The sequence below is a fragment of the Pan troglodytes genome, chromosome 1 (genome assembly GCF_028858775.2).
Source record: "Pan troglodytes isolate AG18354 chromosome 1, NHGRI_mPanTro3-v2.0_pri, whole genome shotgun sequence".
Taxonomy (NCBI): Eukaryota; Metazoa; Chordata; class Mammalia; order Primates; family Hominidae; genus Pan; species Pan troglodytes.
The window spans coordinates 27,348,135-27,492,313 of record NC_072398.2 but is presented as its reverse complement, the minus strand read 5'-3'; the positions used below and the strand labels follow the sequence as shown (position 1 = coordinate 27,492,313).

At 39.4% G+C, this 144,179-nt stretch overlaps 1 protein-coding gene across 2 annotated transcripts; it reads right to left on the bottom strand.

The window, feature by feature from the left end:
- Positions 1-67,697: 67,697 nt before the first annotated feature.
- On the bottom strand, positions 67,698-109,418 carry DUSP10 (dual specificity phosphatase 10). 2 transcript variants are annotated; one of them, XM_009441523.5, is made up of 5 exons: positions 108,222-108,535; positions 107,205-107,546; positions 105,175-106,028; positions 72,364-72,735; positions 67,698-68,954 (listed from the first exon to the last, which is right to left on the bottom strand). In XM_009441523.5, exons 3-5 carry the CDS (start codon positions 105,983-105,985, stop codon positions 68,689-68,691), a joined length of 1,449 nt encoding a protein of 482 aa, XP_009439798.1. In that variant the 5' UTR covers positions 105,986-106,028; positions 107,205-107,546; positions 108,222-108,535; the 3' UTR covers positions 67,698-68,688. The 2 variants fall into 2 exon arrangements, with proteins under 2 accessions (XP_009439798.1, XP_001173001.1); XM_001173001.7 differs by lacking the exon at positions 107,205-107,546 and having other exon boundaries at positions 108,222-109,418.
- Positions 109,419-144,179: the final 34,761 nt, after the last annotated feature.

Sequence of the window (144,179 nt, the reverse complement as noted above, 5' to 3'; positions counted from 1 at the left end):
AAATGAGCCTGACAGCATTTGAATATCATCTACCAAGTTCTTGAGTCAACCTGTTCATACATCTAACCAATTAGGAGACCAAAATATCAACTTCAAGTTTTCTTAAAAACAGTGGACTCCGAAGGAAAAAACCTCTTTTTAAATGTGCACTTTGCATCTTTTCTTTCCTTTACTCACTCAGCCCTGGGGAATTAGAATGGGTAACTGATTGGTAAGGTGGCAAAAAAGAACTGGTGTACCTGAGTCAACACTGCTCTTGGGATTAGACCCACCTACACCTCCAGTGATCCCTCCCCCAACCAGCCTGGAGAATTGTCTCTGACTAGTGAGCAATTTCCCTAATTCTGGGTCCCGTATGATAAAGCCTGCTTGGCCAACAGCCCTAAAACCACATCCTCCTATTCAGCCTCTCTCAGCAAATAAGGTGATATTTTGGCCTCCGTCTTATCTCCTCACCACCCCCTGCCACCATTCATTCACAAGCAGGGCAGGAAAGATAAATCACTTATTGGGTCCCCTAAGATTACACCCCTTCAGTATATTTAAATTGTTTTAGCAATATTAATTACTAAATGACTATATTAAATGATTATTAATAATAATTATTAATGATTATTATAATCATTATTTAATAATTAATATTATTTATCATTAGGACATGATAATATTAATAGTAAGTTTTCTAGGGACATAGCTTTTAAGGAAAGGGACGTTTTATGTTGTTATGACATAAAGCAACGTGCCCCTGAAACTTAACCTGTTTCCATTAGAAACACAAAGCCTGTGAACAGAATTCTCAATATGTGAGAGATGGCCAGACCAGGAGATGGTCCAAGTATCACATCTATACATTTTTAATCACCTTGGCATAAGTTTGCCAGCTGCTGATATATGCATAGGAGAGTGAGAAGATGTAAGTAGAAATAAAGAAAAGGTTGGAAGAGAACAACTATTCAAACATTTTTCATGACATTTGTTAAAGATGATAGGGAAGACTTTATTAAGGAGGGACTACTGCAATGGGGATTGTGCAGTAGGAGCGAGAGGTTGGGTTCAACTTTGAATAGAACAAGGACAAGGCTGGATTTATAGCCAAGGAGAAGGGTGAAGGTCAGTGGAACATTCCTAAGAGGAAACATCAAGGCTGGAGGAAGTCTTGCTAAACAAACTCAACAGACTTCTTTTTCAAGGCAAGCCAACGTGATATCAAGGGTGAGGGATGAGGAATTTGATCAGATACTGAGGATGACCAGATAACACAGATGGGGGATTTTTGCTAAATTGACTAAGCAGAATTCTTGCTAAAACTAGACTAAGCCCAAGATTGGGGCCTAGTCAGAAAGAGGACTCAGAGGAGCCTGGCTCAAGTTTGTTCAAGGAGAAATTTATTTAACAAGATTTCCTTGAGTGATCGTCTTTTTAACTGAGACACTAACTTTCATCACCGTCTAAGAGATTCATTTATTCAACAGTATTTTTCATTTATTCATTTAGAAAATATTGTTTACTAAGTATGTGTTATGTGCCAGGCACTGTGTTGGGCATTGAAGATACAATAGTCATTGTGACAAACCATGGCCCCAACCCTCATGAAACTGACCACCTGTGATGGGGAGACAGATAAACAAAAGAGCTACAATTTTTGGCAGCTAAGAAAAAAAACATAAGCACATAAGCAGAGAGCTATACTAGAAAATAACAGGGAAAGCTGAGCTACTTAAGATTAGGTGGTCAAAAAAGGCCACTCAGAGAAGGTAACTTTTGAATTCAGAAATGAGAAAGAGGATATTGGTCATCTCATAAGCCCTAGGAAGAACGTCATAGTCATAGGCAACAAAACTAAAAGGGCTCCAAGGCAGAGTGGAGCTGGATTATGCTGATAATGTCAGAAAGCCAGTGTGATAAGGGTCAGGGATGGGCAAGATGGGGCAAGTGCTGTGGAAAGAACAAGGCTAGTATAAGATTATATGAGCTTTCTTAAAACATTACTCTGGTCACTTAGAGGGTGATAGACCTAGGACAATAAAGAACGCAGGAGACTAGTTAGTGGTCTATCAGGCAATCTATGCAAGAAATGAGAGTGGGATAGGGGCGATTAGAGGAAGAGAAAGAAGGCAAAACAGCCTAAAGGAGAAAGGTGTTGGGGAAGGCTTACACTGCACAGTAGGTTGTCACTGGAGGAATAACTTCCAGTTATTCCAGTGCCTTTCCTGAATGCTGGATTGCTACAGACAGCTACTCCATCAAGCGCAGTGTAGACACCATGCATGGGCCTGCATATAGCTTTCAGATGGACAAGAATATGGAGATCTTAAAACGTGTCAGTGAAGCCAGAAATGGGTGAAGCAATTTGTTTCACAGTCTCCATCTCGCTCTTCCAATACGTATGTCTTGAACACTCAGTATGTGCCAGGCATTGGGGACAGAACAATGAATGGGAGAGGCAAGGTCCCTGCCCTCCTAGAACTCACAACATTGAAGGGGACATGGATCATCAATTGGTAAACAAACACATTTGGTAATTTCAGTGGGTAACAATTCTTATGAACTGCAATTGAAGCTGGGTGAGGAGATGACATTCAAGAAGCGAACTGAAGGAAGCAGGAGAACAAACCATGCAGAGATGCAGGATGAGGAGGATGGCTCCATCATCATCATCATCATGATGCAGCAGTGCAAAGCCCCCAAGGGGCTGGGGCCTCAGGGTTGGTGTACTCCCTCCGAAAGCTCAGACAGGCTTTCTTCTCATTTCTTAGCATTCTATCTGTATCAGTCCATTCTCACACTACTATAAAGATACTACCTGAGACTGGGTAACTTATAAACATAGGAGGTTTATTTGACTCACAGTTCTGCATGGCTGGGGAGGCCTCAGGAAACTTACAATCATGGCAGAAGGGGAAGCAAGGATCTTCTTCTCATGGCAGCAGGAGAGAAAAGTCAGAGTGCAGGAAAAAGCTGCCACTTTTAAAACCATCAGATCTCATGAGAATTCACTCACTATCACAAGAGCAGCATGGGTGAAACCAGCCCCATAACCCATTTGGGTGGAGACACAGAGCCAAACCGTATTACTATTTAATCTCAACAATTCTAGCTTACATAAGACAGAAAGTATCCTACAGGAAGTTGGATGACTTTTGTTTTTTATAATCCCAAATGTCTTTAATTAAATATCCAAAATTCCATGACAGTCCGCGTAAGTACTTAAGCTTTATACACAGATGAAAATTCTCAACTATTCCAGTTTAGACAGAAAAACGTGTTATTTGGGCACATAGAAAGTGTGGGTGTGTGTGCACATGTGAGATAGAGAGAAAGAAAGTGAGTGAGAGAGAGAAATTAGAAGGAGAAAGAGAGGGAGGGACACAGGGAGAGAAAGAGAGATACACAATCTCAGACCACAGTGGCTTTGTGTGTTACAGATGAAGTCATTTGCTTATAATTGTTCAAAATAGATATTTACCCAAGGAACTGATAGCAGCTTTGAGACGCCAGTCTAACCCTGAGGTTTCTGTGTCTGCTTAGACAAGTGGCAGTGACCAGGCCTGAGTGGCATTGATGAGTCCACATGACTCCTTTTCTTCTGATCCACTGTACTGGCCACCAGCCGACCCCAGGCACCCTCTCCCTTACAATGGCCTGAATTTCTGGGACTTGAAGGAAAGCACAGTAAATTTTGGGCCAGAGTCATTTTGATAATGGAGAAGGCGATGATGCCAAGTCTGGGGACTCTGCAACTGAACCCAGGACCAGGATTTTCAATTGAGAACTACCCTGCTCAGGAGAATTGGACAATACAGCTTCTTTTAAAAATGTCCCTTCTGTTGCCTAGAACCAAAACGATTTACTTCCCACTTCCTACTATTTCTCCAGGGAATCTGTTCACAACAAAATTTCACTCTAAAAACAATAAGCTTTATCTTTCCCAGAAACAAATACTCTGGAGCTGCCTGTATGGACCATCTCTCAGAAAGCAGGTGCTTGATCCCAGGAGAGGCACCATGCCAGGTGAAGTCTTAGCCATCCCATCGCCCCCTAGGCTTGGGTGTGTTTTTCATTCATGTAGACCGGCTAGAGGCCAGCAGACTAAGCAACATGTGGCCCACACCACTCCCAGCATCCTGCCCAAAGCTCTCTGGAGCAGACGGCACCCATCGTTATTTCTTGAGACTCTGCCAAGAATGTTTTGCTGCAGCCTCCATCCAGCTTGGTGCTGGGACTGCAGCTTCACCAGGCTTTTTCCAGGCTGGCTCTGTCACTCCCCTCTGAGACATTCTAGACTCTTTCAAAATTAACCATGCCTCCCTCTATGGGACAGACCTTACATTGTCTTCATTTCAATGAGTTCAGAATCTCTGGTACCAATAAATAAATATCTTCCCAAAGAGTCTTATTGCCACACATTGCCAGAGCCAGAAAGTATCTGAACATTACTGGCCCTGCTTCCCTCCTCTGCCTGAAGATAGGGAGCTGCTTATCTGAATAGTTTAGATCCCCTTCACTGGAGTAGTTCACTTGATCTTTGGGGGTTAACAACAGAGAGAGGTGACTGCTACCTGCAGCAAAGTCCCTGCCACAAAGAATGGAGGAGTGTCCTGACCATTATTTTAAATCAACTTATTTTGAAGAGATTTAGTAATAAGGATATCTAGCCAAAACTCTGTTTTTTATTTGGAACTCTGAAGGGAAAGTGTTTTTTAAAAACTACTTTAATAGAAACATTACAAAACAGCAAACTTTTTAGATTAAAAAAAAAACCTTTCAAAGGGATTTTGCAGGTATTACATATTTTTAAATCTCTTGTTGAAAAGACATAATGTATCTCCTGGGAAGGAACACAAGTAAATGCTTGACATGGTAAATATATGGCCGTAAAATCTATACATTCTTTCATCTTTCCATGAAAAAGAAAAGGAACATTGTATTAGTCCATTTTCACACTGCTGATAAAGACATACCCAAGACTGGGAAGCAAAAGAGGCTTAATGGACTTACAGTTCCACATGGCTATAGAGGCCTCACAAACATGGCAGAAGGTAAGGAGAAACAAGTAATGTCTTACATGGATGGCGGTAGGCAAAGAGACAGCTTGTGAAGGGGAATTCCTCTTTATAAAACCATCAGATCTTGTGAGACTTATTCACTATCATGAGAACAGCATGAGAAACCCCTGCCCCATGATTCAATTACCTCTCACTCGATCCCTCCCATGACACATGGGAATTGTGGGAATTACAACTCAAGATGTGATTTGAGTGGGGACACAGCCAAACCATATCAAACATTTTTGTCTTTTGATGTTGTCATGATGTCCCCTAAAAGAGATGTTTCCTAAGAGGTATGTATAACAATAGAGATGAAGAATGCATACAACAAGGGAAACTGCCTTCCCTCTCTCACTCTTCATAGTTCCATCTGCCTTGGGAAATCCCATCTGCCATAGTCAACCATGCTGCCAACACCATGGGACAAGGTTCACAGAAGAAGTAAATGGAAATTTCGGAGAAATAGAAAATGCTACTTCTTGGAAGATAAATTAAAATTATCTCCATCTTTACCTTATTTACTTAAATAGTTATTTTAAAAAATGATATGAAATTGCCATATTTATTTGGATCTATTTCTAGACTGTCCTATTGCTCTGTCTAGTTTTCTGCCAGTACCTTATTATTTTCACTACTGTAGCCTTACCATATATTTTCCTACAAAATAGAGCTAATCTCTCTGTTGTGGGAGTTTTGAGATTGATGTAGAAAAAATACAAGAAACCAGAGCCCCAAGACCGTAGCCATACCAGGCACAAGCAAGTTGAATGTGTTCAGAGATACTCTGTTAAAGTTGAATATTTTTCTTCATAAATGAAATGTGTTCAGCTGTGGTTTGCTAAATTGATAAGAAATCACAAATGCAGTTAAGCTCCTGAATATAAGGATGTTGCATTATTAGGAAGTTAATTATATGTGTTATATGACTAGATCAAAGGGAAGAACAATGTAATCATTTCAATAATGATAAAATAAAATAACATTCGATTTAATTCCAAATCCAGGTTTTTAAACAAATTCTTAGCAAACTAGGATAGATGAACGTGATTAAAATATATGCATCTTAAACCAAAAGTCCACAGCATGCTAGCCAATGCAATTGGTTGGTAAAACTAAATAAAAGTCGTAGATATTGGAGTGACAGAGAGAGAGAGAGAGGGAGAGAATTTTTTTTTCAGATGATCTTATTTTACGTCCAGAAAGTCCAAGAAAAAAATGATAACAGGATAAAAGAAAATATAAAATTATTAAAAACAATTAATTCTATTTTGGTTTCTAATTTATTAATTTCTCCATATATTTTTCCTTGGCTTTCCTTAGATTTTCTTTTCTTTTTATGGTTTTTAAACTTCTTAAGTGGGTCACATTACTTTCTTCTTTATTGTTCTGTGATGTCAATGTTCAAGCTACGAATTTTCCTGTTAGAAAATCTCTCTTTGTATTCCGTAAATCTTTGCCACATCTCACCAATTCTAAGATGCCCTTTTCACATTTTAACATCTCTGAGATAGAAATTTTGAAAGAATAGTATCAATTGTATCTTACTGTCACCGTGGCCAGGAAGTAATTGTCATGTAGTTGCTATTGCACAAACTCGGTTATCGCTGTTCATACTTTTGCTTCACTTGACATGCAAGTATTGTTGGTAATTGCCATTTAAAATATCTTCAAAAAGTTTTCTCTATAATTTGGCATCAAAATTAAGTTATTGTGGGTACAGAAATACATGGAAATAGATCAGCAGGGCACACATTTATATTAGTGATGTACACTTCCCCCTTAGAAAAGGTACTAGTGATGTACGCTTCCACCTTAGAAAGGGTACTACAGTTTCATATTTTCTTGCAAAGCAGCTACCAAAGGCTTTGCTTGACCTAAGAAAAGAATACATAACCAAGTAGATGAAGTTGTGTTACATTTTGTTCCTGCAATGCATGAGAAAGGATTGTCCATTACATACTAAGCAATGCAACTGAAGGAAGAAGAAAATGCCAACTCCCTTGGAACAGACAGAAGAAATTTCAAAGGAATAAGAGCGGGTATGTCTCACCCATGCATAATGCAGGACTATTGTCAAAGCATCACATATCAATTTGACCAAAAATTCAAGCCGATTTTGAACAGAGGCTGCTTAAATCTAGTTATATACAATTATTCAACAGAGAAAAAAAATAAATCATGAGTTTGATCTTATAAGAAATACTGATAAAACATCAGCATTCTTTGACATCTTTAAATTATACTGAAAATGCTAAAAGTGATAAAGAGATTAAGATAATGAGCACAGGACACCAAAGCAGTAATCACTGTTTTATAATGCTTTGCATAATTGTCATTAACCAAATTTGCTATAATACTTAGTTAAAAGCCATAAGACAATACCTGAGAATGAAATGTTCCTGAAGGATGTTATTAGGCATTCACATAAATAAATAAATAAATAAATAAATAAGTAAATAAATAAACAAACCATCACTTAGTAGTGATAGAGAACTGACTCAATGTCATCTGGAAAAGATGGGCAGGTTTCTTAAAGAATAAGTAGGAGTGGCAGCCATGGTGGCTCACACCTGTAATCCCAGCACTTTGGGAGGCCAAGGGGGGGCAGATCACCTGAGGTCAGGAGTTCGAGACCAGCCTGGCTAACATGGTGAAACCCTGTTTCTACTTAAAAAAATACAAAAAATTAGCTGGGCATGGTGACACACACCTGTAATCCCAGCTACTCGAGAGACTGAGGCAGGAGAATTGCTTGCTTGAACGCGGGAGGCAGAGGTTGCGATGAGATGAGATCGCACCGTTGCACTCCAGCTTGGGCAACAAGAGCAAAACGCTGTGTCAAGAAAAAAAAAAGAGTAAGTAGATAAGTAGGAGTGTTTCAGGAGGAGAAATAAGGAACAGGCATTACAAGCCAAACAGCACAGCAAAAGTATAGGAGAATATAGAAGATGATAAACCCATTTGGAGAAAGAAAAAATTCTGTTTGAACAGGAGCTTCTACATGGCAAAGGATATGTCAGTTTGGCCACACCCTTTAAATAGGACTGGGTGAGACATTGGAAACTGTATAGAGATCTTCTTGGTAGTAGAGTCCCTCAGTAGCAGTACGGCCTAAATCATACTGCTGGAGGGTCTTCCTACTTCTGATTTTATTCCTTTTTGTCTCCTGTGCGAGTACAGAGCGTAGTGCTTATTGGACATTGAAGAAGTATTTTTGAGTTGAAAATAAGAGTTTTGTAGCTGCAAGATTGTCCTGCAGAATGCTGAGCATGTGGAAGACCTCAATACATAGACTGAGTGGCGGCTTGATTTGCCAAAAATTTTCATGAGCTTAGTTGGCAGGATTCACTGCCAAAAATCATAAACATTTTTTTCTTCATATTGCTTGCTTTATCCATCATGCAGGTGTGTTCCCTCAGAGCCCTTCTGTAGTGCTGTGGCCTTCTCCACATTCCATGCTGCCTAGACCTCGCTTGTTTCCCTCACTGCCATTTCCTCCAATTCTGTGCCATAGTGAGTAGTTAAAATAGCAATGGCAAATGTAGCATTGCATTTTTTCTCAGCAAGGTCTCTTTGGGCATCAGCTCATTTAACTAGATTTTTGGAAAAAAAAATTGTAACATCTATACAAAATGAAGAAATATGATTATTCGGTGACATCTTATCTTAGGTCTTCTTGTTTTTAAACAAATGCCAGAGATTATACCTTCTCCCCATCATCACTCAATAAATTAAGAGAAAACAAAATAAATATAGCTCAGTCTTTGGTTCAGGGTTAAATTGAAGCTCTTATATTAATAGGAAATACTTGAGATGTGCATTAAAAAATATTCAAGAGTGGATGATTAATTTTTTAAGTTGGAAATGTGTATATTCAACACAAGATTGAAGATCCATAATTAGAGGCAGGAGGCATGGTGTGAAGAGACACAGATAGATAGACAGACAGACAGACAGACACTGGCTACTTTGTAAAATATATTCTTGCTTTAGCCTTAAATACAAATTTTGCTTACTTAACAATAGATGTAAACAAAAAACTTACATATTTTAAAAATTTATTTTATTATTTAGATTACTGGTGTTATCTTTGTTTTAAAGAGAATGTTCTGGCTGGGCGCAGTGGCTTACGCCTGTAATCCCAGCACTTTGGGAGGCTGAGGCAGGCAGATCACAAGGTCAGGAGATCGAGACCATCCTGGCCAATATGGTGAAACCTCGTCTCTAGTAAAAATACGAAAAATTAGCTGGATGTGGTAGCATGCACCTGTAGTCCCAGCTACTCAGGAGGCTATCGCAGGAGAATGGTGTGAACCCAGGAGGCAGAGCTTGCAGTGAGCCAAGATCGCGCCACTGCACTGCAGCCTGGGCAACAGACCAAGACTCCGTCTAAAAAAAAAAAAAAATAGAAAAGAAAAGAAAAAGAGAATGTTCTATTTCACAGAGCTAGGATTGACTACCATCTTGTGCCGGCCAAGGAGAGACACTGAATACTGTAACCTCAATTTACTATGTCAGTAATTTGGCAAGAAGGAATTCTTCTTAATGGAGTGAGAGAAATATACCTTTTTTTGTGTGTGTCTCTAAAACCAAAATTTTATGCTTCTTGCAAGAGAAGCAATGTCACAAATCTCAAAATTATAATAATATAGACTGTAAGAACTTGAAGGAACAGAAAGAGGTGCCTCATCCAATCCTCTCAGTTTACAGATGAAATAAATAAATAAATAAATAAATAAATACATTGACTGGTTACAGACACTATAACAAGCTAGTGATAGAGCCAAGACTAGAACCCAAGTTCTGATTTTACATAATTAATTGGCCTAGGACATTTAACAGGCCAACTAGTCTAATTCAGAAACACCTGGGTTGTCTATGCAGTCATAGGCTAATTCAGTAGAGTTCAAGAATACTTAGAATCTCTCTTTTAGCAGATTTATGGACTTATAAACCACAAGTAAAATGTATTAAGGTAAAATTTGCTTAAAGGAATTGATAATTAAACCTGAGAGATCAAAAGTCCTAATTACTGAACCATGGCTGCCTAGTAAAGGTGGTTCTGAGAAAGAGACAAGAAATGGCTGTGTGCTTCTCCCCATTTCTCAGACGAGAAAATTGAGGCATGAGAAAAACAACAAAACCATTTTGCTGCAGAAGAAATGACTCCAAAGAAAAGATTTCTTTTTCCTGGGCTGCATTCTGCAACCCAAAATTTGTGTAAATCTATAAAGCACTCAAGATTCAGCAAGGGCTCTAGCCCAATCAATAAATAATATGTAGAGTTGAGAGATTGAGGTCTCTCAGCAGCTTTACCAAGATCTATTAAAAGTAATTTCAGTTCCCTTTTGAATTGCAGTTCTTTTTCTTTTAGCTCTGCCAGAAGGTTTTTATTTTATTTGTTCTTGCATTTTGGATGGTGTCCTTTGTTGGCTGTAGGATGGATTTGATTATCTCATTTCATTTGGTCCTTTCCAGCCTATTTCTGTGATTTGAGTGGGTTGGAAATGGATTTCAAACTTGTTTCCAAATGCGAGGGAGGAGGACATTCTCAACAACCTTGCTTCTTGTCCTCCCCAGTGGGTCACAGGCCTGCCTTTCCATCCGGGAGTCCCCATGAACCCCGGACTCCCCAGTTCTGTTCTTGCTCCAGCTATGCTTATTCCATTATTTGCTGCCAAGCCATAGGATACCTCCAAATTAGGCAGGCCTTTTCAGATTGACTTTTGAGGAGAGGAGTGCCTATTGTTTACAGTATTTCAAGTCCATTTTAAAAGCCAGAAAGTCAATCAGCATATCAAACAGCAACTCTTTATTGGGAAACTACAGTATCTGACACATTGAAAGTCAAAAATAAGCCCAGCAGAAATCATGGCTCAGACAGGCTGAAGATTTTCCTCACTGACTTCTACCTCTCTGTTCATGCAGAGATGGGCAGGATTCCCTCTTAGACAAGGAGGGCAAGTTCACCGAAGTCATACAACCATTTTTTCACAGAAGCTGAAAGCAAAGCAAGGGATGTCTACAACACTAGGATATTTTTTTCACTCACAATCTTCCAGGACATTGCAATGCTAATCCTGAAAATGACATGCTATGATTTGCACAGTTCTCTACCAAACAGCACCTAATTACAGCAATTTCCTGTGAGCTGCTTTCCAGATTTCAAGACAGCCTGCCCTTTGCAGTAGACATCACTGCATGATTCCAGTGACAAGAAGGGAGGAAAAAGGTTTCCTTCAGAAGCCGTGTTAAACAGCAGCCCCTACTAAGCGTGTAGCAGCCACACTTTATCTCACTGACTTAAAGATGAGTAACACACCTGTTCCTGGAAGGCCTAACACTGCTTGCATTTCTTTCCTCACCAAAGTGTGATGGCAATCGCACTGCTCTGTTTCTTTCAGAGGGCATATCCTTTCACTACAAGACCTCTGGAAATATTCTAGCCCATCTATGAATGGAGGTTTGTAAAACTGAGAGACGATCTGCTGCATTCTGAACTGTGGTTCTAAATAGAGGCAGAGCACACTGCACCTGAATCAAAACCTTGGGGAAAGCTGAGGTCAGGAGACCCGCGTAGTCTGATTTGAAACCCCTGGTCTACTGGGGACGCTGATGCATTTCCAGAAAGGACTACAAGAATCTCCCAGTGCTTTGGCTATAACCCTCACCACATTTTAGTTAATAAAAGAGGCATTGATTTCCTCAAACTTTCAGAGCTTCTTTCAGGCCAGGTCTTAATTTATTTCTGAATAAGCAAGGGTTCAAGTAAATAACTGCAGTGTTTATGAAGAACTTTCTTCAAGCTCAGTGGGTTTCTGAAGATTGTTGGCTCTTAGGACCCTCTAGGTCTTATTATAGAGTCAAGACTTATCATGTTAAGGACAATAGAGGATAGCAAATGACTAAATGATTTTAGCAATATATACTTGAATAATTTGGATAAAAGAGACTTAATGTGATTATTTTTGAGCAATGCCTTATGGGGAAAAATACACTTGAACCAGATCTTAAAGTGTGAGCTGGGGATACAAAGAAGAGGAGAGAGTGGGGATTTCAGGCCCTCAGAAATGAGCATGTAAAGAGGGTGAGGACTCGGCTGGAGCAGAGGCTATGCAGGGTTCCCTTCTATGGCTCAGATGCTCTCCCAGACCTCGATGCCAGAAGCAACAGAAACCCGCCTAGAGAACAGCTAGCACAGTCTGCAGTTATCTTCCTGCAAAAGACACTTAAGGCAATTGGATTTTCCTTCTGTCAACAATAAGAGCTTCCTGGAGATGCTAAAAAAGCTAATCTAGACCAGCTGAAAAATTGTACAACATGACAAATGAAAGAAATCACCATTTCCATATAAAGATGTATTGTATCCACTGTCTCCCTTGTGCATTAATCCTATAATTCTATCAAAAAGCAGTAATTAACTTTGCACAGAATTATTTTTAAATATAACATTTTTATAGCTCATGAGTTGGTGCTATTCTAGTTATTTATGAATTTTTTCTCTTTAATGGTATATTATTGTATCATGGAAGAGACAGATTAGCATAAGAACTTTAGAGGGAGACAGATGTGGATATGAATCCAACTCTGCTAATTACCAGTCAGGAGTCATTGAGGAAGAAACTGACATTTTCTGAGCCTTGATTTCCTAGAAAATAACATGGAATTCAACATTTGTTCATAGAAACGATGGACCATTAAGTAAAATGACATACCAAAATATACCTGGCACAAGGCAGTCATTCAATAAATGGGCACTATTGTTATAGTTCTCCTATTTGTAATATCTAAGAGTTTACTCTATTTGTTGGAGTCAGGGGAGGGGCATTACATTAAAATTCTTAATTTAATTTATTTTATTTTATATTATTTTTCTTTTTTTATGCTAATGAATCCAAGCAACTATTGAAACTAATCCCTAAACTTCACAGTTTAAATGTTTTCTAATAATCCCAAAGGGCTATGAAGAAACCAAACTTAGAACAAATAAATATAGGATATGCAGCTTATATAAACCCAAGGCTTAATAACCTCAGTTAATTTAGTACATTGGACAAAAAAAATCTGTCCAACTAGTTGCCTCAATGGAATAACCAGCTGGATTAACTGAATTTTTAATTTACCAACAAATTGAATATTACCACCTCACATCAGATTAGAAATGTGTATGTGGTCAAATCATGAAGGCTGGTGTTTTAGTCTGTTTTCTGTTGTTATAATAGAATACCACAGACTGGATACTTTATAAAGAAATGTATTTCTTACAGTTCTGAAGACTGGGAAGTCCAAGAGCATGGCACTAGCATCTGGGGAGGCCCTTCTTGCTGCCTCATAACATGGCAGAGGGCATCACATGGCAAGACAGCAATGGTGTACCAGTGTAGGTCTCACTTCCTCCTCTTATAAAGCCATGAGTCCCATCATGGGGGCCCCGTCCTGATGACCTACTCTAATCCTAATTACCTCCTAAAGACCTCACCTCCAAATACCATCAGCATATTAATTTGGAGATTAAGTTTTCAACACATGAAATTTGAGGGCACATTCAACACTGTGGCAGTCATGAATAGTAGATTTCTATCCTTTGCACCACTTTGAACTTTTTGCTTGCTAGCTAGTAGTCAAATATGTGAAACAAAAGCAAGACTGTTTTTAGGCACAACTGAAGTAGGCATCTGCCTTTGGGTATAGTTGAAGAGTCAGCATATCACACAGCCAGGAAGCTTCTAATGAGCTTTATATTCTAAGTTTATATAGCAGATTTAAAAATTCTTCATAATTACCATATTGAGAATGTTTAATATTCTCATACCATTTCAGACTGCACATGCCATACCAACATGCTGACATGTCTCTCTCACTTCTCTATTGAGGATCACTGATATGCAGAGTGATGTGGTTGCCATGAAAACTAATGTTCCTTGAGCCTCTAGAAAGGTAGGCTCTATAATGAGGAGTATATTGATTTTGCTTTACTGTCTTTTGGCTGGCAACATCGAATCCAGTAACTTTAAAAGAATTACTGGCAAACTGGAAAGAGGAAAAAAACTCAAAATCCTGTTATATGACAAATGATTGAAGGAACAAAGTCCTGGATAAGAGTGCAGTGTGAGGAGGGAGAACTTAATTCCTAACTATCACTATTTGACTGTTGGCCATTCCTCTATTAGAATAGAGCTAAATATAGTGATAATGACAATGACTAACTTACACTGAGCAATTACTATGTTATGGACCCTGTTTTAAGCTATTAAGTGCTATGTCACTCAATCCATACAAAATCTATGAGGATTGTGTTATTATTGTACCCATGGTGTAGATGAGGAAACAAAGTCATTAAAAGATTAAATGACTTATGCACAGTCAAACAATAAGTAAAGATTAAGTATCTTATCCATGGATGGCACTGAACTCCAGAGTCCATAGTACTATCTGTTTGGTGTGGCCCTGGTGGGTGAGAAGGGGTAGCTGGTAACCATCCAGTGGGAACAACCATTTGGTGATTTAAGCAGGTGGGTGCTGGGACACATGGGAGTGGTAATGACCAAGTCAGTTAGATGAAATGAGTCTTTGAGGATTTACTTACTAGTTTTTCCCTGCTTTTCCTATTAGGACTGATGGGTCTCCCTTCCTTTAAGCTATAGTATGAAAGCCATGTGGTAAGGTGTCAAAGGTGTGGACCAGATTCAATGTGTGACTCATTGGTTTCTTAACTATGTGACCTCGGGAAAAAAAAAAGTTACTTAATACCTTATGCTTCCTCTGTAAAATGTGCTCTAAAATATTAATCTTAAAAAGATATACAGTTTATTCTATAGGTATTACTAGAAGATGAATAATTATAATCTATTCTTATTGAAATTAAGTTGACTTTGCTACCCAGAGCCTATTGAGTTAAGAGAGAAAGACATTTGTAGAAACAACTCTGGGAGACTGGAATGGTTGTACTATGAATGGGACATGAGAGATTCTCTCTAGATCATTATCCTTTACCTGTGAAAAAGCTAAGGACTAGGATGTCATTTATACTACATACAGATTCAACTACCAGTAACAACAGTATTTCTTAGTGTTGCATTTCCTGAACCTCTTGGGGATGTTAGCAGATTCTGCATGAGAAAGAAAGGGAATCTGAAATAAAACTCACTTCAGTCAAAGCTTGTGAAGTTTTAATTATAGAAGATAAATATGTTCTGAAGATCTACTATATGGCATAGTGCCTATAGGTGACAGTAGTGTAATATGTGCTTAAATTTTACTAAGAGGGTAGATCTTATGTTAAGTGTTCTTACACTTTCCTCACACACACAATAACAACAAAATGGATGGGAAGAAACTTTGGAAGGTGTTAGATAACGTTCATAGCCTTGATGGTGGTGATTCATTTCATGGGTATATTCTTATTCCCAAACTCATCAACTTGTTAATATATTAAATACGTGCAGCTTTTTACATGTCAATCACACATCAATAAAGTGGTTTTTAAATTATTTAAGAGGAATTCTACTCAATTTCCCTCTTAAGTGTGGAAAGATAATTAGCTTATGAAAGTTTCTGAGAAGTTCTGGTAAAGAAACTTACTTAGACTTGTAACTAAAAATCCCGTGTTGTGATTAAGCAGGATTTATCTCAGGAAAGCCAGAAAAATTAATACCAAAAAATGTGTAAGTATAAACCACTCTCCAATATGTTATGGTAGAAAAATCATACTCATTGATTCTGAAAAGGAATTTGAAATGCCAGAGCCATTCTTACTAAAACATTATATAAATGGAGAATAAAAAGAAATATTTGAATATAACAAATACCATATACTTGATAATGATATAGCATGATAATAAATAGCAAAATAGTAGGGCGGTTTTAATTTACAAAAGGAACTGGACAGAGGTGGTTGTTATCATCATTATTTTTTATATTTCCTTGGAGGTTTTCACACATACAATAAGGCAACAACATAAAATAACTGATATGAACACATGAGAAAGAAGAAAGTTATTTCTCCTTTTACCGATCAAAACTCAAAATACTATGATAAAAAATACTAGAATAATTTTGGAAAAGTTACTGGGTACAAGATGAAATAAAAACTCTATGAAATTTTATTTCATTTAACAGTAACATCTAGAAACAGCAATGTGAAATTTAGTTCATTGTAAAATCCATAAAATGCTTAGAAATAAATTTAACAAGGAAGGCACAGTACCCATATGGAAAGAGCTATAAAATGTTATTAAAAATATAAAAATAACATCTTAATAAAAGAAAGGGCATACCATGTTCTTAAATAAAAAGACTATCAATTATATTAAAATTAATATAGCAATTTATTCAACTCCAATTAGAATTCCTGCCTTCTAAAACTAGAGAATATTATTCTTTTTTGGGGGGTGGGGGGATAGGGTTTCACTCTGTTACCCAGGATGGAGTGCAATGGCACAAGTTTGGCTCACTGCAGCCTCAACCTCCCAGGCTCAAGCCATCCTCCCATCTTAGCCTCCTGAGTAGCTGGGACTACAGGCTACAATTATGCACCACCACGCCTGACTAACTCTTTGTATTTTTTGTAGAGACAGGATTTCACCATGTTGCCCAGGCTGATCTGGAACTCCTGGGCTCAAATGATCCTCCTACCTCAGGCTCCCAAAGTGCTGGGATTCAGTGAGCCACCATGCCTGGCCTAAATTAGAGAAAATTATTCTAAAGTCAATATGGAAGAATACATTTCCAAGGAGCACCAAGGCAAGTGAAGAACAGCAAGGGAACATGACTTGCCTCATTAGATATCAACAACCCCCAAAAGTAAGTATAATCAGGTCAAAGTGGTATTGGTGTAGGAACACACAGATTTATAAATAGAATAAATCATTCAGAAGTGCGATATATGGTATATATGTTAAATATTCATTTTATCTAGATGGAAAAGTAATGGAATTTTTAAGAAATAGGGTCAGAATAATTGACTCCTCATTTAGAAGAGAAAAATGAAACCCCATGTAACACCATATTCAAACATCATTTTCAGATAAAGATTTACCTGTGAAAAGATAAACAATAATTCTTTAAAAATTTTTCTTTCAACATTGAAGCCTAAACAATAAAATTTTTGCCAGAAATATTTCAGAAACTACAGGTACAATGGAACCTAACCTAATCTTATAGTCTAAAAGCCGTAAAATGATAATGGAAATAGTTAAACACTATATCAGAATGAAAAACAATCAGATGATAAACGATGCCATATACAAAGTCAATAGACAAGTTATAGATTTGAGGAAGGATTTGTAACACACAGAAAAGTATTCATTTTTATACTAAACAAAAATGGTTAAAAAATTTAAATGTGGGCAAAAATACATAAATAGATAACCCAAGTGATGCAAATAGAAGTGTCAAACTTAGGCCAGGTGGGGTGGCTCATGCCTGCAATCCTAGCACTTTGGGAGAGTGAGGCAGGAGGATTACCTGAGCTCCCAAATTCGAGACCAGCCTGGGCAACATGGTGAAACCCTGTCTCTTCGAAAAATATGAAAATTAGCCGGGCATGGTGGTGTGCACCTGTAATCCCAGCTTCTCCAGAGGCTGAGGTGGAAGGATGGTTTGAGCCCAGGAGGTAGATGTTGCATTGAGCCGAGATGGTGCCACTGCACTCCAGCCTGGCCCATAGAGCTAGCCCTTGTCTCAAAAATAAAACAAAACAAAAAAGAGGTATCATATTTATAAGTGAAAAGATGATCAAATGTATGTCTAGTCAGGAAAATGCAAATCAAAACAAATAATAAGATATCTCTTTATGTCTACCAGAAAAATTATTTTTAAACTGTAAACGCTGTAGTAGATTTTTCCACCAGAATGAAAGCTCCACTGGGAGATTAATATTTTTATTCAGTGCTGTACCCCTGGAGTCTAAAATAGATTCTGAAAAAAATAGGTGCTTGCTCGACATTTGTGAAATGAACAATGGGTATAGGTAACAATTCCACAGCACTTATGTGCCAAGCATGAATTGCTTTGCAGGTGAATTCATTTGACCTTCCCTACGCCCCTATGAAGTAAAGGTTGTTATTACCATTTTGCAGATGTGGAATTTGAGGCACGAGGGGGCACATCTAATAAGTTACGGAGCTAGGAATTGAATTCAGGCAGTCTGGCACCTGATTGTCTGCACCTAAGGACAAGAATGTACTGCCTCTTCCCCTATCCACATCACTGGTTGGGGTATGGGAAAGAGCACAACCTTTATATGGAAAGCAAGTTGGCAGGAATTCCACTCCTAAAACCAAAAAATACCAAGAAGTAAGGATATGTGCCAGGACACTTATTGCCCCATTTTTTGAAGTGGAAAAAAGTGAAAGAAAAGGAAATTGCTGAATAATTTGTGGTAAATACACATGACAGAATAGTATGCTGCTATGAAAATAAAAAATTAGAATCACGACAGTTGACTTGAATCAATGTTAATAATGATAACTTGTTAAAAAAATGTTAAATATGCAAACAAACAGAAATATAAATATAATATTCTAATTTTGGTAAAAAAATGGACAAAAACTGTGTGTGTGTGTGTGTGTGTGTGTGTGAGAGAGAGAGAGTCTGTGCCTTGATATGATTAAATTACTAGAGAAACACTTCTAGCTTGTTACCATGGGTACCCAGGGGATTGGGCTGGGTACTGATGCAAGTAGAATAAGGAAAACAAAGTGAAAACCAAGTAAAAATTGGAAAAATAAATACTATTTTTAGAAGTGTATATGATCAGCCGGATGTGGTGGTTCATACCTGTAATCCTAGCACTTCGGGAGGCCGAAGCAGGAGGATCATCTGAGGTCAGGAGTTCGAGACCAGTCTGGCCAACATGGCGAAACACCATCTCTACTAAAAATATAAAAATTAGTCAGGTGCGATGGTGGGAGCCTGTAATCCCAGCTACTAGGGAGGCTGAGGCAGGAGAATCACTTGAACTCAGGATGTGGAGGTTACAGTGAGCCGAGATCGTGTCACTGTACTCCAGGCTGGGTGACAGAGTGAAAGTCTGTCTCAAAAAAAAAAAAAAAGAAGTGTGTATGATCACATTTATGCACTTTGTGAGATTATGTATGATAAAAATAAATTTAAAGTATCTATTAAATTTTTTGCCCCCTTTTTCGTTAAGTGGGTTTGTTTTTGAGTTGTATGAATTGTTTGTATATTCTGGACACAACTATTTCTTAAAGGTACTCATTGAAAATATTGTCTCCTGGTCTGTGACTTGACTTTTAATTTTATTAATGCTGCATTTTGAAGGGCAGATTATTTAAATTTTGATGAAATTTAAATAATCACTTTTTCTTTTTCATGTTCAAGTACTATTTATGAGTTGTCTAAGAAGTATTTGCCTATTCCCAAAAGTCACAAAGATTTTCTTATGTTTTTTGTAATAGTATTATATAGTTTTTCCTTTTATGTTTATACCTATATTTCATTTACAGTTAATTTTTATATATGATTTCAGATAGGGGCTGATATTTGTTTAGTTTTTAGCCATCAGGGAAATGAATACCATATTTGTAATGGTATCTCATCACTATGAGATACCACTGCACATCAGCTAGAATGGCTAAAATTAAGAAGACTGACAATACAAGAGTTGACAAGGATATTTAACAACTGCAGCTCTTATCCACTGTTAGTGGGAGTATAAAATGTTACAACCACTTTGGGAAACAATTTGACAATTTCTTATAAATTTACTATGTGCCCCACTTAGCATGTGTCCTAGCAACTTCACTTCCAATTATTTACATGAAAGAAACAACTTGTAAATAAATCTTCATACAGCTTTATTGATAACAGCTCCACTGGAATGAACCCAAATGTTGGTCACTAGGTGAATGGATTAAAAAAAAAAAAAAAAAAACCTGTGGTGCAGCCGTAATTCTATTCAATAACTTTTTTAAAAAAGTGAACTGAATTCCTGCGATAACATGAATGAATCTCAACAGTATTATCCAGAGTGAAGGAGCCACATATATGTTTGTACATATTTTATGTTTCATCTATATGAAATAAGGCCAGTGTAGTTACCTAGGGCAGGCCTGGGGAGGAAGTCATTGCAGAGTTCACAGGGGTACCTTTTGGGGTGATGGAAATGTTCTGTATCTTGACTGGGATGATGGTTACACAGACAGACACATCTCACTTATGGAACTGTATTTTTATTTATTTATTTATTTATTTTGTGATGGAGTCTCTCTCTGTCGCCCAGGCTGGAGTGCAGTGGCACAATCTTGGCTCACTGCAAGCTCCGCCTCCCGGGTTCAAGCCATTCTCCTGCTTCAGACTCCTGAGTAGCTGGGACCACAGGCGCCTGCCACCATGCCCGGCTACTTTTTTGTATTTTTAGTAGAGACATGGTTTCACCGTGTTGGCCAGGATGGTCTCGATCTCCTGACCTCGTGATCCGCCTGCCTCAGCCTCCCAAAGTGTTGGGATTACAGGCATGAGCCACCGCGCCCGGCCGGAACTGTACTCTTAAAACAAGCCTCTCTTATTACAGGTAAATTACACTTCAATAACCTTTTTTTAAAAAAAAGAAGAGTTGAATTTAAAAAATAAAATACAAACATGAAATAAAGCTCCTGATGAAGGCTCTTTGCCATCAAAACTATCTGTGGTCTGCATTGATGTCTGGCTTCTCTGATTCTTGCCAAACTGCTCATCGCTATTAAGACTAAGTTTCTCTCCAGGTTGATTCAAAGCAACCAATCCAATCTTTTTAACACATTTTTATGTATGTATGTATGTATTTATTTATTTTTAGACATAGGTGGGCCACCGAAGTTCTTTGACTTGCTATTTCTTTCCACCATTATGTCTCCACCTCTCTAGTAGCGCTGAGCCAGTCGACTTATCATTTGTTTGCATCTGCCTTACAGATTTCTACCTTTCAACCTTCTTAATCCTTCACCGGGAATATTATGGCCTGCCCTGGTAAACAATATGTCCCTTCCTCCTTCAAAACATGTTCTAAACTTCTCTCCTAGGGAACTGACATGGTTTGAATGTTAGTCCCCTCTAAATCTCATGTTGAAATGTGAATCCCAATGTTGGAGGTGGGGCCTGGTGGGAGGTGACTGGATTGGAGGGTCTCACTCTGTCACCCAGGCTGAAGTACAGTGATGTGATCTCAGTTCACTGCAACCTCCGCCTCCTGGGCTCAAGCGGTTTTCATGCCTCAGCCTCCCAAATATCAATATCAATATCCCAAGTAGCTGAGACTACAGACATGCCACCACGCCCTGCTAATTTTTGTATTTTTGGTAGAGATGGGTTTTGCCATGTTGGCCAGGCTGGTCTCAAACTCCTGGTCTCATGTGATCTGCCCATCTCGCTCTTCCAAAGTGCTGGGATTACAGGCGTGAACCACCATGCCTGGCCCCCAATCCAATCTTTTTAAAAGGAGATTCCTCCACTCCTCCAAAATCTTAGATACATTTACTTCCCAGTCATATCTTATAAACTGCCAACGCCCATCTTTAAAAATTGCAAGTGTGAGTTTCTTGAGCTGACATTCATTATGAATGGGGGCCTAACTTGGGATCTCACAGACAACCATTAACTATTGCTGTACAATCCTAACATAAAAAATACAATCCCTCAGGCACAGGTAATAGTTTATAAATAATTTATGACACTGTCCCAGCCTTTGACACTCTGAGCAGCCTCTTGTTACCAGGTAAGCCATGGCCACTCAGTGTTTACTCCTGTAGGCTGCCCACTGCAGGTAGAGTCAGGTGAGATAATGATCAGAGAGCAGCGGTTGCTCATTTAAATCACTTGAAGAGCTTTTTAAAAACACTGATTCCCAGGCCCCAACTCAGGCTCCCTAAATCAAAGTGTCTAGCGGTGAGTCCTGGGCATTGATATTTCTAAGAAGCTCTCAGATCACTTGAATGAACAGTCGGGATTGGAAATCACCATGTCAAAGGAAGAGAAAAAAGAGATGTCATTTGGCAACTTCTAAAAAACCTGTACCTGGTGACATGAAACTATTTTTTAAAAAGCAGAAAACACGTGCCCAGAATCGAGAAGAAAAAGAAAAGCATTTTTAAAAATTTTAAAAATAAATGTGTTTAACCTCAGAATTTCCTCTTAATTTGACCGCACAACGAGATTGACACCTATGAACAGTTTACAGACCAACAGTGCACCAGTGAACACAGCCTCAGAATTGCTGGCTGAGTGTGACACAGCCAGATGATATAGGTGGGCCACCGAGGTTGTTTGTCTATTTATTTCTTTCCACCATTATGTCTCCATCTCTCTAGCAGAGCTGAGCCAGTCGGCTTATCATTTGTTTGCACCTGCCTCACTTATTTCTACCTTTCAACCTTCTTAATCCTTCACTGGAAATATTATGGCCCGCCCTGGTAAACAATATGTCCTTTCCTCCTTCAAAACATGGTCTAAACTTCTCTGCTAGGGAGCTGATATGGTTTGGATGTTTGTTCTAAATCTCATGCTGAAATGTGATTCCCAGTGCTAGGTGGAGGTGGGGCCTGGTGAGAGGTGATTGGATCACGGGCGCAGATCCCTTATGAATGGTTTAGTGCCATTTTTCTTGGTGATGAGTGAATTCTTGCTCAGTTAGTTCATAGGAGATCTGGTTGTTTAAGAGATGGATCTCCCCCTTCTCTCTCTCTTGTCACGTGATTCACTTGTTCCCCCTTCATCTTCCACGGTGACTGCAAGCTTTCTGAGGCCCTCACCAGACGGAGATGTTGGCACCACATTTCCAGTATAGCCTGCAAAACCGTGAGCCAAATAAACATCTTTTTAAAATAAATTACCTAGCCTCAGGTATTTCTCTATAGCAATGTAAAAAAGAACTAATACAGGAGGCTTCTTTGATTGATAGAATGCCTGCTTACATGATGCCTGTAACCTCACTCCTCAAAGCTGATTAGCATCGTCCATCCAGGAGCTTGTAAGAAAGGCATAATCTTGGGCCCCGTTCCAGGCCTACTAAGACAGAATTTGCATTTAACAAGCTCCCTAGGTGATGAAGAGCTCACTAAAGTGTTTTCCCATCACTCACTGAAACCTCACAAGTGAGAGAGGGCAAGACCACTGGCCGTCCCTGTAAACCACAGGCCTGGTGTTTGGTCTGGGCTGCTTTTTGTAGATGTTAACTGCAGAGCTAATTTTGTTATAAATTTTCTCATGTTCATTCCAGGTTCAAATGGCAGCAAGTTGAAACGTGGCTTCTTCTTGCTTTGTTCTTTCCTCATTTTTTGAGGTACAGGTGACACTAAAAAGGACAGGAGACATCTTGCTTTTCCATATGCCCTAGAAGAGGAAGGAAGTCTTCTCATGCACAGATCAGGAGGAAGGATCAGAGTTTCACATTTTAAAAACTGAGATAAATTCAGATATCATAAAATCTATCCTTTTGAAATATACAATTCAGTGGTTTAGTATATTCACAAAGTCATGCAACCATCACCAATACCTAATTTCAGAAAATTACTGTCATCGCAAAAAGAAACCCCATACCAATTATTCACTCCATATTCCTCTTGTCCCCTGCCCCCTGGCAAACACTCCTACTTTTCTGCCTCTATGGATTTGTCTATTCCGAGTATTTCATATAAGTGGAATCATACACTATGTGATCTTTTGTGTGTAGTTTCTTACATGTGGCTTAATGTTTTCAAGGTTCATCCACATTGTAGCGTGCATCACTATGTCAGTCATTTTTATGACTGAATCCCATTGTATGGATATACCACATTTGGGTTATCTATTATCATTTGATGGACGTGTACGTCGTTGCCACTTTTTTGTTATTAAGAATAACAATGCTGGCCAGGCGCGGTGGCTCGCGCCTGTAATCCCAGCACTTTGGGAGGCCAAGGCGGGCAGATCACAAGGTCAGGAGATCGAGACCATCCTGGCCAACATGGTGAAACCCCATCTCTACTAAAAAAAAAAAATCCAAAAAAAAAAAAAAATTAGCCGGGCGTGGTGATGGGTGCCTGTAGTCCCAGGTACTCGGGAGGCTGAGGCAGGAGAATGGCGTGAAACCGGGAGGCGGAGCTTGCAGTGAGCCAAGATTGTGCCACTGCACTCCAGCCTGGGCAACAGAGCAAGACTCTGTCTCAAAAAAAAAAAAAGAATAACAATGCTATGAACATTTGTAACCAAAAATTTTTGTAGACATTTATTTCTAATTCCTTTGAATATATACTTAGTAGTAGGATTTCAGGGTCAAATGGTAACTCTGTGGTTAACCTTTTGAGGAACTGCAAAGCTGTTTTCCAAAGCAGATTCCCCATTTTACATTTCCATAAACAATGTAAGAGGGCTGGGCACAGTGGCTCATGCCTATAATCCCAGCACTTTGGGAGGCTGAGGCAGGAGGATTGCTTGAACACAGAAATTTGAAATCAGCCTGGGCAACACAGGGAGACTCCGTCTGTATAAAAAAAGAAAAAAAATGTTAGCCAGGTGTGGTGGCCATTGCCTGTGGTCACAGCTCCTCAGGAGGCTGAGGCAGGAGGGTCACTTGAACTCAGGAGGTTGAGGCTGCAGTGAACCACGTTCACACTATTGCACTCCAGCCTAGGTGAAAGCACAAGATCCTGTCTCAAAACAAAGAAAGAAAATTAAACAACGTATGATGATTCTAAATTCTTCATATTCTTGATTGTTATTGTCCATCTTTTTTATTATACCATCTTAGTGAATATAAAATAGTAGCTCATTGTGGTTTGGGTTTGTATTTCCCTAGTGACTAATAAATTGAGGATCTTTTCATGTGCTGCTGGCCATTTGTATGTCTTTTGGGGAGAAATCTCTACTCAAATAATTGCTCAATTTTTTATTGAGTTATTTATCTTTTAATTATTGAGTTGCAAGAGTTGTTTACATATTCTGAATACCAGTTCTTTTTCATATATATGATTTACAAACATTCTCTCTCATTCTGTGAGTTGTCTTTTCACTTTCTTATTACTGTCCTTTGAAACACACAGTTTTTAATTTTGACAGAGTCCAGTTTATTTTGTTGTTGTTGTTATTGTTGTTGCTTGAACTTTTGGTGTCATATGCAAGGAAACATGGCCAAATTCAAGGTTTTAGATTGGATTTTCTTCTAAGAATTTTGTAGTTTTAGCTCTTATATTTAGGTTTTGAATCTTTTTTTTTTTTTTTTTTTTTTTTTTTTTTTTTGCCTGTGGATACACAGTTGTCCCAGCACCATATGTTGAAAAGACCATTATTTCCCTCCATTTGATTGTCTTGCCCTCCTTGTCAAAAATCAATAACCATAAACGTGAGGATTTGTTTCTAAACTTTGAATTCAATTTCATACTCTCTTGATTACTGCTGTTTTGTAGTAAATTTTGAAACCAGGAAGTGTGAATCCTCCAACTTTGTTCTTTTTTAAGATTGTTTCAGCTTTTCTGTTTTTTTAAAATTTTGTTATAAATTTTAGGATCAGATTATTGATTTCTATAAGAGTTCAGCTGGGATTTTGATACAGATTTCATAAATCTATAGCTCACTTTGGGAAGTTTTACTATATTAACAATACTAAGTTTCCCAATCCATAAATATGAAATGCCTTTCCATTTACTTAGATTTTTTAAATCTTTCAACAATGTTTTGTAGTTTTCAAAATATATTTTTACTTTTATACTGAATTGATTTCTAAGCATTTTATTCTTTTTGGTGTGTTTATACATGCTATTGTTTTTTAAATTTCATTTTCAAATTTTTTTTGCTAACACATAAAATGCAATTGATACTTGTATATCGATTGGTTATCCTGAAGACTTGCTGGACTTGTTTATTAGTTCTAATATGATTTTGTGAATTTCCAAGGACTCTATATACAAGATTATGCTATCTGGGAATAGAGATAGTTTTATTTCTTCCTTCCAAACTGGATGCCTTTTCTTTCTTTTACTTTTCTAATTGCTCTGACAGCCTCCAGTACAGTGTGAATAGAAGTGACAGAAATGGATGATATGGTTTGGATATTTGTCCCACCCAAATCTCATCTTGAAATGTGATCCCCAGTGTTGGAGGTGAGGCCTGGTGAGAGGTGTTTGGGTCATGGCTTGGTGCTGTTCTCATGATAGTAGGTTCTCCGGAGAGCTGGCTGCTAAAATGTGTGGCATCTCCTTCCTCTTGCTTCCATTTCACCTTCTGCCTTAAGTAAAACTCCCTGAGGCCTCCCAGAAGTTGAGAGATGCCAGCCCCATGCTTCCTGTACAGCCTGCAGAACTGTGAGTCAGTTAGACCTATTTTCTTTAAAAAAGATTGCCCAGTCTCAGGTATTTCTTCATAGCAACAAGAATGACCTCACACAGTGGACATCTTTGTCTTCTTCCTTATCTTAGAAGAAAAGCTTTTAGTCTTTCACAGTTGAATATGATATTAGCAGTGGGTTTTCATAGATACTCTCTATTCAATTGATAAAGTTCTGTTCTATCCCTAGTTTGTTGAATGGTTTTGTCATAAAAGGTTGTTATATTTTGTCAAGTGCCTATTCTGTGTCTATTGAAAGAATCAATTGCTTTTGTTCTTTATTCTATTAATATGGTGTATTACATTGATTGATTTTCACATGTTACATTCCTGATATAAATCTCACATGGCTGTGATGTATAATCCTTTTGATATGTTGCTGAATTATGTTTGCTAGTATTTTGTTAATGATTTTTGCATCTATATTTATAAGGAATATTTTTTTCAGTCTATCATCTTCTTGTGATGTCTTTGTCTGGTTTGGTATCAGCATAATACTGGCCTCATAGAATGGGTTGAGAAATGTTTCCTCTTCTATTTTGAAATATGAAACTATGAAAAGTTTGTGAAATATCTGTATTAATTTTTGTTTAAATAATTATATAGTTTACCTGTGTAGCCATCTGGGCCTGGTGTGTGTGTGTGTGTGTGTATGTGTGTGTAAATTTTTCAACCTCTTCTTTTGGTATTTACATCTATTCTGATTTCTGTTTCTTCTTAAGTCAGATTCATTAGTTTGTATCTTCCTAGAGTTTGTCAATTTCATCTACGTTATTTCGTTTGTTGGAATATGATTGTTCATTGCATTTTGTACAATCCTTTCTATTACTGGAAAGTTGATGGTGCTGTCCCCTTTCATTCCTGATTTTAGTAATTTGAGCCCTCTCTCTTTTCCGTGGTTAGTCTATCTAAAAGTTTATCAAATTTGTTGATTTTTTCAAGTAACCAACCTTTTTTTCTATCGATTTTCTATTCTTCATTTTATTTATTTCCATTCTAATCTTCATTATTTCCTTTTGACTTGCTCTGGGTTTAGTTTGCTCTTTTTTTTCTAATTCTTCAAGGTAAACATTAGGTTGTTGATTTGAGATTTCTTTCTCTTTTTTTTTTTTTTTTGATACGGGGTCTTCTTTTATTTATATAAGCATTTACAGCCATAAAAAAATTTTCCTCAAATCACTGCTTTAGCTACACTTCATAAGGTTTAATATGTTTTGTTTTCTTTTTTATTCATGTCTAAATATTTTCTAATTTCTTTCTGATTTCCTCTGTGACTCATTAGTCATTAGTTGACTGTTGCTTGATTTGTATGTTTATAGGTTTCATAATTTTTTTGTTATTAATATTTAATTTTTCCCATTGTGGTTGGAGAACATACTTTGTACTCTTTCAATTCATTAAAATTTATTGAAACTTGTATTAGGTTTAACATATGCTCTATCCTGGAGAATATTTCATATGCACATTTGGGAGGAAGATGAATTCTTCTATTGTTGTGTGGGTGTTTTATAGATAACTTATATCTCATTGGTTTATAGTGCCATTCAAGTCTTCTATATTCTTGTCAATGTTCTGCTTGGTTATTGTACCCATTTTGAAAGTGGAGTATTGTAGTCTCTAATGATTATGGTGAAATTATCTCTTTTTCCCTTCACTTCTAGTTGTTGCTGCATGTATTTTGGGCTCTGTTGAGAGGTGTACATAATTTTTTGTGTTTTTTTTTGTTTGTTATTATTTTGTCTTCTAGCTGAATATACCCTTTTATCATTATAAAATATTCTTGTCTTTAGTAACAATTTTTTCTTACATTTTATTTTGTCTGATAGTCATAAAGCCATTCCTAACAAATTTTTGTTGTAGTTTATGTGGTATATATGTTTCCATCCTTTTACTTTCAACCTATTTGTCTGTAAATCTAAAATGTATCTCTTGTGGATTTTATATAATTAAATCATATTTTTTCATTCATTCTGCCAATTGTTGCCTTTTGATTGGAGTGCCTAATCAATCTTCATTTAATGTAATTGCTGATAAAGTAGAATTTACATGTGTCTTTTTGCTATTTGTTTTCTATATGCCATTTTTGTTTCTCTATTCCTCCAATATTGCCTTCTTTTGTGTTAAATAAATATTCTAGTGTACCATTTTAATTTCTTCATTGTTTCATTCACTATGTTTTTTAGCATTTTTTTAGTGGTTTCCCTGGGAATCAGAACTAAAATCTAATAGCAATTTAATTTCAGTAGTATACAAAAATTGGTTTCTATATAGCTCTATTCTCTTCTACCCTTCAATGTGCTATCATTGTCATGTGAATTATGTGAATTACATTTTATGTATTATAAGCCTATCAACACAGTTTTATAATTGTTGCTTTCTGTAGCTGTCTTTTCAATCAGGTAGAAGCTATTTTTACTAGTTCTCTTTATTTCTTCATGTGGATTTGAGTTACTGTCTAGTGTCCTTTTATTTCAGCCTACAGAACTCCCTTTAGTTTCTTTATACAGTATAAATCTGTTAGTGAAGAATTCTTAGTTTTTGTTTCTATGGATATGTCATCATTCATTTTTGAAAGATAGGTTTTTTTATTTATTTTATTTATTTTTTTTAGATATAGAATTTTTGGTTGCAGTCTTTTTCCTCCAGTTCTTCAAATACATCATACCACTTTATTCTGGTCTCCATCAGTTTTAAGGAGAAATTGCTTGTTAGCCTTATAGAAGATCCCTTACATGCTGAGTCTCATTTTCCTTGCTGCTTTTAAAATTCTCCGTCTTTTAACAATCTGATGATATATCTAAGTGTGTATCTCTTTGAGTTTTTCTTCTTGGAGTTTGTTGAGCTTCTTGGGTGTGTAGATTAATGTTTTTCATCAAATTTGAGATTTCGCCCATTCTTTCCTCAAAGATTTTTTTTTTAATCCATTTTCTCTCTCTTCTCTCTTAGGATTTTCATTATTCTTTAGTTGGTATGCTTGGTGATGTCTCACAAATCTCCAAGGCTCTGTTCCTTTTTGAAATTCTCTTTGATTTTCATTCTTCAGACTGGATAAGCTCAATTTGATGAGACATTATTCCTGTACTTTCCTTTAGTTTTTAGACATTTTCTTTAATCCTTTGGACATATTTATGATAGCTGATTTAAGCTCTTTTCTTAAAGTTCAGTGTGTTTGCTACATCAAACAGTTTCTATTGGCAGCTTTTCTTGTGTATGGTCCATATTTTTCTAATACCTTTTATGTTTCAATTTTTTCTTAAACCGAACATTGTAAAAACTATTATGTGGCAACCCAGGAAATTAGATTCCTCTCCCTTCCCAAGGTTTGTTTTGTTGTTCACTGCTGATATTGTCCTCTTTAGTAACTTTTCTGAATTAATCACATAAAGTTTGTATTCATTGTTGTGCATGGCCACTGAATCACTGATTGTTTTGCTTTGTGGCTAACTAATGATTAGACAGAGATTTCCTTAAATTCCTTGAAACAATCAGTCTATTGGCCTCTCCAGAGTGCTGTGTGTGTGTATTACAGCACTCTGTCAATGATCTGGCAGGCAGATCACATTTCTGCAATAACCTTTACTTCTCATTTGTATAGAACCTCAAGATAAGCAAGAGGCATTAAGGGTTTCTTAGATATTTCCTGGACATGCACATGGACTTCTACTTTCACAGGAGCCTTTTAAGGCTTTCAGTACTGGGTTGAATAATGGTCCCCCCAAATTTGTCCACATGGAATCTCAGAATGTGACCTTATTTGGGAATATATTTTCTCAGATGTAATTAGTTAAGATGATACCACAACAGCTTAGGGAGGACCCTACGTTGAATGACTGGTGACATGGTGTCATTATAAGGAAGCCATGTGATGACACAGGAGTACACAGAGGAAGTCCATGTGAAGACAAAAGTGGAGATTGGAGTGATACAGCCACAAACCAGGAAACACCAAAAGAATTATGACAATCACCAGAAGCAAGGAGCAAGCATGAAATAGATCATTCCTCATTGCCTTCAGAGGTGACAAACCCTGTCAACACCTTGACTTCAGATGTCTGGACTCTAGAATTGTGAGACAATACATTTCTATTATTTTAAGCCACCTAGTTTGTGATCCTTTATTACAGCCGCCCTAGGAAACTAACATACCCCCTGCGAAAACCTCATTCCCCAGCTTTTCTTTTAACCTTTTTGGTCAGCAACGATTTTTTTTATTTTTTATTTTTTATTATTATTATTTTTTGGTACCAACTATTATCCCTGACTTAGACAGCTGCCATGTTAAACAATTGCCTCTGATTATATTTGACAAATGCCTCAGGGAAATGTTTAGTCAAATAATGACAAGTCATGAGAGGTAGGGTTTCCAGCAAACTTCCAGACAGGTTGAATAATGACATACTCTATGGGGGCAGGGCTTTTTGGGAAAACCAAACCTGTTCTGCCCATCTAGTGGCTGCTAGGCTGCTATTTCATGGCTACTGTGATTATCACAGAACTGGCTACTACAGAACTGAGGGGAAGGGAATGCAAATGGAGTAGGTTGAAGCACCACAAAGCTTACTTTTCTTAACAAGATTCACCTGTTTTCCTTGAATAGCTGCTCCTCAGATTGTTGAAATCTTTAGGTTAATTTTCAAATTTTGAAAAAGTTGATTTTGAGAATTTTTGCCAGTGTTCTCATTGCTCTTGTGGAGTAGATTTTAAGAGATCTTTATTTCAGTACTCCAGAAGTGCTGTCTCCAGTGATTGATTTTTTTTTTTATGAGACATGGTCATTTCTGATAATTCATAAACAAAGTCAACTACCTCAACCATAATTCCCTAAGTGCTTTAAATGTGTGAAAGTCTTTTTGTTTTTGTTTTTGTTTTTATTCCCCATATAACGCGGAGTGATACTGTAAATGCATTACTTCACCTTCCTCTCAGACATAGATAAATGTATAAATAATTGAATGAGTGGAAACAACATGACCCAGGGGAAAGAAAAATGAGTGTTGGGAGATAAGAATAGGCGGATTTTTGTGATCTCATTTTAAAACCGGCCATAGATGAAACAGGATAGTTATTAATGTGCTATGAAAGGGTCAAATAGCTTCTTAGCCCTATTTGGTTTTACCATTAGAGATGTCTCCATTTACAGCCTAACGTGTCATATGACCAATTCAAATGGTAATTTTCTTTAAGAGGTAGATGCTCAATACTTTAGGGAAACTTGCATAGGTAAAGGCCGATCATGGTGGGAAATCAAACAACAGGCAGGAATGGATGTGCTTGACAGCTGCCTGTATTATTAGACACTAGAAAATATTGTGCTGTCTGATTTTGTTTTTTCTTTACTGAAGAATGAGAATAATTCTTCCTTTAATATCCCTCCTCTGAAAGGTAAATGAGATAATCCTATAGCCCTCGCAAGACAATTTGACCTATAGGATATGTCACTTTGTTTCTAATTAATATTTCTAAACAAAATTTATTGCAGTATAAGTTACATCCAATTATGGAGTTTAATGAGTTTTTGACAAATATTCAGACCTGTGTAACCACCCCACCTTCCCCTTTCAGAACTTTCTATCACCTCGAAATGTTCACTTGTGGCCCTTTACATTCAAACCACCCACCCCAAATTCCAACTCCAGGCAATTGTTGATCTTTCTGTCAACATAGATTCATTTTACCTTTCTCAGAATTTCAAACAAATGGAATCATGCAGTATATACTCTTTTTAATTCAGCCTGTTTTTCTCAGTATATTGCTTTTGAGATTCCTCCAGGTTTTTGTGTGCATCAATAGTTCATCATTTTTCAATGCAGAATAGTACTACATTGTATGACTATACCCCAGTTTATTTACCATTCATAATTTAATAAGTACTTTATTTTTTAGCAGTTTGGGGCTGTTGTGAATGAATCTGCTATGAATGCTCATATACGAGTCTTCATGCGGACATTTATTTTCATTTGTCTTATATAAATGCTGAGGAATATAATTACTAGGTCAAAAGGTAACTATATATTTAACCATATAAGAAAATGCCAAACTTTTTCCAGAGTATTTACACTATTTTACACTCTCACCAGCAATATATGAGACATCTAAATAGTTCCAAATCCATGTTAACACTTCAGAGTGTAAGTCTTTTTAATTTTAGTCATTTTAATGAATTTATAGAGGTATTTAAATGTGATTTGAATTTGCCTTTTCTGAGTAACAAATAATATAAAACATCTCTTTAGGTAAAGATTGATTGCCCATTTGTATTGTTTGTTTGTTTGTTTGTTTTGAGACCAAGGTCTCACTCTGTCCCCCAGGATGGAGTACAGTAGCGCAATCATGGCTCACTGCTGCCTCGACCTCCCTGGACTCATGTGATTCTTCCAGCTCAGCCTCACAAGTAGCTGAGACTACAGGTGCATGCCTGTACACCTGGCTACTTTTTGTGTTTTTTGTAGAGATGGGGTCTCCCTATGTTGCCCATGCTGGTCTCAAACTCCTGGGATCAAGTGATCCTCCTGCCTCGGTCTCCCAAAGTGCTGGGATGCCAGGTGTAAGCCACTGCACCCAGCCAATGTTGCCCATTTGGATGATATCTTTTTTGAAATTTGCACTCACATCTTTTACTGGGTAAATATTGAGTTATCTTGTTGATGCATTGAAAGAGTTATTTATATATTTTGGATATGAGATATTCATTTTTTCACTATGAGATATTCTCATATTATTCATTATGAGATATTTCACTATATTCATTATAGAATGATGAATATTCACAAGTTGACATTTGCCTCCCAGTTTGACATTTGCCTTTTTATTTTCCTGTTTTCCAAAGAACAAGTTTTTAATTTTTACAAAGTTAAGTTTTTCAATTTTGTCCTGTTTTCTTCTAGAAATGTTATAATTTTAGTTCTGATGTTTGAGTCTATAATCTGTTTTGACTTAAATTTTGTATGTATTTACAATAAGTGTTAAAATTCCTTCCCACACTCACTCCCAATATGAGTATCCAGCTGTTCCCACACAATTTATTGAAAAGACTATCTTTCCCCCATCGAATTACTTTGGTACCTCTGTCAAAAACCGCTTGTCTATATTTACTTTTATTTAAAGAGTCTGTAATTTTTGTGTGGCAAGTACTTTGATTTTTTTCAATATTGGTGTTTAAGATCTATCAGGACAGGACAGAGGAGGCTTTATTCTATGGCTAGCTTAAGCCCTGCTCTCAAGGCCAACCATTTTGGAGTTTCTAACAAATGTTCCAGGTATTCAATAATGTCTGTCTTCACTCTGGCTGTTTGGAAATGGAATATCCTCCTACTCTCTATGAACTCTGTGAATTATTTAACTTACAGCTCTTTAGTAGTTTTTCGTATCCTGGCCTCATTGAGTTTTATTGGATGCAAGCTCAGCTTATTCAGGCAAAGACTCAAGGGGATTCCTGGGCAAATGTTTGGAGTTATTTTTCTTGAAAATTCCCTCTTCTCTGCAACCCAGCCCTTCCAACTTGAGCTGCCTCAGTCTCCCTGAATTTGGTTTTACGTCTCCTTACTCAGTGAGAGTGGTATGCTCTGCTTGTTCCCCCACTGTGCATGCTAGTTCAGAAAAGGTTCCCATGCAGAAACCTCAGGTAATTACGGGACTTGCCTTGTTAGTTTCCCTTATCTTATGAGTCACAGTCCTGCAGTTCCTATTGCTCAAGATCTGAACATGATGTGTCATGTGCTTTGTCCCATATTCTAGTTGTTTACAGCAAAAGAGCAAATCTAATATCAGTTATTCCATAGTGGCTATAAGTGGAAGATTTTGGAAACAGTGCTTCTTGAATTGTTTCATGTCTCTGCACTGTCAGACATACAAATTACTGACAGCCTTGTTGGAAGGATTGAATGGTAAGCATGCTTTATAAATTAGAAATAGTAAATTGCTCTGGAGAGATCTGAAGTTCCATCTCCATCAGAACTATTTGCTTACACTCTAAGAGTGATAAAAACCTAGAGACACCTTCCTTTCCTCTCCCCAGAGAGGATCTGTTTACATTTCAGAGCAGCAAGATCTCTTTCATTCTCCCCTCCCTTCAGGGCAGGTAAGACACATGTGCCAGCCATCTTATAGAAGCTTCAAGCATCATAAATAATCAATCAAGTATCAATAATCAATATCAAATTTACCTACTTGTGCAGCGGTTGCTTCATAGGAGAGAAAACTAACATTAGTTTTCTCTCCTATGAAGCAACCGCTGCACAAGTAGGTAAATTTGGCTCCCACTATGTTACCCCCACAACAAGAATTGGGACATGGGGAACTAGTGCTGCTAAGATTCTCTGAGTGAATGATCTGTTTCTGACCCAGAGACCTGTGTTGTCAGAAAAAAATAGATAAGTAAATATAGGGAGATTTTTTTAAAGACTCTTTTAAAGTCTCTCATGATTGTAAACTTAATCCATGCTCATATTTAAAATCTTTAAAATAAAAATCAAAAATTATGAAAAGAAAACACTGTAAACATTTTGACATGTTTCTGAGGAGGAAAAACATAAAGAGAAGATGAGAAAAAAAGGGGAAAATGTTTAAATTGTGTTAATAGTTTTTTTAAATTTAGCATTATATTGTGAGCTATTTTCTCTGTTGCTAAATTCTCTTTGAAACCTGGCATTTAATAATTGAATAATCTTCTATTCACTAGATCTCCTTTGGCTTATTTAAATATTCACCTATCACTTGACATTTAAGTCATTTCAAGACTCATTTATTATAAAGAATGTGACTTGCATGTAAGTTTTTAGCTACATCTGTGATTAAATCATATTCTTGAGATACAAACACACAGGTGAAAATTTTAGGTCAAATGGAATGAACTTCTTAAGGAGTTAGAAATGTCATTCATATGACCAAATTCTTTGGCAGGTTTTGAGATGGGCTTCTGTTTTATTTTGAGGAGAAGCTTCTGCCTGCTTTTTGATAGCCAACAGACAAAACTTGCATGTCAAGAACATACAGAGAAGGATGAACCGACTTGTCCTGGCTATCAACAATCTGCAGGAACCTCTGAGCACCTACCTCCCTCCCCATTCAAATAGTTTGCACATTTTGCACTCTTGGAGAAAAAGAAATTTTCTTTGTTTTCTTGGTTTCTTTATTTTGTTGTTGTTATTTTGTTTTCAACTACAATATTTAATCAAAATTATACATTCAAGGTGAAGGTCCATATGCCTTAATAACAATGATACAGAATTAAAGTCTCACCAGAAATGCTGTTTGAAAACGAGTGGACTTTTCTTTAAGATTTATAATTTGGGGACGCTCTCTTGCATAAGATTACAAGTTCAGATTTTGTAGCCAGATCCTTGGTCAATTGACTAGGCTGTCCCTGGTCTTTCTGCACACTGGACATGCTTCGGCCAATGGTTCTCACTATTCTCACTAATGTTAGACCCAACATTATGGCAGGAGTAATAGATCAGTAAGAGGAAGCATAGGGACAGCTTCGAGGTCAATTACCAGAGATATTGGTTAATTTACTCTCATCTCTGACTCAAATCCAGAAAAAATATTTACATATCCCTTCCTAAGCCCAAACTCTCATCAGACACAGATAAATGTTAGTCATATGGAAGGGGAATTACTGGGAGAACAAAAGCTCTGTCTTTGGCTTCTCACACCTGTTGGCACTTTCTGTGTGATAAGAACCATGCTAGCATGTGGGAAACAGTGATTTACTGTAACCATGTGAGCCTATCAGCCAGGTCAGTCTGCTCCAGAAGACAGAATGTGGAATCACCTGTTCCTGAAATGGCCCCAGGAACATCAATTGCATCAGTAAATAGACAATTTAAATTGGCAAATACTGATATGAAAAAAAAAACTGCATGCTAGTTCAGGGGGGTATATGGATATCTTTTCTATTTTAAAAAATAAAAGGGAAAGTTGGAGAATGGGAGGTAGAGAACTATCTAATCACTGCGGCCCTTTGATCTTTGGAATGTTGGTTCCAAAACTCTGCTTCAGCCTCTTTGCTGTGTTTCCCCTTTTTTATTTCGATGGCTTCTGTTTGTCAGCCTCTCTGATTTTTCTGTCTTTATTTCAGATAATTGATGACCCTATGCAACTGTTAAAAAAATGTGGGCATCCCTTTGGACTAGTCTGGATTCCTGATGCTGAGGAAATCGACCACACGAACAGCTTCTGGAATTTAACCAGATCCACAAGGGTGAAGAGAGGGCAAGAGATCATCTTGGAGAAATTTTAAACTATTCTATTGTCTTTTGTTCTGCTTCATGAGAAAGACTAGATTGTGAAATTCATCCCATTTCTAATTTCCACCCAGGGAATAAAAGAGAGAATATTCATTTCCTTTTAATATCAGCTTAAGCAAAGAAAATGCAGTTACACCAAGGAAAGATGATGGGAGAGTCACAGATGATTCATAATTGACTCCAAATTTCATTCCTGAACGTATCTGCTCTCATTAATAGTTAAGACAGAAAAACAAATAAAATATAAGAAGCTGCAATCGAGTAGAGCCTCCTTGATTCTTGCTATCTGCAGTGCACTGCATGTGACACTGGCCATTTAAATCATTATAGTCCTCACATGCCATTTTTCAAACAGAAGACCTAGCTTCTTATCATTGTTTTAAGTCAGTTATGACCCAAGCTTTCCCCATATACAATTAGCAGCTTGAAAGGTGGTACCAAATCTTATATATCTTTATATTTCTAGTGTGTGGTATTAGTGCCTTGAACATGGTAGGTGCTCAGTAAACGTGGTTAAATTGAATAAACGTAGTGAAAATGTGGGTAGGGGGATCCCAATGGAACTAATACCTACTGAGCCCCTGATACTTTTTCCAAACTATCTCATTTATTAATTACAAGAACTCTATGCAATAAGTCTTATCACCTCCATTTTACAGGTGAGGAAACAGGACCAGAGAGATGAGTACAATCAGCCCAACTAGTTAGTAGCAAGGCTGGTATTGAAAGTGGATGGGTTTGACTGACAAAATCAATTGACCTCCCCAACTGCAAGACGATCTGAACAGAAACAGTAGGTTATCTTGTCCCCAGCATCCTTACTCTTCCACAACCTCCTTCAACCAGGCTTTAACCTTCTTCCTTCCTGAGTATTTACTGGGATGTTAATACCAGAACACTAAGGTATTTACATAATGTAATTTATCATCTAAAGTGGAAGGCATTCAGAGAGAGAATATGAATAAAATAAGAACTAAAATATACAGGGATTTAGGCAAATTTATATTAATACTAATTGGGAATATTGGAGACTAACACAATAAAGAAAATATGTAAAATTTGGTTGGACTGTATAAAAATAGTACTAATTACAGTTATTTACATAAATTGCTCAACATTCAGCCTAATTACTGTGAATTACAATAATTCTTAGGTAAATGTTTAAATGTGGCTTTGATTAACCTGTGTAGATTGTGCATCTCAGAGCAAGCTTGGCCCAAGACTACTCAGTCTCTGGGTGTGTTGCCCGTGGAGCTTGGACGAGAAGGCACAGAAGCAGGAATCTTGCTCAGAAGGTAGAAATTAATTCATGTCATCAAAAGAGAAACCACAAGGAATAGACTTTTCCTCAATCCCTGCTTCCCTTTTCCTTTCCCACTAAGTTTTAATATTTTTGTTAAAAAAGAAAAGCTGAAAACACAAGTCCTACAGCAATATTGTCAACAGAATTATCCTTTAATGTGAAGGAACAGTCTTCTCTCTCTGTTTCTGCTAATTGGACTAGTAGCTTCTCCTTAAAAATCCAACCAATTTCACAAGACTTTAGAGGTATGTTTCCAACTGTCTAGTGGCCTTTTTTAAAATGACTTCATAGTAGGCATAAAGCCTCAAATAAAAGAAAAAAACACTCAAAGGAAAATCTTATTTCATAAATTAATGTACCATCTCAGAGTCTTAGAGGCAAGAAATGTGTATTGAATTACTTGTTCTTGGATAAAGAGCCTTGAAATGCCCACTACGTGCCCCATCATAAAGACACTGTATTTGTAAGCTTCCACAGTGTGTTGTCTCACTAATAGATGTACCTAAAAGGTATATATCGGGAAGGCAGCTAACCATGAAAGTTTACTATAGCCTAATAAGTAAAGGTATCATGCTAGGCTAGAAGTATAGTAATAACTGGTAACATGATTCGAAATAAAATTGGCATTAGTCATTCAAGAAATAGAAAACTGTAACTTAGTTTAGCAAAGATTTAAAAAGCAGTGCTAGTTCACTCTCTCCCTGCTTTCTCATGCATTTCCCTCCTTTCTCCTTCCATAAGAAATGACTAATCTTTAATATGAGGTCAACAACATAGTAAGTCCTTGGGTGGAGAGAACATGGTAAAATAACAAGCAAGCAAAGCCACACATGGACAAATGCCAGATAATGTAACAGCCACTTTCTAGATGTGAGCTGAGGGGTATGGAGTCCAGTCAATTTAAAAGAAACACAACTGATATAATCATTGAGAGTAATCAGGCTACGTGCAGTCAAAGTAACTTGAAGGAAGTAGTAGATGTGGGTTGGTGCCAAAGAGTGACAAGGCTGTGCAGTTGGAGGAAAGAGCAGCCATTAATAGGCATATATTGTTTGAAAGATACTGCTGGGGATGTTCATTCACAGTTGTGAAGATGACAAACATTCTTAATATCCAGTAATATATTTTAGCAAACAGAACATACATTCACAGGATGATATATTATGTGATTATTTAAAATGATCAGTAATACTAAGTAATGACTTAAGAAGAAACTATTGATATCATGTTAAGCAACAAGAGTAATTACAAAGTTGTACATATGGTACATCTACAACTACATTAAAAATGCCTCGAAAAAATGTGTTAAGAAATAAACCAAAATATTTACACTGGAAATAAGTTTTTCTTTTCAAAATCATGTTTAATGGCACATACTATATTTATAATAAAAACTCTGGAGAAGCACAGGCTGCTCAAGAGAGTGGGTTGCTCATAATATTCTTCTCCTAAAAGATCTCCAGCATAACCTCTCTCTAGGTTTCAATCTCTCCACTTGGGAAATTTGATGCTTACTCATAACAACTTCACTGCCTGGCTGTCAGGGTAAATTGAGATGAGCAAAGCAGCACATATAATTGTATCTTGTTTACTTAAGAGTCTGAGAACTCACTCCCAACATACATTTGTAATACATGTTCAATTATGCTTCCGCCTTCTGTCTCATAATAAAAATAACTTTGAACAAATTTTCAGTTTAAAGTTGAATCATTGCTAATTAGTTCTTCTTCAACCTCTACACTCTAAAATTGGACTTAACTATTTGTAATGATTACCAGCAACGTCTATAGAAACTTAGTCAAAGACTACCATTGACATGATCCAACAGAGACATGAAGGAACATTGTTAGGATGGTGGATCTATTTCTCAGACGTCTAACTTTTAAGTTTCTTGAGACTACGAACAATATTTTTGAGCCATTTTCTAAGTTAGGCCTGTTGGAAGTACAAATAACAAGAGCCGCTCTAGCCAAGCTTAAGCACTAAAAGGGAAAAAATAGTATCGTGAGGATTTAATAACAGCTTAGAGAAAACAAGAAAAAATAAGCATGCTCTTAGGAAAGGGATGACAACCAGAAACTGAAAAGTTGTAAGAAATCCAGGCAGACCTCTGTACACCTCTCAGCTCTGTTCTTTCAGAAGATGTTTCATCTTTTTTTCTCCCACATGCCATAGACACCAACAACTTCCAAATTTACGTAGTACACATCCAGCTACCCAGAGAGAAATTGACCTGTCCTCTCGTTTCTAATTCCAAATTCCTGGAGATACCACTCTAAAGAGCTCAGCTTGTTCAATCCCCCAGTGAACAGGTAATTTTTCAACCCTCGTCTCCCTCTTACCTTTTCACTTTTTGGAGTCTCTAGTGCCTATTGTATGTCCGTGTGTTCCCATCGTTTAGCTCCCACTTATAAGTGAAAACATGCTGTATTTGACTTTCTATGTCTGCATTATTTCAGTTAGGATAATGGCCTCCAGTTCCAACCACACTGCTGCAAAGGACGTGATTTCATTCTTCTTTATGGGTGAGTAGTTGGAATATGTTATGATTTTTAGCTGTTTACCTCAATCATCTTTTGATGGCCTGGTATCAGCAAAGATGTTTTATCGCATTCCCTATAATGAAAAGAGAAACTCTCAGAGTGGTAAAATCTGGGTCTTCCCTTTGTGCAAAAACATGAAAACCTGGAAACTTTCTCTGTCCTTCTATCACACACCCACATTGGTCTATAGTAGCCTAATAGTTTACCCTGTAATCACTTACTGCCTATTTATGTGTGGCCTACACTTAGGTTTCCTCCTGTACGTTCTTTATATCACCAAGCTAAGAGAACACACTGGCAATAAAGTAATAGGTGAATGCCCATCAATTACAGCACTTTGGATGCTCACTGGCCAGAAGACAAGAGTACCGGATCATCTGTCTCCTTCCTTTCTGAGTCTCCTATTTTTCAATCTGTCTCCATCCAGCCAATACATTTCATCTTCCCTACACAAACACCAAACAGTTAAATCAAAAGGGAAGAGAAAATGGGGCTGTTTAATTTTGGAATGTCCAAATAGTTTTTTACATCCCTCTTCCAAAATATCTCAAGATCTTTGGCAAAGGGAGCTTGGTATTCAAAACCTTGGCATGGTGGTATCCTAGTCTGGGATCCCAACAGTTGTCTGTAGCACTCTTTCTAATTTCCCGTTGGGAACAGCTAGAAGACGCTATTTATTAAATAACTGCCCCAATTCTGCAGCCCACTTTCCACCCTACCAGTAGGAAATCACTGGTATTTTAAGGTTGATTACAATGAAGTCTGTCCATTGTCATGAGTGTAGAAAAGGTTGGGTTTACTTGCAAGGGAAAGATGCTTTGTTACTGCTATCCTATATTATCAAGGGGTTGTTAAATAGGTAAGTATGGACTCCAAATGATAAAATAATTGACAACCATCCTTCCACTTCCTTGGTAAGATGTTTCTGGTGTTATCTCTTATGTCTGATGCACAGTTAAGTGGGAGGCAGGATTGATAGGAGACTCAGAAAAACAAAAGTAAAATCACACTCGCCATCTCTTTCCTTTTCAGAGTAAGAACACCTAAAAATTTTAAAATAAACTCAGGATCTAATTTGATGCTGAGTATGACTCAACCAAATATCCCTCCAGGGACACAGGCAACTTAGTACATTTCTTTCTGATGGCTTTATTAACTCCACCTTTTGCCAATAAATGTCAGTCCATTTGAGGACAGTGGGCTCTAATTGCTCCAGGAAACATGGCTGAGGCTCTTTACTCTAATTCATCACCTGCACAGAATCCACAAGGCTGCTCCGGCTTGAAAGAAAGACTTCTCTCTGAGACAGGGCTATTGCCTTTGAAATCCATGTTGACAGAAGTCCTGTGGGTTCATAGATGCTTTGTGCACTTTTCACATTTCTATTGTATGAGGGAGACAGAGGGAGAGAAATAAAAAAACAAGAAGAATTAAAAAAAAGAAAATTAAATGTAGTAGTTTAAATAAGTCAAATTAAGTGTCACTATAATATATTAGGGTCACTTCATAGTCCTAGAGCAGTGCCTGGTACACAGTGACCACTAAGTAAATGTTTGTTGAATGAATGAGATTTTCAAACCATTCATAATTAAGGAAGTTATTAATTATCCCAAACAGATATGAGAGCATGGGAATGTTGTTCTTCAGAATTCAACTCTCTTTCAGTATATATTCACCTGAATGGCTTGCTAATTTAAAAATTCTAACTAGCATTTTTTAGAGAAAAATGCCAAATCACCTTCCCTTTTATTTCCACAACACAAATAATCAATTGCAATCTGTACTTACTGACATTTTCAACTCCTGGGTGGGGCAATTTCCACAAAGCAGGTTAAGTAAAACATTCAGTTTCCCAGGTCACTGGGCAGGGTTTGAGGCTCTGACCTCACCTGCCCTCGCTATCCCACTCCAAAACTTCAGGTTAGCCTGAAAAGAGCCAGGAAAATGCTGGTAGATTGCATGATAAACAATGTTTTCCTGGGTCATTGGGAAGCCCAGCCACCCTCTCTGAGAACCCAGCCCAAATGCTAATGCAGCAGCAGATAGGAGCAGGGTAACAGGTGGTAGGAAGGGAGAGCCAGGCAGGTCAGAGTAAGGGTCAACCTTGAACCTTTAAATTCAGCATCATCAGCAAACAGCCCTCCCTTCTACTTGAACCAACTGCACAGCTCTATTCAGGCAGCTGGGTTTCCCCAGATATTTTCCAGAGGTGTTTTTGGGGATGGGCCCTGCACTTTGCCCTTTATCATGGGGAGGGATGACTGTGGGTCAGTTTCACTCAGCGGGAGACGCCAGTCCTCTTACAAAGTAGGATAGCCCTCCACTCAAATATTCATTTATTTTGCTCTTCCTCATTCCATCTGTCAGTGTCTGAGGCCTAAAGGACTCTGATGTAGTTCACATGGTGGATGGATGGTGGCATATTTATAAGGTGTTTGATAAGTTGAGCTTGGTTCATTCCAAAAGAATTTTATCTTCTCCAGATCATATTGACGTTAGGAGGTGACCCAATAACAGAGGCAATGCCAGCTCTTCCCTTTCTAGACAGCTTTCTCTACCCTTATAGTGCATGGCTGATGGATGCTATCAGCCTGTGTCACACTTCTTTGCTTTTGGTCCCAAAGGATATGTTCATTTCTCCTTCCCACCAATCCTACACATAAGCTTAACTCCTTCACATACGTAAATATACAGATTCTAAATATTATTCAATTTCTTTGTGTTGCAGAAGGTAGCTGTTCTCCTTGTTTTATAGCAATATAAAATGAATAGTACCCTGAGTCTAATTCATAATTCATTAATACCAGTGTTACATCTCTGAGAATATTTCTAAAAGAACTTTAGTGGATACTGTGGCTTTTCTCCAGGACATCAGTGAAAAATATTTAGGGATTCTTCATGTTATCCAGCAGAATACTTGAAGGCCTTAGAGTCTGCATATTCTCTGACTATACCTCTTCTTGGGGAAATAAGTTTTGAAATTTTAGTTTTGAAACTAGTTTTGTGAAGGTTCAAATACATCTCTTAACCCTTTGAGTAATGTTGCCATAGACAAGCAGTTGTCAAAATGGCCCAAGGAATCTAGGGGTCTCTGAGACCATTTAGAAGACTCCATATGTACAAACTATTTTTATAGTAACACCAAGACACTACACGCTTTTTTTACTGTATTGACATTTGCACTGATAGTACAAAATCAATGGCATGTAAAATTGTTGGTGATTTAGCACAAATTAAGGCACTAATACCAACTGTATTACAGGATAAATATCCCTTATCCAAAATATTTAGAACCAAAAGTTTCAGATTTCAACTTTGCTTTGGATTTTGTACTATTCGCATTATATTGGTTCAGCATCCCTAATCTAAAAATACAAAATGCTCCATTGAGCATTTTCTTTGAGTGTAATGTTGGGGCTCAAAAAGTTTCAGATTTTGGAGCATTTTGTATTTGGGGTTTTGGAATTCGGGATATTCAACCTGTAGTAATTATTGTTCTATTCTTGCTGCACCTTCCCAGATAAGAAAAAAGTACCCATTTCACCTAAAAATAACCTTTGATAAATCAGTGAAAACTATTAATATTATCGAATCTCAACCTTTGAGTATGTTACAAATTGGGAAGCAAACATAAAGCGATGCTGCTACACACCAAAGTATTCTGATTTGCCTCAAGGGAGAGCACTTGGAGATCATCTGAGTTGCAAGCTGAACTTGCCACTGATTTCATGGATCATTATATTTACTTTAATGGTTGTCAGACAAACTGTGGTCAGTCAAGCTTTGGTATTTGTCAGACATTTTCTCAGAAATAAAGTGATTCTGTCAGTACAATAATGCAACTGAGAGTATTTGTTGTCAGTGGTAAAATTTGAGATTTCAAGTGAAGATTAGAATTTTGACAAAATCTTATTTTGGCATATAGCTTTTTATAGTGACATTTAGCTTGACAAATGCCCAATATTTAAAGCTATTTCTGATGAGATCAGCGCTGATGTTGATGAATGTAATTTGTAATATTGTATAATGAAATATGTCAATATTTGCAAGAGCTGCATAAGACAATGTAACATCTAGAATTTTGACCCCACGACCTTTGACTTTTGGCTCCTTGTGCCATGGTTTTGATATTTTACATGGCAAAAGAGTTGGCAGATATAATTAAGGTGACTAATCAGTTGATTTTAAGATAGAGAGATTACCCTGGATTATCTGAGTGGATTCAAACTGCAAAAATGCTCAACAGGAGAGAGAGGCAATGGAAGAGAAAGCCAGAGAAATACGAAGCATGAGGAGGACTCAGCTTGCTTTAGCTGGCTTGAAGACAGAGGATGCCACGTGAAAAGCATAGGAAGGAAATGAATTCTGCCAAAATCCTTAACTTGAGAGTAGATTCTTCCCCAGAGCCTCCAATAAGCAATACAGCACTCCTGACACATCCTGACACATCGATTTTTGCCTTTTGAGGCCTAAGCAGAGAACCTAATTCATTTATGGTATGTCCAGACATTTGACGCATGCAATTTGGGGAAAATGGGTGTTGTTTTAAACCCCTAAGTTGTTGGAAATTTGTTGCAGCAGCAATAGAAAACTAATACATTCAGTGAACTATAGTTTCCAAATGGCCAACTCATGATCTAACAAAATCATGCATGATTAAATGGACAAACTAGACTAATGGATTTTAATGTCACTAATTATGAAAGTTTCATAATACGGTTTCAGAATCCAAGTTGCAGCTTACCTTTAAGAAATTGTCACTTATGTAAGTTGAGTATATTATCAAAGAAGAATGTTTACACTTTCCTAAAAAGGCCATTAAAATGTTTCTTCCTTTTGCAGCTACAGCCATCTTTCATTTGTCGTTATTAATGCATTTAGCCTTCAAATCTACTTGTCTATGTTAATATGACTGCACCAGCTTTCCTTTGGTTAGTGTTTGTATCTTTGCTCATCCTTTTACTTTCAAGCTTTCTAAATTCTTTCATTTCAGGTGTGACTTATAAGCAATACACATTTGGATTTTCTTTTTTCTATCTACAGTGTCAACTTTTGTTTGGAATATTTAGTCCATTTACATTTTGCATACAGTATAATATATTTGACTTTAAATCTAGTATGTTTCTATTTATTTTCTATATATCCAATCTGTTCTATTTTCCTTTTTCATTTCTTTCCTTTTTTAAATCAAGTATTTAAAAAAACTAGATTCTTTTTACCTCTATTTACACATTAGATGTATTTTTTACTTAAAATTATAACATGCACACATTAAAATTTAGTTTAAATTAATACTTTCACTTCATTCCATATAATGCTGAAACTGAGAACAATTTAACTTTCATAATGCTTCTCGGAACATATATGCCAATGCTGTTGTATGATACATGTGTGTAAGTTCATATGATATTATTGTTCATGCATATAGATAATATTTGTTTAGATTTACCCATATATTTATATTTATATGTATTTTTTTCTTTTGTACTTTATTTTTTTCCCACTTCTTCAAGATTTCATCTGAGATAATTTTTCATCTGCCTGAAAAACAACTTTTAGATTTCCTTTAGGAACAGTCTGATGATTAATTCTAACAGTTTTGATTAGATTTAAAATGTCTTTATTTCACCTTCATTATCAAAAGGTATTTTCACTTTGTATAGAATTTTATATTGGTAGTGATTTTCCGTCAGCTTTTTGAAGCTGTTGGTCTTCTGGTTTTTATTATTTCTGTTAAAAAATTAGCTGTCAGTGTTACTGGTCTTTTGGTTTTCATTATTTCTGTTAAAAAATCAGCTGTCCATGTTATTGCCGCTCTTTTGAATGTAATTGTCTTTTTTGCCTTTGGCAACTGTTACAATTTTCTCTTGATCTTTGCTTAAATGTGATGTTTAGATGTGATTTTCTTTTTAAGTATTCTTCTTTGGATTCATAATGCTTTGTAAATCTATGGTTTGAGACTTTACATCATTTTTAGAAAAATATCTAGGCAAATATTGCTTCTATCCTGTTCTATTTCTCTCCTCTTTGAACTCTAATTACACATAAATAAGACCATGTACCAAATCATATGTATTTCCTCATATGTAATTCATGTTATCTATAAGTATTTTTCATCTTTTTGGTTTTTAATTCTTTATTCTAGAAATGTTCTTACAATTCATCTTCAAGCTCCCTAATTCTCTCTTCAGCTATGTCTAATCTAATCTGTTAAATCCATCCATTGAGTCATTAATTTCAATTACTATATTTTATCAGTGTTAGAATATCCCTCTTGGTTCCTTTTTAAAGTTTCTTGTTCTCTTCCAAAATTCTCAGATTATCATGTCTTATGCATTAATTGAAGATATAAAGTCCATGTCTGGAAGTCTATTCTCTAGACCACCAGTAAATCTCTTCCTATTTTCTGTCATTTTCTTGTTTTCCAGTCATGTTGTTTTCTTGTGTCCTAATGTACACATGGTTATACATGGTCACATACACACATGTACACACATAGGCATGCACATTGTATCTCTCTTTCTCTTTCATAAACACACACACACACACACACACACTCATAGAGATAATTTGAAGCTCTGGATGATATATCTCTCAGCCAGGCTGGTGCTAGGAGCATGCTGAATCCTAGACTCACCTTAATCCAATAAGTAATTGAGATTCTTAAACACTGAGTTTTAATCTCCATGTAGGTTTGTATATTCATTATACAACTTGAGTCCAAGGCTATCATCTCTTGGGACAGCAACTAAAGCCTGGACGATTTACCAGTATCCTTCTCTCCTTGAGGGCTTCTGAAGACCAGTGTTTTCCCTAGTCCTTTCAGACTTTCAGAAGCTTTGCTCAAGTTTACAGCTTCTCAATGGACTCTACCACAACTGTACAATGCATTAGAGGGAAAGCATCCCAAAATGCCAAGCTCATCTCTCTGAGTTTCCTTTTCCTGAATTTTGTCTTCACAATTAATTCTGAATTATGTCAGTAATCTGGTGTTTTCAAACATTTGTTGTTTATATTTTGTCCATATGTGCTAATTATTTTCAGTAAGAAAATTAGTTCAATTTACTAGTCATCCAAGTAGCTTCTAAGATTTTCTAATTTTCCTGATATTTTGTGGTTTGTCTGTGATGTGTATAAGAACCAATTTGTTTGTATTTATCCCGCTTGATACTCATTGCTCTTTTTCAATCTGCATCCAATATCTCCTTTCAATTCTTGAACTCTCTGCCATCGTCTTTTTGAACATTGGCTGTCCCCATTGTCTCTAATCTCCTTTTCTGGAATTTTTACTAGACATTTGTTGGAGCCTCTCCTGTCTTCTATATCTTTCAATTTCTCCTCCAAATTATTCGTTTACTTATTATCATCTAGTACATTCTAAGTGGTTTCCTTAAAATTATCTAACAATGTTTTAATCTGTCTTCTGGTAAACTACCAATTTTATATATATTTTAATGGCTATTTTTTATTTTCAAGAATTTCTACTTTTTTTTCAAATGTATCTGTTCTGCTTCATTTTCTTATTATTATGTTCTGGATTATTTTCCCTTATAATTTGAACGTCTTTAATATGTTAATTTTAAAGTATTTTTTAAGGTTGAGAAGAACTAAATATTTATCAGACCAGTTTTCTGAATAGTTCCCACCATTTCCTTATCCCTAAAGCCATGGTTCTAGATGAGCTATGTCCTCTTAATTTTCTTATTGTATAGATAATATACTCATCCTTTGGTATTCATGAGAGATTTGTTTAAGGACTTCCAGCAGATACCAAAATGCACAGATGCTCAAGTCCGTGATATAAAACAGTATGGTATTTTCATATAACCTATGTACATCTTCCTCTATACTTTAAATCATCTCTAGGTTACTTACAATATGTAATACAATGTAAATGCTATGTAAATAGTTGCTATACTGTATTGTTTAGGGAATAATAGCAAGGAAAAAAGTCTGTAAATGTTGAACAGAGATGCAATTTTTAAAAAATATTTTTGATCTCTAGTTGGTTGAATCCATGGATGCAAAAATCCGTGGATGTGGGCGGCAACTATCCAAGAGTTTTACCTTTGCACCAAAGCATAATGTAGTCTTGAGGTTCTGATTACTAATGGTGAGTATGCTTTCATCATATTAGTAAGACGACCCTAATTCCGCTTTGTATCCTTGAACAGGGGCTAGAGTTTTACTAGGAAGCAGCCTTTCTTGCAAAGTATCCATTTTCATCTCCCTCCAGATACAAAGCTTACTGCTGGGCTCCTGCTCTGTCTTTGGTATTCAAAGCGTGCAGCTTTCATCTGGTTGTGTAACCTGGGCCATATGGCCTCCAATCCTACTCAGTTATTTCTTGATCCTCTCTATCATTGATACCTGAAGAATTCACTTCTTGCTTTCAAAATTGGCAATGTATTTTTTAAAATAATTTAATCCACTATCTTGTATTTTTATGTGTTTGGAGTAGAGAATAGTGAGTTAATGAGGCCACTTCCAGAATTTGCCTAGTCTACCGACTTGAAAGAGAGCCAGAATATTCTTTAAACTTCTAAGTGCAGTCATGTTTGTCAAGAAATGCTGGTGTGTCTGCTGGAAATTTATCATAAAAATTCTAACTTCTCTGCCTCTTCCTGACAAAATAAATAAATTAGATCAATTGCTTGAACCCAAGATCAAACTATATACATTATAAAAATGTATATACATATCAAAACATAATGTACACTATAAGTAGGTATGATTTTTATTTGTCAATTATACCTTATTAAATCTGAGAAAAAACAAATGAAATAAATACATAAAAATAATAGTTATCTGTGTTAGGGGAAAAAAATTTATAGCCTTTAACCTTATCCTCAACTTTATTACCAATAGATGAGAGTGCATTAATTATTAGGCTTTATTTCAAGTATTTTTCTCAGCTTTGCCTTGATCTAATATAATAAACCATGTATCATGAAAAAAATGTAAAATGTTACCTTCATAAGCTAAGAAATTATGCATTAGATAGCCTATTTACTGGTGTTGGTGGTAGAGAAATAGCCTGTCTTGGACCTCATTTCCAAAGAGGTTTACTGTGAAGTATTCAACAGACTTCATTATCAAACAGTGTCTTCTGTTTTCTCATTACTGTGTTGCTTCCAAGGACCATAGTCAGGAGTCAGAGGTCATTTGAGAGCATAATCCTACAAATATATATGTACACATTTCACTGATGGACCTTGTTGCTGCCTATCTGAAGAAACTATACTATTTACTCAGCAGCAAAATCAGCACCACTGCTCTTTTTCCCCCAAAGTCTCAAACAACACCCAGCCCATAGTAGGACCCTTACAAAAGTTAGTTGGGTAGTTAGAGAAGTAAATGACTGGAGAGAAATGAGAATGCTGAGACTATAGTATTGATCACTTGCTGCAACTCGCAATGTAGACTCCTAAAGTCAGGCAGGAGAATAGTTTTAGTCCTGCAGTCCATGGGGATCTGGACTACTAAGCAGATAACCCACAGCTCTTTCCTGGACTTCTAAGGGTTTTTGTCATATAAGTAATCTAAGTATTCTAAAGCTTTAAATATTTTTAGTTTGTTGTATAAAAGACAATCGATGCAGCAAGTATTTATTATTGCTGAACGCAAGCTTGGGAATTAATAGGCATAGTCTTGGCTGTATACCTTGAGTGAGTCACTTCTCCCTTTGAGACTTCAGTTTCCTAATCTGTAATTTGAAGTTTGAAAGGCTTTGACTAGATGGCATTTTAAGGCCCCTCCCAGTATGAACATTCTCTGATGTGTTAGTGACCTTCTAGCAGATGTAGTAACAATAAAGCAGATTTTTGATTGGGTTATTTTTTAAGCAATATGGCTATTTCCAAATAGCCAGTGGTTATTAAAAATATAAACACAATTCCTGCTTCATTCATGATATTTCTCCAAAAATCAGCAGGTTACTTACCACATATATTTTCAACAACTCAATAGCCAGGGTTTATAGTAATACCAGCCTCCCTTTACACAGTGCATTTTATTCTAAAGTGCATTATCTTTAGAATTACCCTGAGACATTCTTTCACTCAGTCATGAATGCAACTATTTCAGTAAGGAAAAAAAAAATCACTTCTATTCAAGCACACACCTGTGTGGCCAGATAAGAACTGAAAAACAAATCTGCTGCATTTGGGGAGGGAATTCCCAGTAGAGGAAATGAGGAAATGGAAAGCCGTTTGGTGGGGATTAGAATCCTGAGTCCCATCCCTCATTCAGCACTTCAAACTGTGTGGCCTTGAGCATATCACTTCACCTTCAGCTTCTCTTGAATGAAATGAAAGGTTCTCTAGCGACTGTCTAACCCTGGCTGTGCCACAGGATTACCTACAGACCCTTCTACATGCACGGTATTGGGCCCCATCCAATATAATGAAATCAGTACTTCCAGAGGTGGGGCTTTGTAATATATGTCATTAAAAATCCTTCCAGTGAATTCTGGCTTCACACAGACCAGTATTTGGAGATAAGCAGGCTTGGAATCAGATCTCTCTCAGTCTTGATTTTTTAGGATTCTGTGAATGCATCTTCTGGATGAATCACTCCCAAATCTCCTAAGTATATGTAATACAATCTCTATTAGCTGTGATGGGTCCTTCTGAGGAGGAATAACAAACAAGCAATGACAGAAAGATACCTTTATCTTCAGAGATATGGTAATCTAGTCTAATTATTGAATTCATTCAACAAATATTTATGGACAATGTATTATATGTATAGAAATGTGCCAGGGACTAGGGAAAAACATGAACAAGTCTCACAGATCTTGTATTTGTTGGAGGATACAGACAAATAAAGAGGCTATTAGAAAGCAGAGTAATAAGGTGATTAAAATAAGAATAGGGTGCACAGAGCATGTTACAGGGGCATAATACAGATTTCAGAAGACCAGGGAAGGCTTTCTGGAGGAAGAGACATCTAAGTTGAAGCCTGAAAGGCAAGGAGAGAATGAAGAAGCGGGTTCCAACTGGAGGAAGCAGCTTGGGTAAAAGCGAGGAAGTCCATGCTAGTATAGGGTAAGCACTGAAAGATATGGTTGGTGCAGGGGTTTATTAAGGAGAATTGACTCACATGATCACAAGGTGAAGTCCCACAGTAGGGCACCTGCAAGCTGAGGAGCAAGGAAGTCATTCTGAGTCCCAAAACCTCAAAAGTAGGGAAGCCAACAGTGCTGCCTTCAGTCTGTGGTCAAAGGCCCGAGAGCCCCTGGTAAAGCACTGGTGTAAGTCCAAGAGTCCAAAAGCTGAAGAACTTGGAGTCTGATGTTCAAGGGCAGGAAGCATCCAGCACAGGAGAAAGATGAAGGCTGGAAGACTCAGCAAGTCGGCTCCTTCCACCTTCTTCTGCCTGCCTTTTTCTAGCCACCTGCCTGCATTCCTTCTGGCTGTGCTGGCAACTGATTAGACTGTGCCCTCCCAGATTGAGGGTGGGTCTGCCTCTCCCAGCCCACTGAATCAAATGTTAATCTCCTTTGGCAACACCCTCACAGACACACCCAGGAACAATACTTTGCATCTTTCAATCCAATCAAGTTGACACTCAATATTAACCATCACAGGATGAGAACAAGAGATGAAGCTGGAGAGCGGGAGGGGGAATCAGGGACCAGACCACGAGTGTGGGTATCAGGGTTCCAGCAGTGACACAGCTTTGGGAACTTGTCAAGTCCTGATCTGGAGTCTGGTATGTGCCCCTGTGTACCCAGCTGAGTTTGAAGGTATGGCCCCAGCCTTTCCCAGAAATGCTGCTCACCCATATTAGAGGCAGTCAGCACTGGAGAAGTGTGATGAGGTAGCACTATTTTTCTAAGTGCTTTATTTCCCTGAACATGCCGTTTATTACATTTTGGGTTATAGCTAAGGCTCACGGGAATGGACTGGAAGGATGTAGCTTCCCAGCTCAGGTTCAGAGTGAAGCAGCATGCTGAGTGAGCATGTTTCCAGAGCCCAGAGGGAGAAGGCCCAGGTGAAGGCTGCCAACTGGGATGTGCCAAGAGGGTGGAGGTAAAGAACCACCATGGCAGGGCACCACCCTCTCCAACCCTGACACTACTTTGAATTATCAGAAAACATACAGATTTCTGCCTTACAGAAGACCCTTTTATTTTTTGCTTTTATAACTTTATTATGATATAGTATCAAATGTACAGAAGAATCACAAGTACTTCCATATATTCCTTACTCAGTCTCCTTATATATTAAAATTTTGCCCATATTTATTATGTTATTGCCTCAAATTTTATACATACTGTTTTCTGAATCATTGGAGAGTAGTTTCATATGTAAACAAATATATATTTTACTTTTAATTTGCCAGATACAACTTTATTTTTTTAATTTTTAATTTTTGTGGGTACATAGCAGGTGTCCATATTTATGGGTTACCTGAGATATTTTGATACAAGGATGCAATGCATAATAATCCCATCAGGGTGCATAGAATATCCATCACCTCAAGCATTTATCCTTTGTGTTTCAAGCAATCTAATTATAATATTTTAGTTATTTTAAAATGAAGGATTAAATTATTTTTTATTATAGTCACCTTGTTGTGCTAGCAAATACTAGTCTTAATTATTCTTTCTTACTATTTATTGTACCCATTAACCATCTCCCACTCCCGCCCATGATTACCCTTCCTAGCGTCTGGTAACCATCCTTCTGGGAGTAGTTATATATATCACGCCTCTTTATTCCTAAATATTTCCATGTGTATTTCCTCGGAACATTCATACATAGTCACAGTACAATTATCAATGTTTTTAAAAAAATTAACATTATTATAAAAGTGTTATCTTATCCAGGGTCCATATTCAAATTTTGCCAACTATCTCCCAAAACATTTTTTATTGCTATCTATTCCTAATAAAGCATCAAATCCAGTATTACACATTGTATTTAGTTGCCATATATCTTAGTTTGCTTTAATCACTAGCAGTTCACTATGTACATCATTTCATTTAATCCTCATAACTGAGGCTCAGAAATGTTTAAGAAACTTGCCCAAAGTCATAGAGATTGAAATCCCAGTCTATTTGATTCCAACGAGTCTTTTCTTTCCATGGTATCATCCTGACCATAATTAAGATATTATGTTCTTCTAACATGGAACCAACTATCTCTCAGAACTATCAGAGAAAAGATTCGGTTTCTTGTCCAAGATGTATCATTTGTTAAGTGCATGAGCTTGAGGTGCTCATAGACTTATTTGTTGAGCCTCACTTTCCTTTCTTGCATAATGAGAGCCATGCCTGCCATTGCTAACCTTACAAGGTTGCTGTGAGGTACTAAAAGAATGAGCATGTAAATGATCTTTGTAAATTGTAAAGCTAGAAACATATAAAAACCTACCAGTGGCACATTCACACTAAGGTGCAAATGGCTGAAATCAGACCCTACACTGTGTAATGACAGAAAAAAACGGAGCAAGAATTAAACAGAATAATAAAATATTCACATAGAAAGGTAAAAAGGCAAAAGAATAGGCTGAAGATATTGGAAGGACATGTTTCAGCTATGTCCTAACTTTTCTGAACCAATTCCTTCCCAGACCCAAGGTGCTATCCTAAACTTTTCCATATCACTTTCCTGGGTTTATCTAAGATTCCAGAATCCATAGACTGCTCCCCTCTCCCTCCACCCATACACACACTCACACTCACTCCACCATCCCTGGGAGAAGTTTCTTCCTTCTCCAAATATGTACAAAACCACCAGTCCCTAAGCCCAAGTGGGCTGGCTGAGATCAGGGCTATTCTGGGGCAGCCAGTTTGCACGCTGATAGGGGAGGATTAATGAGACAGTCTGCTCATCCATTGCAATTAGAAACAACACTGGAACTATTCTGAGGCTATTTCTATGCAGGGAACTTGAACTGCTCATCAGCCCTCCTCACTCAGAGACCTGTGGGTAATTAGGGCCGTGTTAAATATAGGAGAATCAACCCAGAGCAGCCCCATCTGTGCCGGCGCCTTGGGTTCTGAGGATACACTGTGCCCTCAGCTAGCACTCCAACAGCAGTAAAGGGGGATTTAGCTTCAACCTGGAGGATTTGGGTGTTGCTTAACTCAAGCTAAAAATGCCCTGGCCTTTTAGCCCCACATGGGCTGTCAGATAAAACTCAGGAGTGAAAACCACATCAGCCCCAGGAAAGCACCTGACATTTATGGGCCCTATTTGCCAAGCCACAGGGTTGCCACCAACTCATTAAAAAGGACAGTTTAGCTTAGGATGAAGGCATGGAGGGAGTGCAGTGTGTCTGTAAACCTTATATTTGAAGAAGAACAACTAAAAAAACAAAAACAGTGGGTAAGGAAGGATGCTATAGTATGTAATTACAACACCCTCTGACTCCAAACAGTTGTGTGGACACTGGGTCATTATGCAGGACTTTTCTGTCCTTCTGAAAAGACACTCCTAAGTAATAAGCTCATAGCACACAAGATTGGATAATACTGCACAGTCATTATTTTCTCATGATGTTGCTCAGGGGTGGAGGGGTTGCTGAGTATATTAGTTTCACTTTACGGATTTTATTTTCTAGAAGTTGTTGGGGGAGATAGTAAACTCAGACCCATAGGTAGAGCCCACAATAGGTCCCAGAGAGAGCAATCCTGAGTTCCTGTGGCCACTAGTCTTCATGGTAATTACCTCTTTGCAAAATGCATCTTCTGGGGCCTGCTACTCAAAGTGTGGTCCTTGGATTGGCAGCTTTGGTCTCCACCTAAAGTGTGGTAGAAACGCAGAATCTCAGGTCTCATCTACTCAATCAGAACCTGCCTTTTAACAAGGTCCCTTGGTGATCCATATGAACTAAGAGAAATACTAAAGTTTAAGAAATATTCTCCAGGAGGCCCATTGCCTTGTGTCTGGGAGAGGGTGTGAGGCCATTTGTTGCAATGCCACAGGTATTTGTTGTTTGCTTGTTTGTGGTTGGTTGGTTTGTGTTTCCTGATGTCTGATGATTAGAAAGCCTTACAACCTCCCAGGCTTCCAGGATGGGTGCATTTGAGGGTCCTAAGGTAAAATTTTAGGCCAAGCCATCATGCTTAAGCCTTTCCATTTCATCCATCTCACAAGGGATGAGGATTCAAAGGTTCTAGACTGGGAGGGCCTGTCTCCTAATTGATTTAGGACATTCAATTGTGTTTATGGTTACCAAATGTCATAGGGGCTTGTCCTGCACTGATCTATAGCTCAGTGACTAACATCCTCAAGATGGGGAAGTGGCTTGGTGTGTTCCTGTAGCTGTATACCTTGTTTCCATGGAGCCCATTTTTTATTCACGCTAAGTTTGCCTGGCCTTACAAAACTTCTTGGGTGGTAGCAGGGGCCACTGTATCCTAAGCAGATCCACTGGAATCAATTTTTGGTGGAAGCTGGCTCCAGTAGAGGTCAACTGCCCCAGATAAAAAAGGAAATTGCTGTTTTTCCAGGTATTTGGAGGGCTTGCTGGCCAGGCAGGTCGCTGTCAGGGTTTGAAGGCACTAAAACCCAGGAAGTAGACCCTCAGCCCAGCTGTTGAGACAGATCCAGACTCTCCGTCTCTGACAAGCCATTTGGACTGTCTTTTCTGAGTTCTTTATATTTTCCTAATTCATGGGCTTCAGGCAATCACAACCACCCAATGACATCCTCTTTCAGCTGCAAAGTACCATGGGGTGATGGACAGTGCACTATCCTGGAGACACTATTTCACAGGCAATTTTGCATCCACTTAGCCCCATCTGAAGTTGACTCAAGTGGACTAGTATGGGCAGCAAAGAAGCACACAGACGATGGCATCTCTAGGAGTACTAAGCTACCCAGATGACCGAGAAGAACAGTTATGATAAGGTGACAGGCTGCATTTCTCCAATCCTGAGTAGGAAACATATTTTCATCCCACATGGTAACTCAAGTTCTATGGTTGTCAGGAGCTTCTAATGTCCCCATATTAAGAATCACACAATGTAATACACCACTAGCTATCACATGACACATGGGAGAGAGTTTCAGAAGAAGAATGTCACATTGGTTCTACTTCCTTATCCCTAAGTAATTCTCCTCTTGCCCATGGAAGCAACCGAAGTGCCATTTGCAGATTACCTTCTTTTTTGATTTGTTTCTTTGACAAAGTTAAATGCCCAGGCCAGACTGTGTAAGTATTACAAGTATAGCAGTGAACAGGCAGATATGCTTCCTGCCTAATGAAACCTACTTCTTGGTGAGATACATAGACATTAAATAAGCAATCAGAGAATTAATGCGCAATTAAAATTGTGACAAGTGTGACAAAGAAAACATACAGGATGCTGTATACAGTGGTTGTTTGTAAACGAGCTTTCAAAAAAAGCCCTGATTTGTAGCATCTGCCAATTTCTGCAGTGTAAATATATCCACAGTTAATTTCAAGCTACGGGCAGTTGCAGTTGCCAGCTCACACAGTTCTAGAATATTCAACAATCAGCTCTGGTTAGCCAGCATGAGCCAACTTCAGCAGACCACTGCGTCACATCAGATATTATAGAGAAGGACTAAACTGAGCTATGGGGGGTCAGAGCTTTTCTGATGAAGTGAAATTTAAAGTGAGCCTTGAGGGATCATCAGTAATTTGCTAGAAAAGGAGTGAGAGCAAAAGACTTTTCATGCATAAGGAATAACTTGTACAATGCATAAGGAATAACATGCATAAGGAATAACTTGTACAATAACTTGTACAAAAGAGGTAAGAAGGAACATGGTGTTTTATGTAATGGGAGAAGATCAGTGTGGGGAAGCTTAGTGTGCCTCCAAACCAGATGAAATAGATACTATTATAATTATCCTCATTTTTAAGGAAACTGAGCTGCAGACAGCCTGAATAACCAAGTAACTAGCTCAAGGTCACACAACTGCAAAGTGGTAGGGTGTGGATCTGAATCTTGGCAATCTTTCTCTAGAGGCTGCCATGCTATCACTTTGTGCTGCCTTTCAGCTGAGAATGGAAATGGTAGGCAAGGGCCCAAACCATGCAAAAGCTAGTAAAATGGCTTTCTTCTACAAGCAATATCAAATTCGTTTCTCAAGGCATTTCTCTAGGCCAGCAGATCTTACCTAACCCATTTGGTTAGGAGACCATAGGAAAATCTGATGAAAGATGTAGACAGCCTCATCATAATGAATGTGTTCAAACACATACACAAATTTACATATGTTTTTTGATGGTTCACAGACACCCTAGTCCATTTATAATCTCCTTAGTAGTCCAAACATTGCAGAAAAGCAATCTGTGGGCTGCATTTTCCCCTCCTGCTGGCCTCCTGCCTCCTATCTCTATCTTAGATACTTTTGTTGATTCAGTTCTTGCTCTCTGCCATCTTACAAGAAACTTGCAAGCTTCCAGGAACAGAAGATTTCATCTTTCACTGAAGCCCTGGGGCCATGTCATTTAAAATACCTCTAGCAAGAGTGCTGGGCTATGGTCAGGAAATGATTTTCATCTCAACCTGCTCTCTGACAACTTTCTCCCCTGTTTCCCTATCCACAACAAGGAAATTTGTTAGCACCTATATTTAGTGCTTTGCTTGAAGACCCATATCCTGGCACTTCCTATGTTAAAATATGCCATAAAAATCCAAATGTGCCGGGTGCGGTGGCTCACGCCTGTAATCCCAACTCTCAGGGAGGCAGAGGTGGGAGGATGGCTTGAGCCCAGGAGTTCAAGACCTGCCTTGGCAATATAGTGAGACCCCGTTCTCCACAGAAAGAGAGGGGGAAAAAAAGACAAAAAAAGGAAATTACCAGACCCTTCGGCCGGGCATGGTGGCTCACCGCCTGTAATCCCAGCACCTTGGGAGGCTGAGGTGGGTGGATCACGAGGTCAAGAGATGGAGACCATCCTGGCTAACACGGTGAAACTCCGTCTCTACTAAAAATACAAAAAAAAAAAAAAAAAAAAATAGCCGGGCATGGTGGTGGGCATCTGTAGTCCCAGCTACCCAGGAGGCTGACGCAGGAGAATGGCGTGAACCCGAGAGGTGGAGCTTGCAGTGAGCCGAGATCGCGCCACTGCACTCCAGCCTGGGTGACAGAGCGAGACTCCGTCTTAAAAAAAAAAAAAAAAAAAATACAAATGTATGTCTATAATTCAGTTTACAATAAGTCTACTTTTCACTGAATTATATTTGAGAGTAAAATTGTATTAGAGTATTGAATTACATTTCAGAGTAAATTTCTGGTATAATTATGCTTTACTCTGACTTCTTCATAATTGTTTTTGAATTTATAGGTGATATTCAGAAAAGTGTTCTGAGACCTTTGGAAAAAAAACCCCATATAAATGCAGAGCATTACAACTATAATAATAATTATTTTGCTGCCATTTCCACCATTGATCCTGAAACTATTTTTCCTCTGCTTCCAATTAGCTATTTTCTCCCTCCCATCCAAAATAAGGAGTGACAGCTTTAAATTAGCTAAAGATTAAAAAAAAAAAATCCTTGAAGTACCGTCTGCAGTGACAACCTTACGAGGTAGAGGAGAGCTTTTTGATACCATCCCACACACCAGCTTATGAGAGCTGATTGTTAAATATTTTGGAGTTTTATAAGTTGACAACTGTTTTAGATGTCAAAAGCCAATGGAGTAAAAATGCTCTGATGAGTCAATAATAAAATACCGAGCAATACCACAACCAAGACACTGACCTAAGTGTTATAGGGAAGACCAAGTATGTCTTTAACCTATAGTCTAAATAGATACATGGGAGGCTATGGGCCCCTCAAGGGTAGAGTCTTCTTAATAAACACTTGCCATGGTTTGGGCCACTGAAAGATATCAATGAAACACATGTTTGTTGAATGAACGAATAAATGGATAAATGCTAAGGTGCAGCGCTGCCTAGCATTGGGAAGATGACTTTGAAGAGAATCCCAGAGACTCATGTCCAGATTAGGGGAAAGGAAATGTCTTTCTGATGACTTCCTTGAAATTGACATATATAAGGAATAAGGACTAATGAATAAATACTTGTGTTCTGTTCTTTTCTTTGGGCCTTTTTCTCTACCTCTCTTACTTCTCTTCCTGACTTGGTAGAGTGTAATCCATTTGAAATACTGCTCAGTGGAGCCCCCAGTGGTTTAGTAGATCTGTGAAATTCGATATTATTTTCTTACAAAAACTCTCCTCTGGGGGTAGTAACCTTTGTCAGTCTCCTAGTTTTGGCTTTGTTGTGCAAAGTGAACTATCGTGGATTAAAGATGGCCACAAGTTCTTTGCTACTCTATGCATTGAGAAGTGAAGTCTAATTACCCAACCCTTGGATCTGGGCTTGCATTACTGATTCATTTAATAAATAGAATTTGGCGGAAGTGATCCAGAACTTTGGAATTTAAGTGATTTAGAAGACTTACAACTTTCATCCATGCCTTTTGGAATCCTTGTTCTTGGAAACTAGCTGCCATGTTTTCAGGAAGCCCAAGCATCCCTATGGAGAGGTCCATGTGGAGAGGGTCCAAGGTATCCAGTGGATAACCCTGGATGAGTTCCAAGTCAACTATAAGAAGCACTTGCCAGTCATTTGAGCAAGCTATCTTGGAAGTACGTTCTCCAGCCCCAGTCAAGCCTTCCCAGAAGACATTTCTTATCTGCATGAGTTTATCAGAGATGAACTGTCCCTATTGAACCTGCCTAAAACAGATTAGTGAACAAAACAATTGTTATTGTTTTAAGTCCCTAAGTTGTGTAGTAGTTTATTATGCAGCAATAAGCAACATGCCAAAATAGTAAACAAAAGGAATATTGAATTCTTAAAGGAGTATGAAGATTAGAGCCACCAACAGGAACTGAAACAAAATGCAAGGATGGTGATTCCTACCAAATTCCCCATTTATTTTGCTGATTTATCCTATGCAGAACACAGATGAATTTTGAAGAATGACAGTGAATTTTTAATATCTCAATCAGATGTTGGCTCCAATTGCAGCTGTTGTTCCAACTGTAGTTTCATTGATGGAACAAATCAATAGGGCTCCTGGCACCTGGTCAGGAGCCACTGAGCTGGCAAATGCTTATTTCTCTATACCTGTTAATAAAGTCCAGAAATTAGCAAATTACAGCTCATGGGCCAAATTCAGACTACTGGATTTTTATAAATAAAGTTTTATTAGAACACAGTTACCTTTATCTATTTACATATTAGGTATGGCTGCTCTTATGCTGCAACAGCAGATTTCAGTAATTATGGCAGAGACCATATGTCCTCCAAATTCTAAAATATTTATTTTCTAGCTTTTTACAGAAAATGTTTGCTAACCTCTGGTATATACCATCAGAAGCAATTTGCTTCCAGCCAACAGGGTTACTAATGTACCTCCACTGTCCTACTTCAGGGCTATTTCAACTTTACAGCCCTGTGTTGTAATCTAGTCCACAGGGACCATAATTGTCTATCCATTCCATCAGATACCATGCAGGCACATTATATTAATGATATTATATCATGATTACTGTACCTGGTAAATAGGATAAAGTAACTAGTTCTAGATATGATGTTAAGATACTTGCATACCAGAGAGTGATAAATTCCACAAAATTCACTTTATATCCACTGAATGTTACTGAAATTTGTAGTGATCTACTTGTTTTGAGCATTCCAAGATATTCCTTTCATGAACATGATGACAGGTTGCTATATCTGACCTCTCCTACTATTAAGAAAGAGGGATAATGTCTAATGGGCCTTTGTGGATTTTGAAGAGAATATATATTTCATTGGGCATGCTACTACAATCCATTTACCAAGTAAGATGTAAGGTCATTAGTTTTGTGTGAGGTCCAAAACAAGAAAAGCCTCTACAATACAAGGCTGCCATGCAAACTGCTCTTACTTCTAGATCCAGTAGATTCCATGGTGCTAAAAATGTCTCTATTAGGCAGGAATCTTGCATGAAGCCATTAACCTGATAGATGAATCATAGAGCAGACATTTAGAATTCTGGAGCAAAACTATAACAACTTCTTTAGAAAAATTCTTCTTTTAATTCAGATATTCTTCTTTTCTCTTCAAAATTCTTTAGAATACCAGTTTGAAACTGGAAGCTTGATCATGGGCCATCAAGTTATAATGCAACCTGAACTGCCCATGACTAACTAAGTGTTGTTGATCCATCAAGCCTCTAAGTTGTGCATGAATGATCAAATGGAAGCCTCTAAGTTGTTCATTCAATGATCAAATGGAAGTAGAATATATGAGATCAAGCACAAGTATATTAAATAAGCAAGTGACCCAGTTACCCATGGTGTCTATTTGTGCAACAATAGCTTCAGAATCTTACACCCATGGCCTCATGGGAAGCACTCAGTGACCAGTGGACTGAAAAATATTTGGCATTGTTTACAGAAATTTTTGTGTGATATTCTGGTATCATCCAAAACCGAATGACTACATCGTTGTGGCCCTATACTGGTGGTGTGGGGAAGAAAAATTTTCCCAGTAATAAGAACTTCCAGCAGTGTACCTAATTGTTCATTTTGCCTCAAAGGAAACACAGCCAGAGGTATAAATCTACATTGCTTCATGGGCAGTAGCTAACAGTTTAGATGGACAATAAGGGACTTAGAAGAAACATGACTGGAAAATTAGTGACAGGAAAATCTTGGGAAGAAGTAAATGGATAGACTTTCCTAAATGGGCCCATGTGAATGTTCATCAAAGCTCAACCTCAGCATGTAAGAATCTTAATAATGGACAAGAGAACACATTCTGCAGACCTTTATCAGGTTTTTCTTACCAGTTTCTTCTGTTCTTGACCAATGAGCTCGTGAACAAAATAGCCATGATGGTAGACATGGAGGGTATGCATGAATTCAGCAACATGAACTTCTACTCACAAGGCCTGAAAGGGCAGTATTTTGTTCTTGCTCCATAGAAACTTACTCTTTATAGGGATTTGTCTTCCCTACCTGTAATACCTTTGCCAAAATCAGTATCTGTGGACTTAAAGAATTCTTATATCTTTTTTCCCTTCATGTTATTCCACAATGCTTTGCTTTTGACCAAGGAACTTACTTTGCAGAAAATGAAGAATAACAGACTCATGCTCATGGAATTCATTAGTCTTAACTTGTTATTCATCACTCTAAAGCAGTAGAAAGGTGGAATTCTTCTTTTAACTATTTACTGTGCTAGATGGATGGAAACACTTTGCAGGGCTAGGATAATGTCCTGAAAGATGCAGTAAATTCTCTAAATGATCAATCAATGCATGTTGCTGTTTCTCTCTTATCCAGATTTCATAGATCCAGGAATCAAGGGGGGAAAATGGAAAGGGCTCCTCTTACTGTTACCCATAGTGATCCACAGCAAAATTTATTCTTTCTATTCTCAACTTTAGACTCTGCTGGTCTAGAAGTTCTGGTCCCCAAGGGAGAGATGCTTCTACTAGGAGATACAGCAATGATTCCATTAAGATGGAAGTTGATACTCCCTGCTGCCGACTTTGGGCTCCTTATGCTAAAGAATCAACAAGCAAAGTCAGATATTGGTGTATTGGCTGGGATGACTGGGGAAATTGGATTACTACTAGACTATAGGAGTAAGAAAAAGTGTGCCTGGAATTCAAGATCATATCTTATACTCTCAAGTCTTGTAATTACTTTTGTTGCTGTAACGAACAAAGTAAGTGGAAAATAACCCAATGCAGGCTCAATTGCAAAAGCTCGGATCCCTCAAAAATGAAAACTGACATCACCCCAACAGGCAAGAAACCATGACTAGGTGATGTGCTTGCTGAGGACACAAGTATATGGAATGGGTAGTGAAAGAAGGAAGTTATAAATACCAGCTATGACCACAAGATCAGTTATAGAAATTAGGATGGTAAGAATTATGCATATTTATTTTTTGATATAAATATATTTGGTTGTACATTAACCAATTCTTTTTTCTACCCCATCCACCATCTAATATAAAATGGGGTAATAATAGTCTTTGTATTAGTTCCCTAGGGCTGCTATAACAAAGTACCACAAATTGGGTGGCTTAAAACAACAGAAATCTATTTTACTGCAGTCTGTATGCGAAAAGTCCTAAATCAATGTGATAGTGGGGTCACTTGCTTTTTAGAAGCTCTGAGGGAGAATCTGTTCAATGAGTCTCTTGTAGCCTCTGATGGTTGCTGGTAATCTTTGATGTTCCTTTGTCCAATCTCTGCCTCCATTGTTACGTGACATTCTTTGTGTCTGTGTTCAAATTCCCCTCCTCTTATAAGTACACCAGTCACTGAATTAGAGCCCATCTTAATCCAATATGACCTCTTCTTGATTATATCTGCAAAGACCATATTTCCAAATAAGATCATATTTACAAGGTTCAGGGTTTAGCACTTCAACATGGCTTTTTGACAGACACAATTCGACCCATAATATCATTATATCTCAGTATATTCAAATGACATGACATCGAAGGGAAAGTGGATCTTAGCTAAAAAAAAGACTGAATATCATCCCAAAATGGACAAAGTAACCTATGAGGCTATGTATCTTTTTTTTTTTTTTTCTGTGGCATCATCTCACTCTATCACCCAGGCTGGTGCAGTGGTGCAATCTCGGCTCACTGCAACCTCTGCCTCTTGGGTTCAAGTGATTAGAGTAGCTGGGATTACAGGCAGGCACCACTATGCCTGTCTAATTTTTGTATTTTTGGTAGAGACAGGTTTCACCATGTTGGCCAGGCTGGTCTCGAACTCCTGACCTCAAGTGATCCACCCACCTCAGCCTCCTAAAGTGCTGGGATTACTGGTGTGAGTCACTGCACCCAGTCGTCTTTTAAATGTGTTTTCATCTGTAGAACTGATAGTTGCATCATACTAGATAGAAGCATCATTTTGCTAATGTCTTCATTTGGAAGTTATATTTAGTTAAGAGAAGTGGACATGGATGCCAAGTTGGCAAGGGATGGACTTTGGTAGCTTTCTACAGTATCAACTTAGCTAAATCAGGAGCTATATTTTCCAGAATTTCCTCTCCTGATTCACACTGAGTTAAGGTTAGCCTTAGGGGAAATTTGCATGAGGTTGGAAAAGAAGAATTGAAGCAGCAACCATTTGAAGGGGGCACCAAACTCTATGATGGCAAGCACACATTTACCCTGATGTGGTGACTCACCTGGACTTAGCGCAGCAGCTGTAGTTGAAGCTCCCAAAGCTCTGTCTTCAGCTTTGCCAAGTCCTATGCTAGGTATATGTTCAGCTCCATGGCAGAGGGCACTAGATCCTTCTGGAAGTCACCCCCATTGAGGTTGGTAAAAGGCTGATGTGGGTTCCAGTTTTTCCTCCTAATTCCAATCCTTCTTTGTTCTCCTCTACTTCATGCCCAGCTTTTGTTACTGGTGGCTGTGCTGACCCGGAGAGTTCAGCCCATTATCAGACAGATGCAACACACTCCCATTGACTTCTTCACCAGATCCCACACTTGCCTGAGGTCTAATCCCTGGAATAAACCCCTCATTCTATGTCACTGTTTCTGCTTCTTATTAAACACCGATACATGCACCTTGCATCAAACACTGACAAAGGTTGTCACGAAGGAAGAAATCAGGAACCACAGAAAGCACTGGTGTTCATATTCCACCACCTCAAAAAGGCAGGAAGTCTTCTACAGATAGGTGTGATTTGGGGCACTTCTGAATTATGACCCATCCTTCTGGATGCCAGTGCTAAAATAATCATTTTCTACCACCCTTCATCTGACCTCCATTCATATGCAACAACTGTCTCCAATCAGAGCTTGAAACCAAACAGCAACTATATTTCCTGATATTTCATGTTTGGTGAAAAAAGCATAAAATAAAATGTGTTGTGACCTATTTACAAGAGCCTGTCCCCACATAATGTGAAGGCCATCATTGATTGATCTCTATTTAACTTGGCTCATTGGACTTCTTACCATCAGAATATCTAGTTGAGCAATTTATTAGCATTCTGTCTTAGTCAGCTTCTGGAGTGTAATTCAGGTCCTAGTTCCTTACTCTGACATAGGTTTTTTTCTTTTCATTTTAGCCTCCCATTTTCTCCTGTTTCCCCTATTACAAAAGGCGATGTTTCCCCTTTACTGCCAGCATGTGATTGTGTGGTTGTGTACATTTCTTCTTGAATATTTCCCCTTGTACATGTTTTTTGTCAGCTTCCTTGCCCTACCTCCCATGATGCCTTTCCTTATCCAGCAGACACTGGCACAAACTCTTTCAAGAAATGAAAACTCCCTAATCTGGTTCACATGCATTGATTGGAAAAGTATTAACTATTGAAATAAATGTAATATACATAGAAACCTAAAGCTACTGTTTTGTTCAACCTAAGATAACAATGCTTGCTGTATTTCTTTAAATTAATTACAGGTTCACTCTGCTAAGTAATTAGATTCATTTAATATAAAACAACCATTGCTGGATTCTGAGAATGGTTCATGCGTTGGTCAGGGACTTGGCTTTCTTGGGGAGACACAATTATTTCCTAGGGCAGCCTTATAGCTCCCAGACAGCTAGTGAGGCCCAGCAACATGTGGAGTCTGGTTTCTAGAGCTATGGCTTGGTTAATCTGTATTATTTTCATGAAGTGGTTAACATTCCTTATGAAGAAATGGAGGCTAAGTGACTCACAGCAGATTAGTAGAAAAGACCTGAGTCCCTCTCAGAATCCTTGGTATTCTGGTTGGCAGGATTACTGTTTGCCCCAGGATAGGCTTTTCTCTCAAAATCATAAACTTCCAAAAACATAAATCATTTCCATGTGGATAAAGATGAGAAACTGTATTGACTTTTCTCTGTTTTGTTAGAAAGAAAGAAAAAAGAGAGAGGGAAAGAGGGAAAGAGGCAAAGAGGGAAAGAGGGAAAGAGGCAAAGTGGGAAAGTGGGAAAGGGAAGGGAAGGGAGACGGAACAGAAGGGAGAGGGAAGGTAAGGGAGAGGGAACGGAAGGGAGAGGGAAGGGAAGGGAGAGGGAAGGGAAGAGGGAGGGAAGGGAAGGGAGAGGGAAGGGAAGAGGGAGGGAAGGAAAGAGGGAGGGAAGGAAAAGGAAGGGAGGGGAACAAAGAAAAAGCAGAAGGAAAGAAGGAAGGGACAGAGGGAGGCAATATACCTTACATGCTATCAGAAATTTAACACTTAGACTTAAAATAACAAAAAGAAATGTCTGCTAAATTACCATCTATTTTAAATCACTAATTATATATCAACCTGACTCCTTAAATACTCTAACACCAAGGAAATTGTTAGCCTGAGGAGTAGAAAGCACAAAGCAGAGATTTACCTTTCACCTCATTAACACTTTCTATTAAAATAATCTAAAACAGCTGTTAATTCCTGTTAAATTCAGTCTCCACTTTTCTATAAAAGAAAAATTTAAATTATTTTTGGTAGAAAAGCTATTTTTTTAAATGTCAAAAATATTTCCTAACATTTTCAAGCCAACATACACAAAATTATTTATGTCAAATGTTGTCACATAGAATCCTACATGCCAGATTCTTCAACTCTTTTATTCACCCCAGGCAAATTTCAGTTTGCCATAAATCTTCCTTATGGCCAAGTCCCACTAGACTTTTAATGTAATGAAACACAGAAAATATTTGCATTGTGTTTTTCCCATACCCCCAACCCTCCATCAACAGTGAATTGGGAACCCAGCTATGCATTAACCCAGTGTTATAAGGAAGCTGTACATATGTATGGAGCTGAGTTTCAGTTTGCTGAGAAAAAGAGTAGGCAATAGCAATTTGCTGCAATGCATTACATGGTTAATGTCACCAAAGATGTCAAGTGAGCAAGTGACAATGGGGTGGGGGGGTGGGGGGAGGAACATCAAGATCCCTAAGTGGAAGATTGTCCTAAGTATTTATCAAATAGCCACGAGGGAGATCACTGAATTCTCACCAATCAATCTGGCAGGGATTTGGTCACCAAGGCGCAAAGGCAGATGGGATCCCCTTAATGCAAGCCTTCCCCAATGCAAAAGGAATGATATTTGCAGGAGAGGATGACAGCATTGTGAGAATAGAAGGGACAGTGACTGGGCAGATCAATACTGGAGCTCTTCCACTTCCTTGCTAACTCTGTTTCACAGTGAGAAAACTGGATATGTTCCCTTCCTCATCTCTCTTTCCCTATATAAAAATCTGTTTTATTTCAACTTTGTTATATATGCAAGTTACCAGAGCTAAGAAAGGCTTGAACCTGAGTTAAGGTAAAAGAGAGGGGAAAAAAAGACACATCCCAAACCAGTTTCATTTATATAATGAAAATAAATTTTTACACAATCAACAGAAACACACCAAGATTTTTTTTTTTGCGAAAAATATTTTTAAATAAATTTTTCTTTTTTTCTTACATTCTGATATACATATGTAACAAGGTTTATGGCACTGTACCCAGAATCAAATCAGAAAAAAAAAAAAAAAAGGAAAAAGGTGGGAAGGAAAGTAATTGATATATTGTTGAATTCCTTTCTATCTCCAAGCTGGCAAATTTGCACTATTTGTCTATCATTCAGCTGCCAGCTCTAACTTGTTTGCACACTTAAAACATCATATTATTGCACAAGAAGCCAGTGAAGGCATATAATGGTCAGTTCCTCACTATTTCAAAAAAAATCTCTTAAACTCAGAGAAGGAAAAAAAAAAAAAAAATCCAGAGCATGAAACACACAAAATCAAAGGTATCCTTTTTCTCTTTAAAGAATGCCTGAAGGATTGTTAGACCACTTAAGCTGCCCTGATCTTCTCTTTGCACCAGTGAGCACAACAGGGCTTGGTTTGGTTGGGTTTTTGTTTTCTGTGTGGACAGCCCAGGTTGATCCCAGGCCTTGGTGATTCAATGTCTTTTCTATTTACTTTTGGTTCTTTTTAATTGGTTTAAAGTGTGTAGTATCTTCGGTCTATGAACCTGCACAGACTATTTAGTCATAAACTCTACAAATAGCTTAAAAGGAAAAGGGGGAGAAACAAGTTGTATTATATTTTTATTGTTGGCTTAAAAAAATTACTTCTTTAACCTCCTTAATTTGTCAGTTTGTGGGAGGTGATCTCAATGGCATCAAAAGTTATAGTCTTCTTACACTTGTTAAAAATAAAGTGTTTAAACAAGTTTGTTTCCATTCACAAACTTACTCCCAACTAAAAAAAAAAAAAAGAAAGAAAAAAAACCAGAATCCATCCTCCTTCCTCATTGTCTCCTAATGGAGAGCAGCAATCCTTTCCATCCAGACCATTGTCACACAACCGTCTCCACGCCCATCAGCTTTGGTGTAAGGATTCTCGGTGTCACACCATTGTTTAGGTCTTCCTCGAACTCTAGCAACTGCCCCATGAAGTTAAGGTTTGGGGAGATAATTGGTCGTTTGCCTTTGACAAATTTATAAGCATCAGTCATGGTCATCCGAGTGTGCTTCATCAAGTAAGCGATGACGATGGTGGCGGAGCGGGACACCCCAGCCTGGCAGTGGATGAGAAGCCCCTTCCCACACTGGTGAGCTTCCTCTGAAAAAAGGGAGAAAGACAAGAGATGAAGGGAAGATGGAAGAGAGAAGCACGGAGAGAGAAACTTTCATCTCAACTTTGCAATGCCTTATTTTGTATAGAAATAATGAATTAAAACAGTTTTAAAGCCAAGTATAATCCACTAGTTCATTACGTATATTTATGTCACAACTTCCAGAACTGGCTAAAGTTGATATCAGCACGAACAAGAAGCTATACATCTACATTTAAAGAGAGGATTAAATGAAAGAATTGCTCATAGGAACAGTTTGCTTCACAGGTGACAGCAGTGGCCGGAAGCCAGACCTATAACACAGTTAACTTTCACGTTGAACAAGCTACTGATTAAGTCGACTCAAACAGTCACTGAACCTTCTCTCAAATGTCTTGTTCTCTTTTTTTCTGGAATTACACTACTGAAAGAAAAAAAAAGAATGAAGGAAAAGGAGAGAGGGAGGGGGAAAATTATACACACACATGAAAATATACATTCACACATATATATGTATATGTATGTGTGTGTGTGTATATATATATGCATATATATATATGCAGTTCCTCTTTGGATTAAGGATGTTAATTCCAATTTTCGGTTGTGTGACTTAACAAACCTAGTGCTAGTAACAACTCTCTCACTTGTAATAGAGAAAAAACACTTTCTTTATTCTATAGAATTGCTCTGTACAGGAACGGGCATTAAATGGATAAGAGTTTTAGTCTTACTAAACCCTGATTAAGGTTAAAGGAATAAAGCTTAACTAGGAAGATACTATGTTCAGCTTCTCCCCAGAAAATCCAGTTGTTGCAAAGTTAACTAAAGGCTAGTAGTATACAGGCCGAGGGTGTCACCTCTCAAGCGTTCAATCCCGTTTGCTTCCATGTATGACATTCCAATGTGGCAATAATGCAGAAGATGGAGGAATCTCAGCAATGGCTCAAAATCCAGAGCAATTGAAAGAGGAAGACTTGCTAAGTTTTCAGATATATTAAAAGCTCAGGACAATAGCATGTGGGCACTACCTGAACAAATTCTTAATGACATTTCTAGACTCTAACACATCCCTAAGAAAGCTTCCTTGAAGGAACACCAATTAGATAAACAGGTAGGGAAGGAGAAGGGGTAGAGAGAGTAGTGATTTCACCTAAACTACATCTATTGGCTACCCACCAGTGGACCAAGGAAAAAAAAAACCCGATGTAAATTTTCATCTTAAAAATTTACAGATGAAGTTTACTTCTCATAGTCAACAGTATTTCAAGAAAAGTAAGCATCTCTCTTTTTCAACTTTTTCCCTTCAGCACACAGTATTTAGTTCCAAGTCAAGACCAGAAAGCATGGTGGTGAGAGAATGAGCTTCTGAGTGCCTGGCTGGACCACCGGTTCCACTACACACACTTGATTCAGGAATAAATAAACTGGTATAAACACTAAACTTAGATGCTGCTTAGCTTATATTACACTCTTAGTGAAAGCTATTATGTTTATAAAACCTGCTGTATTTTTCCTAAAGCAAGACTGTAAGATTTCAGTTTATCCAATAATATAACGATGAAAATAAAATTGTGCCTATGCAGGTTGTGATATGGAGTTGTTCTTCGGGCTGAATGCTATTTGTTATTGGTTTTGTTTTCCTTAAAAAAAAAAAAAAAGGCAGGTAAGCCTGAATAATCTATAAGGAATGTGAGAAAGAGCTTTAGTTGAAATCCTCTTAGAACAAGTATATCTTACCCTACTCATTAAATAGAAAACAATTTCCTAACTTCCTCCAACTGGAATTAAGTCAGATGGAATCTCAGTCATAACATCACATCATGTATCAACCAGAAGTTCCTTATATGCTTGTTGAGAAATTTTTCTTCGTCAGCGCTCCAGGTTTGGCTCAGATTTTATTAATAAAGAATCTGCAGTATCTCTGCATCCTCAGTGTTGCTAGTTGGGAATTACTTAATAGGGCATCATAAACATTGCCTTAGTGCGTTGTGAAAAGGCCTCAGGCTTGGGAGTCAAAAACCCTGGATTCTGGCCCCTTCTTGGACACTAGAATTCCTATGACCTTGAAGAAGTCACTTTACTTCTCTAAGTTCAGTGATCACCCTGAATTTCCTTTCAGACTCAATATTCCACGGTCCCGTGCTGACGGCATAATTAGCAAGGAAAACAGCTTGGCAAAATGACCAGAGATGTCAACACTACAGCAAATCCACCAGACCCCACTGGCTGTTAAACCTGAGGCTGTTTTTTTTTTCTCTGACAAAGGAACACCCCACTCCACTTAACTGTATTCTTCCTGGAATAACAACCTGCTGTAATATTTAGGAAAAGTACTAGGCCACCCCTTTATGGTAATAAAATTTGAAGTTACATAAAAAAAAAAAATGTTGAGTTTTGCTGTATTGCAGGTGCTCCCAAAATGATATTTTGAGTGTTTTTTTTTTTTTTTTTTGAGACAGAGTTTCACTGTTGTTGCCCAGGCTGGAGTGCAGTGGCGTGATCTCAGCTCACTGCAACCTCCGCTTCCCAGGCTCAAGCGATTCTCCTGCCTCAGCCTCCCGAGTAGCTGGGATTACAGGCATGCGCCACCACGCCTGGCTAATTTTGTATTCTTTTAGTAGAAACGGAGTTTCTCCATGTTGGTCAGGCTGGTCTCAAACTCCTGACCTCAGGTGATCCACCCGCCTCGGCCTCCCAATGAGCTGGGATTACAGGCATGAGCCACCGCGCCCGGCGATATTTTGAGTCTTATAGCAGTTTGGGGCTATAGAAGTTGCAGAAATTAAGATTAGGATTAGGCTAATAGTTGCTTCCTTCTGGGGATTAAAGCGTGCTGTTGCTAAAACTTCCTCCTTGGGAACTACTCCATCTACACAACCTGATTTTTCCTAGTTCAATGAGTTTGGGGCAGACTGTCAAAGGAAACCTAGTACCATCTCCCCTTATGCTGGATGAATAAGGCTTAGTAGGGTGACCGGAAGGCATAGGTATGTTTGGAAGGGGTGTCATATTCACTAGATATTGCTTCCAAGGTGCTCAACGGCGCTAGTAGATCAAGTAGCAGTAGCACCAGCTCTGACCTCCGATTCCTCACTTTCCATCCACTTTTCTGGTTACAGAGCACATAAATGCTAACCCCTACCACTATTTCACTGAGAACTTGAGGGATGAGGATTTCTAGTTGAACAGATCCCAACAAATTCAATTACTGTCCTTTTATATCCATCCTGATGGCTCGGATACACTCGACAGGCTATGACTTAGAATGCTTAGGCTGTTTCAGGTAGCAGAGCCCTCCAAAACTCCAGGGCAGCTTTTCTTTTCCAACACAGGAATAAACCTTGAACTTGATATCAAAGCAAGAGCCGGAGGGAAAAGGAAGGCAGAGTATGAAAATTCCCTATGGGAGATAGTTACCAATGAACTCAAAAGCCTCTTCAAAGTACTGCCGCAGGTTCTGCTTGTTGCTGTCAGTGGCTGGCAGCCGCTTGTAGTTGAACAGGCCTTTCTCATAGTGGTAGAGGGGAAGATGAGTGGTGACGTTGATGACATAGCCGATGTTCAGCCGCTGCATGGTGTCCAGGTCCTGAGCATCCTGCTCATTGCCAAGGAACAGGAAGGGCAAGATGGGGGTGAGCTCAGCGTTCTCGATGTCAGGGGTGGTGGGGATGGGCTGAGGTAGCAAGCTCGAGGCCGCGGATGCGCCGCCCCCCACCTCCCGGCACTCTTGGAGCTGGAGGGAGTTGTCACAGAGGTTTTCATGGTTCTGCTTAAAACTACTAAGTCCACCTAGAACACAAACACAGAAGGTGAGAGTGACTGAGATTTCAGAGCTGGCAGAGAATGCCACCTCCCCATTAGAATGAGTTTGCATTGTAGCTCATGCATATTTTAAATACATATATAAATATGTATTTAAGCAAAAAAAAAAAAATAAAAATAAAACAAAACAAAAACTAAAAGTCCATTTGGAGACCCAAGACAAGCTTCGGGGAGTATCACTGCATGGAGCACTTTGGAAATGTGCTCTTTCTACAAATGAGGGCATGTTCCCCTAGCAAGAGTTCCACGCGGCATCAGGCAATCTCCTCAGCTGCAAATGTGACCTGCCTCAAAGAGCCATATGCTCAGTGGCCTACATAGAACCCTGCGCTTTGGGAGCCAAGAAAGGCACAGATGACCTCCTCGGGTGGAATCTCAGCACCACAGGAGCAGGTCTTGCACCCTTCATAGCTCACCTCACCCAGAAGGACAAGTTTGCTCCCAATACAGCAGAGTGGTTACAAGCAGGAACATTGGAAGAGACAGGTTATCTTGATTATAATCTGGATACCATCATTTCCTGACACTATTACTTAAGTTCATTTATCTCTGTGCTTCAGTTCCACCATCTGTAAACTGAGGGTGATGGTGTCTCCCTTTGAGTGCAATTGTGAGCCTGAGATAAATGAATACGTGTAAAATACTTAGCACATCTCCTGGCACACAGTAGAACTCAGCAGGCATTCACTATTTTAATTTATATTATTTATATGATTGCCCACAGGTGAAATCAGCAGAGAAGTACTTGGAAAAGACAAGCCAGGGTGGGGTGTGAAGGACTGCTCTTATAATCTTTTTTGATATTCTCCATGTAGGGCCCTGACATTTATCAACCCTGACTTTCAGTAGAACAGAATGTGAGAGCAGCGCGGTTGCTTACTCCTCGACTTTCCAAGGCTTGTGGGCACATAAACCCATCAAGAAACCTCTTTTGGATGTGTGAATGCATACTTTTGAGCTTACGGCTCTGCTCTGCCTCCCACGAGTTATGGGTCTAGTATAAAAAGCTTATAAACTGTGCTTATTTCTCCATTTTTAAAATGCAAACCTTCCCCTGAACAAGTGCAATCTCACTTTTGGGAATGGATCTTAGGGAAATCATCTAACCAAAGATAGTTAGCTAGATATATGGAGATGTTCACTACAATGTTATCTGTTTTATATATATTTTAAAAAGGCCAAGTAAAACACAAAAATAAAAGAAAAAAAGTTATTACATTCATTCCACGGAGTATTATGTAGCCTTTAAAAGAGTAGTTGCAAAAAGGATGTGAAAATAAATAAAACATTTTGGTTTAATATTAAATTTTTTAAAAGCTAAGTAAAAAACATTCATCAAAAGCTGAAGAACTGTACAAAAAACGAACAATTGTTTAAATTAGGGAATTTACGGATCACAGTTTATTGTTTAAATTTTCTGCTAATATTTTTACACACAATGGCATGCACAGATAAACCCAAAGGATTATTACAAGGCTCAAATTATAATAATATACATGTAAGTGCTATAAAATCTGGATTGACATTATTAGTGCCAACTGAGCTCTAACCCTAATCAAACAGAACTAGATACACTCTGGCTTTCCCTTTGAAAAGAGGGGGAAGTGGAAAAGTCCTATTAGCTGAAAGCCACCAGAACACAACATCTACCCTCAAAGACAGATGGCTTGTGGCTGTCTTGATAGTTCCAGGAGATAAGGCAGAAAACCCAAAGCATGAACAAGAGACGGTTATGTTGCAATAAGGACAGGAAGTCTATCTGTCCACTAGCCTCTGAGCCTGGCATATGTTCTTCTCCATTTCAAGTCTCATCTTTGACAAACCACAGCGGGAAACTCCAGACCATAACCTAGACCGAGTCTCAAGACTTTTCACAACCAATGGACCCGGAGCTGGCTGTGTAAAAGCGAGAAATCATATTCTCCTTAAGGTATGGTTACGATCCAAAGAAAACTCAAAGGGCAATATTATGTTCACTTTACTCGTTGAAAGTAAGAAGTCAACACCTACCCCAGCTTTTTGAAAAGAAAAACAAGAGCTATATACGAATTTCAGTTGATTTCTAGAATTAACCTCTGCCCTTACATATGATAGTTTATTCTGCTAGGCAATTATGACAATAAAGTTTGAACCTGAAGAGATAATTCTGAAGTAGAAGAAAGAAAATATGGAAAATAACTTCACCAGTGAAGACTTAAAAAATAAATAAGATAAAAACTACCCATTGTCATCATCACAGCCTCCACAAAAGGGATTCTGAAGAGTTAAAATCCGCTCAGCTTCGCCTCCACAAAAACCCAAATTCCACACAGATTCTGTGATGGGAACCTAACTCACTTTTTTCTTCAAAAAAGGCAGTTGTTACATTTTTCCATATAAGATGAGAGGGAAGAACAATAAAACAAATTCAAAGGAAGGCTCTAAAAGCAGGGGAAAAACCTCTCTGTTCTTATTTAGGGTACTCAAGCTGTAATTTGTCTTAAAAGCAGCTAGTTTAAAAAAAAAAAAAAAACCCAACACATGCTAGAAAACCCCACACACAGAAAAAAGCAGCGTCCAGCTTTTTAAAATTCTGCCTCTACACCTCCTTTCTCAATGACATCAGCTGGAGGCTCCCCACCTGCCCAGTTGCCATAGCAGTTACACAAAGACATACAATGACATCAGTTGGCATGATATCAGCTCTTTGAGTGCAAACAATACAAGAAGAACTACTTTGTTTAAGGCCTTTGGTGCAACTGTGTTCTGGGGAGCCAATGATGTAATGCTAACAGGTGGCATGGGCCTTCCATTTGCCTAATGGGGGGAAAAAAACCCGTGGCGCAGTGGGGGGAGGAGGGAATTTGAGACAGACACACAGAATGCTCCAAATCACAGAGCATGCTTATGTGCAAAAGTATGGGTGCATTGTGTGTTTAAGCCATGTAGGAACTCTGTTCATATAATATTTGGAGGTGGGAGGGGTGGAGAGAAAAGGAGATATTACAATTTAAACACATAAGGTAAACAAGGAAATTCTCCTTGAGGGGTCTGAAGAAATAGTCTCCTGTTCAACTGCCACTCTGCTAATCAACTTGGGCATCAGTTTTCCATAAGGCTTATGCACAGCTCTGTACTGCAGTTAAAAACTCTCTCTGTGGACGGTGCTTAAATTAAAAAACAACGAGTGGAAGCTCACAGTGGTGGCTTTTTCCAGAGAAGTCTGCAGGAAGGATTGTTTTCTTCTCTTGGGGAAGGGTTGAAATTGAAATCTGGAGGGGAGGGGGAAGAGTAAAGCTAATCTGGTTTTTCTTTTCCAGTTACTTTCCTCCAACCCTACCCCATCAAGTATCACCAGAGGCCAAAGTGACTGATCACTTAATGAGGAACCTTGATGATGTTATGTTTATTACTATTTAAGAATATTAGAACATGATAATTAACAAACAAAGCAGGAGCAGTGTAGCATGGAGGTTAAGAGCAAAGGTCAGAGACAAACACACCTAGCTGCAGTTATGATTCTGCCTCCTAGCAGCTGTGAGACCCTGTGCAAGTCAGGTTCCCTCATTAAGCCTCAGTTTACCAATCTATTAAGTGGATGTAATATCATCTACCCATCAGGGTCATAGTTCAGGAAGCCTATGTAAAGGTTTTGATACACAACCAGGTATTCGATAAATAATGTCTTATTACCCCCAATATCATCACCTTTGTTCTAAATTCCAACAGATCTATGCACACGCATAGTCCATGAGAGCCCTAAGTGCAGTGCAGTGATTCAGAGAAGGAGTATTGAGGCTGGACTTCTTGGGTTTGAATCCCCAGCACAGCCAAACACTAGCTATGAGACCCTGGGCAGGTTTCTCACCTGTCTGTTCCTCAGATTCCCTGTATACAAAACAGGGATAACAATAGTACCTACCTCACTGTACTGTTGTAATGATTAAAGTGGTTAATAAAGTACCTTAAAACAATGTCCAGCACATTGTAAGTGCTTTTTCTTTTCATCACTTTGGGAAACTACCATTTTAAAGATCTAAAAAAAAAAATCTGCTTAATATAAAGACTCTATATAAGTAAACTAATGTTCCTGAGTTTTTACTTTAAATTTTTATTTAACAAAAAAGAATTAGGAACCAAGGTATCCGAGCAGTTTTAAAGTTTGCAAAACATACTTTTAACATAAAGAAAGCAACAGCTCCCTATTTTTCCTAAACAAATATATCTGATTTCACTTTGTTGGTCCTAGCTTTCCTAACAAAGACTGTCTTTGCATTTCTGGTTTTTCCACAGAATTGGATTTTGAAAATAAAACTGTTCTTCCCTCCTTCTTCCTTTCCTCCAATTTCTACCAAGGTGGCTAACTTCCTTATGTGCACAAGAGCCTGCAGTTATTAGTGCAAACATAAAGTAGCCATGAGCAACAATGCTGGGGTAGGGTGAGGCAAGGCGGGGTGGGGGGGCAGCAAACATTTTCAAAGCTTATCTCAAAAGTAGGTTCTCTGCCAAAATGAGTATGGTCAGTACATTGATTCTAAATGGCAGCAACAAAGAATACCTAGCACCCCTAAAGAACTATATGTGGAAATACTGCCTGCCAGTTTCTTCTAACACACGGTCAGTTCAGTGACAGTCCTACTGAAGCAATGGATTCTAGTTTTAGTGGGAAACTTCTCTTTATAGATGCATTTCAGCTCCTGTTGCTGTTTTGGCGACTGCAGTCCTGGGAACAGAAGAGTCCTCTGTAATGTGATTCAGAAGCAATGCACTGGGTTGTGAGTTAAAGAAACCACATCCAAATGCAGAATCTATAAGCAAGAGATTTTTATACTCTAAAGGTGGACAGCCCTTTTTGGTCTTATGCTAAGCTAGAAAGTGAGCTGTTTCCAGAAATTTAAGGAACACTCTCACTGAAGGTCAGCAAACAGAAGTAATGTCCAAAGACCAGGGGGAGGGGTGTAGGCTAAAATTGGACTCTTCTACAGTTTGCTATAAGCATATTGATCACCCCTCTCTGTTGCCTAGTTTTTCTTACTGAGTAACCAGTCTTTTAAAGTAAAACAGTACCTTGATGATAGTGGTTAAGATCATAGACTGGAGCCAGATTGCTTGAGTTAAAACTCCTGACTCCTATCACTTACCTTGTAACCTTGAGCAAGTTATTGATGTCTCTGCATCTCAGTTTACATATCTGTGACTTGTAATATAGTAATTTCTATCTCACAGAGCTCTCAATATGGATAAAATGCTACATGAGAGTTAGGTGTTTTATTATAAGTGGGAGAGACATTGCTGTAAGTTGGATACTATTTGGTTTATACCAGGAACAGATGGATGCTATGATATACTCCATGGAAACAGAACATCAGAGCCACTCAAGATTCTATAAGCACAAGAATCTGTGGAAGAACAAAGCCTGGATGAACTGGAGCTGATGTCAGGCTGCCAAGGCTGAAATCTTCTTCAAAGACAGGGTCAGAGTCACTTCATAAGTTTCAGGGCAGAATATCACCTATCTTAACAGGAGAAACATGTGGGGCGGTGGTGGGTACCAGCTCGATCCACAAAGATTATTTCTACTTCTTGTTTTCTATGAAATGTTCTTTATACTCCATAGATGTGATTGGGTATTTTACAGTAGGAATTGGGTATTTTACAATAGGGTATTTTCAAGTTCAAGATGAAAATCATTCCTACTGTAAAATACCCAAGGAAGTGTTACTTAAATTGTCTTAGGATCTTGCCCCCAGGGAACTTGTATTTCTTTCCCAAGAAGAGTAAAGGGAGGCCCTATCAAACAGAGGCAGAGAGAGTTGAATGGGAGTGCTGTCTCACTAGGTATAAGGTATGAAACAAGAGATAAAGAAGTATTTATCTTACTCAGGGGAAGAAAGAGATTTAGGAGGCTGACTATGAGTCAGAGAGAAGTCTTCTTATGATCACGTCATTTGACTGCTTCCCTCAAACCAGTGTGGTCTGGCTTACATGTGAGACGCCTTATGTTTGAAAAGACATAAACAAGGAAGTATCACAAGCTTAAAATACACACATATACATAAAACTTCAGATATACTCATATAACATAATGGGATCTTGAATCCCATTGAGTACCCATCCACATTATTTGGCTTGCTATATTATTAAGTCTTTTAGGAAGATATATCTAAAAATAAGTTAGTCCCTCCATTCATGGGTTTTTCCTGTGTGAAGGAGACACAGTTATCTACAGATATATCTTAAAAGCCAACTCTAGAAAAGACAGTGGATGATATATAAAGCAGCAAAAAAAAAAAAAAAAAGAGCTTTGCCTTGGATTTAGAATAGTGGGTCTGCCACATGCCAAGTGTGTGACTTTTTGAAAGTTATTGAAGTCTTCTGGGCTATCTTTCCATAACTATAAAATAGGATACTACTACTTAGGTCTGTCGTAATGATTCAATGATTTTGTGTGTACAATAGCCATCCTGGTATTTTAAGAAGGCATTCAAACCCTGCAGCTATTTGAATGATTGTCAAATGGAGCAGCAAAGCTAACTAGCACTGGAGGTAGTCAGATGCAGGAAGATGACCAGAGACTACAGGGGTCAATGTCAGTGTTGCTAGAGATGAACTTTTGATGCTGGTACAGTTGCTTCAGAGCAGTAGGAAAAGGAGACCATCCTGCAGAGGCAACCCCATGCAAGGGCATCACCAGAGAGGGAGGACAAAGCAGGAGCCATGAGGACAGCCCACTGTAGCTCTGCTCTGCTAAAAGTGTACTCAGTGCTGTTAGCCTAGTCTACACTCCATCACTGCCGGAGGAAGTGGCATGCAGAGTGGGGGTTGGGGCTGGTGGTTAGTGTGGTCTCCCTTGAAAACCTCATTATATTTAGTTCTTTATGTCTACGATTTTCAGAAGCCTTGAAAAAAAAGACATTTTTTAGGCATATCGAATAGCCAAAAATACATTTCTGGTATATTTTCTAAAAATATATGCATACTTCTAGAAATTTTTGAAATGGACGTACAGAAAAGTTATCACACACACAACTTTTTCATACCTCAATTTCCTCAATAAGTTGAGGTGTTTACAGTTTTTCTCAGAGTCATTCTATAAAAACTTAGTTTCAACAACTTATTATATGTATACATGCAGCCTCATTCTACAACTATAACTGCATTATTAATACATATTCTTTTAAAATGTATTTTCCTTTCTGTGTATATCCAGATTAAGAGCTTTAATAGAATTTATGTCCTTGGAGAGCAGGACTAGTCTTATTTAAATCCCTTTGTACACAGGAATTAGCCCCAAGTCACATGAAGACAGGTGACTGCTGATATGTTAGATACCAATAGGAGCTACAGGGAAAGAGGTATTGAGATAGGTGGTCAATTTCTTTTTGGAAATAATTTACAAAAACTTAATAAAATAAAAAGATCTTCCTGGTGTTTTCCTAGTGATAAATGATAGGCTGAAATCATTTCCAGAATAGCCCTCCCAAAACTATCTTCCAATAATAAAAGTTGTTCATTTTTACTTAGTTCATCTAACCAAGTAGTATTTAGTAATGTTTTAAGAGAAAAAAAAATTCTGAAAAGTTGATACCAGAATTTGCCTGAATTTTGAGTTAACAATAGTCTTTTCTTTGGATTGTCTGGACAAAACAACATAATATAGAATACTGAGGCTTACATGAAATAGACATTGCTTGAGTTGTCATCGTATAGTAACTTTGGTATCAGAGTGATACAGGAGTTAAGAAGAAATTACTTAGGCAGATAGTGAGGGTACAGAAGTCCTCCATAACATTTTCCTTTTAATGAAAAGCAGCCCCAAATCATTTTCTAACAGAGAGCAGCCTGTAAAGTTGAACTGCAGACACAGACAAGCAAACTGAGAGCTCGCACGTGTGGATGCCAGCAGGAAAGAATTACCTGCGACTAGACATGTTCAAAATGGCGGCTCCATCTTCCCTTCTCTGCCGGCCACGTGTACAGTAAGGAGCAGACAAGATGGCGCCAGGCAAGGGGCGAGTTCATTTGCATAATAAGATTAGGGTGGGGTGACCGGCCTCCCCTGAGTGCTGTGTAAACCTCACACCTGATCAAACCAATCTGTGAGCCCTATGTAAATCAGATACTGCCTCCTCAAGCCAGACTATAAAATCTGGCACATCTACCACCAGTCGGCCTTTTTCCTCTGGGAAGTCACCTCTCTCTCACTAAAGAGCGAGCTGTTTTCCTTTCCCTTTCTTTTGCCTATTAAACCTCTGCTTCTAAACTCCTCTTGTGTGTCTATGTCCTAAATTTTCTTGGTGTGAGACAACGAACCCCGGTTATTTAACCCAGACAAGGTAGCCCCTTCAATAGTTACTATTGTTTCTCTCAGATGATGTGCCATTCCCTCCCACCCCAAAGTTAAAAAAACCCAGCATTCCAGAAATAAGCTAATACTTGACAATGACACTTACCAAGAACTAACAGTCACTTTCGCTACTTCCTAATCTTTGTATAATTAGCAGTGTGCTTTCTTCTCCATTTTTTGTTCCATATACTTCTACATTTTCCAGTCATTAACTTGTTTATTGGAGGGGCCTCTTGTCATTTTTCTTATATTTTCGAATATACTGTTTCCTTCCTTGTTTGATAAAACCTTTGCCATGCCCTCAATAGGAAGAATTTTAAAAAATTATTGCCCGCATATTTACCTCAAAAAAGTAAACTGAGTCAGAAACATCCAATGATTTAGGAATTGTGATTTATGAAAATTGAAAATAAAGTTTCATTGGAGGCCTTCCAAGAAATGCTGACCCTGGAAAGTTTTTGTCAGAGCTTTAAAGATTCCCCTCTGCTCCCACCACCCTCCCCTCCTGGCTCAGAAGTTGCCTCAGGGCAGAATTGGTATAGAAAAGAGCTGGGGATTGGATTTCCCCGGCTGGAGTAGCTCAGTCCACACAGAAAAGTCAGCCTCTGGTTCCTACCCCCTGAAGGGAGGTGCAGTTCTCTTGCCCCGCTCCTACCATTTCAACTTTAAGGCTTTAATGAATAACCAATGTTTGAGCTACCACAAGTTTAATTTGTGTGTATTTGAATAACACAGGCAGATTGTTTTGAGAGGATACCTCAGAAGTATGTAAATACAGCCTGTTTCTTTAAATCTGTTACCTCATTTATTTACATTAGAACAGAAAGCACTGCCAGAAGCAACAGCTGATGACAGTCATGTAATTTTCCACAAAGACAACAATTAAACAGCTTTGTGTTATTTTAATGAGCAGATGACTTTTATGTGAGCAGGATTTGAACTGTTAAGATCTCAAGAGTTCCCAGAGCCAGGAAGCCCCTCAGGTTTTGCAGAAGTCAGTGAGACCCTATGACTCTGGTTTCTTCCCCACCAGGGCCTTGGGTTTGGTCTCTATCTCTATCCCCTTTGCCCCCTTCTCCACTCTTCTCTCCCTCACCTCTCCTCCCCTACTCTTGCTCCTCTACCCTGATCCCTCCTCCCTCCCCTCCCCTCCCCTCTCCCTCTTCTCTCCCTGTCCCTGCCATCTCCCCTCTTCTACCCTTCTCTCCCTCTCCCTACACCTTCTCTGTCTCTCATAAATCCATCAGCAGTAGATGGGAAGAAAACATGAAAGAGAGACTTCTACCTGGAATACATTTTGATGCTTGAATTTCAAACGAATCCACAGAATATTTGTTAGACCTATTTTTAAAAAGTCAAAGGTGGGCTGGGAAGAGTGATTGAGCACTCATCCCTGCCAGCCAAACACACAGTAAGGCTCTGCTAGTGCAGAGAATACCATCTTTAACTCACCCTCCCCATTCTGTCTCACAAAGGTTTCAGTAAGAACCACCTGAAGACAGGGTGTGGGCATAGTTGACTTCAAGTCAGTCCCTCTGCCAGAGGGGCAGGGAAGTGCCTTCTGCTCTCCCTTAATCCTAGTCTGGAATAGAAGGGTCAGAACAGATGTTTCTGGTGGTTCCAGTTGTCCCCTCCATCCACAGACCTTCCTCCCAGCCTGTGTAGTCTCATTTTTTTTTTCCACCAGAATTTTGTCTACTTCTATTGAACTCCATTCTCACTAACAAAAATGCCAACTAAAGAAAATAAGAGTAAGTATTTTTGCTTTCCAAGAAAGGATTTTGGGCTTCAATCAAGTGAATGGCTAAGAAGGGTGCCTACCAAGATCCAGTCTGGGGGTGAGGGGTCAGGGGCCGACAGAAAGACAGCCAAGTTCCAGCCCCCATGTTCCTGAAAACTTGCAAGTTCAGTTTTCTTTCTGTTATGTGTCTAAACTTTACCTATGTTAGCACAGACCAACTGGTTCCCAGGGAGAAATGCACACCATAAACACTCAGATCAAGTCTGGGATTTGTTAACAGACATGCCAGTTACATTAACACATTTTTCACTGTTATAATCTCTTGTATTTAAGATCAAACCCTCCCCAAACATTCTGGGAGTTGAGGAGGTGAGTGACACGCTGCAGAGGCCCCTTCCCTGCCCCTCCCCACTCCATCAGGAGGAAACAGATGACAACCATAAACACAGATTCCAGAAGGCAGTCACAAATTAAGATAAGTCATAACGGAAGACGCTCTCCAGTTCCTGGGTGCTATGAGAGGGGACTAATTAGATTGGGGTTCATGGACAGCCTCTCTGAGGTATGAGAGGGGACGGAATCCAGGAGAACATAGGGAGGGAACACCACACTGGGAAAGGCAGGGAACTCAGGGAGCCTCTGAGTGACTCAAGGGAGCCAAATGTGGGGAGGCACAATGACTGGGCAAGAGGCGGGTGAGGAGAAGGGCTGGAGGGGAAGGAAGGGAGGCAGCGACCCTCCTCACAGGGCCTCTTAGGCAGGTTTTATTCTGAGTTCAGTGGGAAGCTCCTGAGTGTTCCAAAGTCCACAACAGGTGATCAATATGTGTTTGAAAAGAAAAGAGAGGGGAGGGGAAAAGAAACAGAGAGAGAGAGAGAGAACGCACTGATTTACCAAATGGTGTAATTTACATACACTCCAAATCCTGGGCAAAATTCATACCCTTTCCTTTTCTGAATGCATTTTTTGTGGCTGCTATGGACTGATTGTATCTCTCCTCCCCATATTCAAACACACACAAAAATTCGTATGCTGAAGCCCTAATCCCCAGCGTGAGGTCATGAGGGTAGGGCTCCTGTGATGGGAGTAGTACATTTATAAGAAGAGACAACACAGAGCTTGCTGTCTCTTTTTCTCTGCCTTGTGAGGGCACAGCAAGAAGACAGCTGTCTGCAAGCCAAGAAGAAAGGCTTCACCAGAACCCAACCATGCTGGCACCCCAATCTTGAACTTACAGCCTCCAGAACTATAAGAAAATAACTTTCTGTTGTTTAAGCTATCCAGTCTATGGCATTTGGTTAAAGCAGCCCAAATGAATATAGTGCCACTTGTAATTCCCAGTGTAGCTTACTTTTAGAAATACAACGTATAATACTTACTTTTGAAGAGCCACACTAAAACTTGTGGGCTGCCTGAGAACAAAGCCCCTGAGAGCCAACCCAACTTGGTGTCATACCTTAAAGCCAAGCCAAAAATGGTCCAAGGTCAGAATGGGGGTGGCAGGGTGGTGGGGGTGGGGGCGGGGGCTGCAGGGGGTGGGGGTGTGCTGAAAGGACCAGCATGCCTATAAAAGGCAAGTGCAGTAAGCCTTGTAGAACCTTAGTTCCATGAACCAGCTACATGCACGCACAGAAGCCCACTCCTCTCCCAAAGACACTTCCCTCCTCATTAGATATATGCCCTTTCAGATCAGCACTGGCACATGACCTCCATGTGGCATCCTTCTGGGCGGAAGAATAATTTAGCTGGAGACATTCTGCGTACTGGGGAGGCTACTCTATACCATGTTAGGGCTCCACCTTTTTTGCTCACTGGTCTCAAACTTAATACTGGTTAATCCATCAAGACGGATTAAAGGAGGGGGAAAAATCCATGAGATCATCCTGGGAAGCTGCAGAGAGAGGAATGTTAACAGGAGGAGAGTGCTATAAAACACAAAGCCATATTTCTCCCGAGAGCTCAACCAGATATTCTGCATTATTATTTAAGTCTCTAAAGAATGTCTAAAAACATTCTTGCCTTTCAGTGCAGAAGTTTAAATAATGAAGCATTGCTAAACAAACAAACAGAGGAAAGCCCAGTAAAGCTATTCATTACACAAGCCCACTGTACAAAAGGAAAACTATTGCTCAACCATCCACCCCGAGGACCAACATTTATCTTAGACCCCAAATTAAACACATCACAGCTTCACAGCAAAAGTATGTTTCCCAATGGGATTTAAGTAAAGTCCAATTAAATAAATCTTCAGAAATGTCACGTGCGAGCCTCACAGGAGAGCATATTTCTACTGTGAAACATTCCCATTGGAAGTTACATTCACAAAAGGTCCTCTAGAAACATCCATGACAGGAGGGGTGGGTGAAAGCAGTAAGCAAGACAAAGTTACACAAGTGAAGCCTGGATAGGGTTCCATTGCTAAAATCATGTATGGAAGTGCCCAGCCAAAAATGCTGCATCTGAGTTTGCTTTGAATAAAACCCCCATGTCCAACAAACAGTATTTATAACTGTGTATTTCAGTAGGATCTGGAGGTCAAAGAGCTCTGGCTTAGGGAATTCAGGAAGTGGTAGGGGAAAGGATCAAATGTCAGCATCAAGATTTGAATTGTTTTCCTGAACCGATGTTTTCACTTCACAAAAGGCATAGCAACAACTTCCTCAAGTCACTGAGCTGGATTCTATATTTGGTGAATATAATGAGCAAGGCTGAGTACTAAAGGATCAACTTCCAGAAAGAAAAGGCATGGGCTTTCCTTAAACACGGACTCAGCCATGTCCAATGATCACACCATACCATGAGGGCTGAGCTTTGACAGGTCCACCCGAAGCAAGGTGAGGTCTCCATGCACTAAGAGACATACAAAATTACACTGGGTTAAAAAAAAAGCTAGCATGTCCCTGCCTGGGTGACCACCTTCTGAGATTAAGGGGAAAACAAAACAATTAAAAACACTGCTTGTCTCTGAGGAGGTGGGCTGGAATTACATATTGTCAACATGGACTTGAGGCTAAGTGAAGGACCAGCCAAGTAATGGTCAGTTCAACCTGGGGCACGCGGAACGAAGCGCTGACCTGGGATGCATCCCATATCTGGCACCATCAGACTTTCGACCATTTCCCCTGAAGCCATGTCTAACTTCGCACAGGGTAACAGAAGCCCTGACAGCAAGGACTCAGAGGGCAACCCTTCCTTCCACACTAAAAAGATACTGGGTTCTAGCTCTGTGACCTCTTTTGCCACCCCTATACAATCAGGACTTAGGGTAATCTTTAAGTTTCTCCCAACTCTGGTGTTCTATAACTTCAATATAGCCTTGATAAACCATATACATGATATGATATGGTACGATATGACATGAATGAACAATAGCAAGAACAAAATCAGCTGTCAGAGGGTGTGTAAAGCCTGGGTGCTCTGCTTCCCACTTCCAGGCCTTTGCATTTGCTGTTCCCTCTTCCGCAAACTCCCTTCCTGTAGATCCTCACTGTGATACTGTGATATGAAAAAATATATATTTGATCTCTGCCCCTGGTTCCTGTAGTATAGCTTCTAAAACCCTTGGAATCTCTGAAGTTATGAGTGTTTTTTGAATGCCAATGAGATGACTAGTGGCTGGGGCCCCTAAATAGCTCCAGGAAGGGAGCTGGTCACCAGAAAGAAAACAGCTTAATTAGAGGATTGGGACATTCAGCCACATCCCCCAACCTCCAGGGAGGAGACAGGGACTGAAGGTTGAGTTGATCACCAATAACCAATGATGTAATTAATCGTGCCTATGTAATGAAGCCTCCATAAACCCCATCCATCTCCTTCATCTGACTGTCCATCTATATTCTTTGTAATATCTTTTATAATAAATGTGTAAACACATTTCCCTGAGTTCTGCGAACTGTCCTAGAAAATTAACTGGACTCAGGGAGGGGGCTGCAGAAATACTGATTTATAAACAGTGTGGGGAAGGTGGGGTAATCTTGTAGGACTGAGCCCTCAACTTGTGGGTTCTGAAGCTAACACCAGGTAGAGTCAAAATTAAGTTGCAAGACATTCTGCTAGTGTCTGCTGGAAGACTGCTCTGTGTGTAGGGGGGAAAAATCCACAGAGGTGTTCTGAAAGTATGGTAGGATAAAAATTTATTTTTCTTTAGACTCACATAGATGATTCAGACCTCAGACCAGATGTGTTCTCAGAAAAGTCTTCCCTGACATTCAATTTACAGCCACCCTTCCAAATCTCTTTTATCATATCATGAAGTTTTTAAGAGTTTCATTGTCTTCAGAACACTTATCGCTATCTGAAGTTACCTATTTATTTCTTCTCTGTTTATTGTTCTTATTAAAATGTGGACCCCAAGAAAGTCAAGATGTTCTTTGTCTTAGAGGAAATAGAGTGTAATGGTTTGGTGCACTAGGGCCAGACTGTCTCCACAACTTTCCAGTATGATATTGACAAAGCTGTTTAACCTCTTTGTACCCTGAAATGGAGCTAATAATAGTACTAACAGGCAACAATAGTTATTGCAAGAATTAAATCAGCTACTACATTGTAGTTATTAATAGAAATTCTAAGTATTCACTGTTTAGCATCTGAATTGTATATAGTAACTGCTCATTAAATATTTTTAGATTCAGTGAACATTGGAATGAGATGAGATAGGACCAGTTTATTGTAAAGCATCTATTATATGCTGTTCAGCATTATGCTATGGATTTGTGAGATTTGATTGAAAAAATAGTCCCCAAAGAGAAATCTAATGAGGGAAAGGAGGAAGGAACTTTAGGGAAATTCAGTGACAGGACTGGCAGAAGAAACATTTTGAGAACACACTGAAGATTGAGCTGAACAATGCCATCCAGCTGTAACTCACACAGTCAGGTGCAGGACTCGCCAGGTGAATTCAGCACGAGGATTTAGAAATCCTGGCATTCCAAGGCTGGGAAGGAGGGCTGACTAGACTTATGAGGAAGAGGCAGTTTACAGGGGTGCTGGGCCTCCCTTAAATGTGACAAATGGGCACCTTCCAGGGAGGGCTGAGATCCAAGGCAAATCACACTTGGTGGCCTCTTACCCCTTTCTCCTCTCTCCTCGCCCCTACTTCTTGGACATTCTATATGAGTGATGAATGGTAGAGATGGATGGAAGGTAGTCATAAAAGAGAAAAGAAGGCTCAGGAGGGAAACTCACCCTGAGGGATGTCACTAAGCAGCAGGAGGGGCCCTCAATTCAGTTTAATATACATTTATTAAGCACTAAATATGAAATGGGGGCACAGTGCTCAGTATAGGGTATACACAAGCTAAGATCTAGGTGGGCCCTCTCAAGAGCTTGCTGACCCTCTCACTTAGATGTGGTAAGCAGTAACAGATGATTCTGACAGTATCTTCACCACCCCCAGGTGGCCCTGTTTCTTCTATCTCCTTTTGAAGGGATACAACACTGGATCTGAAATCAGTAATTTGGGGTTCCTCTTATCCCTCTTAATAACTGTGCACCTTTGGGCAAGTTACTTGAACTTAAGACCATGTGAAACCACACGATCATATCATAAGAGCTATTTCTTCAAACACAGGAGTTCTCTCTTTTCTAAAAATAAGGGCTATTACAGCCCTAGATCTCTCAAAGAGCAATAGCGCGCTATAATGCTCTTGAAAGGTAGAAAAAGGGCCTTGAAGCCTCTGGTATTCTGGAAGGTGAGATGCTCAGGGACTGTGTGAGAAGTGAATGCCTCATGTTCTGTACCTCTTCAGTTGGTTCTGATGAATTTGCTCTCCCCCTCTCAGAAACTGGGACTGAGACTTCCACAGTCAATGAGTGGCAGAGAACACTGCCTCATAGTTATCTGGTGTGAACTGTCCCTAGTCTTAAAGCTGAACACCTCTGAAGAGCAGGCCTGGTATGGTGGCAGATGAAAAGTGCCCAGGGCTGGCCCATGTTAGGAAAAAACAAGTCATATTGATTTCTTTTTGAAAGAGGCCTCTTTTATACATTCCAAAATCTTGTTTTATTCCTGGTTTTCACTGGTGAAGGAAACTTTCCTCCCAATAACTGCAGAGTTTATGTTGGACTTTTCTTAGAAATCTGCATTCTAAGGTGGCCCCAAGAGATACTCATAGGAGTCAACTTTCTAGGAGCTGGTGACCTAAGAGGGCCTTGCAGAACATGGGCCAGGCCTGAGCAGGAAACAGAAGAGTAGTGGTTACCAGGACCACAGACAAGAGGCAGTGTCTATTTTAAGCAGGGATGAAGAAACTAAACCAAAATAAATAAAACACATGGATCTTGGCTTAAAAATCCAAACAAAAGCCCCAAAAGAAAAAGCAACAATTGAGCTAAATACCTTGTTTATGAAATGTAATAGGACATACCACAAAGCGTAATTCCAGACAAGGCAAATGATTAAAAAACACAACAAAAAATCGAAATACTCCTTACCCATAGTATCACCCTGTGTCAGCTTCCCATGAAGATTTCAATCCCAAAACCAATACTTAAGAATCCCTGGTATCAAAGAGGGGCCAACACATATGTTTGTCACCACCGCTAACATGATGCCAACTGGGAGATGAAATAGGCCCCAGAGATTACAGCCTGAAGGGTTTTGAGTATGAAGGTCTCAGAGGCCTGCCTGCCTCCCAACTGATCCTAGTGGTCAAAAGCAGTTGCTCAAAGACTGAGTCATTTTCCAAGTCTAGAATGCAAATGGCCATTGTCACCAAGGAAATGGTGTTACAGAGATAAGCAAGTTAAGCTGCAGCACTTAGCTCTCTCAGCTGCTGTTCTCCTAATACATACATCCAAATAAAAGGCAGTCTATTCTTGCAATACTGCAATATAATTCTGAAACTGACTAAGCAGAGTCAGTGCAGACTCCACAAGTTAAGGCCACAGTCTTAAATAAGAATGCCTTCACTTCCAGATGCTAGCCACAGGTTCAGGGGTTCCCAGGCCACCCACACTTCTAACCAGCTGGTTATAAATTCTGTGGCTTCTACAATGCTTCAGGCTTGATAATTCACTAGAATGACTCACAGAACACAAGCCCTATCTTTATGATGATAGTTTTTATTATAAAAGCTACAAATCAGGAAAAGCCAGATAAAGACACATACAGGGCAATATCTGGGAGGGTCCTGCATATGGAGCTTCTAGGCCCTCTCCTTGTGGGATCAGGACACAATTGCCCTGCTGACACAGCAATGTGTTCACTAGGAAGTTTAACTGAGCTTTGGTGTCCAGAGTTTTTATTGGGGTTCCATTACTTAGGCATAATTAAATTATTGGCCTTGTGATTGAACTCAATCTTCAGTCCCACTCTCCTCTGCTGAAGAAGATGAACTAATACAAAGCCCTGACCTTCTAATCATGTGGATGTCTTTCTGATGATAAACTCTTATCCTGAGTCATCGCATTAGCGTAAACACAGGTGTGATCCAAGGGGCTCATGATGCATAACAAAGACACTCCTAACACTTGGGGAGTTCCAAGGGTTTAGAAATTATTTCCCAGGAACTGAGGACAATGGCCAGACAAATTCTCTATTATACAACAGTTTCTTAGTAATGAAGAGTGTGGGCTCTGGAGTCAGGCATGTCTGAATTTGGCATTGTGCTGTGAGACCTTGGGCAACTTACCTAACTTCTCTCAGCCTCAATTGCCTCATCTAAAAAGTGGGGATAATAATACTGTTATTACCACATTGAGATCGGCAACATTTGATAGACATGGAATTCAGGCTACTATAATAACAAGCATTTTTTTCTAGTAGCTGCATTCAAGAAAGTAAAAACAAACAGGTAAAATATTGCTAATATATTTTTCTTAACATGTGCAAATATTATCATTTCAAGAGTCAATATTAAAACAATTACTAATGAAATATTTTACATTATTTTCTATATAAAGTCTTGAAATCTGGTATATATTTTACACCTACAGCACATCTCTGTTTGGACTGGCCCCATTTCAAGTGCTCAATGGCCACGTTTGGCTTGCAGCAAGGCTACTATATTGGACACTGCAGATAGATTTAATACTATTGCTATCCCCATTAAATGAGTTAATGCTCAGTGTCATAATTGTTCCCATTCTACAAATGTTAACTAAAATATGTGTTTGTTTGCATGTGAATATGTGTGCATGCACATGGAGAGGTAGTGACCAATGACTAAAATCTACGGTGCTATAAGCCACACTACACCAGGAAGTCATTCAGCTCCCATGGAACATCAAATAGCCACTCTATTTTCAGGAAAAGAAACACTTCAACTTGGAGAAGAGAGGCTCTCTGATTGATTAACTACAGCATGCTCTTTTATTTCAGCACTCCAACATCTCCCAGTGCATGTTTTAATATGAGCCAAATCAAGTAGCCGTGACAATAGCTTTGAATGAGAAAAGACACCCCAAAAGCAGTGCGCAGATACACGGGGATGCCTGAAGGAGCTCAGAATGGCTTAAGGAGTAGGGGGAAGAAAAACTGCAGAGAGGAGCTTTGACTCACTGCGTCATTGAGCAACTGTTCTGTGCCCTCTCAGGCTACTTCCCACAGCCACCGCCCAGCCAACAGCTAGCTGCACCCAGCCAATCACTCACTCCACTCCCTGGAAAAAGCTCCACATTGGGAAGCCAGAAGAATGTCACTAGCAAGAGATTGATTTCAAGGTAATTATTTAGGCAACTTTGTAGCATCTCATTCTCAGGCCTAAAAGTGTTCTCAAAGTTTGTTTTAATAAATGCATATATTAATATGAAGTCTCTGTGTCTTTTAATAATGATATACCACATTCAGCTCCTCCCAATCTTTGTAAGAGAGGGCTTCCTGGACTCCATAACCACAGCATTCCTCCAGTTCTTTCTATTCACTGGAGCAGAAATGGGGCTTTCTAGCCATCCTCAAGGTAGAATTAAGAGATTCACCTAGTAAGTGTACATGAATAGATTTCTACATAATATGCAAAATTAATTATAATATACTCAACCAATTCACATATTTTATCAAGGAAGACAAGCTAATTATCTGTCAAAGAATTATCTCCTATTTAAAGGGCACTTTACCTCAATTTGGCAAAAAGAACTAATGGGAATTATCTTTCCATTCTGATGTGTTTTTGCTGCCTGTGTTTGCTTAAGCCCCTAGAAGACTTCAGCACTGCACTAAAACCTCAGGATTTAGAAAAGTTGAGAGGAAGGGAGACACAAACACATCTACTCAGCATCTCACTAAATCTACCTCTTGCTGTTTTTATTGTCCCTTTCAGAGCGTTTTATCTACAGTGTAAAACTGGGAGTGACTCACATTTATGAAATAAGAAGCCGTTGTTAGCCTTGCCAGATCATTCACTTCCACAATAGCTTCTGATTTTTAATAGCACTGAGTGGTGCTTCCTCATGTCCTCACTCTCTCCACCAAAGAGGTCCAAGATCTGCAATATGTGCCTTACAGGACATGCGGTAAACACACACATTCAGGATCAGTATCAAGACCTGTGGTCAAGGATAAAGATGTCCCTAAAAACTCACAACTTTGGTAGGTATTTGGATCTTACACTCAGGAAAGAAAAGCAGAAGTTAAAAAGTGAAAGAGAATTGGGGGGAGAAATAAACTCAAACTGGCAACTAGCACCCAAAATGGCAGCTAGTACCCATTTCTCTAAATGGGGAGTGCAGTTGGGTGGGAAGGTGGAGAAAATTCCAAACAAGGGTTTCCCTCGAGAGGTTTCTCTTGTCATACCAAAACCTTGGAAACAATCTTAATTTATATTAATAGGCAAGTAAGTAAAATGTGGTAATAAGACAGGTTACAGCATTAAAGAAGAAAATCTATGATCACAACACAGGAAGCAAAAGTACATGCAATATAAAGTGAAAATGAATTTCAGTTACTATGTGAGAAACCCTGAAAAACATGCACATATATGGGTAGAGAACAAAAAGAAACGTAAAAATGAAACTAGGCCAGTCAGGGCGGGATTAGTAATATTATGTTTTTCTTTCTAAAATGTTCTTAATATCTTAACAATAAGTATACATAAAGTGTTTCTGCTAAGACTTTTATAAGATTTCCTTACATAGAAATAGCATATAATTTTTCAGCACAGCACTATTTCAGGAAAAAAAAAAAAAAACAAACTCTATGTAGTTATCTATCCACCCCAAAAGAAACACTGGGTTTTTCCAAACTTTTAAACAAAAAGATCTACCAAGCATCAGAAAAGTATCTCCTACTTGTACTGCATTAGTGGTGACATCAAATGATATATGTGAACTATACCACTCATATATCATTGAATATAAGCAGATTATGAATTATTATTGTAGAGATTCAATATTATAATTATGGTTGATTTTCAATAAATGTTAGCTAGTATGCATTAGTTATTGTTCAAAGCACTTCTACATATGTTATCTAATTCTCAATTGAGCCCATGAGAAAAGAGCCATTACCCTCCCCATTTTATAGACAAGCAAACAGAGGCACAGAAAAGTGAATTTGTCCAAAATTATAATAATTGGCAAAATCAGAATTCAAACTCAGCAGCCTGGTTCCAGAATCTGTGCCCTTAACCTCCAAACTATACTCCCTTCGCAAGAAAATATATAAACTGAATACAAATATAAGGGAGCATCAGCCGGCTCATTCAATTAGTCACTATATACGCTCCTAAGAAAGGTAATGAGAAAAATTATGGAATGACCTGGCTGAATACTTGAACCCACAAGATTTGCTTATTTAACAACAACTCAGATACTAATCCAAAGGATTATATACTGGTTGGCCTTCTAAACACCCTAAACTGAGAGTTAGGAAACATGAATCCTATGCCAGTACTGCTAATAGCTATTTATATCCTCTTGGATAAGTAATCAGTTTCTGTGTCTGTAAAATGGGACGGTTAGATCAAATGCTTGATAACATCTCTCACAATTCTGTAACACCATGTTCCTTGAAAAATGTCTTTCCTTTCTAATTCAACATAGAGTAAGTGAATGCTTGCTGTGCAATGGACTGTAATTCTGTGGTTTTTCAACATTTCTAAAGTCATCCTGGGGTGGTTGTGGTTCAGAAAACTCACCTTGCCATGTAAATGTGAGAACTTATGATCAATGAAGTTAATCTCCTTGAATTTATTTTAAGCTTTCTTAAAATTGATGACTTTTATATTTCAGAATAAAAAATGCTCAGATTTTTAAATTTTGTTCTCCATTCACTAATTCTACCACCTTGATCACCCATGTCCCCCTCCCTTCCCCTCTCACTGGAGGACCTGAGTGTTTGGGGTGACCTTACTGCTATGGTTTGAATATGTCCCCCAAAGTTCATGTATTGGAAACTTAATAGTCACTGTAGCAGTATTAAAAGATGGGGCCTTTAAGAGGCGATTAGGTCATGAGGGCTCCACTCTCAAGAGTGGATTAAGACCATAATTGCATGGCCATTCCATGGAGTGGATTATCACAGGGGTGGGTCCTAATAAAAAGGATGAACTCTTAGCCTCCATTTTCTCACTGTCTTACACACTTGCTCATCATGAGATACCCTCCACCATGGGCTGACCTTGCCAGATGTTGGCACCCTGCTCTTGTACTTCACGGCTTCCAGAACCATAAGCCAAATAACCTATGGTTCTTTGTAAATTACTCAATCTCAGGTATTCTGTTTTAGCAGCATAAAATGAACTTAGTGACGAAACTTTATAGTTGATATCTGAGAGGACAGTCACATACTTCCACTGTGTGAAGCTGGGTGCTCTGTCAGAAGACAGATTCTGCCTCTATGAATGCTGCCCCTAACACAGGATTCCAAGGAGTCCATCCTGCTGTCCTTCAAATGTGTTCATTATTATTTTTCCCAGGGTCTGTCCTTGCCACACCCCCAGATTACCTGCGCTATATTTGTAGGCTTAGACTGTAGAAGGAAAGAACAGAGATAAGAAAGATTAGGCAAGGAGAGGAGAGGAACTAAACAGTAAATGGTTTGATAGGATCTGTTCACTTATCCCTGATAACTAACCTTCCCAAAGGGCAATCATAACCTACTAGAGATTCTTTCTTCACCTACTTGAGGGAAAACAATCTATAGTTTTCATTATCATCCACACTAATAGGACAGATAATGAATATAAAGTATAAACAATCAAATACCTTTGGGATTAGAGTCTTTAGGATGTAGTCATCATACTCGTCACAGATTCTTTCTTGTTCTTTTTACCTAACTTTCTACTTGTACTTTTCTTTACCTTTACTCATCTACTTCCTACTCCAGAAAGTGGGTTTATTAATGTGTGCAAAAGCAGGAAATATCATCCTTCTATCCACAGGCTACTAGGAGAATGAATTCTAAGGTTCCAGATATCAAAAGCACACTGAGCAGAAGTATACCAGAGCTACACCCAGGATCCACTAGGCACCAGCTGAGTAACGCTGGACAAGTGCCTGAACCTCTCCGAGTTTCAGTCCCTCGTATGTAAATTGGAATGTGATCATGAGACATAACACTTGTAGCATAGAGTCTGGCATGTAAGAAATACTTCATATATGTTAGAATTATCACAGTTTTCAAAAGTTTGTTTTGCTCAAATCGTTATTCCTTAAAAAACTGTCATGACCAAAATTTAAAGTATCCAAAAGCTGGGATATAATTTGAGGCAAGGTTACTGGGAAGCCAGTCTACTCTAAGGACACAGAATAGGCTACTCACCTTAGCAATGGAATTTTTATTTGAGGATATACAAGAAAAATGGGGAAAGGAAGATGGCATTATAACTAAGGCACCACAGAGGTAAAGCACAACTAAAGCCACCATAAGGAATGAGACTTGCAAATAGATATGGCCAGCCTGAAAAGAATTTGGGCTTTGAAATCATAAGAACTGGATTTCAATGCTTATTCTCTCATTTACTAGTTAATAACAAGGGAGAAAATATTTAATCTGTTCCTCAGATTCCTGAGCTATAAAAGTCAGGATATAAAATGACGTTCACAGAGCTTCTCTGAGAACTAAATAAGACACATATATGACAGCCCAATGCCCAGCATCTAGAAAGCATTCAATAGCTTTTAACTTTTTTTTCTTCCAAACTATCTGGAAAATAATTTTCTAATTTCAGGGATGATAGGTTGGTCACAGAGCCAGAGTAGTTCTATGTGATTAACTGATGTTCTGCTGGCAGATTAAAATATCACCTCATGAGAACCATAAGACCCATTCCTTTAAAGTCTTATCATAAAAACATAGCATTTTAATAAAAATAGAAATTAAAAGAAACAATAGAAAATGTCCCCTATCTCTTCAGGGAAGGCCCTCTTAGAAGTTTGTGTCTAGTCTTATTCTTTTAAGACAGGAAGAAACACTGTAATGAAGAAAATGACTCACAGTCTTCAATACTGGAGCCCAGAACTCAGGTCTGGGAGCTAGAAGATATGTTGCTGTCACCCTAAGACCCTCAACCCTCATGTTATTCTTTTCTGTCCACTCCCCCACCCCTCCTCTTTCTCCTTTCAATTTGTTTTTTGCTTCTCTCTTGCCAGTAGCAACAGCTGGTAATATTTAGCTCAATGGTAGTGAAGCTCAGGGCTGTGATACAAAGAATGTGAGATTATTTCTTCCATAAAATAAATATAAGATATTAAGGAACCGGATAGTGATGTTCTGATGCAAAACGGTGACTGCCTCCTTACCTCAGGACACAAAATAAGATCAGTCGAGTTCGCATTATAACACGAGAGGTTTAAGCTCCTCAAAGGGAGGACAGGCCTGATGCGACCCCCTGGCTCGGGCAGTTTAATCTGTTTACTTGATGTGTGCAATGGACAACAGATGCCTGATGGTGGTCCATTCTGAAGTGGTAAGGCAAGAAAGCAAAATCCTGTTGTGGAAGCACTCAGGAAGAGTTGCGCTTTGTTTTGTGTTCTATGAAATTCAAGTCAGGGGGCCAGGGTTGGGGGCGGCGGCCTGAGTAGGCCTTTACCACACATAAAACATTAAGGGCAATGCAGATAATTTGATGCATCCACAAATCCTTTTCTTTCTGTAAGTGATTCTCTACTTTGCCAGATTCAGAGCACAGGTAATAGCCTTTATCTTATATGAAAGTACTAGGCCTGCACAGCTCATTTCCTTATCCAAAAACATATGCTGAAAGTTTCTTTTCTTTACTTTTAAGTTACATAAAATATGGGTCTTGCTCGGGTGGGGGACTGGAATGAAAAAAAATTACATATATCTATAACTCTCTATATATCTATATATCTATATGTAACTCCAACTTTTAAGTAATAATAGATGATATAGACATAACCTGGAAAAAACTGATGCCAAGATCTTGCTCTTGGGTTATGGATGAAAACATCTAAAGAATCAAAGACTTCATAATTAAAAGATTACATCAATTTTAATATAAAATGTATATTTTTAAATCTTTTATAATGAAATTCAGGCTACAGGTCATACTCATTTTCTCTTCCTATATTTTTCTGAATGAGTATGATTACATTCGTGAATATAGAGTCTACAGTATATATAATAGAAACATAATCAATGAAAATTTGTTGATGAGGGATTCAAATCTTCCTCGAAGGGGATTTAGGGGAAATAACGCAGGCTTCGTAATCTTAGAGACAGGTTTTCATCCCACCCCTGTCCCTTATACTGGTTTTTAATTGTACTTGCAAACTTTTTTTTTAAAGCAGGCCAAAACCTTGCCTCTGAAATATTGTTTACAATGCTTGTTTGCTTAGCACATCCTCTTTCCATAGAGAGCATGCAGTGAAAATAAACGAAGCCCTTATTCCTATCATCAACATGTACAAAATTAGGGGGGTCCAAATTACAAAGTTTCACTCTCCCACACAGAGGAGACTTGTCAGCCCTGAGCTTTTGAGGCACAGAGGGCTTATATATTTATTTTTTCATTAAAAACCAATGAATCATTTGTTTTCAGATCAAGACATTGGAAAGAAATCCTATTGGCCCATGACATATTTAGCAAAGGCTAGGCTATTTTTTTTTTTTTTTTTTTTTTTCTTTTTTGAGACAGAGTCTCACTGTCACCAGGCTGGAGTGCAGTGGCGGGATCTCGGCTCACTCCAACCTCCGCCTCCCGGGTTCAAGCAATTCTCCTGCCTCAGCCTCCCGAGTAGCTGGGACTACAGGTGTGCACCACCATGCCCAGCTAATTTTTGTTATTTTTAGTAGAGATGGGGTTTCACCATGTTGGCCAGGATGGTCTCAATCTCTTGACCTCATGATCCATCTGCCTCGGCCTCCCAAAGTGCTGGGATTACAGGCATGAGCCACCACACCCGGCTGGCTGTTTCTTAAAAAAGAAAAAGAAAAAAAAAGTACAAACATGTGCTTCACAGGAGAACAAAATTTCGTGAAGATGAAACACTCCCTAAATAAGATTGTGTGGCAGAAGAAGATGAAGAATAGAAACACGAACACAATTTCCAAGATGGAAAGGATCTGGAAGACTGGTCCCATCCATATATGTTGTCTTTCTTGCATTTGAATGATAAGCATTGTGATGCAGATTGCCCAGCCTGCAGATTAGTGCCTAGCACACCAAAGGCATTCAACAATATTTATTGAACAAACAAATGAATCTCCTCTGCCTACAAGTTTGTACAGCTGTGGAGACCACCTACCAAAAAGTCCCTAGAAGCCTAAGATGGTTGGGCTTCTTTGATACCTGTTTTGATAGCTGTTAACAGCTGAAACCACTAGGTTAACAGCTTAAACCACTAGGTTCCCCAGATGAAGAGATTAAATCAACATTAATATTTGGTCCATATTCTAATATCCAGGTAAATATATAGACGATGAACTGCTGGTTTTGAAAGTCCTCAGACTTTGGTCTTTTTAGTTCTGAACTGAAATCTCAAAATTCAAGAAAAAAGGCATCAGTACTCAAAAAATCTTATATTTTATGCTATATATTAGATTCTGTTGTTATTAAATAATGATACATACGAATACCTCAGTCTGTTGATATCTATTGAATCTGTTGAACCTGGCAAGACCTACTTTAACATTAAGGACTAAATCTCTAAAATTAATCATGCATGTGACCTTGGACAAGCCCCATTCCTGTAGTGGGATAATGAGAATACTGGACTAGATCAATGGTTCTCAAACTTTGCTGCCTGTTAGAATCACTTTGGGAGCTTTAAAAAAATCTTGATGTGCAGGCACCCCAGACCAATTTAATCAGGCTTTCTGGACACACGAACTGGGCATCATAGGTTATAAATCACCTTCAGGTGATACCAATGAACAGCCTGCAGTGAAAACTACTGGATTAGGGGCCCTCTAAAGTTCCTTGCTCTTCTCAAAGCTGGGATTCTTTAGTTCCAAAAAGGTGAGATGACCTCTCCTGGAACTAGAATTTCTCTCCTTAATATGCAGTCTATCTTTTTCAACCAACTTGGATTAAACTGCCTAAGCACTCCGATATATCACACATTCATGCCCAAACTGCTCTTCAGCAATGCTGGGGCTTGGAGGTTCTGGCTTCTGATAATGCAGGGTTTAAGGAACTAGATTTTTGCTACTGGTCAAAAGCTCCCACTTAGTCCCTGAGGGTGTATGCACCAGGAGTATGTGATGGAAAGTTTTTCTGCTCCTGTAATTTTGTCAGACTTTCAGATGGGTTTGCCCAAAGGACCAAGTAGAAAAGTGTACATATTCACCATTCTCCCTTCTCCTTTCTCCTATACACACATGTTTTGAAAACAGAAATAGGCAAAGTGCTTTACCTATTCAGTTTCCTTCCCCTGCTTTGCTTTTCTAATGTGAAATCATGTCTCCTATTGCCAGGAGAGGAGTTTCTTGAACTTGTCCATGACAAGCTGGATGATTAAGTTAATTAACTGTTCTGAATTGGTAAGGGCAAGAGTATTCATACTTAACAGGCTCCCACAGTACTGTGCTTAGAATGACTTGCCCATCCTCCCCAATACCCCTGCCCCTGCAATGTAAGAGGTTCTTACATTAGGGCATTAGAGTAGGGGAGCAGGGTCCAGAGGCTTGATTTATTGACAGCCATCAAATGCCAGGTACTTTGCATCACCTTGTTTCAACCTAGGATGCTGTAGCTGTCCCTGTTTTACAACGAAGAAAACCTGGCCTCTGAGAGATCCCCTGATTTGCCTAAAGGCATACAGTTGGTCAATGGAAATGCCTAGATTTGAACCCAGGTGTAAGTGAGCAAAATTTCACCCTGCTGAGCACATCGTGAATGAGGAACAGATGAAGCAAGAACATGGCTGGGAGAGAGAGTTCATTTCTATTATCTGTTCACCTACACTTAAATTAGGAAGCAGGAGAGTGTACCCAAAAGCTCAGAGAGAGGACAGCCAACTAACTGTGCAGCAGTTCAGAAAGAAGTTTCAGGACTTCCTGAAAGACAGGAGCAGGCCATTCAACTCCTTCCCTCCTTTTTCCTTCACATTCTAACTCAACACAACCCTAGGCTCAGGAACCGGCGCCCCCCTCCTTCCATCTACCCTTTTACAGTCAGTCCACAATCCTTATTCCAAAAATAAATCCTCCTGATGAGATGATGAGAGGCAACAAAAAGCAAAGCTAAAAAGTTTTATGCTTTTGTTATGGGACATTATTTGGACAGAATTATTATCATGTTTTTACAAATTTCCCTAAAACAAATAATTCTGGATATACCCAAATTACTCCAGCCTCCTGGCCCAATATGTTTTTGCAATTACTTGGCACTCCAACTCTATGCTACTTAAATTAGTTAACAGTCACCAAGTTATTTTTAGGCCATAGCAACACACACACTCCACTATACCTAGCTTGTTATTTGTACTCCTTAGGAACAAAATTTGCCTTTGTACTGGCACTATCATTTCCTTTCAATCAATATCAATAAAAACATTCTACCGTATTTATGGAGTGCTTACCATGTATGTGTGTAAAGTTCTGAACACTTTACACACATTAATTCATTTATTTCAGAAACTAACACTTTGAGATAGCTATTGTTATATCCTCTTTTGGTTAATGAGGTAACTAAGGAACTGAAGGATTCAGTTCCTTCCCCAAGGGCACATACCTAGTTAGAGGGGAGCCAAGGCTAGCATTCAGGCTGACTAGATCCAAAGTTCTGCCTTGATTTCTCCATCATTTGCTACAAGGCTAATGTTTGACATTTTAGCCTTGGATGTTAACCAGAGGCTCAGAATAACAACAGCACGTTTATGAATGTAGATATGTCTTTATTTCAGGTATTTTTTAAAATCCTCATAACATCTCTGAGAGAAAAGGGGAGACTTTTATTCCCTTCCCCACCCCACCCCCCAAAAAAGGGCAGGAACAGAATATTTTTCACAGGTCTCTGATTTCTGAGCCTAGCCATCCACTTTGTCATAGAACTCTACATTGCCAATAAGAGTATATTTCAGAATTCTTTTCAACTAGGGAAAAGTGTGCAATGTATGGTGCTCAATTCTAAGGAGTGATGAAGTTTTATAGTATAAAGGCCTAACGGCCTGCATGATCAAATCCTCCCCATGGATCATCCTTTTAAACCATTTCCCTCTTCTTCTCGCATTCCCCCAGTAAAGGCCTTTGGTACAGAGCAGTCCTATAAAGATTGTAGCAGTTGGTCATTCTTTGTTTTACAACAGCATAGAGCAAGTACAGGCATGGGCTCTGACATACCAGGGAGGAAAGGGGACACACAGACCCCAAGGAGGCACCTGGAGCCCTCCTACTCCCAGGGAGGGAAGCTCCTCTGTAGACCTGACTGCCAGTCAGTCACAGAGGGATTCGAAGTTGAAAAGCACTTAAAAATGGGTACATGACACTCAAGTGTTTATGAGTGAAAATGTTCATAGTATACTATACAATATTTCCAGCTTTATTGAATTTGAAACATTAAGTTACACATTAAACATACTTAAATACATTAAAATGTTATCTATATTATATTTTTAAATATTTCAACAGAAAAGAGAAAGCAAATAGGAAAAATATAATTGTTTAATCTGGTTGATAGGTGTATGGATGTTCATTACACACTTTTCTGCTTTTCTATATGCTTGAAAATGTTTATAATAACATTTTTGAAGGCATATACTGTCTTTAAGAAAAAGGGGCAGTAGACTATTTCTTCCTACCTAAGTAAATGACAAATTATTTCCCTGGACCCAGCTTTACTGAAAAGAAAGGGAGCCTGAAAAACTTTACAGCAAAAACGGTAGCTCTCGTTATGGATGGTCTAGAATTGTTCAGCTTTCTTACTCAGTTTGACTAGAAAGCAAGTTTTAGTTGATTAAAAATCAGCTTTGAGTAAAAAAATATAATTCTTTCAAAGACCTCACAAATCCCTAAATATTTATTCATTTGGATCATTTTCACCAGGTTGAAGAGAAGCACAGGTCTGATGCCATTTATTCTTCAGAAGATGAGACTAAAACATAGATTCTAGCATAGGTCACAACAGGGAGGGCACTGTAAATTAGAACAGTAACTTAATCCCAGGGGCTGCCATGCCTCTGATCGGTTTCTTCCCAACCTGACACAGCATTACTAAAATGGCAAGTTAGCAGCCGCTCTACTTGACAGACAGCACCAAAAATGGAGAGTATGGCATGGAGACAGGGGGACAAGGATCTTGGACAGGGAGGGTAGCAACCAGTGTTTACAAACATAAACCAGAGCATCAGATGGGCCAGCCATAAATTACCCAAGATTGTACTGAAATCTCTGAAAATAAACTAACAAGCCTTTAGAAGTTTCCTCCTTATGTTCTAACTATGCCCCCCTCCCACCAACTTCCCTGCAAAAATTACTCCTTCCGAAATGGTACCACTACCACTCTTGCTGAAACACAATCTTATCACCAAGGGAGGGGATTACTCAAATAAATCTGAGAGGAGAAGCCAGACCAGAATGGTCTGCTTGACCCACTCAAGAATCTGAGAGAAGTCTGCTGGTCATGCCTTTGGGGAATGCCCACCCCGTCTTTCACCACAATGGTGCTATGGTATTAATCTCTGGTTTACCAAGTTGAAAGGATAATGAAGGGCATTCTAATATTGACCCATTCCTTTCCCTTCTTTTCCATCTTGGTCCCAATTTTAGGCCATTCTCCCAAAAGATACCAAAATGATAATGATAATTATAAAGCAGAATATAGACCCCTTCACTCCTGAACTATATATTTTCAATGAAATTCCCAGATATTTGAAGAAAAGGCCCCCAAAACTACAAATAATCTAACCTCTACCACCAGAGCATCTTCCAAGTCGACTGCCGCGGTGTCTCACCAACTCGAAAATGATGAGGCCTCGCAGTGGCTGCCCAGGGCGCCCAGTGGTGAGGTCAGCAGTGTGTCCTGCCCCGCCCCATTGAGGCAATCTTACTCTGACACTGAGGAACAAGTCTAGGCTGTCCAGAATCTCAGCTGCATCCACAGGAAAGGGAGAGAGGAACCTCACTTTCACAAGTAGCACCCAGGAGATTCATTTCTCAATGACTGATGGGTCACCCCTATCCACAACTCCACCCACTGCAAAATAGAAAGTAGGGTCTGCAACTCCTTGTAATCATCCCCATGTTTAGGAGGTCTAGGATCATCTTGATCCGTGTTGTTTCCTCTCTTCAGATCATGAAGACACAAAAGACTTGCTTTTTATCATGAACACCTGCTCTGCGTGAGAAAAGAGGAGATCATCATGATCATTGGCTATCCTCCTCTTTGCTCCCCAAGACAAACTATTACAAATGGGAAATTCCTCGGTAGGATTTTCTCATTTGTAAGAGGCTAGACACATCAAGATTATGGTAAGACAATAGCAGGGTAAATATCCTGGGAATCACTCAAAGTCAACCATACAAGAATACAGAAACAATAAAATACAGAGCTATATGGAAGAAATCTGAACATATTTGTGACCTCAAGAAAACCCACCACAACCACCACCACAAGGAAATGCCTAGAAGCTTCTGGAACTCTCTACATACAATTCTTTCATGTTCTCCTTCCCAGCAAAGCCCACCAGCCCTAAGGAGAGATGTGCCTTTGTGGTAGTGTAGCCCCATGAGGGCAAGTTTGAGGACAGCGGAGGGTGGGAAGAGGAGATTGTGTCAGTGGAATTCAGAACTATAATTCCCAGAACACTGCTTAACAAAAGGCAGAATGCCTCACTGGGAAGACAAGAAGGAGAATGGCAAAGCTGTCCCATAGAGACAAAATAACTAACTTGCTCACCCACATGTCCTATTGCAATTTAAATATGCAATGTGTTCAAACTCAGCAACACCTTTGGTCAACACACTTTAGGAGACTGGTTGGAGATGTGACCCAGAAACTGTGTACCTTGGCTCAAAACACAAGAGGAGAGAAGAGAGAAGACGACTATCTCTCACTACCACCACCAGGTAAAAGATGCCGAATGAGAGTGATGTACAGTGCCCCAAAAGTCAGTATCTGAGGGCAAAGAGGTGCAACTAGGCTGGGCACAGGATGCAGGCTACTTGGAAAGGTTAGGCAACACGGTATGGAAGGTGCTCCGAGAAGAGTGGGTGAATATTTCCTTCTGCCAGAGCTCAGTTCCGCTAATCTCAGTTATTCTGCATTCAGTATACTGGGGCAAGTGACCCATTACTCCATCTTGGGAGGAGCCATGATGCCAACCGTTGTCAGGTGAGGCCAGAAAAAACAATGGGTTGGGGAGTGTTTCATAAAAACGTCTCTGTTCCCTTGGAGCCTTGGCAGAGGAATGGATGTAATTGGTGAACTTATACTTTATATGGAGCCTTAGAATAAGAAGCTCTGCCCTTCTTCAAGGTCACTTTATAAACCACATAAAAGTCAAGCTGGTCAGAAAGGTGAGAAAGAGAAAGAATTTCCCACAATAAGAACTGGTACCTGTAGGTTTACTTGTAGTTCACCATAGTTGCTCCTTCCTCTGTTCCATCAACATTGGTTAAGTCTGACAGACAATAACTTTCCAACTAGTGATTGATTGGAATAGAGCTAGCAGACCAGGCATGACTTGAGATACCATCTGGTGTGTATAAAGCCCCTTTTTAGAAAGATGAGAAAACAGTCCCAGAGAGGTGAAATGACTTGCACAATGCAAATTAGAACCCGAATGAAGGGTAGAACCCAGATCTTCTGGCTTCCAGTTCAGTGCTGCTGGGTTTTTCTTACTAAACCAAAACAATAAAGAGCATAGAAGGGAAGACAAGAATAAAGTCTATTTTGGTCTTTGGTAGCCAGGGTAAGGAGAATGCTGTCACTTCTACGAGAAAACCCAAAGTGAACCTGGCTAATCAGGACCGTGCTTGGGAAGGGAGCAGGGGCATTACCTTTCAACACCAGAGGTTCTTTGCCTTCTCTCTTCAGGGACTCGAGGACTATGTGAAGTGGCTGGGAGGGCATCACTCGGCTTGGCTCATTGGTATTCTCATCATAAACTATAATTTCTTTGGAAAAGATCCTCTTGAAAGAGTCCTTGCCTTCCCTACAGGAAATCAAGTCTAGGACAGTGATCTTGCCCTGCTGCAGTCTCCGCCGGCTGATCTTATCGGCACAGTTAATGTGGACAGCTCCTTGGATGTGACTCTTGTTGTACTCCATGAAGGGCCTGCAGTCAATGATGACAGGGCCCTGACTCGGCAGGTGACTCTTGCTGCATTTGGTCATCTTCTTTGCCAAGTCATTGGGGTAGATTATTTTGATGCTGGCTAGCTGCTTGGGGGTCCCTGACACAGGGCTGCCCACCCCACTTGATGGACTTAGAGAGCCTGTATTCTCATTATTGTTGACCATCTGGTTAGCAGGGCAGGTGGTAGAGGTTCCGATGGCAGTGGTGGTGGTGCCAGCGGCAATGGCTTGGGTTTGGGCCTGATTGTCCTTGTCGTAGGTTGCCACAGTGCAGCAGCTGGCACTGCTGCATCCACAATTCAGCGAGCGGGCAGAGCCGCTGGATGAGGGCATATACGTCAGATTCGCAGCCTTGAGGGACACAACGGTGGTGGCGATGACAGGAGGGTGGCTGTTACTGCCTGGGGTGGCAGAGCCAAGGTAGCTAGAGTCTAAACAAAGGTTGAGATCCTGAGGTCGGACGGGCCTAGATAGTGCCACTACTACCCTGTCGTCTAAAGGAGACGGAGGCATGAGGAGGCTGAAAACTGGCAATTCAAGAAGAACTCAAGACAGTCTGTAAAGAAGGGGAAGGGGGAAAGAAAGAATAAAGTCACGTGACACAAAAGGCAGTCTCATCCAATCCCTGGGAAAGACCTTTGCATCCCTCTGAGCAAAGTCGTCCTAATTGCCCTTTATCATACCATTATCAAAACTTGAAATTCATTTTTATGTATTCAAAGAGGATGCAAACCTGAGGGCTCCAATCAATTTGGTTGCTAAGTCTAAGGTTAAATTTGGATGTAATGTTGTAAATGTTAATGAACAACCTTTCCTGGACCTACATAAAAGTTCAGCTGTAGAGAAGGTATAAGCACAAATAATTAGAAAAGCTGAAGACAGAAGGGAGGCTCTTAAGAGGCATCTATTCTGAACCTCAGCTCTGGGGCAGAAGTACACTGCAAACATCTGAGAAAGACCCATCTGTCCACCCTTGCATGCTTGCCATTTAATTCCCTCACTCGCTGCAAAGGCAAAGGGGTAACCAAGAGCACTGGCATGGTTCACAGAAAGGTACAGCAGCTAAATATACATCAGGGTGGATGTCAACTTTCTGCAAATCCCGTTAAGTGAATCTCTTTAACTTGGAGCTATTCTTGCCTTCCATTCTCTATTGGGGTCCTTTGAAAAGCACAACATAGTCATATTAAAACCTCACATGTTGTATTTTAGCCTCTTATAAATTAATCTGCATTTCCCCTTTTCACTACTAACTGGTGTCCTAAAACGAAATCTCAAGCCATGGAGCCAGATCTGGAAACCTGGAAACCCCAACCCCGGCAAATCCATCACCCTTTGCTCTCTCACCTGCCCCCACCCTCATTCCTGCCTGGAAAGGACAACTTGGGTTCTCCTCCCCTCTTCATCTCCCTGGCTGGCACAGATTGTGCATCCTAGAGCTTCTCTCAATGGGAGGCAGCCACGTTGTATAAGGTTTCAATCCCATGCAGATATCCCCCCTTCAAGAGTACTGATTCCGTAAAGAGGACTTCCCAATTAGCCTGTACTCGTTGAAAGGGACAGTGAATTGTTGCCCACCGGATCTATCTCTCATTTCAGAGTGTCTGCAAAAAGACAGCTCCTTCCTCCTGTAGGCACAGGGGCACTCTACAACTCAGGCTTGCTAACTCTTCTTCTTCTATTAGACATGAACATAGCAAAGACGCCAAACCCCACGCCAAGAGACGCTCACCTAAACGAACTTTAAGAGCTATCAGGAAAAATGCCATCTATCATCCGTCTACACACGACCGTCACCATTCTCATCCGTCTACACACGACCGTCACCATTCTCTGACACAGAACCAAAGTGTCACAGGCGGAATCCACACTCACGCGCGCACACGGGGCACGCACCCATCACGTCGGCAGATCTCCAACGACTCGGGTTTCTCTCACCCACCTTTGGATGGGAGCGAAGGAGTCAACCCCCCTTCCCTTGCGTAGTATTTTTTCTGAAGAGCGAGTACTATTCCAGAAGCTATAACTGTTTCCCGGTTGGATCAAGCGGTGAAAGTCTTTGCTATTGTGTTACCTGGTAGGACACGTCCAGGATCAACATACCATTTCTTTTGAGAGGGACGCATAAGCGTGTTCACAGAGACACGCGCTGGGACCCCCACCTCCACACAGAGTTCAAGGCTCACACACACACACACGGAGCGTATAGAGAGACCTGCATCCCTGCAGCAGAGGGTCGGGCGTACATACTGCCCGTGAAACCATCCAGTCTGGCCCAGAAAATCTCCCAGAGAAATACTGAGCTATCCCCTCTCCCTTCCACCACTAAGCAAGAGCTGGAGAGAAAATTAAGTGGTTAGAGAATGCTTCTTCCCCATTCCTGGAGCACTTAACATCCCCCCGCCCCCCGCTTCACTCCTCGGCACACAGCGCACTAATGAGCCCCGAGCATTTAAAACTGCCGCAAAGCATCCCAACAAACCTCATTTTTTCTTCGCCTCAAATCCAAGTAGACTGCAGGGAGTAAACGCACAGGGTAGCAGGAGCCAACGGCCGGAACCTTATAACCCTACCTGCTGTAGCTCCTCCGTCAGCATCGCATCTCTATCTCTCTGTCTCTGTCTCTCTCTCTCACACACACAGATACACACACACAAACACACACACTCACACTCACACAAGCACCGCCTTACAATCCTCCACCTCCAGTCCCGGGCTCTCAGGAGTAGTCGCGGTGACTTCCACTTACTTCATAAATAAGTGTATTCCTCCACCATCTGGCGCTCCTCTTCAGCTATGGACTCGCACATTCAGCCCCCATTCACTCGGCTTCATTGATCTCCAGCAGCAACATAGTTACTTTCTCTTTTGCTACACTGTAAATGTAAGGTTCTGAGGGGGCGGACTCGCCGCCGACCGACGGCGGGTTGGACCAATAAGAATCCGGAGAAAGCCGACCGCTACCTCACAGAGCCCCGCGACCAATGGGCAGCCTAGGGGGCGGGTAAGAAGGCGTGGCCTCATCTCTTTAAGGAGGGTTTATCCGAAGCTGCTCTGGGTCCTCGGTGTTAAAACACGGGCGGTGATGTCATTGGCAACCAATCAAAAACTTAAAAGAGCCAGCCGGGGCCGCGCGGAGCAGCTGCTCTCTATTTACATGTAAACCGAACCGGCAGGATGCAGTTAACCCTTTACCAGGCTGAAGCGTCAGCGGGCTGGACGCGCTGCTCCGCTAAAACTGGCTCTTCCCACTGGACGGGATCCTCCAACACTCCCTCACCCGGGGACAAACCACGCTATTTTTCCTCCTTACTATGGACAGATGATCAAAAGTATCGGAGTAACTTTCTAAAGGAAAGAGACTGCGATCACCGTCCCTAGTGGGAAAGCCGGGTTCTCTCCGAGTTGCTCGAGGTGACTTGACAAACGCTAAGCCAAAATTCGCGGACCTCGCCGGGTTTTCTGCGCTAGGACCAGCATGAGCGTGCAGCCAGGGGCGACGTTTCCGCTCCGAGCCGCGGCCCGGGGCCACGCGCTAAGGGCCCGAACTTGGCAGCTGACCGTCCCGGACAGGGAGGCCCTTCAGCCTCGACGCGGCCTGCGTCCTCCGGAGGGCCCTGCTCCGCCCGGGAAGCGTCCGCCTCCCGCCCGCCCGCAGATGTCGCTGCCCCTCTGGCTGTCCCGGCCTGACCGCCGCGCGCCGCCCTGCTGCTCACCTACTTCCGCGCCCCGGTCACGCCCCTGCCGTCCCCAGGCTAACCCTCCCGGGGCTCGACCCAGAGCACTAAGGCGGCGCCACTGAGGGCTGCTCGGAGGAGGAGGCTTGAGTCGACGCCAGAGGCGGCAAGGGACGCGCCCTGAGCAGCGGTGCAGAGGCCAATCCCCTGACCGGGCGTCCTGGGGCCCGCTACGCGCCCGCTGCCCCTCCGGGGCTGGGTCCCCGCCCGCCGCCGCCCCCCTTTCCTGCCTGGCGCGCTGGGTCCCCGCGCCGTGCCAGCAGCGCGCAACCCACCCGCCCCACATGCCTCGGCCGCCACCCCTCGGTCCTGCACGGCCCCTGCCGAGGCCAGGACCGGCAGCCCGACGCTTCTGGAACAGCCGCAGCTGGCGGAAAAGAGCCAGAGCCGAGTGCAAATTGCTAGATTGAATGGGGCCGGAGGAGCGTGGAGGAGGTGACGCCGCCTCTTCCCGCTCCCCTGACTTTGGCCGGCCCCAGGTAGCTGGCCGCCGCTCCCGTCCCGGAAGAAGAGTAGGGGGCGGGGCAAGCCGCCCCATGCCTAGTCCGGAAAATATTCTCATTAGGGAAACTGCAGGAAAGTTGCCCTGGGATACAAAAAGAAGTGGAGATGAACAACCCCAGATGAACTGTGGAGAGTCTACGTCCAAGAATCCTAAAGAAGTAGAGCTTTTTCTTTTCTTATCTGTGAGAGAAGGGATAAAAAGTGAAATAATGGAATAATACATTATGAGCACTAGGGAATGTTGGGCTATCGTTTTTCTCCCTTACCTGATTGGATGGGGTTTGGAGGTCTACTTCAGACTCCAAGCCTAGTAGTATACTGAGTAGCAGGGGCATATTCACATAGTTGTTTTCAGGGCAGATCTGAAATCAGGAGGTGTCAGACCATAGCTAGCAAGTCAGCTATGCTCAATGAGCTGTGAAGAGAAATCCCCTTGGGCACCTGCACTTACATGCAGGCACATAACCCCCAGTCCAGCTTTTCACACCAGTGTTACGACGGGCATCACGTACACATCCGATAGTCTTACATAGGAGAGGATTTTGTGTAACGTCTGTTGACGAAAATAGTCAATCTCTGTAAAATATTTGAAGAGATTTATTCTGAGCCAAATATGAGTGACCACGGCCTGTGACACAGCCCTCAGGAGGTCCTGAGCACGTGCCCAAGGTGGTTGGGGTCCAGCTTGGTTTTATACATTTTAGGGAGACATGAGACATCAATCAAATACATTTAAGAAATACATTGGTTTGGTCCATAAAGGCTGGACAACTCTAAGGAGTGGGTGGGCTTTCAGGCTATAGGTAAATTTAAACATTTTCTGGTTGACAATTGGTTGAGTTTGTCTAAAGACCTGAGATCAAAGAAAGGAATGTATGGGTTAAGATAAGAGCTTGTGGGGACCAAAGTTTTATTATGCAGATGAAGTCTCCAGGCAGCAGGTTCAGAGAGAATAGGTTGTAAAATGTTTCTTATCAGACTTGAACTCCATGTTGATATATAATAGGGCTCATCCCACCCTCACTTCCCCTCATGGCCTGAACCAGTCTTTCAGGATAAATTTTACAGGAGCCTGGGTTGAGAAATTAGTCCGTTGGTTGATATATAATGAATGGGGCACGTCCCACCCTCACTTCCCTTCATGGCCTGAACCAGTGTTTCAGGATAAATTTTACAAGAGCCCTGGTTGACAAATTAGTCCGTTCAGAGGGTTGCCTGGGAAGGCGGGGTGGGCGGGGGGTGGGGCAGGGGGGGGCTTAGAATTTTATTTTTGGTTTACACCTCTCTCCATCCACACACCAACACACACGTCAATTCACCCTCCTGATAATAGCAGAGTGCTTAGGGCACACCAATTTGTTCTTAAATGTTTGAAGATCAACAGGTTATGGTCAGGAAACTTGGGTTCTGGGTAATTTCTATACAAATCAGAAAAGAACTTCCCAGAGGTTCTACCCTTGATCTATCTGGAGCTGGAAGGCTGAAAGCTTACCTTTCCCTAAACATAGGCAATTCTGGGAAAATTTTTCATTAACTCAGAGTTTGAGAGTTCTAAGTTCTGATTCTGACTCTATCTGTTATATCTGTTCATCCAGTCTCTGTCTTCATTTATCCATAGAATGGTAATACCCCAACTCAGAAGAAAAAGGGAACTCATTCAAGCGCTCAGGGGGGAAAAAGATCCCCTGCTGATAAAAGGCATTCAGTGGAAAAAAAAAATTAATTTACTTGCTTTAGGAAATAAGGTGCCTAACTTTAAAGGTATATATGATCTATAAATGATGAATTCATTTCTAATGCCTCAATATCTAAGCCCAAAGTATAGATTTATACAATTGCAGAAGAGTTCTTAACAGCTTTTCCCACAAGGCCCAAAAAGGAAAAGTAATTTCAAGAAGAAATGTAACTCTTGTAATGAGATGATTGTTTTATTATAGTTTCAAAGTAGTAGGTTATTATAATTTAGTTGACTAAGAATCTAAGCCATCCAGGCTGAAACATTGGGAAAGATGGCAAAATTCCTTATCATGTATCAAGCCTGAAACGTGGAATAATTACCAGATTATGAATATAAGCAAAGTTGTAGTTATTTTTTAAGTTAGGCATCTCTAAGTTTATATTCAAGTCAAAAGACTGGTGAAAAAAATCAGATTATAGATGGAATTTTTTTCCATTCACTACTCTTCAGAACATCTTTTGGACAAGACGTGATTTTGTTCCTGTTTTTGAGTGATAAATGTGAAAATACTACACTGAAATATAATGCCCTGAGACTTAAATTCGTAATGCTAGTCAGCCAATGTCTACAAATCTGATCTGTATATCAATAACCAGCAGCAGAGCCTTAATGTTAGTTTCAGTCCCAAAGAAAGAGTGAAGCATCTTCATTCAGTCTGGATGTTGCAACATGATTGTATTGAGCATATCTTTGTTCCCACAAACATCATAAGAAAAATATTGACTGTTTCAGCCAAAGTGCTATGTATTAAAGTCAAAAGATGACAATAACTTAGGCCAACATATAAGATATAATATGGATAGTATTTAGCAAATGTATTAATTAAATTACTTCTTTTTTGTGCACTTAAATGGTTAAGTGTGTGGGGTAATGGCAGAAGGTGGGGCCTTCAAAATAATCCTCAAGGTCAAGGTAGATTTCTGGAGGTATTGGAATTAAGGCAGAGAATGGCTTGGAGAAAACTTAAAAATAATCCAGGATAAAGATGATATTATACCAGAAGGAGTGGGGAATAAGCTGAGGAATAGGAAAGTGGCATGGTAAGTGTTTGAGGTCATTGAGACCAGCCTGGCAAAACATCCAGCAACACTCTCCAGGCCTAGGGAAGGGCTGATAAGAAGCATTCCCTGAAGGAAGGAGCTGCTATGGTTTGAATGTTCCCCCAAAATACATGTTGAAACTTAATCGCCAGTGTGACACTATTAAGAGATGAGGCCTTTTGGAGGTGGTTAAGTCATGAGGGCAGAGGCCTCATGGAAGGGATTAGGGCCATTACAAAAGGGCTTCAGGGAGTGAGTTAGTTTTCTTCCATTCCCCTGTGGGGACACAGCAACAAGGTGCTATCTTGAAATCAGAGATTGGACCCTCACCAGGCAGTGAACCTGCAGATGTCACCTTGATCTTGGACTTCCCAGCCTCCAGAACTCATGTGAACAATAAATTTCTGTTCCTTACAACTTCCCCAGTCTCAGGTATTTTGTTATAGCAGCACAACTGGACTAAGACAGTGGCTACTGTAATGATGGAAACAGAGGCAGGGCCATGTGCTTGTCCCACTATCTATGAGTTTGGACACAAGAGGCCTGCAGTTCTTTCCTACAAAATTCATGGGCAGGTGTGCTTGTGACTCAGGAAAAGGCTCTGAGCCATTTAAGGCTCTATATCTGTATTTTCCAGTGTGGTGGTCATTTGACACATGTGTCGGCCACTCGAAGTGTGGCTAGTCTGAATTAAGATGTGCCATAAGATTAAAATACACATTGGATCTTGAAAACTTTATATACAAAGGGTAAAAGACATCAGTGCAAGTGGGGGGCAATAGAAATGGGAGCAGGGGTGAACTGGTGGAGCCTCTGTGACCACAATCTTGTCCTCCACACCTTCACACTTGACAGATGCAGATATAGCTATGGATAGATATATGTCTTATTCATGGGCTTCCAAAGTAAAATTTCAGTTAAAGAAAGGATCCTGGTTGGGATTTTTTTGTTGTGGTGGTTCTGGTTTTTTTGTTTGTTTTTTGTTTTTTTGTTTTTGAGATGGAGTCTTACTCTGCCACCCAGGCTGGAGTGCAGTGGCATGATCTTGGCTCACTGCAACCCACGCCTCCTGAGATCAAGCAATTCTCCTGCCTTAGCCTCCTGAGTAGCTGGGACTAGAAGGCATGCACCACCACGCCTGGCTAACTTTTGTATTTTTAGTAGAGACGGGGTTTCACCATGTTGGTCAGGCTAGTCTTGAACTCCTGACCCCATGATCCACCCACCTCGGCCTCCCAAAGTGCTAGGATTACAGGCGTGTGAGCCACCATGCCCATCCTCTGTTTTGTTTTTTAATCCTGTTTCTCTTTTTTTTTTTTTTTTTTTTTTTTTTTTGCCTGTAAAGCAATTTCACTGGATGGCATGGCCAAAGCATGATTGACCTCAGACCTCTGTTCAAGTTCACTCTGGCCTCTACTGATCACACAGAGGTGACTGGCTGGTTAGGGGAATTAATATGCTCCCTGTCTTCATTTAGGCAAGCAGATCCCTTTCAGTTTTTTCTTCCCCTTCACTGCTCCCCTATTTGTAACCCCACAAACATCTGCTGCTCTTTCTCAGAAGAGGATTTTGCCTCAGACCAAGTGTGTGGACCATGGATGTAAACTTATTTTCTTTATGAAAATAACACACACAAAACATTCACTGGCCTTGGGTCTCCAACAATGCCCTCCTCTGTGGCGGATGGCCTGTTATTATTATGTGTTGCTACATCAAAGACTGTTAACATTTTCGCCTTCACTAAACTGAGCAATCATGTTTTATCATTACGATACGCTGTCAGCGCCAGTTTCTCAACCCCAGGAGGCTGGGTCCAACTGTGTTACCGAGGGATGCAAAGTTATAAGGTAAACATGCACGCAAAGCATTCATAAACCCCCTCAAGACTTGTTTCACGTCTAACACTAAAGAATTAATCTAACGTTCTCAGCATCTCCTAGTAGGTTCAGACTGTACCACTTCTACATATAAGAAGTTCCTTTAGACAACAAAGTGCATCATAACGTACTTTATCTTTACAATTGAATATTAACTGAACTGATTTTAAAGATCTAGAATTTGGGGAAAAAATAATCATAGGTAACATATTACTAAGTGTTTTGTTCTGTGCTAAGCACTGCTGTAAGTGATTTACATGCATTAACTCACTTAAATCCTCACAGCCACATCGATCTATAAGTAAGTACTTTTTTATTAGCTTAATTTAAAGATGAGAAAACAGAAATACAGATGGGGTAAATAATTTGCCCAAGGTCACAAAGCTAGAAAGCAGCAGACTCAACACTTAAACCCAGACAATCTGGCACCAGAGCATCTGCTTTTAACCATTTTGTGTTATTTCATTCACTCTTGTTGTGATTTTATAAACTTCTATCATGTCCCCCTCAGTCTCCAGACTGCAGTATATTTTTAATTGCCTCTTCATAAGAATTTGCTGTTTTTTTCTTTTGTTTTCTTCTGAACTTTTCTAAGTCCATTATGACGTGAATCTCCATGTGGTCTCACTCTTACAACCGCAGCCTCCACATTGGGGAATGGATCCAGACCTCCACTTTATTTCCAGAACAGTCTCAAATATTGACCTAAATTGTGTCAATGGCTTGGTTGCTACTGCAGATTGGACTGGTAAATTCAAGGAAGAGCCTATGACACTTCTATTAGCAAAACCATGTCTTGTTTGCCGTCCCATCCCTAGCAGGTGGCCCAGGAGCTAGCACATAGTTTGAACTCATTAAGCTTCAGTTCAGTGAGTGCGTGACTGAATGAATGAATGAACTGAGAATGTTTTTTAAACATACTGTCTTTGTCCATTCAGACTGCTATAACAAAATATCATAAACTGAATGGCTTACGAACAACAGAAATTTATTTCTCACAGTTCTGGAGGCTGAAAGTCCAAGATCAAGGTGCCAGCATGATCGGGTTCTGGTAAGGACTCTCTTGTGGGTTACAGACTACTAACTTCTGGCTGTGTCCTCACATGGTGGAAAGTGTGAGGGTTCTCTCTAGGGCCTCTTTTATAAGAGCACTAATCCCATTCATGAGGGTTCTGCCCCCATTATCACCTTGGGCCTTAGGATTTCAACATATGAATTTTAGGGGGACACAAATATTCAGGTTGTAGCAAGAATGTACCTTTGAATTATTCATTTTTCTAGAGGCACACCCTGGTCCATCTGATGATAGCTTTCTAGCTACTGGTTTGGCCTTCGGTAATAGCTGGAAACTTAGAAACCTCCAAAGTCCCTAAATTCACTACTCTTTTGAATTATTTATGCAGATATTAACCAAGTGTCTATCTCTGGGGAGCTACATTGTTTACACATCACTTGTTTTGTTTTGTTGTGATCATATTTCCCTCTTTACAGTTTAACTCCATTTATTTCCCATAGAATTTAGAAAATATCAACATCTTTCTCATTATAATCCATCTCATTATACTCCATACCGTACTTGATTTTTGTTTTGGTCAATGCTCTTTGCAATTACGATTGTCTTCAATGCTTAGAAAAAATTCCTCTTCTTGTTCACTGAGTTTCAGGAGGATGAAGGTATCTTCCTTTTCTCGTTCAACATCTTCCTTCTTGTAATTCTCAAAGGCATGCATTTCCTGGTGTTTATCTCCCTGACAGACGGATTGTCCAGTGTTTATTTTCTCTAGCATGTGACTGATGCCAATAAATAGCTTTCTTCAGAAAGGCATTTAATCAAGGACCTGAGCCTGGACATCAGTGAGTTCTTCGTCTTCCTGGTGGTTGTGCTCTGAAAGGAAATGCCACTACTGATTCTGGGTTAGGTGGGGAGCAGCACCCCGAGAAGTCCTGTTTCTAATGCTCTGTGAATGGGCCCAAGTCCACCTGGATTTCACACCCAGGGGGAGGGTTCAGTGTTTTCCCTGGTCTAGCTGGTAAATAAAGCAAACACTTTGTAATTATACTCATGACCAGCAAGGGCCAAGAATGTACAAACATGGTGGATGAAGCCCTTTCTGGGTGAATTTAAGTGTCTATGCTATGCTAAATACTGAGCCCACAGAACCACTCAGGCATATAGTAGGGGTATTCAAATTAATCCAAATCAGGTCAGGTCTACTCAATTCGAGTTATTCAACAGGTAACAGAAAAATCCTTATTGGAAATGGCTAAAATTTTAGTTCAAGTAGAAATGTTAGAAAAGAAGCAAATGTTATTTTTGCCATTAACTTGCAGGTCACAAAAATTTAGAATGCAAGAAAGATAAATAGATTGGATCAGAAAGTAGCCAGAGAGCTGGCGCTGTGCTTCATTCATCTGCCAGTGCTCACCATCACAGGTATGGTGACAGAAAAACTGTGTCATTTTTCTACAGTAGTAAACTAAGATGTATAATTCACAAGGACTCTTAGCTCCTTCATGCTTCAGTTTGCAATTCCTATTCCCAGTAATTAGGAAAACTGAAGCAACTCTATGAACCGCCATTCTAAACCTTAAATTGGATCAATAATAGCAAACAGTCCAATGAAGTGTCTTTTCTATATTCTGCAGAATAGAAATGCCAATAGATTTGGACTCCCTTTTCAACACAGTCCTAATCTTCATGTAATACGAGTCCTCCCGAATATGGATTAGAGGAGTTAAAGGCAGACATTTTAACTCATCAAACTTGCCCAGCATGTTAAAGAAGGACTGAAAGAAATAAGGCAGGCAGGCAAAAAGAACAGTGGGCTGACTGGGTTTTTTGTTTTGTTTTGTTTGCTTTTGTTTTAAAATTTAGTTTGTATTTTGACTCCAGAGTTGGGAAGGGTAACTTTGGGCAGAAAGAAGGCAAGGAGCAGACAAGTAGAGGGTATTTTGCTATTTCCAGAAATTTATAATTTCACAAGCTATTAAATAGAATAGGATCTGGTTACAGAGGGGTTGTTGAATGTTTGCTGGCAAAAAAAAAATGTGATATTACTAAAACTCATTCTGATTGACTTCAGTAGACACTGGGCCCCACCACCTCCTGGGATAGAAAAGAAAGAATAGGGCTGTCTGTGTTGGTGCATGTTAAGGAAGGCTGCACTGGCTTAGACAGGCACCAGCTGATTTTGTACAGTTGAGGGATGTCAAGCACACACCTGGGGCCCCTCTCTTTAAACCCAGGAGAACCTCAAAGACAAGTTCCGCTAGTCCCATGGTATAAGGAGTAGTTTGTGTCTCTCTCTGTGTGGATGCAGAACTTCCACTTTGTATGTTTAAGCTAGTGCAATCTTCCTTTCTGATGGTTAATTCTGTGGCCAACTTGACTGGATCATGGGATGTGTGGTCAAGTGTTATTCTGCTTGTTTCTGTGAAGGTGTTTGTTTCTGCGAGGGTGTTTTTGAATGAGATTAACATGTAAAGGGGTGGACTTTAAGTAAAGCAGATTACCCTCCATAATTTGGGTGGGCCTCATCCAGTCAGTGGAAGGCCTGAATGAACAAAAGACTGACTTCCCCTGAGCAATGGGAATTCTGCCAGTCAGCCTTCAGACTTTAACTGCAACATTGGATCTTTCCTGGCTCTCCAGCCCATTTGCCCACCCTGCAGATTTTGAACTTGCCAGCCTCCATATTGCATGAGCCAATTCCTTAGAATAAATCTCCATATATACACATACACATCCTGTTGGTTCTGTTTCTCTAGAGAATCCTAATACACCCTTTTTCCCCTTTGGTGGACAGAGCAAAGCATAGCCTAAAAGATGAGAATTGTACCAAGTGTCCTGCAATCCTGTCTTGTATTACTAAAAATGTACTGAATTGGGTTCATCTTCATCTTTGAGTAACATAATTTCCATGAGTTTAAAACTACCCTAAAAAGGTGATGAGGATACACTTAATAGATCTAAGATACAATTATTGATGCCAAAGAAAAACAAATCTCCCCCCTATAATTTATTAGGGAAAAATAGAAAATCCCAGTTGAAGTTTCTGGCTTTGGGATTCTAAAGAAATCTGGAGATTGGAATGATAAAAATAAACCTAAGATACAGTTTCTGAGCCTCTGATTTGTGTCCATTCAGCCTGAAGGAAGAAATATATGAATATTTTTACTTTCCCCCAAATGCATATTTAATCTTTTTCTAAACATCCTGAATTTTGAGACTGTCAGGAGTTTCCATAGTAAGAACAGACTGATTTCCCAATTTTATAGCATTTATTAAGAAAGCCATTTTAAATCTCAGTATTAATGTTGACATCTTGTTGAGGTTATTTATTTGTTACTTCTGCTTTCCCAAGTTAATCGACATATGGTTGAATTATAAAATCTCAGCTAAGAGCCTAAGGAGTGGATTTCTCAAGAAGAGTTCACAGTTCACGAAAGCAAATCAGAGATAAAAATGCATGCCATTTTTGCAGCTGCCTTATGTTTTTTGTTTCCCTGGCTCTGTATCAGAGATATGTAGAGTGCTTGACTGTGAATATGTAGTTCTCCATTTCATTCTCCCTCATTTCTAGTAGACTGGAAACCCCCTGCCTGTTAGCCAGACCAGCATTGCTCCAACTCTAAAGGCACACAGATCCCTGGGGGGGCTTGGTTCAGTAGGTTTGGGATGGGACTGGAAATTGTACATTTCCTTGCATGCTTTCCAGCAATTCTGACGCAACTGGACTACATATCACACTATGCTTGTCTAAATCCACACCCTCCAATACAGTAGCCACTAGCCACATGTGGCTATTTGAGCCCTTGAATTGTGGCTTGTCTGAATTAAGATCTAATCTAAGTATAAAATGCATACCAGATTTCCAAGATTCAGTAGGAAAAAATGGACAAAATATTTCATTCATAATTTTTTATTGATTACATGTTAAAATAACATTTTAGATATATTAGGTTAAATAAAAACAGTACTAAAATTAATTTCACCTGTTTCTTGTTATGTTTAAACATGCAGTTACTAGAAGATTTCAAATTACTTATGTTGTTTGCAATTGCCACTTACATTATATTTCTTTTCGATAGTGCTCCTCTAGATCAACAGAGCTGGACTTGGGGAGACTGTGAGGGAGAGTAACTTCTCTGTTCCTTTGGTCATTTTTCACCAGGTACTCGATCCATCTCTTAATCTATCTCCTCTGCTCTTTGGAGCTGCTGTGGAATGATTTATTTCTGCATTCCTCCTCTAGGACCCTTCACGGTTGCTCCCAACACTACTTGGCCATCTAGGGTGCTATCTGTCAGGATATACACCTTCTAGCAAGATATAACCAAAAATGACATGAAAGATCTCTCAAAAATTCATTAATGGGGCTCTCCTTTGTTCCCAAAAAACTTTGTGACACAAACATTGCATTTATAAAGGACCAAGTCTCCTAGGAAACATGGCATGGGCTTTAGAATCAAGTGACCCTGGAGTTTAACTTGATCAACTGATTGATTAGATCATTCAGTAACCTACTCTGTACCTACCTCTTAAGTGCTAGGGATTCAGTAATGAACAAAATGAACATTTTCTCTGCTTTAAAGAGCCTACTGTTTAGAAGAGAAAATGGACATTAAACCAGAAGGCACATTAATAAATATATAATTAAAGAACACAACCCCAACTTCTCTTTTGTCTTGTATAAAAATTCCTTACTCTTTCTGAGCCTCAGTTTATTTTTTGGTAAAATGGGAATAATAACACTGCCTTCCTGAGTATTGTGAGGATTAGAAATAATGATTCTATTTGTGTACTTAGCATAATGTCTGACACAGAGACCAGGTGCTCAATGGATGGTTTTTGGATGGCTAAAACAACGAGCACCCTAATCATATTTACAGTAGCTGGTTAGGTTATTTTTGCATGGCAGATTGTAGGTGAATTTTGACTCCTGATGTAACTCACACTTCTTGAGTATATTTTCTAAATCTATTCTTGGCACATATAAAACATGCAATAAATGTTTCTTGAATCAAACTCTACCTGGAATAGACTTTGGAAGTGTCACAACACAACCCTGCTCATTTTGTGGAAGAGAAAAGACAAAGTTGGAGTGACTTACCCAGAAACATACTTTCAATAGTAGTTTCAGGAAAGAAACTATTTTCAAAAGAAACTATTCCAGGAACATACTTTCATTAATAGTTTCTATTTGCATAAGAAACTTATGCAGGAACATACTTTCAATAATAGTTTCAGAAAAGGAACTATTTTCGAACTACTTTCAAAAACTATTTCAGAAATTAGTCATATCTGCTAGGCATTTGTGGAAGGAGAAGAATTTGTGGCCAAGTGGTCAAAGAAGTGAGGGAAGAGGCCGGGTGCGGTGGCTCACGCCTGTAATCTCAGCACTTTGGGAGGCCGAGGCGGGCGGATCACGAGGTCAGGAGATCGAGACCATCCTGGCTAACACGGTGAAACCCCGTCTCTAATAAAAAATACAAAAAATGAGCCAGGCGAGGTGGCAGGCGCCTGTAGTCCTAGCTACACAGGAGGCTGAGGCAGGAGAATGGTGTGAACCTGGGAGGCAGAGCTTACAGTCAGCCAAGATCGTGCCACTGCACTCCAGCCTGGGTGACAGAGCGAGACTCCGTCTCAAAAACAAAACAAAACTAAACTAAACAAAACAAAACAAAACAAAAAAACAATAAGTGAGGGAAGAACTGGGAGAACAAGGACCTTAGAAATGAGGAAGTTTCAAGAAGAGTAACTGATGTTTGACTAAAAGTCAAACATTGTGAAGAATTTTAGTAGGTGGAAGATGGAAAAAAGATGTGGCCATAACAACTGAGAATCTCACTGAAAGCAGGTTGCAGAAAGGGAGGGAGTTGTCCCCTGAGGGACAGTGGAGGTGAGGAAGTAGAGACAGACTGACAAAGACTCCTCTTTCAAAACGGTGTGTGATAAAGGAAAAGAGAGAGCTAAGGAGCTAGATGCAGTAGCCAGGGGTACCCAGGAGATTTCCTGTTTATTTTTTTCGGAATGGAGGATTTGAGTGTATTGGAGTCTGTGTTGAGGAGTTCATGGAAATGAACTCCTTTCAAGACGTGGAAAGTACAAGGGGGAGACAGTTGTCAGCACCATGTCCTGAATGAAGGAGAATGAATGAATGGGTCAGCAGGACCGGGGGCAATTATTCTATTTTTTATTTTTATTTTTTGAGATGGAGTCTTGCTCTGTCACCCAGGCTGGAGTGCAGTGGCTCAGTCTCAGCTCACTGCAACCTTCACCTCCCAGGTTCGAGTAATTCTCCTGTCCCAGTCTCCCGAGTAGTTGGGATTACAGGTGCATGCCACCACACCTGGCTAATTTTGTATTTTTAGTAGAGACAGGTTTCACCATGTTGGCCAGGCTGGTCTCAAACTCCTGATCTCAAGTGATCCACCTGCTTTGGCTTCTCAAAGTGCTGGGATTACAGACGTGAGCCACCACACCTGGCCAGGGGCATTTATTAGCCTTCAAAATTGAGGAGGCACCTTTGCTTCTGACATGAAATGGAAATGTGAATAAATATTTAGCTATATGTTGAGAGGAGAGAAGGTCAGTTGAAGAGGTGAAGAAGGAGACAAGACCAGCTATGGAGAGTGAAGATGGCATCATATGGGGATGGTCTACCTGAACATCTAGTCCCAACTTTCCTGAGCTCCTACCCTAGACCTGAGCTTCTCAAAGTCAGGGTCCCTTGGGCCAGTGCAGGACTACAGATTATTTGTTGCTGGCTCAAATTCAGAGAAGAAGCTTGTGTTGGAATGCAAGCAAACAACTGATTTTCTTCTTCTCTTTGAAAGAAGCACAGCATTAATTTACCTTCTGGCAGCACTCTGTTTGTCATCACAGTGTCCAGAGCAGGTACTTTCAGGAAACACTGATCCACACAATTTCCTACTGACATATCAATCTCAATACTCCAGAGACATCTCTAACCAACCTGAACTCATCACCTTACTTCCTATACTTTCTTCTGTTTGTTTACTCTTCCTCGGTGAGTTGGTGCCTTCCATCGCCAAGGCATCAAGCCAGAAATATGGAGGAGTATTCTTCTTCACCTGCCTTGACTAATCATTCACCAGCCTAGTTGATATTCTCCCCTACATAGCTCTCAAATCCACCCTCTTCTCTCTATCCTCATTACCACTAATCTAGTCTAGGCCACCTTGAAATTTTGCCTGGATATTGCCAGGCAAATCCAAGCAAGCCTTTCTCTACTCTGCTGCTCCAGTGAGCTGTCAAAAGTCCAAATCTAAACACTTTACTCCACTGGTTGGCCCTTCACTTGTTCCTTATAGCCCACGTAAACACCAGGCATGGCACAGTTAACTCTCCATAAGCCTGGCATTTTGAACAACTGGAATCTGCCCTTTCCTTGGTCTCTGAGGTTTTATGGATGTTGTTTCCTTCATGTAAGATTTTTGGCCTATATTTCTGTTGCCTCGTAGTTCCTTACCACTAAGAATAGACATTTTGTCATTCCAATCACCCAGAACAGTGCCTGGAAAATAGTAGGCATCCAGTACATGTTTGTTGAATGAATACATGAAGCCAACGGATAACTTAGTTGATCTCATACTGAGCAGAGCTGATGAAAGTGGTGTCATTAAATGCTGCCTAATTATGGTCAAGGGGTTCTCAGATCCCAGAGCCTATAGAGAAAGTCATAGAACCCCAACAATGGATGTGGAGTACTGTGGAAGCTGAAAGGCAGGAGAGCCACTACTGAAATGCATCTATTGGTTGTGGCTTCCTTCGCTGAATCTGGTACATTCATGAAAGCATTCCTGGATTACATCAAAATCAGCTGTGGCTGAGATCATCTTTCAAAATGAGAATCTTACCATCCACACACTTTGTCTGCTACTCTTCATTTCTAGGTTTCCCTGGCTTCTCTCTCTTCCATCCCTAATATTTCCATCCCCCTCCCCCATCACCACAAACACCACCACCATTTTGGCTTTTGTCCTTGACTTACCATTTAATTTTTGTCTTTGCATTCCTATAAGATACAACTTGCAAAATTTGGCCACAGACACCAATGTAGCAAAGAGAGTAAAACAGGCCCAGTTCTGACATTCTATCCTGGTCTTTAGAACTTCACCTGCTAGGCTGTCACTTTATGTCAAAAGAATGGTAGATAGGACAGAGAGGGAGTGGGGGTGGGGAAACTAGCACAACCATTTGGAGCTAAATAATAGATTATGGCTGGAAACTCCCGTCTTGATTTGGCCCAAGGGCCACAGCTATATTTGGCTGGCCCCTGATTGACATAATTATTATTGCCAGAAAGTAATTTTAGAAAGAACTTAAAAGGAGGACATGGGTGATTAAACTTCTAATAATAACATTTTTTAAAAGTCTGGGTTAATGAATCTGTAACTTAGGTAAAAGAAAAGAGGCTTCAAGTGTTCAGGGACTAGTACCTGGAACTGAGTTTGGGAAAAAAAAAATTCTGTTGGGGAGTCAAGTAGGGCAAGAATAGATCACATGCCCCTAAGAAATCTTGGGGAAATAGAGAGCGATGTAGCTCATTTTATACTGGAAGTTCTTCTAAAAATCTTGTGAGCAAAATAAAGTTTCACAAAGCAGATAATGTTTTGAATTAATTCACTGAGCATCCCTTATATGCAAGGCACTGTACTAGTCCCTTTGGAATATTCCCATGGGCATGCACAGGGCTGTTGTGAGCATGGGCTTAGGCATTCTGGGTGTTCATAGCCAGTGTCTGCTTTGATTAGGCCAATGTCCAGTCTGATTGGTTGATGCCCTACCAGTTGTTAAATATTTTGAATCTAATAATTTTGAATATCACCTGGTAAGGCAAACTTCCTGTTTTGAAATAGCTTATAGTTTAGATGATGAGGTATGCTTACAAATAATTATAATTCAATGCTATGTCATAACAATTGTCTTTGCAAAGTGCTTTTATACATTTTACCTCATTTGAACTCCACAGCAACTCTGTGGTACATGTTCCTATTCTCATTTTGCAGATTAAAAAAACATGAAGTTCAAGGAGAGAGGCAGTCTTTCACATTTCGTAGAGCAAGAACGTGCCCTGATTTGTCAAAATTTTATCTCCCCTTTAGTGCTCGCCCCACAGTGCCCATGGCTTTCCCTATTTAAAACAGCACATTTATTAATGCAAATAATTATTTTTTGAATTAATTATTGATTTCTAAATACAGATTTTCATACCCAAAATAACCCTATGAAGATTAGCCTTTTAGCCCCATCATCCTGATAGGAAGTTTAACAAGCCTCATTCTGAGAAACAAAGAGTCACAGGGCTCAGTGGATGTACATTTGGGGAAGCATGGAGTTGCCTTTATGTCCTCTTCTAGGCAGTGAGGTATAAAACAAAAAAATACACAACAAAACAAAAAGGCAAGGGCAATGAGAGAGCTGACTGCAGAGGAAAGAACAAAGACAAAAAATAAGCAAGCAAACAAACAACAAACAAAACTTTAAAAATAAAAAGTGCTCCATTATCTGGGTTCAGATCTGCACTCCTGAACAAGCTGTAGCAAGTCACAGTAGCTCAGCACAGAACAATGTTGGTGCTCCTCATACTGGCTCTGAGTAAAATAGGTTAGAAGCTGCTGAAAGGAGTGCTGATGCTTCCAGAAATAAGCCGAGATTTTCTGGGAATTTACTCATGTAGAGCACCATGTTCTCTAAGGGGCCACATACATATATGGCTGCTTTTAAAACACCTCAAGTCTTTGTGTACAGGGCCACATACAACATGCAGGTAGGGCACAGGGAAGAAAACAAAATATCTCCTGAGGGAATGATACCTAGTGTTTATATAATAATTTGTCCAGTGCTTCTGATACAGGAGGATACCCAGATCTAGGCTTTAAGAGCTGGGATCCCTGGTTAATTTGACAGCTTTTCCTCTGTATCTAGCATGCATTTAGCCACGTTCCATCCATTCTACTCCCCTAGAAAGATTTCCTACATGGAAGCATACAGAAAGACTATGTCATAATGGAAAGAGAATTTACAAATTGTTTAATGCACCTTCTCCCTCTTTTTGTAGGAAAGGCAAATGAAACTTACAAAAGTGAAATGACTTCTTCAAGGTGACAAGAGAGGTTGGTTACAAAATCAATACTAGCAATTCTAATTTATGGTTATTGTTGCTAGGCCTTTCTTATTTCATGTGATTTCCATGTTTGAAATAATCTTACTATGAAAAGACTTGTGGAACTAGTAACTCCACTAGGTATTATAGTGTCAGTCACAGAATTAGGCCACCTTATTAGTACCTGCTCACTAGAACATCCTGCCCTCTATATGAGGAGGATTTCTGAAAAGTTTGGCATAAATTCACTTTTGATTATTTAGATTCTGTTTTGCACGTATTCAGGGATCTCTGTGGTGCATCTCTGAAAAGACTCCAGAATAAACTTTTTTTGTGTATGAAGCAAAGAAGCTTGTTACCGGAAATATTTGCTGCCTGATTAATTCTTTTGACAGCTCTAACTGTGCTTATCTTCAGGCTGGCATACCCATATCGCATCGTCATCTGGTTTGTTTTGGTTGCTGATTAATTCACTTTGCTGCAAGAAGTGTATAAATTAAACCTCCATAAGGGCAGGGATATTTGCCTGTTTTGTTCAACCCTGAATGTCTGATACTTAGACAAGGGCTTGGAACATAGGAGGTGCACAGTAAGTATTTACTGACTGAATAAATAAATTGATGTTTAAGAAGAATTCCTGACCTTGTCTCACCTCACTTGTGTCCATCTTCACAGATGCTCCTCCTGCTTGAGGCTGCTTCCTGTGAAGGGCGTGGCTGCACAGCTGCAAACCATCCCGTCCCTGCCTCACCGGCACAGGTGGTCGCTGCCACCTAGGACAGCCTGGACTTTGCCATCTCCTTCTTGTGGAGTATGAACAAGCAGGCCTCCAGCCCGATGCATCAGATCCTTCCTACCATGGCTCTCCATCTTCCACCATTCTTCATGGGACTATCTTCTAAGCTTCCTCAGAGTATGTTTTGTCCTCATGCTAGAAGCAGCCCCACTTAGGTCTACCCACTGTTGGAGTTTCCTCGATCGCTCATCTTGGAAAGTACATCCCCATCCATTACTGGGTGGAGACCACATTGGAGACCTTATGGCCCTGCTCCTGCTAACAACCCAGCACTCTGCTTCCCACTAGGCGACAACGCTGCTGCTGCTGCCGCCACTGTTGCTGCCCACTTTATAGACAGGTGCAGCTTAGTTTCCATACCGTTGTTGAGTTGTAAATGCCCTCTGTGTAAAGGTCATCCACAGTTGTGAGGTATATCAACATCATTTGGAGACAGGATGGCGTTATGGTTAATGGTGTGAGCTTTGGAATCAACTGACTGGAGGTTAAGTCTGGCAACTTCTACTTCTTGTATAACCTTGGGCAAGTAATTTAATTTTTCTACAACTCAGTTTTCTTATTTGTAAAATTGGGAAAATACCAGAACCTTTCTTAGAGGGTAAAAGTGAACATTAAATGTGAAAAGTTGCTCACAGCCTGGTACCTATTACAAATGCTCAATAAATCTTTTATATATATGACAGGAGAAAAACAAATGATTATTTTCAGTGGATGTCAAGTCAAATAAAAGTAAAGAGAAAGCCAGATATCAGAAGAAAACAGGCTCCAAGGGAGAGATTAGGGATGGGGTTGGACTAGAGGAAATGTAGGCAAAGGCAGGATAAATAATGTTGGAACAGGTTTGTAGGGAGGGAGAAGCAGAAATTGGAGATAAAGAAAGAGTAAAAGGAAGAAGGTATATTTTAAGCTTTTAAGGAAAGAAAATTTTAGGGAAAGACTTTGCCAACCGGTTCTCATCACCCCCACAGTAGTGTGTGCTCGCTCCCTCTGACTACAAGAACTTACAGTCTTTCTTTTATTTTATAATTTTATAAATTCTTACCACTAGACTATAATCTCTGAACAGTAACAACTCCTCCAGTTTTACTCACTCATGTATCCCAGCGTCTAGCTTAATCTTTTGGACCAGATATCTGACTGCATAGGAAGCAGCCCAGGTCTCTTCCTGTCTTTTCAGAAAGCATGGGCTTCAAATTCATTTGATTTTAAAATAATGATTGAAGATATACAAGTGGTTAGTCCCCTTCCTGCCTGCTCTTGCTATGAACACAACAACAAAGATAAATCAATAAAAGTTGTGTTTATTCTCCTTAACTTCAGTTCATTTTGAGATTTAGCCTCCTGTTTTGTATTCACTCAACAGTGTGCTTTGCTCAGTAAGAGAAAACAGTTGTGGATGATCAGGACCCTGATCTATTTTACAAGTTTCAGTTGCTTTTTATACTCGTAGGTGGTCTAGGTCTCTTCAGGGAGCCTCTCAGGGCAGACAAATGGCAGGTGGGTGGAGAGGCCCAGCTTTCTGTTCCACCCCAGCTCAGCTTCTGAGCTCTGCCCCTAGGTTCCAGCACAATTCTGACCATAGGTGAGAGAGACTGCATCCCAGTGCCCATGTCTCAGGTCCTCTGTGCTGCTTAGAATGTGGTTCCAGGTTTCATTCTCCAGCCCTTTCCCCACAGAGGTTACAATCTTCAAACTGGGCTTTGACCACTTATCTCTGAGTCCTTGCTCTAACTCTCCCTTCTCTCTTAAGACCACACGTTGCTTTGGTCCTAACAATAGTAACAACAGTAATAATAGCTAACATTGTTTGAGCGTTAGCGGTGTGCCAGATATGGTGGGAAACATTTTATTTGCATAGCCTCATTCGACCTTCACAATCATCCTGTGAAGTATCAGAACTATTTATTTCATTTCACAGATGAGGATGCTAAAAGAGGTTATGTAACTTACTCAAGGCCACATAGCCTGGAAATGTCAAAGCTAGCCCTCAATCCAGATAATTGGTCTTTCTGCTTCTTTATTATGTCTCTCTAATCTGTTCCTCTTACAGAATAATTCTTTAAAAGACGAAAATCTGAATTGGTCAGTCTCCTGCTTGAAACACTACACTGTTATCTCTCCGCTTTTAGAATAAAATCACTTTGTATTGGGAGGCCCTGGAGGGTCTGGCCTCTACTTCTATCCCCAGTTTCATCTCATATCCTTTCTTCTTCCCTCACTAAATTCCAGCCTCGCTCAGTTCCTGGAGTAAATGGACTCCTTTCCAGCCTTAACATATATGAGTATGTCATTTCCCCTCCGGAAGGCTCTTATCTCAGCTCTTTGCATATCTGGCTCCATTTTTCCTTCAGTTCTGAGCTTAAATGCCACTTCCCTAAGAATTTTTCTAAATTGAGTCCTCTTCTTATTCTGTGTCATAGCACCCTGTTTATTTTCATCATAGCAGATAACATTTTGAAATTACTTGTTTACTGGCTGATAATCTGTATTTTTTTCTTTCTGTTAGAATGAGTTTTTGATGAGGGCCTGAAGGCAGAGACTTCATCTCACTTATCATTGAACACTTAGTCCTTTGCATATGTAGGTGCTCAGTACATATTTGTTGGGTGCGTGAAAGAATGATCTCTCTAACTCAGGGGTAGATTTGCCATGAAGCTAACAAACTTAAGCTTAAGAGTCTATTACTTGCTAATGGCCCTAGCATTGTGTCCACATGGTCACATATTTTTGAAAAATTGTCAAAACTGACATATTTAAATTGCAATTGGTTAAAATCATTGGGGGTTTTATGTACTTCTCAGACACTTCCATGTATAGTTAAGTTGCTACTGGTTATTCTCAAGCAAGACTGATTTTCAGGAATACTTCCACTGTTCATTGCATGACCTGACTTGCTGTTGTGACACAAAGATGCAGGGACATGGCATCAGAAGTATGTGGATTATATGTGGATTGTGGAGGAGAAACAAGGTTTGAAATGTTTGGCACCAGGTGCTAGTTTACAGAAAATTCTTCCAACTCTTATAGCTCATTTATGAAACTTCAACAGTTTTTCCAACTTTAATAACAATTCTGAAAATGTATTTGGCATTGGTAATAATGAATAACAAATCTGAAAGAAACTTCTCTAAATTATTGGGTTGGTGCAAAAGCAATTCCGGTTTTTGCCATTACTGCTGCACCAACTCAATATCATTAGTTAAAAAAAAATGAAAACAAAAATTTCCTATAATTGTGGATTTATGACACTAGATGAACCTTAATATATGCAAATTTTTAAAAATTTAGGAAGTCAGGAGATCCTAGGATGGAATGCAGAGTGTGATATAAAAATCTAACTGAATTAAAAATTTATGAAACAAGCTTACTGAAGTGGATGGGGAATAAGGAGAAGAGCCTTTGGAAATGAGTGGCATCTGTAAGACTCAAGGCAACAGACACTGCATAAGCACTATACCCTATCTGATAAAGTTGTGTCCCACAGGCATAAGGGTTAATAATTCCAAAATCACTATCCAGTTGTCTTAGTTATTTTGTGCTGCTATAACGAAACACCTAAGACTGGGGAATTTATGAAGAACTGAAAGTTCTGGAGTCTGGGAAGTCCAAGGTCAAGGTGCCAGCAAATTCAGTTTCTGGTGAGGGGCCCAGTCTCTCCTTCCAAGATGGCACCTTGTTGCTGTATCCTCCAGAGGGAGTGAACACTGTGTCCTCACATGGCAGAAGAGTGTAAGAGCAAAGAAGGGCCTAAGCTAATTCTCTCCAGTAGAGCCCTCATGACTTAATTACTTCCCCAAAGGTCCCAACTCTTTTTTTTTTTTTTTTTTTGAGATGGAATTTTGCTCTTTTTGCCCAGGCTGGAGTGCAATGGTGCAATCTCGGCTCACTGCAACCTCCACCTCCTGGATTCAAGTGATTCTTCTGCCTCAGCCGCCCGTGTAGCTGGGATTAGTGGTGCGCACCACCACACCTGGCTAATGTTGTATTTTTACTAGAAATGGGGTTCCACCATGTTGGCCAGGCTGGTCTTAAACTGCTGACCTCAGGTGATCCACCCGCGTCAGCCTCCCAAAGTGTTGGGATTACAGGCACAAGCCATCGTGCCTGGCCCGGTCCCACCTCTTAATGCCATCAAAATGGGGATTAAGTTTTGACATGAATTTTGGAGGACATATTCAAACTATAGTAGCATGTATACTGAAATTAAATAATTAAGTAAATAGATGGTGGATGGTGAGAGCCAGTTTTCTCACTATTGGAGTAGGAGGTTCCAGAAAAGCAAAAGAAAGAAGCTAGAATGAGCCATAAGATAATGGACTGGAGTTAAAGACATCAGTATGAACTGATGTTTAGCTTCATATAGATATGGATAGTTACATAAGGAAATATTTACTGATATGTATGTATACACAAGTTAGTATATACACCTATTTTTCCTTGGTTTGTCAGTGGCAAGGGCCCACAAGCAATAACACTGTAGTAGTAATGAGCACACCTAATACTTACAACTTCGTTTTTAATACCATTCTCCAATAAAAGGAAACAGAGCACTTTGGAGAAATAATTTATTCTGAACTGGGAGAGGAAACATACAAGATGAATCTGGAGCATCCTATAGTGTCAGAAAGTAAGAAAGGATTTAAAAAAAGTACAGGGGTATGTTAAAGGGGCACAAGAGCCAACTGAAAGAGCTCCCAATGGTTAAAGCAGGAATAATTTGAGCAAAAAATAAATAATATTTAATTACAACCCAACATATAACATAAATATCCACAAGTCCATAGTGATATACATAACTGTTTGAATACATAGGTAAGTGGGTGAGAAGAGACAAATTTCTCATGCTGAAGCATTGCAACTAATTTATGTAGAATTTCTTTCTCAAGGAGGTGGACTATAACTCACCACTCCTTGAGTATAGGTTGTGCAGAATGACTTCCTTTGAAGGAATACAGCATGCAAAGGAGTACAGCAGGGGAAAGGTGCAGAGAATAACTGTTCAGCAGAGAAACCTAAGAAGCACCACCTCAGCCAGGTGACCAAGGTCAACATCGATATTAATAATAAGTCATGTTGGCAACATAGACCCTTGATATGATGTGATGAAAATGGTATTTTACTTCTGTGTTTTCTTCCTCCCCAAGACTGTAACTTCAGTCTAATCAGAAAAACATCAGACAAACACTGATTGAAAGACTTTCTACAGAATACCTGACCAATATTCCTCAAAACTGGTCCTCAAAAACAAGGAAAGTCTGAGAAACTACCACAGCCAAGAGGGGACTAAGAAGACACTACAACTGAGCATAATGTGGTATCTTTTATGAATCCTGGAGTGACAAAAAAAAAAGATATTTGTTTACAACTAAGAAAATCTACCTAAAGTATGAACTTTCCTTAATAATAAGATATCAATATTGCTTTATTAATTATAATCAATGTATCATACTAATGTGAGAATCTACAGGAAACACTAGGTATGGGGTGTATGGGGCCTGTTTATACTAACTCTACAAATTTTTTTTGGTAAATCTAAAGTTATTCTAAAAAATAAAGTTTATTTAAAAACTTTCAATAAGATTTGTTAGAGAAAAGACAATTTATCTTTATACTCTCTGTACAGAAAATAATATTCCAAAACCAGTGATATATGAAAAGGTGGTCAAAGAATATGTGGTGAATATATACAAGAAAAAAAAATTCTTTAGAGGTGAGTCATGCAGTTGTGTTCTGGAGGCCATAAATTAAGTTGAGTAATTAAGTTGTGTTGTTACACTATTTTTCTGTATTTTGTAGAATTTGTGAACCACTAGCTTTGCCACATATGTAATTTTTTGTGACTTCTCATTCTAAATAAATATCACTTTTGGATCAAATTTGGTATATGTAATTTGGTACTGTTTTCCTTACATTGGACTCCCCCAAATTGTACAAGCTTCAAGCCCCACAAAACCCCCTCCAACTCCAGAGCTGACCTCAATGCTAGGTCAATGGCCATACCTTGAGCCCCAGACCAGATGCTTGGGGACCTTATGAAACCCCTCATTTGCCAACTGCAATATGCTTTATTTTTTTAACCAATAGTATTTCTCCCCAATCTTGGTAGGAGTGTGTGTCTGTGTTTGTGTGGGTGTCTGTGTATGTGTGTGTATATATATACATACAGCACTTCTAGCATCCTTGTTGAAAAAGAAATGTCCACTTCCATTTTCTGCACTTCTCATGAGGATAAAAAATCAAATTGCACTGGGAGGATAGTGGAAATATTATTTAAGGTGTAAACTGGGAAATTGTTCTAGTTTTGGTTGTTTTATTTCAGATGGAAGCATTTGTTGCAGACTCTGAACTTAGAACAGTGGTCAAACAGATGTTTTCATTTTAGGAAGGCAGGATGGGTATCCAATTACCAAACATCCTGTTAAAGTTCGTGTGTGTGTGTGTGTGTGTGTGTGTGTGTGAGAGAGAGAGAAATAATTGCTACCTTTGAGATTCTCAAGATATTACTGGTGCCAAAAGATCAACAAAAATTAGATGATTAATTAAACCTAACTATAGAAAAATTATTAGCTATAACTGAAAACAATAAGTCAAACCATTCGTTTTAGTCAGTTATTTACTCCAGAATGGTTGCAAATGAGATACTGTCTGTGAGATGCTCTGCACAGTGTCTGGCACAGTCTACAGTCCAGGAGTGTGGCTTCCTCATGCGCTGTACTCTAGTCTCTCTGTTCCATCTAGCCACGTTGGTCTTTCCATACATCAAATGGGCCTTTGCACATTCTTTGCTCTCTCTGGAGCCCTCTTCTCCCCAACCTGTGTTAGGTTCCCTTTTAGATGCTGCCATAGAATTATAACCTTTCCCTCACATCACTAATCTCAAAGTGATTATCTGATTAATATATTTCCCCCACCAGGTGATAAACTTCATGAAAGCAGGGACAGTAGCTGTTTTTGTCACTAGTGTTTTTCTCCTGAAGAGAGCTTAGCATGTACTAAAGTTTCAACAGTATTTGTTGAATGAATGAATGTTTACTACCACTAACAAATGATTATATGTTGGATTTCACTGATTTTATGCTTATTTTGGGCCAGGTCTTCTCCCTCTGTCTCCGCATTTCCTTCCCCTCCTGCCTCTCCTACTCCTGTTTCACCACTCACAGCCCTCCTTTTCCTCCTCCCCTTTTATTTCTTCCTTCTCTTCCTCTTTTTCCATCATCATCATCATCATCACCACCATCATCATCATGCTATAATTATGGAATATTTACTAGACATTCTGCAAAGGGATTTTCATAAGTTAACTCAATGAATTCTCATAAAAATCTCAACACAACAACAATGGCAGTTTATTACCATTTCCATTTTTCACATGAGGAAAACTGAGTTATAGAACGTTATTGACTTGCCCATGATCATACGTTAGGTACCAGTTAAGCCAAACTTTGGTCTTTTGGAATTTACTGAGATTTATTTTATGGCCCAGCATGTGGTCTGTCTTGTAAGTGCTCCATGTGCACTTAAAAATAATGTGTACTCTGGCCAGGCACGGTGGCTCACACCGGTAATCCCAGCACTTTGGGAGGCTGAAGCGGGCGGATCACGAGGTCAAGAGATCGAGACCATCCTGGCCAACATAGTGAAACCCTGTCTCTATTAAAAATACCAAAATTAGCTAGGCGTGTGATGCATGCCTGTAGTCCCAGCTACTCGGGAGGCTGAGGCAGGAGAATCACTTGAACCTGGAAGACAGAGGTTGCAGTGAGCTGAGATCACGCCACTGCAATTCAGTCTGGTGACAGAACAAGACTCTGTCTCAAAATAGTAATAATAATAATAATAAATAATAATAATGTGTACTCTGAAGTTATTTGCTGTAGTTTCTACAGATGTCAATTAGGTCAAGTTGATTGATGGTGCCTTCACATCTTCTATATCTTCACTGAATATCTATATATATATTCTATCAATTACTGAGAGTGGTTAGTTTTATGTGTCAACTTGCATAGACTTTAGCATCCAGTTTTTTGTTTGTTTGTTTTTAATTTTAGATTCGGGGGCACATGTGCAGATTTCTTACGTGGGTATATTGTGTGATTCTGAAGTTTGGGCTTCTAATGATTCTGTCACCAAATGGTGAATATAGTACCCATAGGTTTTCAGCCCTTGCCCCATTTCTTCCCTCTTCACTTTTGGCATCCCCAGTGTCTACTGTTCCCATCTTTACGTCCAGGTGTACCCACTGTTTAGCTCCCACTTGTAAGTGGGAACACACAGTATTTGATTTTCTGTTTCTGCATTAATTCACTTTGCATCTACGTTGCTCCAGAAAATAGGATTTTATTCCTTGTTACGGCTGCATAGTATTCCAAGGTGTATATATACCACATTTTCCTTATTCAATCTGCTTTTCATGGGCATCTAGACTGATTCCACGTCTTTGCTCTTGGGAATAGAGCTGTGATAGATATACGAGTACAGTTGTCTTTTTGGTAGAATTATTTATTTTCCTTTGGGCATTTACCTAGTAACGGGGTTGCTGGGTTGAATGGTAGTTCTGTTTTCAGTTCTTTGAGAAATGTTCAAACTGCTTTCCAGACTGGTTGAACTAATTCACATTCCCACCACTAGTGTATAAGCATTCGCTTTTCTCCATAATCTCTCTAACATCTGATATTTTCAGCTACTTAAACAAACACTAATCTAAGTGTTGCTGTGAAGGTATTTATTTTGTAAAAGTGGTTAACATCAACGATCAGTTGACTATTAGTGAAAGAAATTCACCTTAATTATGTGGGTGGGCCTCATTCAATTAGTTCAAAGACCAAAGAGAAAGATTGCAACATCAATTCCTGTCTGAGTTTTCCTTTTGTCACTTCCTTTCATGCTGGCCTGCCCTACAGATTTCAGACTTGACAGCCCCACAATAGCATGAGCCAATTTTTTGAAATAAATCTCCCTCTATGTGTATATCTGGATCTATTATGATTTTTATATATATATATATATATCCTAGAGATTACATATATGATATGTAGTCATCTATAAATATATGCATATATAACATATTTAATATGTAATCTGTAGATTATATATAAAATATATATTCTATTTCTTTGGAGATTCCTCACAGACATGGGGTGTTAAAATCTCCTTTAGGATGGATTTGTCTATTTCCTTCAGTTCTGTCAGCTTTTGCTTCACATATCTTTAAGTTCTGTTATTAGTTACATTCACATTTAGATTGCTTTATCTTCCTAATGATTTTCCGTTTTATTATTATGCAATATTTCTCTTTGTTGTTAATACTTAAGTCTACTTTGTCTGATTAATGTAAACACACAATTTTTAAAGTGCATATTATTCATACTTTATACTTCTTTCCACCTTTTACTTTCTATTTATATTGTGCTTCTTTTAGACAGCATAATTGAGTATTGCTTTATTTATTCAGTCTGACAATTACTTCCTTTTAATTGTAGTGTTCAGTTCATTTACATATAATGAAATTATTTATGTAGTTGAATTTTACCTACCATCTTGCTGTCTATTTTACATTTGTCCCTCATGTTTTTGTTCCTCTGCTGCTCTTTTTTAAAACCTATTTTGAGTTAATTGAATAATACTGGTATTGTGTTTTATTGCTTATATTGTCTTCTTAGTTGCATCTCTCAGCTTTTGTTCACTGAAAAGGTATTTATTTTATCTTCATTGTTGAAGGACATTTTTCCTTGGGATGTAGAAAGCTTGGTTGGCAGGTTTTTGTCCCATTTATCACTTTAAAGGCATTGCTTCAGTGTCTTCTGGCCTCCATTGTTTTCAGTGATAAGTAGTCAAAATCTCTTATCATTTCCTCTTGTATATATCCTTTTTAAAAATGATAGATAAATAATTGATAGATTATTCTTTAGAGCAGTTTTAGGTTTACAGAAAATTGAAGAGATAGTACAGAGAGCTTCCATATTCCCCATCTCACCCCCACTAAGTTTCCCTTAAACAACTCGCATTGGTGTGATACATTTATTATAATTGATGAATCAATATTGATACATTATTTTCAGCTAAGTCCACAGTGTACATTAGGATTCACTCTTTGTGTTGTTCAGCTCTAGAAATGCACAATCACGTCATGTATCCACCATTATAGTATCATAGAGAATCGTTTTACTGCCTTTAAAACCCCTGTGTTTTGTCTATTTATTTCTCTCCTTCTCCCCTTAAACCCCTGGCAACCACTGATCTTTTAGCTGTCTGTGTAGCTTTGTCTTTTCCTGTGCACTGTCTCTGTAGCTTTGTCTTTTCCAGAATGTCATATAGTTTAAGTCATATAACTTGTATGTACCTTTTTCACAATGGCTACTTTCTCAAAGCAATATGCATTTAAGATTCCTCCATATGTTTTATGGCTTGATAGCTATTTATTTTATTTTATGTTATTCCCCTCTTCTTTTTAAAGCTTTTTCTGTTTAGTTCTGGCTTGCAACAGTTTGACTATGATATGGCTGGTGTGGTTTTCATGGTATTAATTTTGCTTAAGATTTCCCCAAATTCTTAGATTTGTAAGTGATGTTTTCCTTCAAATTTGGAAATTTTTCAGCCACTATTTCTTTGTGTTTTTTGTTTGTTTGTTTGTTTTTGTTTTTTTGAGACAGTCTCATTCTGTCACTCAGGTTGGAGGGCAGTGTGTAATCTCAGCTCACTGCAACCTCTGTCTCCTGAGCTCAAGCGATTCTCATACCTCAGCCCTCTGAGTGGTTGGGATTACAGGCATGTGCCACCATGCCCGGCTAATTTCTGTTATTTTTTATGAAGATAGGGTTTCACCATGTTGCCCAGGCTGGCCTTGAACTCCTGGACTCAAGCCATTCTCCCACTTCAGCCTCTCAAAGTGTTTGGACTACAGGCATGAGCCACAATACCTGGCCCACCATTGTTTCTCAACACATTTTTTTTTTTCTTCTCCATTCTCACCCTCCTCTCCTGAAAATCCAATTAAATGCATGTAATTACTCTACATGTTTCTGAAGCTCCCTATTTATTTTTCTTTCACCTTTTCCCCTTTGTTCTGCTAATTGGATAATTTATATCTATATTTCTTTAAGCCCCTTTAAAATCTCATTAAGTCCTTTTATTCTTCTAGCTCAAATTTTCCGTTAAGACCTCCTAGTAAATTTTTTACTTTAATTATTTTACTTTTTAGTTCTAAAACGTCCATTTGGTTCTATTTTACAGTTTTGTTCCCTCTGCTAAGATTTTCTATGTTAAAATATGTTGACCATTAAAATATGTTCATTAAGATCTTGTTTTCTTTAATTCTTGGATATATTTTAGGTAGATGCCTTAAAGTATTTGTCAGCACAGTTCAACATCTGGGCCACCCTGAGGTCAAATTCTATTGACTTCTTTTGCTTGACCATAAATTATATTTTCATGAGTGTGTTTGTGTGTGTGTGATTAGTATTTTCTATTGTACACTGGACACTGTAAATTATACATTTTAGAGACACTGGACTTTGTTATCAGTCTCTTAAGTGCATTGGGCTATATTCTAGCAAACAGTTCAATTACTGGCCAATCACTTTGACCTTGTTTAGACTTTATGTTAGGTTTAGTCAGGGAAGATTTGCAAAAAGCCCAAGATATTGCCCAAGGCTTTTTATTTTGGTGAGTTTCAAATTCCTAACTCTGTTTTCCATGCAGATCTTGTCAAAGCTTGGTATGAGGGCTTGAAAAGGTGATTATAGAATAGGTCTTACTCTAGGGCATGCCCCTTAGGTCTAGTATATGACTTTCCTCAGATCTCAGGATTTGGGGGCCCTAACAAGACCCTACACTGGTTCTCCGACATCCCCAGCACTGCTCGACCTCCAGTATCTCTGTTCCACTTGTAATCCCATAGCAGCTGCTACTTCATAAGACTCCTTTTTTCTTCCTCTGCACACACAGACTATGTCCCATTCAAGAACTCTTGGAGAACCCCTAAATAGATTTGTGGCCCTCTCTTCACATCTCCCTTCTCTCCTATGTCCTACCCCACAGATTCCAGCCCCTTTATCAGCCTCAATGCTAATCCTTGGCTAAGGGACACCCCTGTGCTCTGCTTTGCTCCGTCCAATTCTCTCTGCTATAATGTGGATCTGTTTTCCATGAGAAGAGAGCTGGAGCAAATGTGAGTTTCATCTTGTGTGTTTTCCTTCTCTCAAGGATCATAGTCAGGGGCAATCTATTGTTCAATAACTAAAAAAGTGCCTCACGCATGTTGTAACAGTTTTATATTTGTTTATGGCAGGAAGGCTAGTCCAGTAATAGTTGCTTCATCATGGCCAGAGATAGACGTCCTGATGAAGCCAGGATTTAAATCCTGTCCATCTGAAACCAGAATTAGTCATCTCAATCACTATGCTATCAGGCCTCTCAGTATAAAGAAAACAAAGTTGCAACCATAAATAAATTAGGAGCAAGGCAAAGTGCGTGGTTAAAATCTAGATTGGGGCTGTTGACCAAGGTATATCAATTTTCAGATTGGATGGGATGGATAGAAGCTGTTTATGTGAATAGCAGTAATAATAACATCATTCTAACCTTACAGAACTTTGAATATCTTCAAAGTGCCATTGTTCTCATTATTTTACTCTCACAACAAACAAACCTTTTTATACCCAATAGATGAGATGCTGTCATTCCAGTACGACAAATGAAGAATGCAGAGACCACAAATAGTGAATTTGTTTAACAAAAATCACACAGCTAGTTAGAAAGGGAGTGGGACCAGAACCTAGGCCCTCTCACTGCTGAACCTTTGTTATCTGCCTTCTCCCAACAAAACTAAGGACATCCTCATAGAAAAGAAGGGGCTGGGGGAGTAGTTACAGCTTTACGTCAAGAAAGAGGACTTTGATCACAACTACACAGTGAAAACTTAGCCTTCACCTGTTCTATCTGTTCCATGGATATTTGGCCAGAGACACAAAGGGAGAAGTGGCTGGACACAGTGGTCTGCTTCTTCAGAGGGAGAACCTGGGCTCCCCCAGGACATCTACCATAAAAGATGGCAAAGACATCTTTCTAGACCTTTATAGCAGCCCATTCTTCATTCCCTGCTCTTACTTACCCAGAAAGAACACTGTTCAATGTAAAATAACTATGTAACAAATAACTGCAAGTCACTTCGCAAATATCAAACACTACAGAAGTAATTATTAATATCTCATTCTCCAGAATTTGGATTTATGCCCTATATCCATCAAGAGAGCCTTGGAAAGAACTTACCTAACATGTGTATATATATATATATATATATATATATATATATATGTATATATAGATATAGATATATAGATATGTATACACACACACACACACACATGCATGCATATTGTATAATGCATTTTATCTTACCTTCCGGAGGTAAGAATTTATGTAGCAAGTTTTGGATGGAATTAATTATGGTTGAGTTAAAAAAAAACCCTCTTCAACAGTAGTTCTGATAGAAATCTTCACTAGCCTTTATCAGTAAAGGTTCTGCTGGCTCAGCTATTATTTTATCAATCATATTTAAAAGTAGTATTCTTCCTATAAGAGTTTGTTCCATGTTTGGCTTATCATTTAGATGGAGATAACAGGAATTAGGAAATCTGCAGTTGATTAGCTTGCAAAGCTCCAAAGCTGGAGCTGATAAGTGGCTCCTGTTCTTCTTAGGAAGGGTGGGGAGGCCTGTAGGTGGTTCAGGCTCCCAAGCCTGGTGGGGATGAGGAAAAAGGGGTGGTGGCTAATTCAGCAGATTTATTGCGGTGTTTCCCTTCTTCCAGTTTCCCAGCTTGTGGAAAATAAGGGCTTAGACTCAAAAACCCAGGGAAGAAAAAGAATGAACTATAAGCTTTTTTCTTCATATGGGAGACAGATACAGTGCCCCAATATAAATCATGCCTGCTTATGGGGCAGGCATTTCTATAACGGAATTTCAAAATGTAGTCAATAACTTTATTTTACATCTGAAGACACTGAGTCCCAGATAATTCACTGAGGACTTGGACTTAAGTTTCCTTGTGGTCACAATCACAATGCATTGTCTTTAGGAAGACCCCACATCGGCTTGGATCATCAAGCAGGGCCCTGAAACAGCACAGCAGCCATGGCTAGTTGATAGGTGGGGTTTGCCAGACCTGAGGGCAGGAGAGGGACAGCCGAGACCTGAAGTACATGGGCTAGGAAAAACAGTCATTACCTCTTATATCTGTAGAGTGCTGGACAGTTCATGAAACTGTCTCCATACATTAGCTCATTTCCTGCTCATGTCATCCTTTGAAGAAATTAGTATAATCATCTTTATATCGCAGATGAAAAAATAAGCCCCAGCAGGTTTAAAAAGCAATGATCATCGTATATCTAAACTTGAGCACAACAGGAATTTGAACCTGATTTTTTTTGTACCATATCCAGAATTCTTCTGAGGTTCCGAACTCAGTTGTCTTGTGTTCAAAGCCTGTAGGCCCTGTTACTGCAGGTACAAGCCTGAGAACAATGAAGGGGCGCTTTCCGGAACTGCTGTGTGAGCTTAATGCTATCTCTGCCATTTCCTTGTACTCCTTTAGCAAATCCTGTGTAAATAGAAGTTTTATTTGAACAAAGGAGAGTGTCCAGGATTCTTCAGCTTTGCCTTCAGCTTTGCAGCTGGAGAGAGCAAAATCTGTGGAGATAAAATTTAACCCAATCAAACAGCAAGAACAAGCAAAAAGCTCTCTCCTTCTCCCTTTTATTTCTTGCTTTTCTTGGTGAGCTTGTTTCTCTCCCTGACTAGGAATAAAGGCCTCTCTTTGGGCACAGACAGCATCTTATTCATCTTTATATATCTCTTCCTGAGATACAGGCATAGTGTTCTTTATGTTACAGATACACACCACATGCTTATTAAACAAAAATTAAGTTGTGTACATAACTCTTATCACAATCCACTGATGCTATAAAACTAAGTTAAGTTCACCATCCAGGCTGGGCGTGGTGGCTCACACCTGTAATCTCAGAACTTTGGGAGGCCAAGGTGGGAGGATTGCTTGAGGTCAGGAGTTCAAGACCAGCCTGGGCAACATAGTGAGACCCCCATCTCTACCATAAAATAAAATAAAATAAAACGAAATAAAAATAAAAACTTCATCATCTCTTGGCTTTTATCTCCTTCTAAGGAGGTCCTCTGAACCTGCCCACTCCTCAAAATGACAACATGTTTGGTGTTTGGAACACAGAAATTAATCTTGTGCTTTTAAAATGTATAGTTAATGATTAAGGAAGCTCAGACTTAGCACAACTCAGGGTTTTCCCTATGATGCAAACCAAAAACGGCCAATTCAGTCAGTTCAAAGAAAAAATACTTCACCAAGTTGTTAGGTGCTTTCCATAAACATTACTGTGTACCAAAGGATTTCACCAAGTTGGTAATCGTGTTTAACAATCTTCCATTATAAATGCACCTAATAATTGGATAGAGAGTGGGAAAAAGACATTCGATTGACTATGTTTTGAAAATCTTGATATTTGATTGAATTGTATTGGTGGCATTGAGGAGTCAAAGGCTGCATCTTCTGGGTCTGTGGTCGACACCTTGGCTTCCCAAAATGAGGACGGCAGCTACACTGACATTGCTTGGGAGCTTCTTAGAATGCAGAATCTCAGTCTGTGTCCCAGACTCAAAGGTTAAGAATCTGCATTTTAGCAAGATCTCCAGGGGATCAGAATGTACACTGACATTTGAGAAGCACACAACTTAACCTCTAGCGCTTTGTATTTGGAAATATAGAGGCACCAGATTTCACCCCACAAATTTGAGCAGGCAGAGTTGGAGGAATGTCTCCCTGTAAAACAAAGTTAGAGGAGACAGTTTTGGACACTGCCTAGCTTTGGAGCCCTGGGGAAAGCCATGGCCAAAGAAGATTATGAAAGCCACAGCCGAGAGTCAGTCTTAAAAAAAAAATAACAGCTTTCTTGAGATATAGTTTACATATATGATTCACTCTTTTATATTATACAACCCAGTGAGATTTTGTATATTCACAGAGTTGTGCCACCATCAAAAATTTTAAAACATTATTATCACCCCTAAAAGAAATCCGTACCCATTAGCCATCAGTTTCCAATACCCTCATCAACTTCCCACGCTGGGCAACCACTAATCTACTTTGCATCTATATACATTTGCCTAATCTGTCTTTTTGTCTAAATGGAATAATACATAATGTGGGCTTTTGTGACTGGCTTCTTTCACTTAAAATAATGTTTTCAGGGTTTTGCCATGTTGCAGCATGTGTCAGCTCTTCATACCTTTTGACAGCCCGATAATATTCCATTGCATGGATTATACATTTTGCTTATCCACTCGTCTATTGATGGACATCTGGATTGTTTCCAGTGTTTAACCATCATGAATAAAGATGCTATGCACATTGGTTTACAAATTTTAGGTGTGAACATAAATTTTTACTGGAGAAAGTTTTTTTTTTTTTTCTTAAGTGAAAGCAAGTTTCTTAAGAAAGTAAAGGAATAAACAATGGCTACTCCATAGGCAGAGTAGCCCTGAGGGCTTCTGGTTGCCCGTTTTTATGGTTGTTTCTTGATTATAGGCTAAACAAGGAATGGATTATTCACAAGTCTTCCAGGAAAGAGGTGGACAATTCCCAGAACTGAGGGTTCCTCCCCATTTTAGATCATACAGGGTAACTTCCTGATGTTGCCATGGCATCTGTAATTTGTCATGGCGCTAGTGGGAGTGTAGCAGTGAGAACAACCTGAGACAGTTTTGACCCTTAAACAAAGTGGGTGATATGGCTGTCAGCAAGAGAAAGGCAGGTAGGCAGGACTTCTGGGAGGAACAGCAACCTGCTCAGGAAGAAACCCTTCCACCCCAGCTCTTCCACTACCTGTGCAACCACCAGCAAATCACGAGATATCTCAGATCCACGTCTGCAAAATGGACATAAATCTTAGCCACATTGACCTCACACTTCCTTTTTTTGTGTTTCATATGGGATAATTAGCATAAAGCTGTTTTCAAAGGAAAAATACTACACAAAGACCCAACAGGATAGTTGTTCTTATCACATCACTGTCATTTTGGCAATTCTTGAAATTGCCAGTACCTAGTGAGCTAATGACCTTCTCACTCAGAACCAGGGAAGGAGAATCACACTCAGGCCTTTCTCACTGGTGCCTGAAAAGATTTTCAGTACAGTAGAGATGTGATCTCATTGTGACTCTCAGAAGCTGTGCTTAGGCTTTCAGTCAAGAGGCAACCTCTTTGGGGATAAAAGAACCATCTTATTCACAATGGCTTGCTGTACAAAAAAAATTAGAATAAAAGAATTATTTAATTCGTTGATTTATTCATTATTTTTTAGCATTTATGATGTGCTCAGCAGTGAGTTGTGTGCTTATAGAGGGTGGTGGAATGAGCAGGGGTAATATAAGAAAGTACTTGAAATTTGATGCTGCTTTTAGGGGAAGCCAATGTGGCCACTTCTGCTTTCTTATTGACTATTGGAAATGTAGCACAGTACTAGTAATTGTACTCTGGAATGGGCCGGTGGAAGCCAATTCGGAAAAAGCGGTCCAAGGAAGACTATAATGCTTGGAAGGAGAAGGGGAAAATGACAGAGGAAAAGAAGAGAAAAGATGGAGAGAGAGAAAGAGAAGAGAGAAAAAAGAAATTATAACTTCTTCCACCTTTAAGGAAGTGATGAGCCCACATATAGCCCAGGTGATTTTGAGCTAAATATAAAGCTTGTGAATTCCCCCCAGTGCCCAATTTGGCCCCTAGAGGTGGAGACAAGTTCAGTGGCCACAAAACCAGAGACTCTAAGTTCATAGAAGGGAGGAGAGAATGGTAGATGTGTGGGAGCA

Coding starts and splice junctions, on each gene's coding strand:
- DUSP10 (XM_001173001.7), bottom strand. CDS start 105,985: ATGCCTCCGTCTCCTTTAGACGACAGGGTAGTAGTGGCACTATCTAGG. Junction 72,736..105,174: donor AGAACCTCTGGTGTTGAAAG/GTAATGCCCCTG, acceptor TTTGTGTTCTAG/GTGGACTTAGTAGTTTTAAG. Junction 68,955..72,363: donor AGAGGCTTTTGAGTTCATTG/GTAACTATCTCC, acceptor CCCTTTTTTCAG/AGGAAGCTCACCAGTGTGGG.